The sequence below is a fragment of the Dreissena polymorpha genome, chromosome 8, assembly GCF_020536995.1.
Source record: "Dreissena polymorpha isolate Duluth1 chromosome 8, UMN_Dpol_1.0, whole genome shotgun sequence".
Taxonomy (NCBI): Eukaryota; Metazoa; Mollusca; class Bivalvia; order Myida; family Dreissenidae; genus Dreissena; species Dreissena polymorpha.
Genome location: NC_068362.1, coordinates 36,820,565 through 36,964,743, shown reverse-complemented (window position 1 = coordinate 36,964,743; position 144,179 = coordinate 36,820,565). Strand labels below are relative to the sequence as shown.

Below are 144,179 nucleotides of genomic sequence, written 5' to 3'. Positions count from 1 at the left end.
CACACTGCTGATTGTGCTTTCGTCTCCGGATCATAATGCCATAACCAATTCTCATCAAGTGTGACGATATGATCCAAAAAAGCGCTCTCCTCCTTTACGGTATCTTCTCCAAAACTCTTCAGAGCACTAAACGTGTTTCTCTCGTTCTTCATCAGGGAGGAGTTTCGGAACCCATCAAGCGCTAACCTTGCACATTTTGAAATCCTCGGTTAGTAATCTGTAAACCGTTGAAATGCCAATTCCAAGCTCTTCTGCAATATATCGCACCTATCTGTTTTAATCAAGTCTTTGTCCGTCATGGTTTGTTGAATACCAACGATCTTGAGCAGTTGAATTGTTTCGACTTTTTAACTTCCTCAAACGTTTTGGTCGGTGTGTAGCCCAATGAGTGACAAAATTGAATCACCATGCGTAGTTCAACGTTGTCGACTGACGACATGATTTCGTTACGTTAACCACTGTCGTTTTTACGTTTTTACCGTCGCGGGGTTACAGCTGAGAATGATGTAAACAACTTTGAATGACGTAGATATGTGAAGTCAACGTCACGTGAAATTTGCCACAAATTATTTTTATCAACGACATTTAAACCAAATTTAACTTCGCGTAACGCTCATACTTATAAAATATAAATAAATAAATAAAATATATGCGTGTGCTGCATGTCATTACTGAGGTCTCTATGGCAACGTGTTTCAATCGCACTTTATGGAATTCATGCATTTTTAGCTTATATATAAAGTCCGTGATAATTGGTTTGTATCATATGTAAATTTCATTGACGTTTGCCATCAAACTAATAAGTTAGAGCGAAAGTCCACGATCTTCTGGAACACCCCTCGTATACTTATTTAGTTTTGGAATGGGGGCCAAATTTCAGCCCAAAATTTGACCAAAAAAAAACAACAATGACTCACCACTGCTGGTGAGAAAGAATGGCTGTGTGGGGTGGACGGCAATACAGCGGATGTAGTCAGAGTGTGCCTCAAACTGGTGGACCCTCTCCAGGGTGTTGTAGTTGTACGCCCTCACGTGCATGTCATCCTTAAGGGTAGGAGGAGACAATAACATTCAAATATACGTGTGGCTTTTGAAAGGGTCATGATACTGGTTAGATTTTTCTAAAACTTATTACAATTGAAGTGAATCCTGCTTTTTGATGCAAGCATTTGGCAATTTTCTCCCTTTTGACTCTTGCTTATTATCTACCTTGAATCAATTTGATGCAATTTTAACCAGAAATCTCAATCAATTTAGCTAGCATTCACAAACAAAATAACTCTGTGCTTTTACCCCTGGTTTTCACATGTGTTTTACATGAACAAGAAAGAGAAAATATTGTACTATGACAAAATAAATAATATGTTAATTTTTTTTTTAAACAACATGTTGCATCCAATACTTACAGATCAAGTCATGAACAAACAACAGGTTGCATCCCATACTAACAGATCTGGTCATGCACAAACAACAGGTTGCATCCAATTCTTACAGATCTGGTCATGAACAAACAACAGGTTGAATCGGATACTTACAGATTCAGTCATGAACAAACAGCAGGTTGCATCCAATACTTACAGATCCGGTCATGAACAAACGACAGGTTGCATACAATATTTACAGATCTGGTCATGAACAAAAAAAAAGGTTGCATCCAATACTTACAGATCCAGTCATGAACAATTAAACGGTTGCATCCAATATTTAAAGATCTGGTCATGAACAAACAATAGTTTGCATCAGGTTGCATCAAATATTTAAAGATCTGGTCATGAACAAACAACAGGTTGAATCGAATATTTACAGATCTGGTCATGAACAAACAACAGGTTGCATCCAATACTTACAGATCTGGTCATGAACAAACAACAGGTTGAATTTAATACTTACAGATTCAGTCATGAACAAACAACAAGTTGCATACAATACTTACAGATTCAGTCATGAACAAACAACAGGTTGCATCCAATACTCACAGATCTGGCAGGGTTGGCATATTGACCGGTCAATTGAGTATTGACCGGGCCGGCGGTCAATACCCGGTTAAACCGGTCAATACTGGTCATTCCTGGTCATTATTGGTTAATACTGGTTGATTGAAAATTGTAGCATTTAAACATGACAAAGGAAGAATTTAAGCTATTCTATATTAAATCAATCATTATTCTGTAATTGATAAACTTTTTTTGAGTTATCTATTGTAAAAAAAAAGCTTTAAAGCTGTAAAAAATATTTCTTTATTATTTATGGAAATGGTCTCAAATACAAAAGAACTAAGGCAATATCTTTATCTCAGTCTATCCCTTCTGTTACTGAAGTATTATTACTATTGTAGTTACCATAGTATTTCACTAATCTATTGATATATCTATTTGATAAGCTGATGGACAAACAGAACTCTTGTGGTTTCTAAGGTCATAAATGATCTGGCCCCTAAGTCTTAATTGGTAATAAAATGTATGCACTGGTATGTCTCTGATAGTGACAATGAAGCAAAAGTGCCCTTAGGCTATTTCATTTCACTCAAACAAAATGAGATAACATGCTATTAATGTTATTAATTTAATAGTTACTTCTAACTTGTCTCCTTTCTATATTAAGAGGGTTTTCTTATTTTAAAGTTCAATTGGTCTTCCAATGAATAAGCAATCAAAGTTCTTGATTTTGGCAACAAATAATGTTTACCAATTGTGGGTCTACTCTAGACTCTTCTTTTCAATTATTTCTTTCTTTTAATAATTATTTCTTATTAAGTTGTTTTTTATATCAATGGTAAAATAACATATTTTTTCACTATTTGTTAAAGAAATCCAGGCAAGAATACACGACAAGTAAGGGTTGTGTCAAAGGTGCCATGTAAGGCCCTATTATCAGTTTTGGGTGCCCTAACCTGTATAGGTTCGAAGACTGTGAAAGACTGTGGAGACAGTGGGGCATGAGGAACAACTAATACACAGTAATTGACAGGTTCTTGTTGAATCAAGCACAGAATTTTCTGAGCATTCATAATTCGTTAGAATTGAAAAAAAAATCAATCGACCAGCAAAATCCAATTGTCCAACTTGACTCATTTGCAAAATTTTGAGAGATTGGCCTACAAATTGCATGAACAGGTATAAAAAAGTGGGTTATAATAACTTAAGACATTATTGGCAACATGTCTGTTTAATTTATATTATCAATATTGTTTAATTAAGCATGGAATATTAATCAAAATTGGGGGTAAAGTTCAATCAACCAGTATTGACCAGTAATGACCACCTTGGGAGTATTGACTGGTGCAGTTTTACCGGTAACAAGATGTGTTTGTGAAACACAATGTCCCCCTATATGATGTTTGACCTTGAAGGATGACCTTGACCTTGTGAAGGATGACCTTGACCTTTCACCACTCAAAATGTGCAGCTCCATGAGATACACATGCATGCAAAATATCAAGTTGCTATCTTCAATATTGCAAAAGTATTCATAAATAAGCGATTTGGGCCACATACATTTGACCTCTGACCTTGAAGGATGACTTTGACCTTTCACCACTCAAAATGTGCAGCTCCATGAGATGCACATGCATGCCAAATATCAAGTTGCTATCTTTAATATTGCAGAAGTATTTATAAAATAAGCAATTTGGGCCACATATATTTGAGACCTCTGACCTTGAAGGATGACCTTGACCTTGACCTTTCACCACTCAAAATGTGCAGCTTCATGAGATACACATGCATGCCAAATATCAAGTTGCTATCTTCAATATTGCAAAAGTATTCATAAAATGAGCGATTTTGGCCACATATATTTGACCTCTGACCTTGAAGGATGACCTTGACCTTTCACCACTCAAATTGTGCAGCTCCATGAGATACACATGCATGCCAACTATGAAGTTGCTATCTTAAATATAGCAAAAGTTATTGCAAAAAGTTGGCGCAAACAGACCAACAGACAGGGCAAAAACAATATGTCCCCCACTACTATAGTGGGGGACATAAAAACCGCCGGTTAAAACCCGGGGCGGTCGATTGGTGCAAATTTGGTCATGAACAAACAACAGGTTGCATCCAATACTTACAGATCCGGTCATGAACAAATAACAGGTTGCATCTAATACTTACTGATCCGGTCAGAATCCAGTTCTTGCGGGCCACAAATCTGGCACACCTCACAGGCAAGTCACATACTTCAAATGACTTGATCAGTTGCTACAATGTACACAGAAAAGGAACATCAGTTGTTAATCCTCATTCTGAGAAAACTGCGCTCAATGCATGTGCATACAGTGTTCTTCCTGATTAGCCTGTGCAGTCCACACAGGCTAATCAGGGACGACACTTTTGTCCTAAACTTGATTTATATTTAAAAGACAGGCTAATCTGGATCGACACTTGATGCTCATGCATTAAGCCCAGTTTTTTCAGCATGAGGCTCAGTTGATAACGTCAGAAAGTATATAGGGGAGTATAAAGTCAACAAAGAGGGCTACTGCTTAAAATATAAATACTATTTGTTTTGATTGGTACAAGAGATAAAAAATTAAGCGTCCCTAACCCCATGATATGTTGGGAAAATACAAATAAATCAAACAAGACTATTGTCAAGCAATTTAAGTCCCCTACCGGCTCCACCATTGTCAGAAATTCCAGATCTTTTTTTATATATATTTGTTGCCATAGCAACCAATTTTTTTTATTTAGGAACAAAATGAAATGACGTGCATAATGTCCATATTGCCATCTATCCATGTTTATAGTTTCATGAAAAAATATTAAGAACTTTAAAAGTTATTGCAGGATCCAGAAAACCACCATTTTCAGCAGTATTTCTAGTCTATTTGTTGCCATAGCAACCATAATTTTTTACCTAGGAACGAAATGAAATGAGGTGCATAATGTCCATATTGCCATCTATCCATGTTTCAAGTTACATGAAAAAATATTAAGAACTTTAAGTTATCGCAGGATCCAGAAAACCACCATTTTCAGCAGTATGTCTAGTCTATTTGTTGCCATAGCAACCTAAAAATTTTACGTCGGAATGAAATGAAATGACGTGCATAATGTCAATATTGCCATCTATCCATGTTTCAAGTTTCATGAAAAAATATTAAGAACTTAAAAAGTTATTGCAGGATCCAGAAAAACCACCATTTTAAGCAGTATTTCTAGTCTATTTGTTTCCATAGTAACCATAATTTTTGACCTAGGAACGAAATGAAATGACGTGCATAATGTCCATATTGCCATCTATCCATGTTCCAATTTTCATGAAAAAATATTAAGAACATTTAAAGTTATCGCAAGATCCAGAAAAGTGTGACAGACGGACGGAGACAAAACCATAAGTCCCCTCCGGTAAAACTGGTAGGGGACTAATTATCCAAACAAACAAAGACAAATCGCAAAGGCAAAACGAAATAAGTCTACAGTTCATGTAAACAGAAATGCAAATGCCTTTCAATATGTATGAATGAGCAGTATAGATTTTGCATTTAGTTACTTCTATAATACTTGCATATAGAATTAAAGGATGATTTTCATAATCTTGGAGAATAGTAATCTTAACAACTGGAATATGTTTTTTTACAATAGGGGTCTCTCTTAACACCTATAGGTGTTGAAACAAAAACAAGTTATTGAGTATGAGGCACGATATGTAATGGCAACAACTAGACAAACGAAATGCATATTTCCTATGAAAGTTGTTTCCCTTCCAACTTAGAAATCCAAAAAGGAGAAACAATATCAACTGGGTTCAGTCCAAAGGAAAATCTACATATATATCCTGCACACCCACATACAGTGGGCGCAAAACAAAAACTGAGGCAAAACTACATGAGATTAAAGGGATGTATACATGTTGTAGTTTGGTTATGTGTGTACATGTATTTACTTACAGGTCCTTTACCTTCCTTTGAAAGTTAACAAGAAACACACAATTCAGTAACAAAAAACAAAAACAAGGGACAAAATTGTCACAAAACCAGGTTTTCATTGTGAAAAAAAATGTGATAAAGGGAGAAAACTCAAAATGAACTTTTGAAATGAACAAACAAAATAAACCCCCTTTGTAAGTTTGTTTTTAAAAAAAAATCTAGTTTTAGTCGTGGCGACCTTGACATTGGAGATATTGACGTGATTCTTTCGTGCGACACACCGTCCCATGATGGTGAACAAATGTGCCAAATGATTTTAAAATCTCACAATGAATGACATAGTTATGGCCAGGACAACCTCATTTATGGCCATTTTTGACCTTTGAACTCTAAGTGTGACCTTGACCTTGGAGATATCGATGTAATTATTTCGCGCGACACACCGTCCAATGATGGTGAACAAATGTGCCAAATGATTTTAAAATCTGACAATGAACGACATAGTTATGGCCCGGACAAGCTTGTTCCGCCCGCCTGCCAGCCCGCCAGCCAGCCCGCCCGCATTCGCCAATCTAATAACCAGTTTTTTCCTTCGGAAAACCTGGTTAACAATATGCTAACACTATTCTTCATGTGTAAGGGCAAGTCCAAAATAATTTATAGAAATAGGAAATGCACATGTTTCAAAATTGTACTTAACAGGAAAAGATGCAAACTTTGATTAAATATTTAAAGTTTAAAAGTTATACAAAATAACAACAAAAAGGAAAGTGTATGGGTAAACAATAGAACACAAACTCATAGAGAAACATAAATAAATACATGTATATATGTTTCAGTTGTGAATGCAGTAGAATATTGATAAGTTGGTTAGTTGGTACACATGCATAAATGAGGACATTCCCATTCAAAGCTTGCTGTAACCAGGGGTCTCGCTAGAGGGCGAAGTGGGCGATTTGCTCGCCAAGGGAATATTTATGTCGCTAATTAATTTCATGAAGGCGACATAACTTCTCCACCTTTTAATTATTTGTTTGTGCCACACATTGACCATTAAAATCAATTTGATGTAGAGAATTGGACACAGGAGAATTCTCAGCCAGAAGTTGCCCCATTTACAGGTCATGCAAAGTTGAACATTAAAATGCACAGGCGGGAGCTATTAGAGTTCTTAAAATTGTTCATATGTGAAGCCTTGATTAATTGCCTTGTGCTGGCTACCAGTAACTATACTTCAGCAAAGTTAAATGGCCCATTAAAACAATACAAAGGAATGATCAAATGCGAAGAGTTAACCTAGCACTGGCAATAAATATAGGGCTCAATCACAGGTAAGATTTGGAATCTGTGCTGTAAAATGAGATTTTAGATGAATTTTTATTTTTTTAAATTGTAGCACAATATAAATTCGATTTAATCTTGATTTTCTTAAAACTTACAAGGAAGTAAGAAGATTTATGAATATTACTGGTTTTGTTAAAATTGAAGTATTGTTTGATACACCTGTACAGGAAAAATAAAATAAAAAGTACCATAATAATTTACAATCAATTACAAATAAGAAAAATGTAGGTTTTATACACTTGACATCTCTCATTATAAATGAAATGCAGCCTTTTGAATTCCATCACCCATTTCAGCCTCTATTATTGAAATAGCTTATCAGTTATCACATAAATAGCATATTAAGAGTTAAATATATTACTTAAAGTCAGTTAAATACATCAATAACAAAAATAAACACTTAAGTGTGTGTTTGTATTTGTAAATGTTGTCCCCCAAAGTGTGAAATATGAGTTGTTTCTGATAAATGATAATTGGCACGGTTTAATGAGGGGTATAAGACAAGTAAAGAGTTGATTGAAAGCTGAATGGAAATACTTCTCCTTTAATTTGCCGCAAAATACATGTAAAATGAAGACCTATGACGCAACTGTACAGAAGTGACATCTGAAATTTTCAGCTAAGCTTGACCCCTGGATGCAAAAGTACTACCATTTCTCCCTGAAAATTAGTTGCCACTTCTCCCTATTTTGGTCTTTGGGAGAAGTAACTTCTCCCTAAATTTTGAACCTAGCTAGACCCCTGGTAACCATTATAATTTGAGGTAAAAGTAGATTATTGATACATTTACTACCCAATAGATGCAATAATTATGCCTAAAAAGTGTTTGGCTAGAAAATTTTAAAAGAATTTGCAAATATGTCAATGAAATGTTCTTTTACATTTAAAACCATTTTGGCAAAATGACATATATTTATATGGGTAGAACATGTAAGAGATGAATGTTTTATGAATATTTATATTTCTTTTCATGCAAACCTGAAACTTCAAACGAACAAGACAGTAAGAATACTTGGAATATGTATTGGGGAGTAAAACAAGCTTTTCCAATCACCATCTTTCTAAAATTATTTATGCTGCAAACATGCAGATTTCTAACTTCAATTTACCAACACCGCCACCGAATCACTTCAAATTGAACCATTCATAGTTATCTTGATAAATTCACTGTTAGAATGTTCAGCAAGATACTACACCAAATGATGCAATCCAAAAAGAGGGATAACAAAAAAGCAAAACCAAACCTGTCTCAAATAATCCCAAATTTGGACCCCGCCATTGAAAATGCCGACCAACACCCAAGGTTGCTCTGGATGTAGGTCAGAGCATTTCACGCGGTCAGAGCGAGTGGTTAGCAAGCGTGTAGTGTTAAGTCTAAGGGGCTGAAAAAAATACAGAAAGGCAAAACGTGCAACTGAATATGTAACCACAGATGATAGCTACATGTATATCAACCTTGAACCAAGATGAAAACATCAATTTCTGATGCACTGTTCTTATGATGTTCATATAAAATGACTTTATTTTGATGGGAAGGGGGTTTGGAGGGGGGCAAAATTTCAAAAGTGTCACATTTAGCATACATTTTTCATCATCATTGTCATCATACATAACAGTATTGCATCAATAGGTCTGAATCTCATCTTGAATCAAGGAGATCCATACACATCGGTTTCAACAAGGTACCTGCGACTCAAAATTCCAAATATGAACATTTCCGTTATAAAGACTAGCCAACATCCATGGTTCTGATGGATGCAGATCCACTGTTTTCACTCTGTCCGAGCGAGCAGACAGTTTCCGCTTGATATCGAGTCTTAAAGGCTGAAAACGGCAGAGGCATAATGAAGACTAAATAAAAAACATTTCAAAAAGATTTTCATTTTTTATGTGGTTTTAATGTGTTATAATACATGTTAAGTTTCATAATACATATTACGGTTACATCAAAAGACACTTCTGACAGAATCTTTCGCTGGTGCCTTAAATGTGATTTTCATGGAGAGGCCCATAAGTTCTGACTTCCATAATATAAAAGTGGCTTCTACTTGTTTTTTTCCTTTTTGCATTATAACAGGTCTTATCAGTATAAATAGCCCTGCAAAAGAACAGCTTTTGCTGAAGTTTCTTTAGCTTGGGGTACTGTTGTTAAACACAGTCACAGTAAAAACAAAATACAAATAAAGAAGTAGAGCCTAATATAGTGCTTCTGTTTGTATAATACTGCTTTATTAAATTTTTACATCAAGACCAAAGTGCATTGTCAGACCGGCAGGTTATTCAAGCAAAGTATGAACAAAATAAAAAGTGTATGAATACAAACTATGATTGGGAACCAATACAGTACATTACATACCTTCGCTTGAAACTGCTCATAGAGTTTATGTCTTCATAAAAGAAAATGTCAGTACTCTATAATTAATAGTTGTCCACCCTTTGAATGTTACTTTTGCTCGACTGTTTTGTTTTATTGTAAGCTCGGGTACTAATTAAAAGTTTCCCGGGTACTCTCTAAGTATGCTTAAATTTACCCTGGGTCTGGCATGCCGCTAATATACTTCAACGTATCCGGTCAATTGAGACGGTACCTTTCAGAGTTTTATTCTCCCCCAAAGTGCGATGATTTAAAATACACTACAGAATATGAAACAAAATGCTTCTCAAGTATGAGATTCGATAATATAGAGACCGTTTAACCAGTGTCCGACAAATGTCTTATTTTTCAGGTAGCCCACTGGGCTACCAATAAAAATATTTGGTAGCCCATAAAATTTTCCTACAAAATGATAAGAGGCAGGTTTTCATCTTTATTTTATTTCTTCATTTACATATAAATAATATGCATACATACATATACATAAAACAGCAAGTAGTCTGATGTACACAGTCATTATCGTTAATTAATGTTACAGTACAGGCACCGTGTACTTAAATGTAAATGTACCAAAGAAAATCATATACTACATGTAGATATTACATGTATGTGCACATGTATGCGTACTTAAATTCGGACAGTACGTAAAGTCTGAAACGTAAATAAAGCGTTTAGATGATCAATACTATTGACTATTATGGTGTTAATCATTGCATTTGTCCTTTTTAACAACAAATACCGAGTTTCAAAGAAATCAAGAGATTATTAAATCATTTATTTACTTGTGTCCAACTTTAAGTACTGTCCAAACTTACGTATTGCATCCGTATGTTACAACACTTGTGTGCAGTCAGTATACAATATATAATTGTTTCAATAATGAAGGAACTAATACAGCGTAACGGTAATGATACAGCGTGTTTACATTATATTTTATTTAGAGGAAATGTCAATGCCAAATAATTTGCGAGATACCCCGTTACTTTAGTTGAAATTCACAACGAAACGTTTAATGGAAATTAAATGTTCTCAATGTTAAATGTTCCGCTACGAAATTTTTATTTACAAATAAATACACCCACGCCAATTTATTTTCGCGCGCATTTTATCTGGACAAAGAAATTCATTTATTTAATGTAGAATTTGTAACCTCAAATAGCTGTACACGACGCATGCAAACCATGTCAGGTGATTTACGCATGTTGCAATACAACGGTCCTGATTGGGAGCTTATTTCATCATATCTTTAAATAGAACAATATGCCGAAATTCATTTGACACTTTCGAAATTTTCAAACGCTTGTGTTTATGACTCTTATCGTCTATATTACACACCCATAATTTGGTTTAAAAAAATATAAATCGGGGCATATATGGGATTATCGATTAACAGTCGCTCCTTTAATCCAATCATTAATTGACAATGCAAACTAATTAACTAAATAATGTTAACCGCGTTCACACCGTTGTAATTAATATTCATTTTCGGTTTCGTTACAGTTTTGAAGAAACCGCTATTGCTTTGATTTCTTTAATGTTTGGGCTATTACTCATTGTCGCAGTTAAAACAAAGAATCCCAAATTGCGAAACGACGTTGCGTCATGTGCGCAAACTATCCAGCCCAGGGTTGGCACATTGACCGGTCAATTGAGTATTGACCGGGCCGGCGGTCAATACCCGGTTAAAACCGGTCAATACTGGTCATTACTGGTCAATACTGGTCGATTGAAAATTGTAGCATTTAAACATTACAAAGGAGCCATTTTATATTAAATCAATAATTATTCTGTAATTGATAAACTTTTTGCTGAGTTATTTTTTGTAAAAAAAATCTTTAAAGCTGTAAAAAGTTACTTCTTTATTATTTATGGAAACAGCCTCAAATACATAAGGACTAAGGCAATATCTTTATCTCAGTGTATCACATCTGTTACTAAAGTACTATTGTAGGTACCATTGCATTTCACTTATCTATTGATATATCTATTTGATAAGCAGATGGACAAACAGAACTCTTGTGTATTCTAGGGTTATAAATCTGGCCTCTTAGTTGGTAATAAAATGCATGCAGTGTTATGTCTCTGATATTGACAATTAAGCAAATCTGCCCTTCGGCTATTTCATATCACTCACACAAAAGAAGATTACATTGTACTTACTATTACTTTAATAGTTACTTCTAACTTGTTTCCTTTCTGTATTAAGAGGTTTTTTTCCCTTTCATATTAAAAAGTTCAATTGGTATTCAAATGAATTAACAATCAAAGTTCTTGATTTTGCCAACAAATAATGTTTTCCAATTGTGGGTCTACTCTTCTTTTCAATTATTTTTTTCTTTTAATAATTATTTCTTATTATGTTTTTATATTCTTATATCAATAAAAAAAGTTTTTTACACTATTTTGTTTAAAAAGTATTTAAAGAAATCAATGCAAGAATACATGACAAGTAAGGATTGTGTCAAAAAGGTGCCATTTAAGGCCCTATTATAAGTTTTGGGTGCCCCAACCTGTATAGGTGAGAAGACTGTTTGAAGACTGTGGGGACAGTGGGGTATGAGGAACAACGCATACACAGTAATTTACAGGTTCTTGTTGAATCAAGCACAGAATTATCTGAGCATCATAATTCATTAGAATTGAAAAAAAGTTCAATCGACCAGAAAAATCCAATTGACCAACTTTGACTTATTTGCAAAATTTTGAGAGATTGGCCTACAAATTGCATTTACAGGTATAAAATAGTGGGTATTAATAGCTTAAGACATTATTGGCAACATGTCTGTTTAATTTATATTATCAATATTGTTTAATTAGGCATGGAATATAAATTACAATTGGGGGTAAAGTTCAATTGACCAGTATTGACCAGTAATGACCACTTCGGGAGTATTGACCGGGGCGGTTTTAACCGGTAAAAACCGCCGGTTAAAACCGGGGGCGGTCGATTGGTGTCAACCCTGATCCAGCCGGCTTTCATTATATTATTAGCAGACGACAAATGGTGATTCTGATTGGATGCTTAAAATACACTGTTACTGTTTACAATCGACATAAGGCCTATCGTAAGTGATCGGTGGCTGATTAGATAATTGATTGCACTTTGTTATCGGATTATACGCAATACACAGTGTACAAACACATGGTCAGCGTGTTTTTTTTACGTATGTCTGTCAATAAATCGGGCTACCGCTCTTATAGATTTATAGTAGCCCGGCGGGCGTGAGCTGGAAAATTTCAGTAGCCCGCTGAAAAATTTCGGTAGCCCCCGGGCTCCGGGCAATGGATTTGTCGTACACTGGTTTAACAAAATAGTGACATAAATATGAAGATTTTTAATTTGAGCAAGTAGCTGATGACAAATTTATTATTAGAACACCAATGTATGTTTTAGTATATTTTCTGTACCCGGGGTTCATTTAAATATATACTTAAGAGGTCCTGGGGTACATTTAAGTAGTACCAGAGCCTACAATGACCAATAGCGTTACTTTGGCTCGATTGGTCATTGTCGGCTCGGGTACTACTTACACGTACTCCGGGTACTCTTGAGTATACTTACATGCAGTGCTCCAGCTAGGCCTAAATCGAAGGGCGCCGTGCCCTGCCCCCCGAACCTCCGCCCTGCCCCCCCCCCTCCCCCCCAAAAAAAATTATTATTTTTTTACATATTTTTTTTTTATGATTATTAATAATTCTCTAATTACATTGTAATTACTTTAATCCTCATTATAGACATTATATTTGAATGGTTTAATAATAATGGGAATAATACAATTATTTATAACATATAAATTAACATGCAATAGGAAGCATTCCAGAAACACCTGCGCGCTAGTACCTGCCCTTTTGACAAAATACTGCGCGTCGAAAGTGCCCTTTTGACAAAATACTGCGTGTCGAAAGTGCCCTTTGACAAAAAAGCCCCCTGCCCTTTTCAAATCCTAGCTGGAGCACTGCTTACATGTACCTCGGGTACGATAAAAATACTTAAACGTACCCGCGAAATTTAACGCTAAATCGGTCGTTGTCGGCTATTTTTTTAATCAATTTTATTCACATTTATATAAATTTTCTGTAAAATGGCATCTATATTATTGAAACTCATACTCAAAAATTGTGTTGATACATTGTTTTTAAAGAGAAGTTTGTTTAAGATAATAGGTAGCGCGTTTTACGACATTGGATTTTGAGCGGGAATACAAATCGGGTACAGTCTAATCTCGGCCGGGTACCATTAAGTATATTTACCATCCCGGGGTACATGTAAGCATACTTAAGAGTACCCGGGGTACATGTAAGTAGTACCCGAGCAGTGTTTTTTTTCATTCAAAATCGGGTCCGGTAACCGGACCCATTCCCACCCATTCCCAATGGAAAAAAGTATATATTTTTCCCAAATGGAAGCTAAAAATTTCCAATGGAAGATTTCCACACAAAAAAATAATATTTTTTTTAGATTTCAATATTTTGTTCATCTCCCATCCATATATGTTCAACTTTAGAAAATATAATACTGGGCACGCTTGTATCTTTAATGTTGAAGCTTTTTTTAGCAAAATAACAACAACACTAATTTCCCAATTTTAGTCAAAACGCCGTGAATTTTCCTAATCCAAAGGAACTCGGCCCCATTCCCAAAATAGTTTAAAAAAAAACTGCCGAGCCGACATTCACAATAACCAGTCGAGCTTATTGTGCCTTGCCACTCTCCACCCACCTAGAATGAACATTGATCACATTTGCGGTAAGTAAAAAAAAATGCTTACTATAATGTTTCATTGTTGTTATTACATTTGTATCATAAAAATCAATTTAGACCATGAAAATTTAATGAATACAAGACGAACCCATCTATACTTACCATTTTTTCTTCAGTTAACTGTCAATATTTGTTTATGTTGGCCGAAAATACGTGGCCTCATCTGTGCGCATGCTCAACAGGAAGTAAGTTATTGCGGTGCATTAATCAACCGAAATTTCAGTAAATACTTAAAACAACCAAAATAAAAAAATATTTCTGGTAAAATCTCATAGTTTAAGTCAACCCTTTTTTTTATAAACAATCGGTTTCAACCTCCTCATAAAGATTAGACTGGTCCCAAGCATTGTCAGGAACGGATGAGGGACGAGCGAACCATTGCAATAGGTACTTGTTTAGGTTTTAGGGTACAGCCCTTTAATAATCTGTATGTGTTTTATTTATTTATGTATTTATTTATTTGTATTTTTTGGCACGTTCGTTCGCGCCTTTGTATCTTTGTTCGTTCATGCGTTCCTTCCTTCCTTAATTTCTTCATTAATTCCTTCATTTATCATTTATTTACTTTTTTATTTATTTTAAATTAAATACGCTTAATAAAACACCATAAACAAATGCCCATTAATAATTTTTTTACTACGTGTTTGTTAACAATGTTAACATAAAACAATTACCATTTAACTTTATCCAAATAATGTCAAAGTCAGACAATATTAATCTCACAGCATATTGTTCTTAGCGATAGAATTAACAAACATGTACAAAGAGATTCTGTATTGGCTAGTTACATATGCTGAATATGCAACAATTAATAAGCTCATATTCTAAAAGCTACTGAAATGTGTCACACGTGCGATGTTGCACAATTGCCGCATAGACTTGCATGACTCCAGCCGTTAAGTGACACTTTTCTGACTATTTTGGCGTAGCTGTTTAAACCAGATTTTCAGTTTAGCTGACCTTTGTTTGCACCCAATGAAATTTGAATAAAATTTCCCGCAAGTAAGCAAGAATTTCACAAATATAAAATGTGCAATCTACAAACAACTATCACATTTGCATTACTAGATAGTTTAATTGACTTTCTATTTTGTGAAGTATAGGATATGAAAATACTACAGTACGTTCGTTTTGCAATGATGTAAACTGCGTGTTCAGCATGAAAAAAAATGATCTAAAAAGGTTTTAGGGATAGATCAGTTTCGCACTCGACTCTCGACATCTATATAGTTTATATGTGCCCCTTTATAATTAGAAGATTGTCAGCGCCAGAGCGTTTGAACTTAAAGGTTATGTTTTCATATTTAGTTATTGCTACCTTATTGGATTATGTGTACTAATATATATATTTTAGATCATAAAAGTATTGTTGTACCATATCCTGATATTCGTTTATTCTACAAAAATTGTTTAATTGTTTTCGAAATTGACCATTAAACATGTTAAAGTAATAACTTTTTAATCAAGCCGTCGTTCCAGCAGTGAAATTGTGACCTCACTTTAATATATTGCATTCCATCCCGCAAGGTATCAGGGTCAGTTCGCGGTCAGTAAATGAATCGTTATATCAACAATATCGCGTTATATGGGTGAACTTGCATGAAATTGTTGATAAGAAATATCTTAAAATGAAGATATTCGGAGATATAATTATGGTTTGTTAATAGTAGATTCTTAATGTTTTTTTCAACAGTTCCATGATAAATACTATTTTTTATTAATTTCATAAGAATTATTCCACCATATTGATCAATTTATTAAACATAAGCGCAATGCTTCCCAAAACTATTGAACATCGAATTAAATAACAATGTCTCAAAAAATCACTGTCTGTTCGACGAACGCGCGTATAAATATCTCAAGTATTAACGGATAATTGTAAGAACTGCGCATAAAAAGGATTTTCGCTATCTTGGATCTCATTGATATAACTCTCTATCTTTCACCAACAACAACAAAAATCAGGGACCTGCAACAATTAACGCCGTATATCTTTTAAAAGATATTTCTTACTTTCACATATCCAAATAAATAAAAGAACACTTAGCATAACAATTCGAAATTACACTATAACGACGTGTACTCGCAGTGAAAATGTAAATTTGTTTATGAATACTTATTATTTAAAATGGATAGAATTATCAAGCGTCATAAACGCGAAACGATTCAATAATTTGGAGTGTACCTCTTGTCTTTGTTATATTTTGTGAAAACATGTTGATCGCTCATTTTATGTACCTAATGATGTGAATTATTTACCGGTAATATTGCGAATGGCCGAGTGGTTAAGGCGATAAACTTTTAATCCAAGAGTCACTGAAAAGAGCCAAATTTATGTTAACTTTCTCCTTCTTGCTTTTGTTTTCTTAAATTATTATCAGAAGACACGAGCTGTTCAATTCCTATGTTTACATTAATCAAGGTAAAGCAATTACTGGCGAACTTCAAAAATACAAAACTTAGTGAAAACGTTCCTTTAACGGAAAATGTACATACGGATATTCAGAAAACATAATTTTACTGAGAAAAATAGACTATATAGTACTATATACTAAATAGACTAGTATGATTTTTGCACGATAAAGATATTTATACAGATATTTTTCATGCAGAATTTCGTAGTACACTGTATAAATTTGTAACGCGTAATAAATTTTGTATGTCCCGAAGTTTGCCGAATGTAATCGTATTGTTTCAGTTTTAATCTTATTTCACTTTATTATTTATCACAAAAACAAACTGTGATTTCATCAAAGACTTTATCAATACATTAATTTAGTATACGTCACTAAAATCTATATATTTACATATTTTTGAAAGAAATTAATTTTGATTTTGCATAGTATTGAAATTAAATGCTTATTTTTGATTGTTTTCTACAGAAAGAACTTTCATTTATTATAATTAACCGTTCTAACTTCACAGGGTGTTATGCGCTTCGTTTTGCTTAGTGGTATGCATAATCATTGTACGCATCAGCATTGATACGCTTTGTCCGACATTCCTCAGGATGTATCGTCTTAAACAAGAGGTTACACTGCATTTAGAGTGTGTATCCACTATACCGCGAGAATGAGCTACGGACGACATAGTAGACGCATGAACAGTCATTAGAAGGCATCGACATATGGGCAGCCTTCAAGTAGTACGTTTTGACCGCTCGCCACCGACTGAATCGAGATAATTAGACAATACATCACATGTAAATGAATCGTGCCGAATGAGCTTATGTTCTATTTAATGACAGGAATGGATTTAATTTGCATCTGCATTTCACAGTTCTCTTTAATGACAGGAATGGATTTAATTTGCATCTGCATTTCACAATTTTAGTGTTTAGACGTCGATTAGGACAATTGAACGAAGAAAGTGTGCTCTAGCATTACTACTTCGGTTGATTTTCTGTGATACCGTGGGCAGTGTTTTCGTTACACACCAATACTGACATTATAGTGATTAGATGAAATATAATCACTGAAAGTTACCAAGACAGGCATATTCACGATTTTGATCCCGGTCACTGTTCTGCAACAGAGGGCCAAAGGTTGCGGCGTGAGCCTCTTTCTGGTAAATGTGGACTTAATGAATGTGCGTAAAATGTCATCCCAAACCAGCCCTAGTCAGTCCGCGTTTATATATGATCAAATCTTTATTTTACAGACTGAAAGTCGGACGGACGGAGATTCAGATCAATAAAGAAATAGCATTTAAATTATTCGATTATACGTTTATTTTATTATTTTTCGCCGTTTTCAACAGTATTTTAGTCATTTCACGATAGCCAGTTTAACAGCTCACACTTTTACCGAGTGGGGATGGATGACCGTAGAAAGGCTTTGCTTTCAATGCCCACACAAGTAATTTTGACAGACGGTGGATCGATTCCGCGATCTGTGGATGTGTAGTACAACGCTCTGTAAACAAAGATGGATTGTCCACGTGAGGTTGTTCAATGTGTGGATATGTTAGGTTCATATGCAATGACTGTGTAAGAACATTTGTCAAAGCGTTGCCTCAATAGGGCTAGACTAAACGGTAAAATTCTCTTAATATGTCAAGGTCGGAATGAAGGATCAAATAATCATTATATGTCAGTCGCATGACAATGTCACTGGCATACATTTTATCGAAAACTTCATAAAATCTAAAAAATAAAGAATATTTAATTTAATGATTTTTAAGAGTTATATATGCTTGCGAGTTGACGAATCGACAATGTATTTTTACATATATTTTAACAAATGTATTTTGCTTAATATTGCCCGCCCACTGGTCGTCATGTTTTTCAACAGACTGGAACCATTTTCGAATTCGGCCGAGATGTCATTCATACTATAAATAGATGGTAACGTCACAGCATTATTAAATACCGATAATAACACAACGAGATATTTAAAAAACAAATATTCTGACCAAGTTGTATAAAGATTTTAAATTGATATACTGCAAGATACAACAGTAAGAACACTCAGTGTGTCTGAAGTTGAATAGTGAGTCTTCTGTGGTTTTGGCTAGAAATAAACTGATTAATCCCTTCGCTTATCTAAATTAAGTTTAAATACATGCATTTTATAGCATAAACAACATTTCAAGATAATTTTGATATACAACTCAAACAAAAGTTGGAATCACATGGAAACCTTTACACGATCGTGGTTATGACAAAATTAAGTGTTGTGTAGCCTATATGAAGGCTTTTGAGTTAGCCACGGCTCGGGCGGGGATTGACCTTTTATACCTGTACGGGACCTACTGCCCCAGACTCCCGGCTTATATTTTTCGGATTTTGAACTTGATACACTTGATATCCCTGAATAAAATAGTAATATCCGCAATCTTGATCTCTAGTGTGCTGACTGAAGTATTGTATTTGACTGGAATGACTGTCGATTATGTGTTATTAAGATTTAAACACGCTTACGAAAAACTTTGTGTTTGCCTGTTGTGTGCTTTTTTTTCAAAATATATTGTCCGCCACGGACGCAACGATCGACCAAATGTACCAGATTGTGGTCTCTTTAAAGGGGCCTTTTCACAGATTTTGGCATTTTTTAACTTATTCATTAAATGCTTTATATTGATAAATGTAAACATTGGATCGTAAAAGCTCCAGTAAAAAATCAAGAATAAAATTAAAAAAAGGAAAAGAACATTGCCCGGAGCAGGTTTCGAACCAGTGACCCCTGGAGTTCTGCCAGAGTCCTGAAGTAAAAACGCTTAGCCTACTGAGCTATTCCGCCGAGTACACATTCTTAACGTATTTTATACATTATATAAACAATCTTCGTAGTTGCACAAAAATTTAACGACAAAAACAGAACTCCCCAAATTATTCAATCGTTACGCGTTGCAACGCTTTATAATTTTTAGGTTTTAAAATCGTCAAAAGATGCATATGATGGCTATATTAGAGCATGGTAATTGTTCAGTATTACTGTTTCCTCACAAATATCATAACTAAAACGAAAATTTGCGAATCTGAAACAACTTTTTTCAATTTTGTCAATTTGATAGTTTAGACTTTGGTAACATGTGATGTCAGTCAATCCGTGAATATAAGTTGCTTAGCGCTCGTTTGTGATCTATTCCCGATACAAAAGTCAATGTGTCAACCGTTTACAATTGTATAGGTCCGTTCAGAGCGTTTCAATTGAGAATAAAATGTTTTTTAATGTGCTTATTCTATGTTCCCGCTGTTTTGCAACCGAACACGAACACATGACAATGCGGTCACTGACATTCCACGATCACCACGATCACCAAGATCAAAGCTCTCTGTTACGATACGATACAATTGTTGTGCTTTATATACCTATTATATTCCTTTATTTCGTTTTGCTTTTATTACGTGAACTAAATTATAACGCCAAGTCTGCGAAACAGCGCCAGCACTAATGTCATCAAATAACGCAATGGCACGCTTGTTGTGTTTTGTTTTCGAAAAACAAAACTAATTAAATTTCAATTTAATTAAGTGCGAGTGTAAGTAAAATTGACCTTTACGACTAATATATTCATACTTAGTTTTGGAGATTTTTTTTAACACATCACTTCATTGAATATAATTGAAACTATTTTAAAAACTTAAAAACCGCTCTTAAGACGATTTGGGATGATTACATTCACATTTGACTAGCATTTGCGTTCGATTTCCAGGTTTGATATTTAGAAAAGTGTCGCCGCACTCTATTTAAAAAAATGCTGATATTTGGTAAACACTCATTATCTTCAGTGTAATGCCAATCGCACAGTGCATCGCATTTAGCTGTTATCCCAAATAAATAATAGAAAGTCAAGAAAATTGCGCCATAGCTATGACGTGCGCACGTCTGCGATATCGCATGCGCACGTCATAGCTATCGCGTGCACACGTCATAGCTATCCCGTTTGCACTGTATAGCTATCGCGTGCGAACGTCATAGCAATCGCGTGCCCACGTCATAGATAGCGTGTAAATACGTCGTAGTTATCGCTTGAGCAAGTAATAGATATAGCGTGCGAACGTCATAGCTTTCGACTGCGTACTTCGTTGCTTTCGCGTGCACAAGTCATAGAGCCTGCTAATAAAATATGTGTCACCTTTATGCAACAGTAGTTATTCCATTTTGTTTCGATTTTTGAAAACTTTTTACCGCATTTTGTAAACCGTAGCTATATTCACACAAACAAAAACGGGTGTTTCGAAAAGTCATATCACTCATAGCAATTGTATCGACTTTCTGGTAGTGTCATACAAGTGTTAATAAAAATAATAATGGCCAAAGTCATATAAGCTGCGTGATGCGAAACTGAGTCTTACGTCATCTACGCCGAGCGTAGCTCCAGCACATCCGGCGCATCCGCACGGTCGGGACAGGAGCTACCACGTCCGCTCATGAGACTTCAAAACATTGCGTGACTTGAAAGCGGCCGTATATAACATACAGCACATTATCGCGTGATGCGGTTCATGGAGATTAAAATTGTGTTTGACTTAAACAAAAATTAAATGATGTATACAAAATGTATTTTACATATGATAACTGTCAAGCTGTTGTACTTTGTCAATATTATTAATGACAGAGAACCTTTAACCTCAAGGTTATTTATTTGCGTTGTGTACAGAATCAAAGCGTTGTCTATACAACTGCAATGCATTTGAACTAGTATATCGCTCGAGTACTCCCCATTTGGTCTTGACCATCGGCTTGAATGAAATATGTCAGTTTAATACACGTGAAAGTGTATCACACGAAGCTCCATTACTCATGTAAAGATTATTATTATTATTCATACAATAATAATACTTATTAGTACACTACTACTCGTCCCCTCCCCGCGAAAATGGCCAACCTCAATATTTACAAGTTTTCAGGAGAAGGAAAAACTTCGTTTTTTTAAAGTACAGAATAAAGCAAAAACTTTGTATTATGACTTTTTAGATATCCCTACATGTGTCCTAATGTTTAAAGTGACATTTGACTGTTTCTGTAGTCAATATGAGAAAATTGTCTAAGTCAATCTTAACCTAAGCTTTTACAGCTGGAGTTAGACAATTTACTCAATTTTTTTTTACTTGTTTACATTTTGTTTCGAAATTTTCGTTCCAACTCTTCCGGGTCACACAAGTCTGCCAAGTTTCGTCACTCTCGGACACATACTCGGGGAGAAAAGTGCGACTTCAGGCTCCCATTATAGGGAAACGGGGCCAATACGGATCCCGTTAGCGTACTATCGGCGACACTTTCACCGGAAACGACGGCACCGGGACTGGCGCTCGAACTTGGCGGATGCGTGGCCTACCGGGCCACACAAGTCTGCCAAGTTTTAACGCTCTCGGACACATACTCGGGGAGATAAGTGCGACTTCAGGCTCCGATTATATGGTAACGGGGCCAATACGGGCCCGTTAGCGTACCTTCGGCGACACTTTCACCAGAAACGACGGCACCGAAACGGGCGCTCGAACTTGGCGGATGCGGGGCCCACCGGGCCACACAAGTCTGCAAAGTTTCGTCGCTCTCGGATACATACTCGGGGAGAAAAGTGCGACTTCAGGCTCCCTTATAGGGTAACGGGGCCAATACGGGTCCGTTAGCGTACCTTCGGCGACACTTTCACCGGAAACGACAGCACCGAGACGGGCGCTCGAACTTGGCGGATGCGTAGCCCACAGGGGTTTCACAAGTCTGCCAAGTTTTGTCGCTCTCGAACATATACTCGGAGAGATAAGTGAGACCTCAGACTCCCATTATAGGGTAACGGGGCCAATACGGATCCGTCAGCGTACCTTCGGCGACACTTTCACCGGAAACGACGGCACCGAGACGGGCGCTCGAACTTGGCGGATGTGTGGCCCACCGGGTTTTCACAAGTCTGCCAAGTTTCGTCGCTCTCGGACACATACTCGGGGAGAAAAGTGCGACTTCAGGCTCCCATTTTAGGGTAACGGGGCCAATACGGGCCCGTTAGCGTACCTTCGGCGACACTTTCACCGGAAACGACGGCACCGAGACGGGCGCTCGAACTTAGCGGAAGCGTGGCTCACCGGGCCACACAAGTTTGCCAAGTTTCGTCGTTTTTTAAACAATGTTACATATAAAATAAATGACAATATACACTGTATGTGTACGCGAATTTAATAATAGTTATAGAACGTTGCTTAAAATTTAAATTTAATAACGAGTGAATATATTACGTTTCATCATGCTATATGTATAAACAATTATTCTATTTTGGGGTCACCCAAAAGGTATTTCCGGCCTGTGCGTTAAATAATCGGCCAGCTCATTTATTTTCTATGTAGCATAGTTTATGTTAGTGTGAATTTAAGTGACACTTCAACAACAACGAAATTGCATCTTATATAAAGTCTTATATATCACTTTTTGTAAGATTTACCAGTAGACGTTCTTCAGTGGAATATAGCAAACACACAGTGCCGACATGTGTTGTTACCAAAATAGACATAGGGATGTGAGCATTGGGAGTGACCTATTCATACTGTGCTATGGCACATTTAAATCCATTAGGCGAGAATGCGAGAACGCGATAGTACGATGGCGACAATACGATGACGACAGTGCGACAACACGATGGCGACAATGCGTTAGTACGATGGCGACAATGCGAGAACGCGATAGTACGATGACGACAATGAGACAGTGCGATGACGACAGTGCGACAATACGATCGCGACAGTGAGATAGTACGATGGCGACAATGCTACAATGCGATAGTGCGATTTTACGATGACGACAGTGCGAATATACGATGACGACAGTGCGACAATACGATGGCGACAGTGCGATAGTTCGATGGCGACAATGCGAGAATACGAGAACGCGATAGTACGATGGCGACAATGCGAAAATACGATGACGACAGAGCGAGAATACGATAGAACGATGGCGACATCGTACTATCGCACTGTCGCCATCGTATTGTCACACTGTCGCATTCTCGTCATCGTACTATAGCGTTCTCGCTATCGTACTAACGCATTGTCGCCATCGTATTGTCGCACTGTCGTCATCGTACTATCGCGTTCTTGCATTCTCGCCCTATGGATTTTAATGTGTAACCACGATGGCCCTTACGGTATTCCGTACAGTATAGTGCGTAAAATCTGGTTTAGAATCACAATTTATATGTCTAAAACTGATGTTGAAACCCCGATTTTGTTTTCTAAACAGCAGTCTAAATATACATGGGTTTTCCAAGCTTTAAATAAACATTAAAATATATTTTATGTTCGTATCGGTTGAAGTTCTTGTTAATAGTAGAAGCAAAAAACACAATAAAACGCTATCGGGCTTACTAATTTGAGGCAAGAAAAAAAAATCGCGCTATTATGTATAACATATAACATATAACACGCATCCGCCAAGTTCGAGCGCCCGTCTCGGTGCCGTTGATTCCGGTGAAAGTGTCGCACAGTCGTGTCAGGAGCTACCGAGTTCGGATATGAGACCACGAAACATGGCTTGACTTTATAAAGCAGTCAGCGTATCACCTGTCCAGACTGGACGCTTGGGCAAGCTAGCATGGACCAACTCTGGCCGCATATGACATAAGACCCATGTCCGCATGACGCGGGTTATCTTACCTTTATAATGCTTATTAAGCTTTGAATGGTATTTGCACAAAGTATTTTGCATGCACATATTGTTAATTTGTTGTACGTATTCAATAGTATTAATGACAGAGGGCATATATAAGATCAATATTACTACGGTGTTCATTTTCTGTCGCAAAATGAAATGTAATAAAGATTATTACTCAGGGTTGTGTACAGTATGACAGCGTTGTCTGTCTGTGATGCATTTATACTGGTTCTTTGCTGGCATACCAATTTGACTCGACCATCTGCTCAAACAAGAAATGATAAGTACCACAAGCATAAACCTGAAATTGTAACTGATTTTAAAAATATTCATATTGTTTATATTATTTATATTACTATTAATATTCCTATTCATATAATTATTTTTACTTTTATGTTTATTATCGTTGTTTCTCTCATTAAGAAACGTTTATCCGGCTTAAACAATTGTAAAATATCCCATTGGAAAAAAATCCCATGGATAAAAAAATCCCATTGGAATGGGATTTTTTATTTTTTCAAACACGATTCAACGCATTGAAATAGCGTAGATTATTCATCATTTGATAAAATATAATGTTTCTGGAACTTTCATGAATAAATCTCTCAAAATAAGAAAAAAACTCCAATGGGATTTTTTCTCCCATTTTAAAAATGGGATTATTTTAATACTAAATATGTGTAGATATAATTCGCATAAAACCATTATACAGTCCCTAAATAATGTAACAATACTTGGAAACGCAAAGAAAACACGTTTTATAAAAAGTCCAAAATCCCATGGGAAACCCAACTTTGCTAATAAATTTAATAGTGAAGAAAACGCATTTGTTGAGTAAAAATAACCAATTATTAATCAAAAGTAAGACTTTTATCTTATACGTTATCACAAAGAAGCAAATCTTCAAGAAAAAGGGTACTTAAGTTTGCGAAATTTCGGTTTCGCAAAGTTTTTCCGGTGGCCGTTGTTCGCAGATACAATTCCTCTCTTTGCGATCACATTCACACATAGGTTATTAACATGTGAACGTTCGAGCCAAATCAGAAAAGCAGTTAAACAGGAGGAAATAATACACTTTTTGAGGTCGCTACATTTTATTTGGCAAAAAGAATGGACCATAACTCATCTAAAGGACATACATGATGTCCAAACCATTCTACCAATAGTTGTAGAAGTAGTTGCATAAGAAGTAATACCTTTAGTTATAGAAGCAGTTGTGCAAGTTGTAGCTGAACCAAATGTAATAGTAAACGTTGTACAAGTTGTTCCACTTGTACTACTAGTAGAAGTAGTTGTACAAGTAGTAAAAAAAGTAGTAACAGTGCCGCTTGTTATAGAAGCAGTTGTATAACTGATAGTACTACAACTAGTAGTAGAAGCAGTTATATTAGTACTAGTACTACCACTATTTGTAGATGCAGTTGTTTTAAGTAGTGTTTCTACCACTAGTTGTAGAAACAGTTGCACAAGTAGTGGTACTACCACTAGTTGTATAATCATGTGCATACGTAGTAGTACTACCACTAGTTGTAGATGCAGTTCTACAAGAAGTAGTACTACTACTCGCTATAGAAGCAGAATTAAGTTGAAAAATTAGTGGCACTACCGCTGGTTATAGAAGCAGTGGTATAAGTAGCAGTACAGCCAATAGTTTTAGAAGCAGTTGTACAAGTATAAGTACTACCACTAGTTGTAGAATTAGTTGTACAAGTAGTGGAACTACCAATAGTTGTTGTAGTAGTTGTACAAGTATAAGACTGCCACTAGTTGTAGAAGCAGTTTCACAAGTAGTCGTACTACCACTAGGTATATAAGAAGTTGTATCAGTAGTATTTACTACAACTAGCTGTAAAAGCAGTTGAACTAGTAGTAGTACTACCACTAGTTGTAGAGGCAATTGCATAAGTAGTAGTACTACCACCAGTTGTCGAAGCAGTTGTGCAAGTAGTAGTGCTACCACTAGTTTTATAAGTATATGTATAAGAAGCGGTACTACCACTAGTTGTAGAAGCAGTTGTAAAAGTAGTGGTACTATAAGTATAGCAGTTGTACCAAGTAGTAGCAGTACCAATAGTCGTAGAAGCAAATGAACAAGTTGTTCCACTACACAAAGCTGTAAAAGCAGAGGTATTGGTAGTAGCAGTAACAATTGCTGTAGAAGTTGCTGTAGTATAACCATTATTTTACCCTGTTTTTAGGACTGCGGTACGTGTATACATTTGGTAAACCAATATGTTTATGTAAATAAGCTTGTCGACATGTTTGTGAATAAGCTTTTCGACACGTTAATCCACACAAATGAAAGTTAAAATATAGAATTTTATCATAATTAAGTTTTATAAATATGAATGAACGTTTTAGTTGTTACTATTCCTATATCATAAGGAATGCAAAATATGTATTTTACAAAAGCTACTTTTTTCATAGTATACATTTGTTTTAGCCATTTAATGCAACAACGTATGATATGATGTTTATTTGTTTTGCTTTAAGAAAATTCCTCCATAGTCACAACTGCGATATCTATAAGACTCCGTGTATTCTTGAATGCAGCCACAATTTCGAAATGTGCAGTTCAAGACTTAAGCGTACTCGCTTTTTTTCAATGGCATTATTAACGTTATTGTTATCTATGTGTCAGCACATTGAATTGCCATACGTCGAATCAAAAGCCCGCTGTATGTCACGTGAAACAATAATGTCTGATCTGCCCAATGGAAAATAATCTTTGTCTTACGTAGCTTTATTCCAAGTGCGCATTGGAAATGTTGAGCTGTTCACTTTCACTGAAGCAAGAGGAGCATCAAGATGTTTGGAAAACTGACGAAAGTAATGCTTCTGGTGCACTTCCTTGCGAGGTGTGAATGCGCGGAATGGATATCACAGTTCGTGAGAGTTTCTGACGCGATAAAAATGCCATATGTGAAGATGTCGAGCTTAACGGCCAATAAATTGTTGGTTTGCGTTGCGCTTTGCCGTGACGACTGTTTGTTTCTGAAGTATGAGGACAATGGATCGGGCTCAGGCACATGCGACCTGTACAATCTAAGGGACGAGATCTATGACAGACTGAAATTCGTGAATGGTTCAAATCTGTACAAAAAGGTAAACTCACATTTATACTTTATTTACATGTTTGTTAAACATTACGTATATCGTATCGATATGTTCATATATTCACACACACACGCACACACACGCACACAGCCTCACACACACACACCCCCTCACACACACACACACACACACACACACACACACACACACACACAACACACACACACACACACCACACACACACACACACACACACACACACACACACACACACACACACACACACACACACACACACACACCACACACACACACACACACACACACACACACACACACACACACACACACACACACACACACACACACACACACACACACACACACACACACACACACACACACACACACACACACACACACACACACACACGCACACACACACAAAAACACACACACACACACACACACACATATTGCTATTAGTATCGGAATGAATATTCTCAATAACACCATCTTGATTGTTGGGGTATTCCATATTCAATAGAAATATTTGAAATATGTATTAACCCATTTATGCCTAGCGTCTAGAAAAAAGGCATTGGCAAACAGCGTAAACCCAGTTGAGACGCCGCATCATGCTGTGTCTCATCTGGGTCTGCGCGATTTGCTAAAAGGAATTTCTGTAAGGCGGAAAGTGTCGTCTCTCATTAGCCTGTGTGAACTGCGATACAATACTGACGGCTATGATAGCATTTGAATTATTTTAAAATTTACCAAAACATTATTGCAATTACAACCAAATTAGTCACACAGCTCTAGGTATTATATCAATCTTCCTATGTCTGACGTATAATGATGCACACGATTTTTATGGTTCCATATACATGTAATGTGGAATGTTATAACGTGTTGTCTGAGACGTCTGCGGAAGCGAACTAGCGTGATTCTGACGTCACTGCTTATTCTCCGAAACGAGAATTTTCCCAGTGGTTGCAGCATGTGTTGGTATTCCAGAAGATGGTTGTTGTTCACGGCGACCTTAAATGACAGAAAGAGTGCGTTTTAGTTTACATCAAATCTTACAAAATATCATTATCGTAAACCGATCTTTCGTTGCAATCGAGGTTAATCCGTTTGAGGGGTTAACAGTAGATTAACACCATCATTTTAACAAACAATTCGTTCATTTACGAGTATTCGATGCATCTAAATGTATTCCTGTTTCAAAGAACTATACTCCTACCATGTACTGTGGTCCGTATTCAACAACTGTTTCTTAAACTTTTATATATAAAAAAGATTTGGAATCATAAATATTATAGAACGTTTAGGTCTTCTGTTATACTAACGCTTTAGTGTGGAATCTCACTTGGTTCTCATCTCGTATATAACCATTCTTGTTTAAGATTGATATGTTTATTGCTTTAATCCTCGGCTAGGTGTGTAACAATCATGCCCCTGGGGTAAAAACTTGCCTTCATGTGTCATACGATTTATAAAACTTTTTGAGTAAATGCAGAGACGTATCTACGTCTCTGGTAAATGACTGCTATAAAACCGCAACGGTGGGCTAGCTCGGTTGACGTATCTACGTCTCTGGTGAATGACTGCTATAAAACCGCAACGGTGGGCTAGCTCAGTTGACGTATCTACGTCTCTGGTAAATGACTGCTATAAAACCGCAGCGGTGGGCTAGCTCAGTTGACGTATCTACGTCTCTGGTAAATGACTGCTATAAAACCGCAACGGTGGGCAAGCTCAGTATCTACGTCTCTGGTAAATGACTGCTATAAAACCGCTACGGTCGGCTAGTTCAGTATCTACGTCTCTGGTAAATGACTGCTATATAAGATTGATATGTGTATTGCTTGAATCCTCGGCTAGGTATGTAAAATCATGCCCCCTGTCAAAACTTGCCATGATGTGTCATACGATTTTTACATACTTAATGACTGCTATAAAACCGCTACGGTCGGCTAGCTCAGTTGCTAGAGAGTTTGACTACAAATCTGAGGATTGCTGTTTCGTTGCATGGCCTAGCAACAAGAACGTGCGCGCTCTCCCCAATAACAACCTAATATAACCACACGACCTCGCTAGAAAAGAAAGAATGAAGCTTGAAAATTGTCACCCAAAGAAGAAATAATATAGCCTGAAATTGTGTTTCCATTAACCCCCAATGAACTTGTCATCTTGGCCCAATCACACAAACTCAGCCCTTTTCTACTATTGTAAATTGCATGATCTTTCAAAACTAGTCAAGACCTAACAACACGACACACCACCAGACAATGCACACAATCACAACAGAGAGAGCCCATGTGAATCTATGATAAAACACAAGGCAGCAGAGCAATACTTGTACTAATACAAACTTCGTGTACTTATCAGTCCTCCGCGAGGGACGTTATACGGGGACGCAGTGCTGTACAATGGGCACTTAACAGAACGAGGGGTGCCTCTGGAATTGGGACGTCTTCTGTAACACGCTCGAATCCTCGCTAACACCCCTCTTGGCGCGGAGAGCACAAAAGCCACCCACAATTATAAGATATCAATAATAATGTCAACAATAATATTGATAATAATAGAGATAATAGGAATATTTAGGATGTTTGGGAGACAGTGGGTAGGAATTGGCGATGGCGGCTCCGGATGGGGTCTGTGAGGCTCCTTAGTCGATCTTGGACTGATCTATTTTCACGGGCAGCGAGAGGGTGGATGTGGGAGCGTTTTTTTAGAGGGCTTCGGCGGTTGGAGGCTCGGGGCGGGTCGTGTGTGCGGGAAGGCGGGGTCTGGCCCGCGTGGCGTGGGTGCGCTTGAGTGGGGGCTGCGGGCTCTGCACACTGGGAACTGTGAAAAGATGCAACTGCCTTCTACGACTGACGAACGCGAGCAACTTTACTAACCCTTCCACTTCCGCTCCAGATAATTACCCAACAACCACATACAATATACTCAACATAATCCTCAAAAGGTCACCATCATGAGTACCAAGGCACATTCAGGTCTCATTTGGCACTCTAGGAACTGAGACAAAACGCAACTGCCTTTAACGACTGACGGACGCGAACTACTTGACCATCCCTTCCACTTCCGCTTCAGACAAATAAACATCACCCTCATACAATACCCCAACATAATCCACCACAGATCAACATCACAAGTTCAAGGGCACATTAAGGTCTCATTGGTCATCGGGCAATGATTTATTTGGATCACAATCTTCTTTGGCGAATACCTGGAAAGCCGGGGTAAATTTTACATAATTTAGATAGAAAAATTCTATATTTTTCACTGAAAAGTCGCATGGGTTGGCCATTACTTAATGACGTCGTGAAGACGATGGGACGACCTGTAAATAAACTGTCGAATACACACACACACACATGATAGTATTCTAATTGTTGCCTGCTCAAGTTGACCGTGATGTCGATGAAATTACTTTAAAATTTACCATAATATTATTGCAATTAGTACCAAATTTGCCGCACATCTCTGTGTATTATATTAATTTTCCTACGGCTGAAGTATTACTATGCACACGATTTTTATGATTCCATATACATGTAATGGGGAAGGTTATAACGTGTTGCCTGAGACGTCCCTAGAAGCGAACTAGCTTGATTCTGACGTCACTGCTTATTCTCCGTAAAGAGAATTTTCCCTGAGGTTGCAGCATTTGCTTGTGTACCAGAAGATGGTTGTTGTTCACGGCGATCTTTAATGACGGAAAATTTGCGTTTTAGTTTACATCAAATATTACAACAGCTACAAAAGAACATAATAATAATTCAGATATTCTAGATTGTCTATATAGAAAAGAGGTTTTCACCAGTTTTCACCAGTAGGGGACTACAGTAGTGTTTGCTTTACTTCAAACGCCATGTTTACTATTGTCAACACAACCAGATGTACAGCTTTCAAAACAATTAAACAAAAACATGAAAGCGAGAACAAATGGCATATTTTATGTAAATTTTATTAAAATAGACATGTGCAAAACTATCCATATATTATATAGATTTATGACAATGTCCTGAACTACATTTGCATACACGTGGATTGAAAATTTAACTGATAATGGTATAAAATGATGAATTTAAATTCACGTCAACATCAATAGAACAAAAATTAATATTTTAAATAAATTGTTGTTAATTAACTGTGAAAACACTTTATTTCAGTAACATTCTTGTATTAAGCCAAAACAATAATTTTGAAATGTTACACACAGATTCAATACTCAAACCTCCAAATATGATTTATACTTGAAAGTAATCAGTTTATCTATGCATACACAACTCTAAGATTTATATTACAAAGTGCTTTACAAATAAACAAATCTATATTAGGTTACCGACACAATCAAATGCTCACAAATAAAATTATGTTCATTCTTATCTGTAATGCCATAGGATCCTTTCCGAAAGTTAGTTTAAACCTATTAATTTTAGCTGGATTGAATTGAAAGCCCCGGGCTTATTGAAACGCTCTCAGGTCCATTTCCTGGGTTAAGAACCAGTACATACTGTCGTTAGAGAGATCTAAAGAATGCTCCCAGAATGGGAATCGAACCCCAGAACTTCCAATCGTCACGTCTACCTTTGTAGGAGCTTAACCCATGCTTGCAGAGTTTTATGTAACTTAACACCATTTTTTTTAGAAAAATGGTGAACACTGCTGTTGAGATGATCTAACTAGGTAAAAAAGAAATTGTTTTGGTCCTTATATGACATACAATAATTTATCCACGCCCATGCTTAGTGCATTGAAGTAAGTCATGAACTATGTAGCCATGAATTCAGTTTAACAGTAACTTAATATGTAAATAAAAGTTGTTTCTGTCTGTTTGAATTTTTCAAAAACATTTTTGCTTTTGAGCAATAAGCCTCCTAAAGCATTTTGTTGATATCTATTGATCGAAAACCAAAATCATTGCACAACTCACGTATTTCTATGAGGAAAGAGTTTGAATGTTGGTGGACAAAATAGTTCTCATTACAGTTATACCTAGCTTGAGATACCATTTGGGACCAGCGGGCTCAAGATGAAGGTCAATGTTTCTTAAATTAAAAAAAAACTTTCCTCTTTAACGCTCCGATCTTTATGGGTTTATTGTTCTCAAATCATGAGTGCCTGTAGCTAGCATTGGATTGCAGAGCATTTATAAATTAATACCTTAAGGTTAAGGTTGAAAACGTTAATTCTTAGCATTTTCATGTTTCTTGTTTACCTTTAAATTGGGAATATTTGTAGGTAAATGGATTGAGAAGGAACCTTTATATGGTATCCTTTAAATAAAGAGGAAATGCTTTAATAACTCAACCATGGCTATTTTGACTAACTATGAAGCACAATTAACAGCATATATGAGGCAAAATAGAGACATAAACAAATCTACCGGTGCAGTTTTAACAGTGATACTCTAATCTCAATAACAAACAAACATGGACTTCTTAAATACACAAAAACTAAAATGGCGATAAACGACGGCAAAAAATGAAAAATTTACACAAGCAAATAACTCTAATTTGAATTACAGTATGCAATGGCATGAATACATGTTTTGACAATTCACGAGTTGAAGAACAGTAACTCTCAAGGCGATAAACCATTAATTATACCACCCTGTGGACAAGCTTTGCACTGGTCCGACTGTCTATTGGTGGACCAGGGAATTTTTCCTATAGTAAGAATGGCCGTTTTTCACATTTTTGGGAAATTCGCGACTCAAATTTTTACAATGTTTGGGAAATTCACAACTCAAATGAAAAAAAATTCAAGAAGTTGGCGACTGAAATTTTATAAATTTTGTGACTCATTTTTTTCACAATTTTGAACAGTTCCAGACTCATTTTTTTTACAAAATGAGGGGGGGGGGGGGGACCAAGGCCGCTTCACAAAAACAGGAAAAAAAGCCATGCAGACCAATGTTCCCTCATGATGTATAGTGAACCTTTCGATAAACAACCATGCAAATAAATACTATCATTATTAAGGAACAGTCTTTGAAGCCGCCCGGGTCTCTAATATTTGTATTTACATTTTAAAACCAAAAACCTTGCATAGATCAGCATATGGTTATTTGTATAACACTCAATTATGTAGCACTATTTCATATCAAACACTGGTACATGTATTTAGGGAATCATCTTTGAAACCTTTGAAACAATCCCCTTTCTATTACATAAACATTTTACTTAGTAACACTTGCATATAATGCATTCATAACAAACAGTAAACACTCCCCCAAATCCAGCACTATTTCGTATGTTCTCCTTTTACGATGTCCACAAAGTTTTCTTCCCCTTATATGTTCTTATGTCAATTCATAAAGTCTTATTCTATAGCTAAAACAAAGAATATTTTACTATCAGCATGTTGTGTGCAATACACTTATTAAATTGAACTTGTACAAATCATACAGATTCATAGTAGAGTCCCACTTAAGGAAACTGGGGCTTAAAGCATGATCGTAAAGTGTTGTCCCAGAGTTGCCTGTGCAGTCCACACAGGCTTATCAGCGCAGACAGTTTTCGCTTTAATGGAAATTTTTGTTAAAAAAAAGTATTTTTTAAAACAAAAAGAACAGACAGTCTCCTCCCTAATGAGACAGTGTGGACCTGCACAATATGACTGCTAATCTGGGACGACACTAAGCACATACATTTAGCCCCATTTTCACAGAGACATGCTCAATACTATTTCTTTCTCCCGCTATCCACAAAGTTTATCGTGGAGTTTTCTTAGGAAGTCGAGGTGCAGGCTTTGCTCTGGAAGTGGTTGCTCCAGCTTTTCCTGAAGAGAAATCATGCAAATCAACGGATTATGCAAATGCAAATAACTCGGTAAGGTATTAATCTCTGTTGATAAAAGCGTGTCTTTCGAATTAAAACTTTATGTAGATAAAATATTGTCAGTTTCATTTTCAGCACTGAAGAAATGTTGAAGTGTTGAATTATTTGACTTCAAAAATGTATGGGGCTAAATCGACCAACGGAATTACAATAAACCTCCTTTCCTGTTAAAATGTTTACAACTCTGATACTTTTGTAAGGTTCCAAACAAAGCATAAGTTGCACCCTAACCTGCTGGGGGCTGTTTGTTAAGTGCCAGAAGACGTCGAGGGTTTTGCTTGCAGCCATCTTTACCCATGAGGTGGTTCTTCCAACCATCTTCCCCGGACGTATGATTCTGATGACACAGCGGACAGTGGTTGGTTCCTGCCTTGGCAGCTACAATTACCAAGAAGCATACTGTCATGTTTAACTCTTTGCATGCTGGGAACCGAATTTATAAGGCCTTTGCTTACAGTTTGGATCCAGATGAGACGCCACAGAACGTGGCGTCTCATCAGGATTCAAACTATTTGCTATTCTGATAGTATTCTTTGAACAAAATGTTTAACCCTTTGCATGCTGGGAAATTTGTCGTCTGCTAAAATGTTGTCTGCTGAATTTCTAAAATGAGCCATTTCTTTGTTCAAAGAATACTATAAAAACAACAAACAGTTTGGATCCTGATGAGACGCCACGTTCTGTGGCGTCTCATCTGGATCCAAACTGTTTGCAAAGGCCTTCAAAATTCGGTTCCAGCACTAAAAGAGTTAATCGTGTTCAGACGTTGTAATTTTACCTGATTGCCCATGCTATTGTAAAACCATTTTAATTCGTCATGAGCAGTAATTTTTGTGGATTTCGTGATTGAAACAAAAACAGTGTTTTTTTCTGATTTTGAGAAAACTAAACAAGAGAGTATTGAGCCCAAAGGTGTTCACCTGAGACCCAAAGTAAACTATTCTGACAAGTACCTTCTAAACTGTTAACAAGGTTTAACTAAAGCCATCTAAGGAAAATTGCCCTATCACGTGTAGCCATGTTTTTCTACAAACTGGACAATTTTCAGAGCAAAGTCCAGAGCCTTTAGAACAAATTTTCTGACCAAGCTTCATGAAGATTGGAATAAAAATGTGACTTCTCAAGCATAATCAAGGTTTTACAAAAGCCTTATTAGGAAAAGAGCCCGGTCTTTTGAGCCATTTTTTGGCTCAAATGTTATCACAGTTTCAATTGTGCTCACCATTACAGGCCTTCTCTGCCACGTGACCCTCATGCTCAGGTTTAGGGATGGCCTCCGTGCAGCGCGGACACTTGGCATAGTTGGCCTTAGCCTCGCACTCTGTCAGCAGGTGGTCTGTGTAGCTGGCTATCTCTACCACCTAGGGAGGGATGGAAGAAAGTCAGATTGGTTTATGCAATACATGTACATCCGAGTTGCTCTCTATGAAAATTGGGCTTAATGCATGTGCGTAATGTGTTGTTCCAGATTACCGGCTATCTCTACCACATAAAGGTGAAGGCATTTATCAAGTTAGACATTACATTTATGGAGTAGATTCATACCACTCTCTGGGACAATTGTGCTGAATGCATGTTCTCTAAGTAACATATACCACTAGCCTGTGCAGTCTGCTAATATGCATACCGTTCCAATAAACATCGTAAGGTCTCAGCTAAATCTGACAGGTTATGTCATTTAAGTACACCATCGATTATAAGGTCTCAGCTAAATCTAACAGGTTATGTCATTTAAGTACACCATCGATTATAAGGTCTCAGCTAAATCTGACAGGTTATGTCATTTAAGTACACCATCAATTATAAGGTCTCAGCTAAATCTGACAGGTTATGTCATTTAAGTACACCATTGATTATAAGGTCTCAGCTAAATCTGACAGATTATGTCATTTAAGTACACCATCGATTATAAGGTCTCAGCTAAATCTGACAGGTTATGTCATTTAAGTACACCATCGATTATAAGTCTCAGCTAAATCTGACAGGTTATGTCATTTAAGTACACCATCGATTATAAGGTCTCAGCTAAATCTGACAGGTTATGTCATTTAAGTACACCATCGATTATAAGGTCTCAGCTAAATCTGACAGGTTATGTCATTTAAGTACACCATCGATTATAAGGTCTCAGCTAAATCTGACAGGTTATGTCATTTAAGTACACCATCGATTATAAGGTCTCAGCTAAATCTGACAGGTTATGTCATTTAAGTACACCATCGATTATAAGGTCTCAGCTAAATCTGACAGGTTATGTCATTTAAGTACACCATCGATTATAAGGTCTCAGCTAAATCTGACAGATTATGTCATTTAAGTACACCATCGATTATAAGGTCTCAGCTAAATCTGACAGATTATGTCATTTAAGTACACCATCGATTATAAGGTCTCAGCTAAATCTGACAGGTTATGTCATTTAAGTACACCATCGATTATAAGTCTCAGCTAAATCTGACAGGTTATGTCATTTAAGTACACCATCGATTTTAAGGTCTCAGCTAAATCTGACAGGTTATGTCATTTAAGTACACCATCGATTATAAGGTCTCAGCTAAATCTGACAGGTTATGTCATTTAAGTACACCATTGATTATAAGGTCTCAGCTAAATCTGACAGGTTATGTCATTTAAGTACACCATCGATTATAAGGTCTCAGCTAAATCTGACAGGTTATGTCATTTAAGTACACCATCGATTATAAGGTCTTAGCTAAATCTGACAGTTATGTCATTTAAGAACACCATCGTTTATAAGGTCTCAGCTAAATCTGACAGGTTATGTCATTTAAGTACACCATCGATTATAAGGTCTCAGCTAAATCTGACAGGTTATGTTATTTAAGTACACCATGGATAATAAGGTCTTAGCTAAATCTGACAGGTTATGTCATTGAAGTACACCATCGTTTATAAGGTCTCAGCTAAATCTGACAGGTTATGTCATTTAAGTACACCATCGATTATAAAGTCTCAGCTAACTGTGACAGGTCATGCAACATTTAAGTACACCATAGATTTCAAGGTCTCAGCTAAATTTGACAGGTTACACCATAGATATCGAGGTCTCAGCTAAATCTGACAGGTTATGTGAGTACTGTCCTGGCGTCCTGCTCAGATGCAATATGTCCCAGTCCATCAAAAGATTCAATAACACAGCGCTGACTGAGCAGTTAATCACATTATCAATAAGTCCCAGTCCATCAAAAGATTCAATAACACAGCGCAGACTGAGCAGTAAATCTCATTATCAATAAGTCCCAGTCCATCAAAAGATTCAATAAGACAGCGCTGACTGAGCAGTTAATCTGATTATCAATAAGTCCCAGTCCATCAAAAGATTCAATAACACAGCGCTGACTGAGCAGTTAATCTCATTATCAACAAGTCCCAGTCCATCAAAAGATTCAATAACACAGATCAGACTGAGCAGTTAATCTCATTATCAATAAGTCCCAGTCCATCAAAAGATTCAATAACACAGCGCTGACTGAGCAGTTAATCTCATTATCAATCCTGATAACAACACGACCTGTTATGTATATGTCAAAATGGAGCAGCAGTTATAACCCATTGTTTTTTTATTGGTTTTTGGTCATGCTAATTTTGTTGTTTAGTGTTAGTAGCCTTCAACTTATGATTAATGTCATAATTGCATAATGATTAATGTCATAATTGCATAATGATTAATGTCAAAATTGCATAATGAATAATGTCATAATTGCATAAGATTGCTGAAGTTTTACAGATTAGGTTTAATAAATACTATGTGTTAGTTATCATTTGTAATTCAATTTGAATAGGTGTTTTCACAAAATTATTTTGAAAACTGTTTAAGTTAATAATAAATTGGGACCATTGTGAGATATTAAAGATTTCCTGTAATCTTGTTACGCGTCTGTGTATTCTTTTTTGATATCACTTCTTTTTATGTCCCTTTTCATATCAAGATACTCACATTTTTTAGTTTCATTAAGGAATTTCTCTAGTTTGTGGCTAAAATGTGACCATTTCAAGATTCAGAGTTAGGTTATGCCTTTCTGGAATAGGCAATGACAAAGTGCATGTGGAATGTAACCTCAAAAAGTTGAAGTGTTGAGTAGTCTCCCATGTGACAAGATTTGCCAATATTATCATAGTCGGTATACAGGTGTGTTTCCTCATATAATTTGCATCAATGTTTCCTTATTGTTTGCTCATACTTTGGTATTTGGAAGAATGCCTGTCAAATTTGATGTGGAAGACAAAAAGCCCACAATTTTATTTTATCTGACATAAGCCCATCTGTCTATTGTCAACCTGTGATAAAATATACCCCAAATGTTTGCCGACCTGTTAAAACTTTCATGAGTATTGCTACATTCTTGTGTTTTATGCTTGAGTAGAGAAAGAAATATACATAACAAAATCACATTCCTTTCCACTGTAAAACACAACATGCCCCTGTCTCACCTGTTTACAGTTGGCACACCGTTTCAACATGGGGCAGTTCTTCCAATAATGCAGATCCAAGCCTTCCTCTGTGAAAGTTGGGTTCTTTTCTCCACAGAATATACATATACTGAAAGAACAATATATATATATCTATGAGCCTTGCTTAGGGTTTAATGCATGTGCGTAAAGTGTCATTCCACTTTAGCCTGTGCAGTCCACACAGACTTATCAGGGACAACACTTTAAGCTTTTATTGTATGGTATATTTAGTTGAAAGGAAGTCTCTTCTTAGAAAAAATCAAATTAAGACAGACTGCACAGGCTAATCTGGGATGACACTTTATGCACATGCAATTAGCCATATTTTCCCGGAGTAGGGTTAATAATATGAAAGAATGGAGGAATATACCTATATTGGAAAAAAGAAAGATTATGCATATACTGAAAAACAAACAGAATATACATAGACTGAAAGAAAGACAAAATATGATTGTACTGCAATGAATACAAAACACACATTTACTGAAAAAACAACAAACCTTGAAATCATGCATTGTTTCGCAGTTATAGAAATAGGCCCTACAGAACAGAAATGTTATGTTGATATATGTTACTGATTAAAACGTGCAAGAACAATTTTGTTTTAGGAAAGGAGAGAGTAAATAATCTTTGCCTAAGTTATATCATTATACTTTAAAAACAAAAGTTTTGCTCACAAAAAAAGCAATTCTGCAGAATAACCTTTGAGTGTATAAAATGTGTTATGAGAATCTGACCAACTCCAAACTACATGCGCTTGTCCACTAAATGAAACAAGCAGGAGCCCAATACATGTATACCTGCACTGTAGAACAGCTTATTCAGGCTTGCGTGAATTCTTGATTTCATAAAGGAGAGATTGTACCATTTTCTTTGTCTTAAAAAATATATAACATTTGGTTTTACTGTTATATTGCTTACTTTGAAAATTGCTAGTCAGTTTCAAGTCAGTTTCAATAACTCAAACTTCAACATTCAGCAAGCAAATGTCCTAAATCCAGATCCCCCATTGAATAAATTTAGTTAATTGATGAGCAAAGATGGATGAACAGCGATATCTGTAAAAGTGTAGGATTATTGTTTTTATGCATTGCAATTCTCCTCATTGATATTTATAAGCTCATTAAGTACCATTTTGAAATCTTGTAAAGTATCTGAAATATGGCAATGAAAAGTTACATAACACATAAACAACAAAGGGAAATAACTTTTATTTAAGAAAAAGTAGGGTAATGGTTTTTATGCATGGCACTTCTCCTAACTGATATCTATACACCCATGAAGTTGTGTGTTGAAACCTTGTATCACATTTGCGATAAAGCCCTGAAAAGTTACATCTAACAAAAAAGAAGTAAAATAACTCTTATTTGAGAAAGTGTAGGATAATAGTTCTTGTGCATGGCACTTCTCACTGATTTCTATTCACCCATGAAGTTGTATGTTACAATCTTGTATTGCATCTGAGATAGAGCCCTTACAAATAATGACATACAAAATCAACAAAAGCGCAATAACGCTTATCAAGAAAGTATAGGCTTATGGTTCTCATGAATGGCACTTCTCATCAATTATATCTATAACCTCATGAAGTTTCATGTTGAAATATTTTATCATATCTGAGATAAAGCCCACAAAAGTTATCTCATACAATAACAACAAAGGGCTACAACTCGTATTTAAGAAAGATAAGGGTTATGGCTCTTGTGAATGAAACTTCTATTAATTTATATCTATAAAAACATGAAGTTTCATGTTGAATTATTGTGCCGTATCTCAGCTATAGCCCTGAAAAAGTATATCATATAAAACAAAGGGCAATAACTCTTATTTACAAGAGGGCAGGGTTACAGTTCCTGTGCATGGCAATACTCCTCATTTATATCTGAACACCCATTAAATATCAAGTTCAAATCTTCTAAAGTTCCTGAGATATGGCACCAAAAAGGACAAACAATGCCAAAACTATATATCTCCACCTTTGGCGGGGATAATTATTCAAATATTAAAATTGAACAAAGAGACAAAACAATAATTAGGCTTACAATATTTGTGATATTCACACTAAGTAAACCCCCATCCTTATCCATATTGTGGACAATAATAAGGCTTACAATATTTGTAATTTGTGCACTTAGTAAACTCCCATCCTTATCCATATTGTAGACAAGAATCAGGCTTACAATATTTGTGATTTTTACACTTAGTAAACCCCCATCCTTATCCATATTGTAGACAATAACCAGGCTTACAATATTTGTGATATTTACACTTAGTAAACTCCCATCCTTATCCATATTGTAGACAAGAATCAGGCTTACAATATTTGTGATTTTTACACCTAGTAAACCCCCATCCTTATCCATATTGTAGACAATAACCAGGCTTACAATATTTGTGATTTGTGCACTTAGTAAACTCCCATCCTTATCCATATTGTAGACAATAATAAGGCTCACAATATTTGTGATTTGTGCACTTAGTAAACCCCCATCCTTATCCATATTGTAGACAATAATAAGGCGTACAATATTTGTGATTTGTGCACTTAGTAAACCCCCATCCTTAACCATATTGTAGACAATAACCAGGCTTACAATATTTGTGATATTTACACTTAGTAAACTCCCATCCTTATCAATATTGTAGACAATAACCAGGCTTACAATATTTGTGATTTTTATACTTAGTAATCTCCCATCCTTATCCATATTTCAGACAATAATAAGGCTCACAATATTTGTGATTTGTGCACTTAGTAAACCTCCATCCTTATCCATATTGTAGACAATAATAAGGCTCACAATATCTGTGATTTGTGCACTTAGTAAACTCCAATCTTTATCTATATTGTAGACAATAATATGGCTAACAATATTTGTGATTTGTGCACTTAGTAAACTCCAATCTTTATCCATATTGTAGACAATAATAAGGCTCACAATATTTGTGATTTGTGCACTTAGTAAACTCCAATCTTTATCCATATTGTAGACAATAATCAGGCTTACACTATTTGTGATTTTTACACTTAGTAAACCCCGATCCTTATCCATATTGTAGACAATGATAAGGCTTACAATATTTGTTATTTGTGCACTTAGTAAACTCCCATACTTATCCATATTGTAGACAGTAATAAGGTTCACTATGTTTGTGATTTGTGCACTTAGTAACCTCCCATCTTTATCCATATTGTAGACAATAATAAGGCTTTCAATTTTTGTGATTTGTGCACTTAGTAAACTCCAAACTTTATCCATATTGTAGACAATAATCAAGCTTACAATATTTGTGATTTTTTCACTTAGTAAACTCTCATCCTAATCCATAATGTAGACAATAATAAGGCTTTCAATTTTTGTGATTTGTGCACTTAGTAAACTCCCATACTTATCCATATTGTAGACAGTAATAAGGTTCACTATGTTTGTGATTTGTGCACTCAATACACTCCCATACTTATCCATATTGTAGACAATAATCAGGCTTACAATATTTGTGATTTGTGCACTTAGTAAACCCCCATCCTTATCAATATTGTAGACAATAATCAGGCTAACAATATTTGTGATTTTTACACTTAGTAAACTCCCATCCATATCCATATTGTAGACAATAATAAGGCTTACAATATTTGTGATTTTTACACTTAGTAAACTCCAATCTTTATCCATATTGTAGACAATAATCAGGCTTACAATATTTGTGATTTGTACACTTAGTAAACTCCCATCCTTATCCATATTGTAGACAATAATCAGGCTTACAATATTTGTGATTTGTGCACTTAGTAAACTCCAATCTTTATCCATATTGTAGACAATAATCAGGCTTACAATATTTGTGATTTGTGCACTTAGTAAACTCCAATCTTTATCCATATTGTAGAAAATAATAAGGTTCACTATGTTTGTGATTTGTGCACTCAATAAACTCCATCCTAATCCATATTGTAGACAATAATCAGGCTTACAATATTTGTGATTTGTGCACTTAGTAAACTCCCATTCTTATCCATATTGTAGACAATAATAAGGCTTTCAATTTTTGTGATTTGTGCACTTAGTAAACTCCCATACTTATCCATATTGTAGACGGAGGTTTCATCCCCCTCATCTCCTTTTGTTACTGGTTTGTTGCTCTTCGGCTTGTTGGTCAATGGCTTCTGGAAATACAAGATATGTCGTATATTAGCCTTATTCTGGTTAAACCCGGCTTTATGCTCGTGCTTTATATGTCGTCCCAGATTAGCCTGTGCAGTCTGCACAGTCTAACCTGGGACAACACTATCCGCCTTAAAGGGGCCTTTTCACGTTTTGGTCAATTGACAAAATTTAAAAAAGTTGTTTCAGATTCTCAAATTTGTGTTGTAGATCTAGTTATGATATTTGTGAGGAAACAGTACTTAACATTTACCATGGTCTAAAATATCTATTATAAGCATCTTTTGATGATTTAAAATCTGAAAATTATAAAGCGTTGAAACGCGAAACGATTGAATCATTTGGAGAGTTCTGTTGTTGTTGTTATATTTTACAATTCTACGAGGATTGCTTAAATAAAGTATCAAATACGTCCCTCCTTGCATGAGCACGGATGGCTGAGTGGTCTAAGCGATATACTTTTACTCCAACTTGGGCTCTAGGGGTCCTTGGTTCGAGCCCAGTTGAGGGTTACTTTTTTCTTTCTTTTATTTTATTCTTTTTTTTTAATGGAGCTTTATAGATCCAATGTTAAAAAAAAAATAAAAAAAAATAAATAAATCGTACAAACACGTCAATGTTTATTAAAATGTCTTAGGTACTAAACATGTTTCGGCCATAGCCTTCATCAGTAGTACATTAATATAAACAAATACAAAGGAAGTGACGTCAACGTCATACAATAACATAACGTCGTTTGGCGGAAAAATATATAGTACATAATATTACCTAATACATAATACAAAGATAGATCAGTGATGATACAACAGTCTATTAGTATAAAAAAAACAAAGTAATAGACAAACATCAAATGTATAGGTAAATTATGTTTATGTTCTAATTGTCATACAGCAGTTTATTATTTAGACCGTTAGGAATCATAGTTTTTAATTTGTGTATCCAATATGTTTTTTTTTGTTTTTTTTTATAGATCCAATGTTTACATTTATTATTATAAAGCATTTAATGACAAAGTTCAATACATGCTAAAATCTGTGCAAAGGTCCCTTTAATGGATTTTCATTTAGAAGAGACTACTTTTAAAGGAAAAATTCCATAAAATCTTCCCTGATAAGCATGCCCCAACTGAACAAGCTAATATTGGCCAACCCTGTACACACATGCATTAAGCCCCATTTTCCCAGACATTGAGGGTAGCCTTGAATGGGCTACATAGATACCATTCAGGACATAAACACTGTCATCATATATTTCAGTAATGACCCCAAACAGCTAACACGTACAAATATCACATTATTATTACTATCCTCCTCCTTTTTCTCTTCATCATCATTGTCATCATTATCATTTTAGTCTACATCATCATCCTCATCATCATCATTGTTATCATCATCATTATCATCATCATCATCATCACCAATGCCTTCATAATAATCATTGTTGTCGTCACATCAGCCGTCGTTGTCGTCATCATCATCATTACTGTATATGTTCAGGTTTCATTATTATCATAGATTAAAATGTTATGGGGATGCTATATAAATACTACCAGTACTCTTAAAACTGAACAGATGTAAGATATAAAAGAATAAACACATTTAAAAATTATATAAATTTTGATACCTTACTCTGTTAAATTTACTAATAAAACATACTAGACGATTATTAAAATCACTGCAATACATAATTTAGCTAAATGCTACAAAAAAATAAATGAATGCAGATGAATTTTGTAATATATCCGTACATGTTTGCACTACCATTTGTAGATATCGGCCTCGCTCTGTGGAAAGGGGGTTTAATGCATGTGTGTAAAGTGTCATCCAAGATTAGCCTAAGCAATCCGCACAGTCTTATCAGGGCCGACACTTTCCACCTAAACTAGATTTTTGCTAGAAGGGGACTTTCTTGAAACAAAAAATATCATTAAGCGAAAGTGTTGTCCGTGATTAGCCTGTGAGGACTGCACAGGTAAATCTGGGACGACACTTTACGCACATGCTTAAAACCCCCTTTTTCACAGAGCATGGCCCATATACAAACAGTATATAAATAGTATAATGATAAGTATAATGCATACAAGCAAGTGAACAAAGAGTTCATTCACACACTAAACAGCAGTCCTCTATCAGGTCAATGATATCAAAATAAGGTTAAGTACTTTTATGTTTTTGCAATATCCCACGTTGAGTTTTCACGTTCTTCTGTGAGCATAGAAACCAGATTTTTTGTAGGACAAAAAATTATCATTTCACCAAGTAATTACTTTTTTATTAGTCGCATGATCAAAATTTGAGATTTTACTAATTTTTGAAACCATAGCAACCAAACTGTATGATGGAAATGATGTGCCAATTTCCTGTATAAATGGCCCTTTCACATGCTGAGTTACTGATATCTGAAGTTTTATGAGAACTATGTCGTGCATCAGATGCTTGCTGAAGCCAATCTCGTGTTTGTTTGTAAATATTTGGATACGATCACAGTCAATTCACATGGAATAAATTGTGACACAAAAAAGAAAAGGGAGCATTTTTATCTTAATAAATCTATGTTACCAGACCACATCTAGGATTGAAATTTTGGCTATTGCTATAAGGAACACTTATTTTTTATGGGTTAACTTTATTTTTTGAAATATTTTACTAAATATTCATTGATTTTGAGAATTTATGTGGCTTTAAGGTATTACAAGATAAAGACATTTCAGACAGTCTTCACCTTTCTCTATAATCACAGAAACATCAATTCTTGTCTGGCAAAAACACGCATATTCCCCCATTTAGCCCTATATCCACATATCAAGTTTCACCAACCTACAAGCATAAGTACTTTTTGAATTATCACTTTACCACTTAGATACGTATTTTGACGCATTTGTAGTCCCATAGAAAGTTACATTTAATTAAATATCTTTCTTACTAAATGTAAGTTTTAAAGGCTTCATTTCCAACCCTTAGTTACTGATGAGCAGCACAGCATAAAACCTGAACAGACTGCAAGTTATTCGCAGGCTGTTCTGGTTTTATGCTGTTTGCAAAAGCCATTTTCACATTGCTTCTTATGGGGAAAGGGTTAACACAGGGTCCAGAATCCGACAAACTGAAGGACCACCCTGGGTAAACCTATAATCCCCTGTGATTTCAACAGTAGGCCAGGGATAAACAACGCATGAGCAAATAACTGTAAATGAACAGAACATAATGCAAGCAATAAACGGAAAATGGAATTAATCAGAGGTCCTCACTTTATTTGCAATATATATGGGCCGTACTCTGTGAATAAGGGGTTTAATGCATGTGCGTAAAGTGTCATCCTAGATTAGCCTGTGCAGTCCACACAGGCTTATCAGTGACAACCATTTCCGCCTTTATGGTATTTTTAGTCTAAAGATAGTCTCTTCTTAGCAAAAAACCAGTTTAAGCAAAAAGTGTCGTCCCTGATTAGCCTGTGCAAACTGCACAATCTGGGATGACACTTTACGCTCATGCATTTAACCCACTTTTCACAGAGCACGGCCCATATAGAAATTAAAACGAGACTCCACCATTGTCAGAATTTATTTATTTATTATATTTGTTGCCATAGCAACCAGAATTTTTGACGAAGGAAGAAAATGAAATGATGTGCATAATGTCCATATTGCAATCTATCCATGTTTCAAGTTTCATGAAAACATATGAAGAACTTTTTAAGTTATTGAAGGATCCAGAAAAGTGTGCAGGATCCACCATTTTTAGCAGTATTTCTAGTCTATTTGTTGCCATAGCAACCAGAATTCCTGATGTAGGAACAAAATTAAATGACATGCATAATCTCCATATTGCCATCTGTCCATGTTTCAAGTTTCATGACAAAATATGAAAAACTATTAAAGTTATCGCAGGATCCAGAAAAGTGTGACAGATTGAAGGACTCACAGAGCGCAAACCAGAAGTCCCCTCCGGTGAAACCGGTAGGGAACAATTATTCGTACTATTCAATACAAATCAGCAAGAAAAGCCTATTGTAATTATCATAATGAAAGGTAAATACCACTTACAAGTTTGTGTCTCAAGTATTTCTACCTCAATAAAATGAGAACCTCAATTCAAATATACATACAGATACATATGAGTCGCGTTCTGAGAAAACTGGGCTTAATGCATTTGCAGTCAACACAGGCTAATCAGGCACGACACTTTCCTTCTAAATTGGAAGTTTTGCTAAGAAGAGACTTCACTTTAATGAAAAAAATCATCAAAGCAGAAAGTGTCATCCCTGATTAGCCTGTGCAGACTGCACAGGCTAATCTGGGATGACACTTTACGCACATGCATTAAAGGGATCTATTCACGGTTTGGTAAATTGCCAAAATTGAAAAAGTTGTTTCAGATTCACAAATTTTCGTTTTAGTTATAATATTTGTGAGGAAACAGTATTACTGAACATTTACCATAGTCCAATATAGCCATTATATTTATCTTTTGACAATTTGAAAACCTAAAAATTATAAAGCGTTGCATGAAACGATTGAATAATTTGGAGAGTTCTGTTGTTGTCGTTTAAATCTACGAAACTACGAAGATTGCTTATATAAGGTATAAAATACTTACACTGTGTATACCCGGCGGAATAGCCGAGAGGACTTATGCGTTTTTAATTCAGACTAACTCCAGGACTCCGGGGGTCACTGGTTCGAGCCCTGGTACCGGCTAGCTTTTTTTCCTTTTTTAAATTTTATTCTTGATTTTTTACTGGAGCTTTTGAGATCCAATGTTTACATTTATCAATATAAAGCATTTAATGACAACTCAACATATGCTAAAATCTGTGAAAAGGCCCCTTTAAGCTGAGTTTTCAAAGAACAAGGCTCAACTGATAAATCATAACCTAAATAATCAAAAACATTCTAGCCAAATGCTCTTACCTTATTGTTTTTAATTTTTCCCTACATATACATGTTAAGAATATACAACAACATGATAATAATATCCTTATGTTTAGCAAAAAACACTAACATACAAAGCATTAAGTTTTTGTTAACATTACGAGTTCACAGATTGATAATTTCAGCATTAAAAAAACTTTTTGTCAAAGATTCCCGAAAAAAATAATGAAGAGCATATGAGCCGTGATATGTGAAAAGGGGGTTTAATGCATGTGCCTTAAGTGTCGTCCCATATTAGCCAGCGTTGTCCGCACAGGCTACTTTTTGATTTTATGATATTTGCTTTTTGAAGAAAGTCTCTTCTTAGCAAAAAAACAGTTTGGGGCGGAAACTGTTGTCCCTGGTTAGCCTGTGCAGACTGCACAGGCTAATCTGGGACAACACTTTCCGCACATGCATTAAACCCCCTTTTCACAGAGCACGGCACATATATTAAAGAATGACATAAGAACACAAGTACCATTGCTTAACTGGGAAGTCAAACGTGGATATTGATACAACTTTAACAGAAAAACAATGTGGATAAACATATGAGTGTCAGTCTGGGAAAACAGGTTTAAATGCATGAGCAAACTGTTTCCTCCTAGATTAGCCTGTGCAGTCCACTAAGCAGAAAGGACATGAGCAAACTGTTTCCTCCTAGATTAGCCTGTGCAGTCCACTAAGCAGAAATGATGCATGAGCAAACTGTTTCCTCCTAGATTAGCCTGTGCAGTCCACTAAGCAGGAAGGACACAGGTGTAAATGCATGAGCAAACTGTTTCCTCCTAGATTAGCCTGTGCAGTCCACTAAGCAGAAAGGACATGAGCAAACTGTTCCCTCCTAGATTAGCCTGTGCAGTCCACTAAGCAGGAAGGACATGAGCAAACTGTTTCCTCCTAGATTAGCCTGTGCAGTCCACTAAGCAGAAAGGATGCATGAGCAAACTGTTCCCTCCTAGATTAGCCTGTGCAGTCCACTAAGCAGAAAGAACATGAGCAAACTGTTTCCTCCTAGATTAGCCTGTGCAGTCCACTAAGCAGAAAGAACATGAGCAAACTGTTTCCTCCTAGATTAGCCTGTGCAGTCCACTAAACAGGAAGGACATGAGCAAACTGTTCCCTCCTAGATTAGCCTGTGCAGTCCACTAAGCAGAAAGAACATGAGCAAACTGTTTCCTCCTAGATTAGTCTGTGCAGTCCACTAAGCAGGAAGGACATGAGCAAACTGTTTCCTCCTAGATTAGCCAGTGCAGTCCACTAAGCAGAAAGAACATGAGCAAACTGTTTCCTCCTAGATTAGCCTGTGCAGTCCACTAAGCAGGAAGGACATGAGCAAACTGTTCCCTCCTAGATTAGCCTGTGCAGTCCACTAAGCAGAAAGAACATGAGCAAACTGTTTCCTCCTAGATTAGTCTGTGCAGTCCACTAAGCAGGAAGGACATGAGCAAACTGTTTCCTCCTAGATTAGTCTGTGCAGTCCACTAAGCAGAAAGAACATGAGCAAACTGTTTCCTCCTAGATTAGTCTGTGCAGTCCACTAAGCAGGAAGGACATGAGCAAACTGTTTCCTCCTAGATTAGCCTGTGCAGTCCACTAAGCAGAAAGGATGCATGAGCAAACTGTTCCCTCCTAGATTAGCCTGTGCAGTCCACTAAGCAGAAAGAACATGAGCAAACTGTTTCCTCCTAGATTAGCCTGTGCAGTCCACTAAGCAGAAAGAACATGAGCAAACTGTTTCCTCCTAGATTAGCCTGTGCAGTCCACTAAGCAGGAAGGACATGAGCAAACTGTTCCCTCCTAGATTAGCCTGTGAAGTCCACTAAGCAGAAAGAACATGAGCAAACTGTTTTCTCCTAGATTAGCCTGTGCAGTCCACTAAGCAGAAAGGATGCATGAGCAAACTGTTTCCTCCTAGATTAGCCTGTGCAGTCCACTAAGCAGAAAGGATGCATGAGCAAACTGTTCCCTCCTAGATTAGCCTGTGCAGTCCACTAAGCAGAAAGGATGCATGAGCAAACTGTTTCCTCCTAGATTAGCCTGTGCAGTCCACTAAGCAGGAAGGACACAGGTGTAAATGCATGAGCAAACTGATTCCTCCTAGATTAGCCTGTGCAGTCCACTAAGCAGGAAGGATGCATGAGCAAACTGATTCCTCTTAGATTAGCATGTGCAGTCCACTAAGCAGGAAGGATGCATGAGCAAACTGATTCCTCTTAGATTAGCCTGTGCAGTCCACTAAGCAGAAAGGATGCATGAGCAAACTGTTCCCTCCTAGATTAGCCTGTGCAGTCCACTAAGCAGAAAGGATGCATGAGCAAACTGATTCCTCCTAGATTAGCCTGTGCAGTCCACTAAGCAGAAAGGATGCATGAGCAATCTGTTTCCTCCTAGATTAGCCTGTGCAGTCCACTAAGCAGAAAGGACATGAGCAAACTGTTCCCTCCTAGATTAGCTTGTGCAGTCCACTAAGCAGGAAGGACATGAGCAAACTGTTCCCTCCTAGATTAGCCTGTGCAGTCCACTAAGCAGAAAGAACATGAGCAAACTGATTCCTCCTAGATTAGCCTGTGCAGTCCACTAAGCAGGAAGGACATGAGCAAACTGTTTTCTCCTAGATTAGCCTGTGCAGTCCACTAAGCAGAAAGGATGCATGAGCAAACTGTTTCCTCCTAGATTAGCCTGTGCAGTCCACTAAGCAGGAAGGACACAGGTGTAAATGCATGAGCAAACTGATTCCTCCTAGATTAGCCTGTGCAGTCCACTAAGCAGGAAGGATGCATGAGCAAACTGATTCCTCTTAGATTAGCCTGTGCAGTCCACTAAGCAGGAAGGATGCATGAGCAAACTGATTCCTCTTAGATTAGCCTGTGCAGTCCACTAAGCAGAAAGGATGCATGAGCAAACTGTTCCCTCCTAGATTAGCCTGTGCAGTCCACTAAGCAGAAAGGATGCATGAGCAAACTGATTCCTCCTAGATTAGCCTGTGCAGTCCACTAAGCAGAAAGGATGCATGAGCAATCTGTTTCCTCCTAGATTAGCCTGTGCAGTCCACTAAGCAGGAAGGACATGAGCAAACTGTTCCCTCCTAGATTAGCTTGTGCAGTCCACTAAGCAGGAAGGACATGAGCAAACTGTTCCCTCCTAGATTAGCCTGTGCAGTCCACTAAGCAGAAAGAACATGAGCAAACTGATTCCTCCTAGATTAGCCTGTGCAGTCCACTAAGCAGAAAGGACATGAGCAAACTGTTCCCTCCTAGATTAGCTTGTGCAGTCCACTAAGCAGGAAGGACATGAGCAAACTGTTTCCTCCTAGATTAGCCTGTGCAGTCCACTAAGCAGAAAGGACATGAGCAAACTGTTTCCTCCTAGATTAGCCTGTGCAGTCCACTAAGCAGAAAGGATGCATGAGCAAACTGTTCCCTCCTAGATTAGCCTGTGCAGTCCACTAAGCAGAAAGGATGCATGAGCAAACTGTTTCCTCCTAGATTAGCCTGTGCAGTCCACTAAGCAGAAAGAACATGAGCAAACTGTTTCCTCCTAGATTAGCCTGTGCAGTCCACTAAGCAGAAAGAACATGAGCAAACTGTTTCCTCCTAGATTAGCCTGTGCAGTCCACTAAGCAGGAAGGACATGAGCAAACTGTTTCCTCCTAGATTAGCCTGTGCAGTCCACTAAGCAGAAAGAACATGAGCAAACTGTTTCCTCCTAGATTAGCCTGTGCAGTCCACTAAGCAGGAAGGGCATGAGCAAACTGTTTCCTCCTAGATTAGCCTGTGCAGTCAACTAAGCAGGAAGGACATTAGCAAACTGTTTCCTCCTAGATTAGCCTGTGCAGTCCACTAAGCAGGAAGGACACTCCCTACTTTTATGAAAGTTTTAGTTCAAAAGTGGTCTCTTCAAAACGCACATGCATTAAGCACCTTTTTCCCAGACCGAGGTTCAAATACAAAGTCAATAGCACAATAACGATGTATATTGTCATTCCTAAAGTATTGATAGTCACAAAATCAATTTCTTCACAGGCCTTGAAGTAAGAGGGTGAACACGGACCATTTGGTTAGCAAAATACTTGATGAAACTTAATTCAGATGAAACAGACAAACAACAAGTACCCACCTTTACTGCTGGCTTTTTCTCCAGAACACTTTCATCTACTGGCTGCAATAAACAAATCAACAGAAAGTTCAAATGTACATTTCATTTTGCTGCAGAGTTTTTGTTTATCATGCAGTTAAATTATAATTTATTAAACATAAATAATATTACAGTTTAAACTAGAAAAAATGTGTCCCTAAGTCATATATACCTAAACATTCAGCTTTTGTCTGAAAACGTCTGATAAACAAAAAACAGCACCAAACTATGGAGTTATCCAAGTTCACATGTTGGCAAATGTGTTTGTTAAAGTTTATGTTCTCTTCTAATGAAAATATTTGAGTTACATGTGACATGTGGTAAAAAAATGCAAATTTTGCTTAAATGGGGCCTTTACTCGGGTAATGTTAAAAATATCCAAACCAAAATATAAAAGGGGCACAAGATCACAAACCGATTAAGATGTTTGCAACGTTTCATTACTCATTAAAAATACTTCTTGAGTTACATGTGACACAATAAATAAAATGGATAGAAAAGATGGATGGTTAGATTGAAGGACAGACCATGGAATAAAGTTTTTTTTTCATATCCTGACCTTCAAAGGTTTAGATACTTAAAAAAAACAAGAAACCCATGAGGGCCTGAATCACTCTACTGCTATAAACACTGTTCAAGTTTGGTAAGAATAAGATGGAAACTGTGTACTTAATCGCGCAAACAAGGAGAATTTTCTCAAATTCAAGGGGAGATTATTGTGTACTTATTTCTCCAATACTTCTTGAGTTATCATCCGGAAACCATCTGGTGGACGGACCGACAGACATAAAAAAGTTATTAAACTTTAACCAAGGTTAAAGTTTTTAATCTGGAAACCATTTTACTATTTCGAGTCACTGTGACCTTGACCTTTGACATAATGAAAACGGGGTCATCTGTCAGTCATTATCAATGTACCTATGAAGTTTCATGATCCTAGGAGTAAGCATTCTTGAGTTATCGTCCGGAAACCATTTTACTCTTTCGAGTCACTGTGACCTTGAACTTTGACCTAGTGACCTGAAAATCAATAGGGGTCATCTGCCAGTCATGACCAATGTTCCTATGAAGTTTCATGATCCTAGGCGTAAGCATTCTTGAGTTATCATCCAGAAACCATTTTACTGTTTCGAGTCACTGTGACCTTGACCTTTGACCTAGTGACCTGAAAATCAATAGGGTCATCTGCCAGTCATGATCAATGTACCTATGAAGTTTCATGATCCTAGGCTTAAGCATTCTTGAGTTATCATCCGGAAATCGTTTTACTGTTTCGAGTCACTGTGACCTTAACCTTTGACCTAGTGACCTGAACATCAATAGAGGTCATCTGCTAGTCATGATCAATGTACCTATGAAAGTTTCATGATCCTAGGCCTAAGCGTTCTTGAGTTATAATCTGGAAACCATCTGGTGGACCGACGGACGGACATGTTCAAAACAATATACCCCCTCTTCTAAGAAGGGGGGCATAAAAAGGGTTTGAGTCCTCATTGATACAAAGACCCTGTGCAAGTTTGCCAAGAATTGGATGAAAATTATGGACTTTGTCACATAAAACAAGAGGGCCGGAAAGGCCAAAAGTCGCTCACCTGAGATAACAAGATATTATTGGGACAAATCTTCTGACCAAGTTTCACGAAGATCGGAAAATAAATGAGGTCTCTAGAGTGTTAACAAGGTTTTGTTATAGCCATATAAGGAAAAATGCCCCGCCCCCTGGCAGCCATGTTTTTCAACCAACAAGCATCATTTTTGAACTCATTCAAGATATTATCGGGATGAATCTTCTGACCATGTTCCATGAAGATCGGACAGTAAATGTGGCTTCTAGAGTGTTAACAAGATTTTACTATAGCCATATAAGGAAAAATGCCCCGCCCCTTGGAAGCCATTTTTTTCAAGCAAACATAATTATTTTCGAACTCATCCAAGATAACATTGAGACCAATCTTCTGACCAAGTTTCATGAAGATTGGACAATAAATGAGACCTCTAGAGTGTTAACAAGGTTTTACTATAGCCATATAAGGAAAATAGCCTCGCCCCTGTGGTGGTTATGTTTTTCAACCAACAGGCATCATTTTTGAACTCGTCCAAGATATTATTGGGATAAATCTTCTGACCGAGCTTCATGAAGATCGGACTATAAATGTGGCCTCTAGAGTGTTAACAAGATTTTACTATAGCCTTATATAGCCATATAAGGAAAAATGCCCCGCCCATTGGCGGCCATGTTATTCAAGCAAACGTAACCATTTTCAAACTCATCCAAGATATCATTAAAACAAATCTTCTGACCACATTTCATCAAGATTGGACAATAAATGTGGCCTCTAGAGTGTTAACAAGGTTTTACTAAAGCCATATAAGGAAAAATGCCCCGCCCCCTGGCGGCCATGTTTTTCAACCAACTGGCATCATTTTCAAACTCGTCCATATTATTGGGACGAATCTTCTGACTAAGTTTCATGAAGATCAGACAATAAATGTGGCCTCTAGAGTGTTAACAAAATTTACTATAGCCATACATAGCCATTTAAGGAAAAATGCCCCGCCCCTTGGCAGCCATGTTTTTCAAGAAAAGGTTACCATTTTTGAACTCATCCAAGATATTATTGAAACCAATCTTCTGACCAAATTTCATGAAGATTGGACAATAAATGTGGCCTCTAGAGAGTGAACAAGGCAAATGTTGATGTAGCACAACGGACAACGCACTACGGACGACGGACAAAAGGCGATCACAAAAGATCACCATGAGCACGTTGTGCTCAGGTGAGCTAAAAAAGAATTTTCATTTTTTTCTCAACTTCAAGGGGAGATAATTCTGGACTTATAACTCTAATATGGCTGATTTTAAATAGGGTTTGACTTATCATTCAGATAAAGACACTGTGCAAGTTGGGAAATAATTGGATGAAAACTGTGGACTTTATTGCGTAAACAAGCCTTATTTCACAATTTTCTCAAATTAAAGGGGAGATAATTCTGGACTTTTTACTCTGATGACATTTTCAAGAGGGTTCGAGTCCTCATTAATATAAAGACACTGAACAAGTTTGAAAAGAATCAGATGAAAACTGTGGACTTTATCGCGTAAACAAAAAAAAGTCTAACGCACGCACGCACGGACGGATGACGGAAACCACGCCATGACATAAGCTTTTCAGGCCTTCGGCCAGTAGAGCTAACAAGGTGTGTTAAAGACATGTTTGCCCCCATCACACATGTTAGCACACACACCTATGTATATACCTATATGTGACCATGACCTTTAAGAGTGACTGACCATGACCTTTAAATTGCCTAACAAAAGTTGAAGTTTCAGTCCATACAAGCTGTATTATGCCTTTATTGGATATAAGACATATACGTTTGACTTAGATCTTTGAGTTAAGGACATAGATATTTTGCCTGACACATCATCTCCACATGGTGATTGTTTCCATGGCTACACCTTGCCCAGGTTGCCATAGTTACTCACAGCCTTGCCTGACGCCATGTCCTTGAGCTGCTGGAGCTGTCTCTGCAGGCCCTCTATCTCCTGCTGCTTTCTCGCCTCCTCATCTGCCTTCTGTCTCTGTAACAACACACGGCACACCGTCGGAGCCTCTACTCAACAAATATTCTTAGACTATAGTTTAACTCTTTACCACTAAGATACGTATTTTGGCGCGTTTGTAGCCCCTTAGAAAGTTGAAATTAATTTAAGACCTTTCTCACTAGATTCATTTTTCATGTTCAACCCTCAGATACTGATGAGCAGTAAACAGCAAAAACCTGAGAAGACTGCAAGTTACTCGCAGGCTGTTCTGGTTTTATGCTGTTTGCACATAGCCATTTTCACTTTGCATCTGAGTGGGAAAGGGTTAAGCAATGTCTTCAATATTTGTAATAAGAAGACACTTAATTAATGCACAAGTTTTACATGAACTAGCCACAAAGTTACCTTGATGCGTAAAGTGTTGTACCAGATTAGCCTGTGACAGCCTTTTTTCTACTATGTAAAGTTGGTACCGTAAAACGGCACCATTCCGTATAAAACCATTTTTCCCACCTTCAAAATTAAAAATTCACTAAAAAAAAACAAGTCTCGTTAAAAAATTGGGAAGAGTTGCATACGAACATGTTAATCCCTTTAAATTGGTCAGTATACATGTACCTGCTAAGTGTGTTTTCACAACACCCAACACTTTATCTAGTTTTGTTCGTTTTTTCTGTTTTCAATAACTGCTTCAATAATGAATCATCTTAACTGCTTCAATAATGAATCATCTTAACTGCTTCAATAAGGAATCATCTTAACTGCTTCAATAAGGAATCATCTTAACTGCTTCAATAATGAATCATCTTAACTGCTTCAATAATGAATCATCTTAACTGCTTCAATAATGAATCATCTTAACTGCTTCAATAATGAATCATCTTAACTGCTTCAATAATGAATAATCTTAACTGCTTCAATAAGGAATCATCTTAACTGCTTCAATAATGAATCATCTAACTGCTTCAATAATGAATAATCTTAACTGCTTCAATAAGGAATCATCTTAACTGCTTCAATAATGAATCATCTTAAGACCCTTACGATAAAGATATAGTATGTTTGATTTTAAATAAGTTTTGAGGAAACGTCTTTAAAAAATACTTTGTGATATAATTTACTTAAAATAAACAACAACATTTTAAACTGAAATTTAAAGATTTCAATTGTCTATATGTTACCAAGGTGAGAAACTTTGCAGCCAGACCGGGACTCGAACCCGGGACCTCCGCATTCCGTGCGAACGCTCTACCGACTGAGCTATCCGGCCCGCTTACACATAGTTCTCTACCTTGTAAATATAAACCCCTGCTACATACTCCCCCACACAATTGAAATTCGTCCCGAATTTCTGGGGTACAGAGTTCATTTTACAACGAATCTCCAATCTCGGCAGCTCACCTTGGTTACATTGGTACAAGAATTCCGATATACATTCAGGCAGTCACATAAATATCGAACCTTGGGCGGTGTTTCTAGTTATTTGAACCCCTACCCCACTACATATACGCTACATAGTTTTTACACAAAAATCAATACACCAATGCTTTCCATGCGGTATTGCGACATTTTACATAAGCAGCATTATTTTCGCGCACTTTTTATCGGTACAAATGATGAACATGTGCACAGTGTATTTGAAGCTAGAATTTGACATTGTTGCGTAACATTAAAATTATAAAGTGTGTTTCAGATAGAAAATTTAATTATGGTTATTTGAGAATGCAACAAAACATTTACAGTTTTTGGTAGTAAAATTAATAATTTGTCACCACAATTTATGTCTTGAAATAAATGTTTTGACAACATTAAGCATAAAATGCATAATTTCCACTAGGATTACAACAGGTTACCATCATCAGTCTCCTAAGTAACTGGATTTTTTGGTGGAGGAGTACACCGTAAGGACTGATAAGTATGGTAGCAAACTGCCACAAAACCACTGAAATTATCCATTGATTATGACAATTGGTTATTTACGCATAATTGATTCACAATTGTTCGCATCTTCAGTGCCTTGAACGCATACTCTCATACTACTTACTAACTAGTATGCAAACAATTTCGGTCTAAAATCCAAACATCCAAACAAATAACCCGTATTCATAATCACTTACAAATTAAAAAATTCTGACTTTTATAATGGGGGTTTATTTATAAAATATTTAGTCCAGTGCATAGTTGTCAGATGTTGATTATAGCTATGTTTCATCCAGGGTCGAGTCTACCGACACAAACTTGGTTCAGTTAGAGGCTGGTTTTCCAACGGAACATGAGGCTCAGACTCCCATACTGACACAAACATGATTCAGTTAGAGGCTGGTTATCCAACGGAACATGAGGCTCAGACTCCCATACTGACACAAACATGATTCAGTGAGAGGCTGGTTATCCAACAGAACATGAGGCTCAGACTCCCATACTGACACAAACATGATTCAGTTAGAGGCTGGTTATCCAACAGAACATGAGGCTCAGACTCCCATACTGACACAAACATGGTTCAGTTAGAGGCTGGTTATCCAACAGAACATGAGGCTCAGACTCCCATACTGACACAAACATGGTTCAGTTAGAGGCTGGTTATCCAACAGAACATGAGGCTCAGACTCCCATACTGACACAAACATGGTTCAGTTAGAGGCTGGTTATCCAACAGAACATGAGGCTCAGACTCTCATACTGACACAAACATGGTACAGTTAGAGGCTGGTTATCCAACAGAACATGAGGCTCAGACTCCCATACTGACACAAACATGGTTCAGTTAGAGGCTGGTTATCCAACAGAACATGAGGCTCAGACTCCCATACTGACACAAACATGGTTCAGTTAGAGGCTGGTTATCCAACAGAACATGAGGCTCAGACTCTCATACTGACACACACATGGTTCAGTTAGAGGCTGGTTATCCAACAGAACATGAGGCTCAGACTCCCATACTGACACACACATGGTTCAGTTAGAGGCTGGTTATCCAACAGAACATGAGGCTCAGACTCCCATACTGACACACACATGGTTCAGTTAGAGGCTGGTTATCCAACAGAACATGAGGCTCAGACTCCCATACTGACACAAACATGATTCAGTTAGAGGCTGGTTATCCAACAGAACATGAGGCTCAGACTCCCATACTGACACAAACATGATTCAGTTAGAGGCTGGTTATCCAACAGAACATGAGGCTCAGACTCCCATACTGACACAAACATGATTCAGTTAGAGGCTGGTTATCCAACAGAACATGAGGCTCAGACTCCCATACTGACACAAACATGGTTCAGTTAGAGGCTGGTTATCCAACAGAACATGAGGCTCAGACTCCCATACTGACACACACATTGTTCAGTTAGAGGCTGGTTATCCAACAGAACATGAGGCTCAGACTCCCATACTGACACACACATGGTTCAGTTAGAGGCTGGTTATCCAACAGAACATGAGGCTAAGACTCCCATACTGACACAAACATGATTCAGTTAGAGGCTGGTTATCCAACAGAACATGAGGCTCAGACTCCCATACTGACACAAACATGATTCAGTTAGAGGCTGGTTATCCAACAGAACAAAAGGCTCAGACTCCCATACTGACACAAACATGGTTCAGTTAGAGGCTGGTTATCCAACAGAACATGAGGCTCAGACTCCCAATTAAGACAGGTGGTATTCTGAAGCTCGGCTTCAGTTAAAATAATTTTTAGTTTAATAAACTGAATGTTAAGTGTTAATAGAAACAGGATTTCACAGGGAATCACTCACCACTTTGAAGTTAATATGAAACTTACTTATTATTTGTACATGTTTTATAAAGTTGTCAGCATAATTTATTTATTTCCCATTTTGGATGAAAGAGCCTATAATTTTTCCAATTTGACCGATACCAGTACCATTCCCAAATGGTGAGGAAAAACCCTGTGTGAAGTCCGCACAGGTTAATAAAGGCAGACACTTTCCCATTTTATGGAATTTTTGTTAAAATGAGGTTCCTTCTAAACAAAAAACAATTGTAAGGGGAAAGTCTCGTCCCTGGATGAGCCTGTGCAAACTGCACAGTCTAATCACTGACAACACTTTGCGCACATCCATTTAGCTCCCTTATCCCAGAACAAGACTCAATTACCTTGACATCTGACTTGCTAGGTTTGCCATCAATCTTGTCAAAGTACTCAAACAGGAGTCTCCACATGGTGTTCTTCCTGGATTTCTCATCATCTGCAGGCAGGTAGTCTTTCACAGGCTGTCCCACCTCCTTGTATAGTGCTGAAACATGCAATGATGGATTTGAAAATGAGCAAGGCTTTGTAAAAACAGGGCTTAATGCACATGCGTAAAGTGTCGTCCCAGATTATCCTGTGCGGTCCACACAAGCTAATAAGGTACTACACTTTCCACCTAAACTAGATTTTTGTTAAGGGGCGACTTTCTTTTAACAAACAAATCTATAAAAGCAGAAATAGTGTCATCCCGGAGTAGCCTGTGCAGAATGCCCAGGATAATCTGGGACCTCTTTTTAAGCCCCATTTTCCCAGAATGCTAGTCATAGTGTTTCAAATTCCTTAAAGTTATTGGTATTTACAACTCTGAGACCCTCACTTATTCCTTTACCACTTTGACAAGTATTTTGACGCATTTGTAGTCCCTTAGAAAGTTAAATTTAATTAAAGAACTTTCTCACTAGATCAAGTTTTTAAGGCTTCATTTCCAGCCCTTAGATAATGAGCAGCAAACAGCAAAAAAACCTGATCAGACTGTGAGTTACTCACAGACTGTTCTAGTTTTATGCTGTTTGCACATAGCCATTTTCAATTTGCTTCTGAGTGGGAAAGGGTTAATAAGGAGAGCAAGTATAGCCTTTGCAGTTCTTCATAGAAAGTGGTGCTCATATACAATATGAAAGAGTAAGGTATCGCTAAAAGCATGTAGTATTCAGAAAAATCATACACAAAATAGCTTGGCTTTCTAATGATAAATAGTTGTGGTTCCAGTTGAATGATCATCAAAACATTACAACAATATAAAAGGGACTTATTTTCCAATTTTTGTAATTTAAACAAGTCATGAAAAAAAATATTTTATAAAAAAATATTTGAAAAAATCTGAAATTACTATAATATCAAGAAAAAAAGGTGTAATAAAAAAGTTTGGCTTCACCTGGAATGGAATCAAGGATCTTTAGAAGTAAAATCTAATTAACCCTATACCACTTAGATATGCATTTTCACGCATTTGTAGTTCCTTAGAAAGTTATATTAAATTTAAGACCTTTCTTACTAGAATCAAGTTTTTAAGGCTTCAACTCAAACTTTAGATACTGATGAGCAGCAAACACCAAAAACCTGAACAGATTGCAAGTAACTATAATAACTATATAATATATATATATATAAAACATAATATTAAAACATAATATTACAATATACATATATGAATCAGTGTTGATACACCAGCCTATTAGTAATAAAACTAGAGCTTTGTCACAGACGTGACGAATACCCCAACATGCCACATTAACACAGAATATTTTGCATGCTATCTACACAAAAAACAGCGGACACCATGCTTAATGTTTAAAATGCACTAAGTAACCCAGTGACCTAGTTTTTGACCCGGCATGGCCCATGTTCAAACTAGGCCTTTACATCATCTATATAAAACTTCTGACCAAGTTTTGTGAAGATCGAATGAAAACTACATGAATTAGAGAGCGGACACCATGCTGAATGTTAAACAAGAGGGCCTGAAAGGCCCAAAGTCGCTCACCTGAGATAACAAGATATTATTAGAACAAATCTTCTGACCAAGTTTCATGATCGAAAATCAAAAAATAAATGTAACCTCTAGAGTGTTAACAAGATTTTTCTACAGCCGTATAAGCAGGGATCATATTTTCCCGCAACATCAATCGGTCCGGATATAAATGGGGAAAAGTATCCGAAAATGTATATCCGAAATCATGACATATATAAACCATTGATTTTGCCATTCATGAAGGTGGTATAATACATGTACAAGTAAAATTCCCTTAGGCATTTTTTTAAACGGAACGAGTTTTCTCAACTGGTTTTATCATTTGGTATTTCATTGTTGTTTCGTGTGCTGTTTTATCAGACTTTTTTCATCGTTGTCAATATTATTAATCTGTGTAAGTCTATACCGATGTTTTAAATTGTTGTCGACTCGATAATAGCTTACAAACTTGCACTGAACCAAACAAATGTCTGTGCGTAAGTTGGCTACTGACAACAACAAACCAAATAATTAAGAAATAATTTGTTGTCAAATAACCCACGGCCGATAGTTTAGATGCGTAGGGATTTAATCACGAGAGCGAAGCATTAGAAAACACGCATCTAATTTTCCGGTCGTGAGTTATTCAACAACAAAGTATAAAGTACACGAATTATTTCGATTCTAACACGGTTTTACTAAAGATTTATTCAATGTATATTATTTTTCTTGTGTACTATTTTATGTGAAGTTCCGCCCATAAAAATAACTTTCGGCTGTTCTGTCGATCAGATCCGCGACTTTCATTCATAATTATATTACCGGATTATTATGCTGGTGGAAAATGTATCGGCATGTTTTGTTTAGTTACAGCGCGTGCATTCAGACGCGTCTTTTCGGATGCGTCTTTAATCCGCTGTTCACAAGTTTTTGATTCTTGGTCTGACGTGCAATTAACCGGTCCTTACCGGTTTAGAGACTGCAGCGAATGGTTAATCACACCTAATCGAGATAAGAATGTCATTAGGGTGTGTTAGCATGTACACTGTGTAATCGATTTCATGACATGGGAATTTTAATAGCAAACAGAATCGGACCGACTGTTTGGGATTTTTAATCGGTCTTTCATGACCCCAATCGGTCAAGGACCGACAAAACCGAAAAAAATATGATCCCTGCGTATAAGGAAAAATTCCCCGCCCCTTGAAAGCCATGTTTTTCAAGCAAACATAATTATTTTCGAACTCATCCAAGATATCATTGAGACCAATCTTCTGACCAAATTTCATGAAGATTGGACAATAAATGTGGCCTCTAGAGTGTTAACAAGGTTTTACTAAAGCCATTATATCCATTTAAGGAAAAATGCCCCGCCTCTGGTGGCCATGTTTTTAAAGCAACAAAAAACATTTTCGAACTCATCCAAAAAATATCATTGGGACAAATCTTCAGACCAAGTTTCATGATGATCGGAAAATAAATGTGACCTCTAGAGTGTTAACAAGATCATACATTTCAATATAAATTAAAATAAAAGTTAAGAAGAACATGTGTCGAAAAATGCGAAATAAGCCAGATATTTAATTCTGAAATCGAAAATGTCTGTACAGTCAAATTCACCAGAATGTATATCATGCATGTACGTATGTGAATCTTAATTTAGTCTAATGGTTGTCTTTAAATGCCTGCAGCGATGTCTATTCGTACGACACACAAACACTAACTCCGATCCTAATAAAAAGACGAATTCTTCGGTTATTGAAGGAAAATATGTACGAAATATCTTCGTCACCATCGGCTCGGGGCGTTAATTTGTCTTTGCTGCATTTTATGAAATTCTTCTTCAATGTCTTGCCTATTTTATGTTATTGTAACATGTATTTATCAATATATTACAATTTAACACATATAAAAATCGTATAGTCTCGCTTAAATCGTTTGAAAAAAGAATGCCATATTGTACAGAATCATCAAACAATAAAAAACATATTCAAAAGTTTGCTATCTTCCAGAATGTAAAACTATCATTTATATTTAATTCCACTTAATCTTCTTGCGCTTAAAAAAAATATTTAAAAAAGGGAGACAACTCTGTCATTTCAACATAATTTTTCAAAAGCCATTTTGCAGTTACTTCCCTTGACATGCTAAACTAGAGTGTTCACAAGCTGTTTTTACTATATAAATATAAGGAAAATGACCATGTTTTATTACCGATCCGAACCATTTTTGAACTCAACCGTCATATCCAGAAAACACATGTTCTGACCAAATTTCATGAAGATTGGACCAAAAATGTGACTTCTAGAGTGTTCATATATTTTCACTAAATACGTATAGAGAAAACTGCCCCGCCCCCTGGCGTCCATGTTTTTCACCAATATGGACCATTTTCGAACTCGTCCGAGATATCAATGAAACCACTGTTTTGAACAAGTTTCATGATGATTGGGCAAAAATTGTGACTTCCAGAGTGTTCACAAGGTTTCTCCATAGCCATATTAGGAATACTGCCACGCCCCCTGGCAGCCATGTTTTTCAACGGACTGGAACCATTTTTGAACTCAACCATCATATCATTCAAACAAACATTTTGACAAAGTAACATAAAGATTGGGCATCAAATGTGACATCTACAGTGTTCACAACATTTTTCTTTTTTTGACCTAGTGACCTAGTTTTTGACCCAGCATGAAACAGTTTCGAACTCCGTCAAGGTATCAATCAGCCAAATGTTCTTACCAAGTTTCATGAAGATTGGATAATAAATGTTAAAGACGGACGACGGACAAAAGGCGATCACAAAAGCTCATCATGAGCATGTTGTGCTCAGGTGAGCTAAAAACCCACTAAGTGACCCCATGACCTAGTTTTTGGCCCAGCATGGCCCATGTTCAAACTTGGCGGAGAGATCATCTAGATACAACTTCTGGCCAAGTTTGGTGAAGATATTGGATGAAAACTACTTGAATTAGAGAGTGGACAACATGCTGAATGTTTAAAACACACTAAGAGACCCCTTGACCTAGTTTTTGACCCAGCATGACCCATATTCAAACCTGACCTAGACATCATCTAGATACAACTTCTAACCTAGTTTGGTAAGATCGGATGAAAACTACTTGAATTAGAGAGCGGACACCATGCTCAATGTTTAAAACGCACTAAGTGACCCTGTGACCTAATTTTTGACCTGCCATGACCCATGTTCAAACTTGGCCTAGACATCATCTCGATTCCAATTCTGACCAAGTTTGGTGAAGCTCGGATGAAAACTACTTGAATTAGAGAGTGGACAGCATGCTCAATGTTTAAAACACACTAAGTGACCCCGTGACCTAGTTTTTTACCCGGCATGACCCATATTCGAACTTGACCTAGACATCATCTAGATACAACATTTGACCAACAGACCAACAGACAAGTTCACTCCTATTTACCCCCCTAAACTTCGTTTAAGGGGGTATAATAAATTGTGTTTACAACTTTATTGAAATTTATAATATTACAAAACTGTGAACCCTTTATGCCATAAAGCCAAACTGAACAAGTGCCTGTATGCCTTGTTACCTTTCACTATCCTCTCTGCCACAAACCGACATCAGCCTTTATTTCCAACCCTTAGACACTGATAAAAAACAAACAGCATAAAACCTGAACAGACTGTGAGTTACTCACAGGCTGTTCAGGTTTAAAGCTGGTTGCATATAGCTTTTTTCACTTCTACTAAGCGTGAAAGGGTTATTAACCCTTTATCACTTAGATATGTATTTCTACGCATTTATAGTCCCTTAAAAAGTAAAATTTAATTTAGATTTTTCTTACTCGATTCAAGTTTATAGTGCTTCATTTCCTATCCTTAGAAACTGATGAGCAGCAAACAGCATAAAACCTGAACAGACTGCAAGTTACTCGCAGGCTGTTCTGGTTTTATGCTGGTTGCATATACATGTAGCTGTTTTCACTTCTACTTAGCGGGAATGGGTTATTAACCCTGGCTACCTTTCACTATCCTCTCTGCCACAACCCTGACATCTGCTGATGTGTGATTCAAGGCCACCACGCAGAAGTTCATCATGTTGTCCACTGTGAGACCGCTGTATAACAAAGGGGGAATTGTTGTTCTGTTTATTTTATGATAGTCGTTTCTACACTTCTACTAAATAAACTTGGCACAGTCTGTCGACAGTTGAACAAGAATCTCTGCTGCGTTTACATTATGGGAGACACCATTTTGAACAAAATGTTTTGAGTGAATTGAAATGTTTAAACTTTGACAATCATTTTGTACATTTGTCGATGCTTTGTGCAATAACATAGCCTATTAGGTATTGTACATATATGTAAATCAATCAAAACATAAACACACTTTAATATGGATATTTTAAATACTCTAAGTGTACCTTTTTGAATCCTTAATGCCAAGTTGTTCGTAAAGCGTTTCCACGATTTCCCCTCTACTCTGAGCCAGCCGTGGAGCAGGGTTACCTTTCCATGGTTTCACGCATTCGTGAGGTACAACCATAGTAGGCTTCACTTCAGACATGCTCGCGCACTCTAGGATGAAATTCTTCGCATCATCGCGATTTCTCACCGCCTGAAATAAAACATGAATCAATCAATTCAGAACTTTAATGTGTATAATTGTCAATATGCACGTATTGACTAAATGTTAATCTTCTTTTAATATACTATACAATTGTTCTTTGGCAAGAGATTGGTTAATGTCTACCTCTTTTATTTTTGAGCAAGAGATCCCAATACAAATATTTTTATTCTATTTTCTTTTTAATAAGATGAGACAGCAAGGCATAGAACATAACAAGTTGATGAGTACATTTCTAACAAACGCATTCAGCTTATTATTTGTAATTCTGCTACTTCGTACTATGAACTGTTTTACAGAGAAATTTATAGTCCATGTCCTTATGAACCGTTTAACATAGAACTTTATAGTCCATGTCCTTATGAACCGTTTAACATAGAACTTTATAGTCCATGTCCTAAAATATGTATGCTTGACTTTAATAAACAGAAAATAAACAACTTAATATGCTTTTCTTTAATTGGATGCAAAGAAAAAATAAATAATGTGGGCGCAATATAAAGAAATATACGATTATTTCATTTGTTGAATTTGAAGTGTCAGGGCCTGTATTCACCAGCCCATTCTTAGACTTTAAGGGACCTTTTCACATATTTTGGCATGTATTGAAGTTTTTACTTAAATGCTTTATATTGATAAATTTAAACATTAGATCTATCAAGATGTGTTTGTAAAACAATATGTCCCCCATATATTTGACCTTTGACCTTAAAGGATGACCTTGACCTTTCACCACTCAAACTCCATGAGATACACATGCATGTCAAAGATACACATGCATGCCAAATATGAAGTTGCTATCTTTAATATTGCAAAAGTTATGGTAAATGTTAAAGTTTGATGCAAACCAACAAACCAACAGACAGGGCAAAAACAATATTTCCCCAGTATAGACTGGGGGACATAAAAAGCTCCAGTAAAAAACAATAATAAAATTAAAGAAAAACAAGATGTGTTTATGAAACACTATGTCCACCCACCCATATATTTGACCTTTGACCATGAAGGATGACCTTGACCTTTCACCACTCAAAATGTGCAGCTCCATGAGATACACATGCATGCCAAATATCAATTTGCTATCTTCAATATTGCAAAAGTTATGGCCAATGTTAAAGTTTAACTCAAACAAACCAACAAACAAACCAACAAACAGACAGGGCAAAAACAATACGTCTATAAGTATAGACATGGGGACATAAAAAGTAACCGGCAGCTGGGCTCAAACCACTGACCACTGGAGTTAAAGTCGAATGCTTAGACCACTTGGCCATCTGTACTCAAACAATGAGTGATGTTTTTCATACTTTATATGAGCAATCCTCTTAGTGTCACACATTATGACGAAAACAACAGAACTCTTCAAATTATTCAATCATTTTGCGTTGCAACGCTTTTCAGGTTTTTAAATCATCAAAAGATGCCTATAATGGAAATTTTAGAGAAAGGTAAATGTTATTTAAGTATTACGGTTTCCTCACAAATATCATAACTATAGCCAAAATTTGTGAACCTGAAGCAATTTTTTTTATTTTTTCAATTTACCAAAACGTGAAAAGGTCCCTTTAACAAAAAAGAATAGATTTGGAAACAAGAAAAATGTGTTCAGTGTTTGAATATATACAGGCCTCCACAGGTGATTATGTCATTAACAAAATGTTCTACATGAAGAATGATATTGATAAAGGTGTTTAATGCCAACTGTGACTTGAAATTCAAGCAATTCTTCAATGTATAAATTTTAAGAATATTCTGCATTCTAAGACTTGTTTGGTGAATATGGGCCCGGATCAATTTGTTGTGGCATCATTGACATAGAGAGCAAAATTGTCAGAGTGTTGTATACTGATTTGAATTTGTACTACATACGGTATCTCCACTTTTATGCAAGAGGTTGGGTAAGGTTTTCTCCAAGGTAAATGTTGTGTCGGACTTCGGTAACCTGAAATGAGAATTTAGTTTTTTGTACCCAATCCCGGACACAGCACAGTACATGTACTATTGTGGATATAGTGCAGTACGAGACCTATCTTAAGAACTATCTAAGCATAATCACAGGCTAATCACAGTTACAAACAAGATGACAACTTCCACGACAAAACAGCTATTTTTAGCTGTTACATACCCTTTATGATTTGTATCACTTTCCAGCCATATCAGCAAGAAATTTATTGGCATTTATTTCTTAATGACATTTGCTCTTTATCTCAACTTTACTTGCTACACGAATTTTCTTAGCAGGAGCTGTAATTTCATTCCTGCAGAGAGAAAACAGCTTTGAGCAAACAGCATAAAACCAGAAAAGCCTGCGAGTTATTCGTAGTCTGTTCAGGTTTATGCTGTTTGCTGCTCATCAGTATCTAAGTGTCTGAAATGAAGCCTTTAAAACTTGAATTTACTGTAGTAAGAAAGGTCTCTAATGAAATTTAACTTTCTAAGGGACAAACTCGTCAAAATTTGTATCTAAAGGTCAAAGGATAAGCTATAATGGGTCAGAAGCAGCAACTAAACCCACCTGGAAGAGGTGAAAGCAAGGATTTTTTTCCTGCCTTTGTGAAGAAGCCCTTGCGCCCCCACTTTGTGAAAAAAATTAGTCGCAAACTTTTCAAAATTGTGAAAAATGAGTTGTGAACTTCTTGATATTGTGAAAAAATGAGTCACAAACTTTTCAAAATTGTGAAATAAAGTTTGTTATAAATAAATATTTAAAAGCATTTTAAAGACTTGCATTATATTAAATTGTATCTAATTAATGTATTAAAATATTTTTTTCATGGTCTGGACTCTTTTTCCATCCATAAATAACCACTAAGATAAATAACCACTAACATTCGAATCATCTGATCTCCAACATTCAGAGGCCTGAGTACCAAAGAAAAGGACAGCCAATTACACTTCTAAAATTTACCAACTTTACAAACCTTATAAGACCAGGCTTTTCACCAGGCAGTTTTCGTGCCGTGGCACCATTGTGCTTGATTTTCGGACCCTTCTATATAGAGCTTAAAATTTTCGCTAACGCTTGCAAGCTGTGATCAGACAGTTATTTGCATTATGCTAACTATCTAAAGTAGTTCAGATTTCGATATAGAACATGCAGAAAGTTTAAAAAAATCAACCCACACAAAGGGGGGGCCCTTCCGCACTTAAACCCATTCCGCGCTGCATTATCGCTGTGCCTAGAAAAACTCCAAGGTGGAAAAGCCTGTTATACATGGGGTAACTTACTTGTGTTTTGGAATGTACTCAGTAAGAATCATCTTCAACAGCATCAAGCCTGCTTTGAACACCTACAACAACAACCAGCTCAAGAATTACATGGTAAACATCCAACATTATAACATACAAACAGGATTTTTAATCTTAAAATTAATTAAAGCCACATTAATACTCAAAATCAAATAATATTTGGTAAAGTTAAAGTTATAAAGTTAACCCATAAACAAGAGATGTGTTTTTCAACAACACAATGCCCCCTTCTGCGCCGCTTTGAAGCCATATATTTGAACTTTTACCTTCAAGGATGACCTTAACTTTTCACCACTCAAAATGTGCAGTTCCATGAGAAACACATGCATGCCAAACATGAAGTTGCTATCTTCCATATTGCAAAAGTTATGACCAATTTTAAAGTTTTCGGACGGACAGACAGACTGATGGACAGTTAAAAAACTATATGCCACCCTTCGGGGCATAAAAATCAGTGTTCCTTATACGAACAGACAAAATTTCACCCTAGGTATATTATGGTGACATAGATTTAGCGAGATACAAAAGACTCGGTTTTATTTTTTGTGTGACAACATATTCTTTGTGAATTTTCAGCGACAATATCCGAAAATTTACGGCAGCATCGTAAGCAGGACGTAGTTCTCCTGAGCTGCCCGAAGGCAATCTGTGTTTGCTCATGAATGTTCAAATATCATCACCATACCACATCTAACGTTGAAATTTTGGCTGTTGCTATAAGGAACACTGCTTTTTTATGGGTTAATTTTATTTTACTAAATATTTACATAATATTCGTTGATTTTGAGTATTTATAGGGCTTTAATAACTGTTAATTATTATATAAAACAAGATTCTATGTTTCATAAACACACATGCACACAATTTTTAACCAATAAATATAGCTGAACTTCGTTCTATCAAAGATGCAGCAAATTCACAAGTGACTTCAATATATTTGTAGTCTTGATTTATAAGATTTAGTTCAAAATACATACTGATATATAAAATGGTAGTGTACAACTGTAATGAGCTGAAAAAAATCAACTAAATAACACATATGTTGGTTGAAATTTTACAAAAGAGGTGTTAGCAAAGTTTGAAAATTATAGTCTTCAACATCTTTCATCGACTATTCTGTTTAAGTTTTGTGTGTGTTTTTTCTGTTCAATACTTAGACAATAACACACGGCAGAGCTGGGCCGGGCGTCTATAATCAGCCCGCTGCCGACATAACGGCCCGAGGGCCATTATTCGGCAAGGGCCGATTGTAGACGCCCAGCCCAGCTCTGTCGTGTGTTATCGTTTATGTCACATATCATACTATTTTGGTCCTCCACGAACATTTATACAGAAACAGCTTTCCGTACTTTTATTTTCATTCAATTGATTACGCAGTTTATGACGTACCTCATGTGACGTCATTTCAATGACGAAACTACCTAGACTAACAACAAATCGGAGTGTTTTATTTAACAGTTAAATATTTTGTTAAGCATCGAACGATTAGTGTGTGTGTTTACGATGGATTAATATAATATTATGAACGTGAATAACAGTGTTGGGATATAAAACTGGAATGAAACTGGTGAGACTGCATTTTCGATTTCGTTAAAATGTCGACTCGAATAACGCGATGTTTTGTTGAACAATTGATGGATTATGCCTAAATTTAAGATAAGCGTCAGTGAATGGTTCTTTAACTGTTTGAAGGAAATCGATGTTGAATTAAAAGGGTAATTTCTTTGATGAATACGTCCTTCCTTTGTCAGTCGATCAAAGAATGTCTATGTCCTTTTAAATGGAAAAGATGGATGGCGATGAAGAAATGTGTCCAGAATTTACTTCGTCATGGAAGCAAATTAAATTTTACGAAAAAAATATATGGTTATAACAAAACTTTGGTGAGTAGAACAATAACCAGTAGATGATGTTTTACTTCTTTATGGCTAAGGCTGAATGTGGACGCCATATTGTTCAGTATTAGCCGCGCGATCCCATTCTTTTCTGATATGAAAAATCGGCCTGGGGCTGATATCATTTATATTGGCTTGCTAGATATGAATAACGGCCCGCTCGCGACGTCATTTTGTTACTATTTATAGTAACAATATGTGATATAGACTATTAACTCTTCAAGTTTTTGTGTATTTTTTTCTGTTCAACACAGTCTATTCCTCGTAAAAATGTTGAGGGCATCTCACCCCACAGGCCACAATGTACAGAGTTTACAAGCAATATATGCATATTAAAACACATTTTACCATCAATAGCTTTTATATCACAATAAAAACAACAATATGCACAACAATATGCACAGGCTAATCTGGAATGTCCCAGTTTTCCGAGAACCAGGCTCAATTAAAGTCTATAAATTAAATTAATTTAATTATTCTACATCTTATTTTATTATATAATTAAATCGAATTCAAGTTCCCTATCGACCAGTAAGTCAGGGATTCAATCCCAACTGTTGGAGCGTTCTAGAGATCTCCGTCCAGAAACACCAAGTACTGGTTCTACCGGTAGTCCCAAGAAAAGGACTCCAGATTGTTTCAAATAAGCCTTAGGCTTTCTATGATATCGAGCTAAAATAAATAGGTTTAAACTAAAGTCTACACAATGCTTAAGATTCACAAACTGCTTAGACTTTATCATTTATTACTCTCTTCATGAAGTGGAGTGAAGGACGGAACAACAGGACAAACACTATATGTTTCTCGCGTCAAAAAGCCAGGAAAGGAAAGTAATAAAAGTCTACAAAATGTTAAAGCTTCACGTACTGCGTAGACTTTATCATCTATTGCTCTCTTCATGAGGTGAAGTGAGGCCCGTAGCATATCCTTGGCCTCCTGCTTGCCTGATGTGGGCAGTTCTTGCATCTGTTTGTACACCGCTAGCAAGGCGTCCTCGCGGTATGACCAGGTCTTGGAGTACGCTTTCGACACCTGGAGTAGACAGCAAGGATAGATGAGCCTTATTTTAGGAAAACTGGGCATAATGCATGTGCTTAAAGTGTTGTATCCCACTTTTACAGCGAATTCGGTTGATTAAAGCCCCGTTGATTAAATATCATCTATAATCAACGGCAGGAAATGAAGTCAATATTTTGACGAAATGACGTCATAAATCCAGCGAAATTATCCAGTCAAACTAATTTTGTTTAAACAAAAAGGTTGACAAAATAAAAAGTGGGATAAATAGAATAATAGATTTGTGTTGATTATAGATCAGGTTTATCATGCTCGGCACGAAAACGAAAAAGCACTCGCCAAGGATCGTGCTTTTTGTTTTCTAAGCCTCGCATGATAAACCTGATCTATAATCAACACTAACCTATTACATTTGTTGTATTCTCTATGTCTCAGATTAGACTGTGCAGTCTCCCCAGGCTTATCAGGGAGGACACTTTCTGCCTAAACTGGAGTTTTGTAAAGAAGAGACTTCCTTTAAATCAAATATTATATGAATGCCAAATGAGACATCCATGATTAGCCTGTGCAGACTACAATGGCATATCTGAGATGACACTTACTGCATATGCATTAAGCTCAGTTTTCTGGCAATGCGGCTCAAATACATGTGTGATCAGGGCCCTTAGATTTTAAAACTTCAAAGCGACTTTTACATTTCAACACAATTTGCAAACCCAAAACAAAGTGACTACATGTATGTCAATGGTAAAGTACTGATAAAATCATACAAATTCAAGCTGTATGCAAAAAATAAGCTTCATAAAAACATTGATGTAGGCAGCTTGCAAACAACTATAATGTTGAGAAAGGTTCCCAAAAATGTTGGTAGGACCATTTAGCGAACAAAAGGCCCAATTTATTACAATGGTGTTACCAATGGTTCTCCGAAGATGTCAATGGCTGCCGAGGCTTCCCGCAGGTCCTTCTCCGAAAGTGGTTCCGGTTCACCGGTGATTCCTCCACCTGCAGACTCCGGGGGTGGGGGCTCCACCTCCTCCTCCACTACTGAAACTCTGCATCAGGGGAGATAATTGTGATAAAACACAGGAGAGATAAGTATGATATACACCAGGGAGACAGGTAAGATATACACCAGGGCAGAAAATTATGATAACATAACATTAACAGGGGATACAAGTTTGATGAAACAGAGGTGACAAGTAGGATAAACCAGGGGATACAAGTATGATATACACCAAGGGTTACAAGTATGATACACACAAAAGGTAAAAATTTTGATAAAATAACATAAACAGGGAGACAAGTTTGATGAAACAGGGGATACAAGTAGGATAAATTACGCCAGGGGAGACAAGTATGATAAACCAGGAAAGACAAGTAGGATAATATGACATTTACAGGGGAGACAAGTATGATAAACTAGGGGAGACAAATAGGATAAAATGACACAAACAGGGGAGACAAGTTTTATGAAACAGGGGATACAAGTTTTATGAAACAGGGGAAATAAGTTTGATGAAACAGGGGAGACAAGGTTGATGAAACAGAGGTTATAATCTTGCAAAAATGAGCCTTGCTCATTAGGAAAACTGGCTTTATGCATGTGCATAAAGTGTTGTCCTATGTAAGCCTCTTTATGCATGTGCATAAAGTGTTGTCCTATGTAAGCCTCTTTATGCATGTGCATAAAGTGTTGTCCTATGTAAGCCTCTTTATGCATGTGCATAAAGTGTTGTCCTATGTAAGCCTCTTTATGCATGTGCATAAAGTGTTGTCCTATGTTAGCCTCTTTATGCATGTGCATAAAGTGTTGTCCTATGTTAGCCTCTGCATTCTGTACAGGCTAATCTGGGACAACACTTTCTGCCAAAACTGGATTTCGCTAAAAAGTGGCTTCCTTCAAACATAAAATAACATAAACGCGGAAAGTGTTGTATTTTATAAGCCTATGTAGAATGCACAGGCTGATCTAGGACGATGCTTTACGCACATGCAGTGAGTCTAGTTTTTTCCACAACAAGGCTCAGTATCAGGGCAGTGAACCACAATATAACATCAAGGGAAATTACAACACATTGAAAAGTGTTATGAGAGAAATAATTTTTTTATGTGTGATTTATTACCAAAATATTGACATAAAAGGGCAAAGAACTCTTAGAAATATCAGAGGTTTGAACTTTTACCGTTGATTACATTTAAAAAATATTCCAAAGGGGAGAACTTTTACACTTGAAACATTCAGGGGAGAGAATCATTATCACAGAACTATTATATCTGAAATTATTAGGGGAGGGAACTCTTACACTTGAAAATATTAAAGTAGAGCATTATTACTTTTTAAAAAAACAGTGGAAAGAAATATATATAATATGAATTGCACCCTTTAAACATATAAATTAATAAAAAACATAAAAGACATTCAGATTTCATTTTTAAAAATTATCGTAAAAAATGTGTATTTATGTGTCTGTATAGTTCTTGTTAAGAAATAAATCAAACAAAACTGTCACAAATCTATGTACCCTCATAACACAACAACTTATACATGTAAACAACTGTGTTCCACATAAAAAAGCAACTTATCTTCAACTGTTTGACTCCAAAACAAATATATGTGATTCATAAATACTGAAGTATAATTTACAAAATGCACAGTAAATTTAATATAATTATTCACCTTTAATAAGTTGTAATACATGAATTACAAAATATGATATAGATTTGTCATTATTAGCTATTAAATCTAAGCTAAGTTAATTAGTTTGTCTGCATACTATATTTATATAAAGGTGCAAACATTTTTATGCAAATAAATAAATTTGTTAGTTGAAGCTAGTAAAAGTAGTCATGCGCTATATTCAAGCCAATATAGGATTATTACTTAAGTAAGTTATTTCACAATTACAAAACCAATTAAACTGCTAATTCCTTATAAACAAAGCAGAATAGCACAAATGATGTTTTAGTCTCATGCAAAGTTGGAAAGACTTTCTGCTTATGTAGATATAAACTAAATCTAGTCCATAATTAAAACAAGAAAAAGGATGCAACAGTTTCAGAAGTGTAAAAACATGATTGCCACCAAAAACACAGTTTACATAAACATTATGACCAAGGACTGTCGGAGATTGTGACTAAGTTTGTTGAACCAGGTTTTTTTTTGGCCCAATTTTATAGTCGAAATTCGGCTATGTTCCCAATCCCAAAAAGTATACTTTTCCCCAAAATGTGGCAAAAAATTTCCAACAAACAAAAAAAAAATTTTTTTTGAAAGAAGTGTCTAATGCATATTTTATCTAAATTTTAATTCAATTACATCTAACAAAGTATTATATGATTTTGTTCTTTTAATTTGAATGATTATATAGAGTTGTATCAAATTTAGTATTTCCCTAATCAGTGGACTATTCGTGTGGAAAAAAAGGCTAATAAATTTATTTTCCCAATTTCATGAAAATGCCGATAAAATTCCCAATTCCAAAGCCATGGGCTATCTTCCCAAAAAGTGGAAAAAAAACCTGTGTTCATTATTTTTGAAGAAACAATACATTTAATTTATTTCATTAGAAAATAAGCTAAGATTGACTTGTTTATTTGAAACAAAAATATGCAAACTGATATACAAGATAAACATTTTGCTCCTAAAATAAATCTGCACAGAAATTATCCTCTACACAGACATTAGAGAGAAGGAAGCATGATTAAACTTTTCAGTAAGATCAGACAAACAATTATAACATCAATTATGAGTATGAGAAATTTTCATATCACACAGTTTAGAATAAAATACCAAATGAAGTGAAAATGATGATTGTTAACCAACATAACCCAAAAATGTTATGAAACAAAACAGTCTAAGGACAATTCATGGAAATGCAATTATTAAATAACTGCTAACGCAGGAGACAGGGAGACATTATCGAGCATTGTTATGGGAAAACAGGGCTTAATGCTGAAGTGTCAAGTACCATCCCAGATTAGATTGTGCAGTATGCACAGGCTAATAAGGTACAACACTTTCCCTTAGAGTGTTTTTGCTGTTTAGAAGAGACATCCTTACCCTCCCCCCCCAAATAAAGCGGAAAGTTTCGTCCCTTATAAGCCTACGCAGACTTCACAGGCTAATTTGGGATGACTCTTTACGCATACATGTATAACACTTTTGACACATTGCATTAAACCCCATTTTTCAAGGGCAAGACTCAATTATTATTTTCCGACAAAAAGGACAAGCGGGATGTTATGGGCACAGTTCAGTCATTTTACCACAATGGACAAGGGAAATGTTATGGGCACAGTTCAGTCATTTTACCACAAGGGACAAATGGGATGTTATGGATTACAACAGTCCAGACTTACATTTTCTTCCCCACAGGAAGAGGTCTTTCATCGTAGGGGGTGCGGGGTGAATTGTCAGCGTTGTCTGTGGTAGCTGGCTCCCGACTGCTGAAGGCATGAGGTGATAACATGATATGATAATATTATATGACAATATATGATAATGAAATAATAATCATTCAATGAAAATGATATGATAATTTAATATCAGACTATATTGAACTTTACTGGTATGCAGTTGTTTACCACTATTGACAAAGCGGGGGTTTGGGGGCAGTAGCCCCCAATACTAAGAAAATATATAGGATCAAAAGGATTATCAGGTGTTGCGTCAGGTGTTGCGCGCTTAGCAACGATAAAATTATACGCTTTTCCATTCTTTTTTACGTACCGGTAAAGTTCAGTCGACCCTAACATCAAATGATACTATGATGATATGAGGATAAGAGCCTTGTTGTGGGAAAACTGGGCTTAATTCAAAAGCGTAAAGTGTTTGTCCTGATTAGCATGTGCAGTCCGCTAATAACGACACTTTCTGCCTAGACTGGATTTTCACAAAGGAGAGACTTCCTTTACTGGAACAATTGCAGAGTGTCCTCCCTAGTTAGCCTGTGCAGAATGTTCAGGCTATTCTGGGACAGCACTTTACGCACTTGCATTAACTCCAGCTTTTCCAGAACGATGCTCAAAATATGGTTTATATAGTTGTGTAACCTCCAGTACAAACCTTATGGCAATGTGAAGGGAATAATAACAGGCTTTATAGGAACAGAATGAATATGGTTTATGGGGAAAATATGAACATGGTTTCAAGGGAAATGGATATTATCTAAAGAATGTTTCATGAACCTACAACACAATTACATGACTGAAAGTTATTGAAGCTACCAGCAGGGGCCTGCCTTGGCTTATTGATGTACCCATGTGCATACAGTTGATTTATAAAGTGGATATATAAAAAACACAATAAACCCTGTCCCCTTACCAGGCAGGGTAAGTCATACCATTGTCATCATATTTATAAATGTTGTGATTCATATGTATGGGCTTTCATATTGAACTTTGATTTTAGATTGATTTAGGTGTCAATTAATTCCCTAGGCTATATACAAACAAGATATGTGTTTGTCAGAAACACTATGTCCCCTTTTGCGCTGCTTTGAAACTATACATTTGACCTTTGACCTTGAAGGATGACCTTGACCTTTCACCACTCAAAAAGTGCAGCTCCATGAGATACACATGCATGCCAAATATCAAGTTGCTATATTCAATATAGCAAAAGTTATTGCAAAATATTAAAGTTGGCGCAAACCAACAGACCAACCAACCAACAGACAGGGCAAAAAACAACATGTCCCCCACTATAGTGGTGGGGGACATAGAAACAGATCAAGGTAAGACCCTGACCAGCAATAAGATGGCCTATATTGATGGCACTGGTTTTGTTTGTACTGTTGCATGTTATGTACAACTGCAGTCACATTGTCCTCAAGTCTTTTCATAACGTTGCCATTATTTGCATTACAATACCGGAAAAAAAGTGTTCTTGCATGTTTTTGCGCATAAATTGGTGGAGCAAAATTTTTATTGGACGCCAGTGAGATATTAGGTTAGTAAATATATGTGATAATACACTGATAAGTCAGTGTAATGTTGAGATAGCAGACATATGATACACACAATTTTAACTTGTGTTGACTACATTATGACAAACACATTATGTGGTATCAACATCAATATCAACACTATACACATTCCAGCAATATTTCATTATGTATATCAACAGAAACATTAAGTGAAATGTAACACCAATCATACTTTGTATTGAAGTCTGCTTAAATTATGTAGCGGAATCTAACAAACATGAACACAAATAGTCATATTCCAATCACAGTCTAAGATAATTAATGTTGAGTATTATCGGCCAATCAAAACTCACGAGACAATTTGAAACTTTATGTAGCCAATCTCAATCCACATAGTTACAGCAATTAGACAAATGTTGAGGATGATTTACCAATCAAAACACATTTGACAATTCGATAATTTATCTAGCCAATGACAGTCCACATAGTTACAACAGTTACAAAATTGCAGTAACATATACATTTTGAAAAAACCACTAGCGTTAAGTGATTGGTGTAAAGTTAATGAGAATTGAAACTTCCACAAATGTCAATCATATTTAAATAAGTACACAATATTATCCAATCATGGCACTTAACATGAAATTTTGGACATGTTTAGCTGTTTTTGTTGTGTTTTACACAAAAAGCAAATGTAAAAAGTTAATAATACTTAAATGAAAATGCAGTTCCTTGTAGACATTGAATCTATGTCATCCATAAAATTGCAGTTCCTTGAAGACATTGAATCTATGTGATCAACGAAAGTGCAGTTCCTTGTAGACATTGAATCTATGTGATCAACGAAAGTGCAGTTCCTTGTAGACATTGAATCTATGTGATCAATGGAAGTGAAGTTCTTTGAAGACATTGAATCTATGTGATCAATGGAAGTGAAGTTCCTTGTAGACATTGAATCTATGTGATCCATGAAAATGCAGTTCCTTGTAGACATTGAATCTATGTGATCAATGAAATTGCAGTTCCTTGTAGACATTGAATCTTTGTGATCAATGGAAGTGAAGTTCTTTGAAGACAATGAATCTATGTGATCAATGAAAGTGCAGTTCCTTGTAGACATTGAATCTTTGTGATCAATGGGAGTGAAGTTCTTTGAAGACATTGAATCTATGTAAACAATGAAAATGAAGTTCCTTGTAGGCATTGAATGTATTTGAAAATGAGGTTTCTTGTAGACATTGCATGTATGTGATCAATGGAAATGAAATACCTTGTAGACATTTCATGTATGTGATCAATGGAAATGAAATACCTTGTAGACATTACTTGTATGTGATCAATGGAAATGAAATACCTTGTAGACATTTCATGTATGTGATCAATGGAAATGAAATACCTTGTAGACATTGCATGTATGTGATCAATGGAAATGAAATACCTTGTAGACATTTCATGTATGTGATCAATGGAAATGAAATACCTTGTAGACATTACTTGTATGTGATCAATGGAAATGAAATACCTTGTAGACATTTCATGTATGTGATCGATGGAAATGAAATACCTTGTAGACATTGCATGTATGTGATCAATGGAAATGAAATACCTTGTAGACATTTCATGTATGTGATCAATGGAAATGAAATACCTTGTAGACATTACATGTATGTGATCAATGGAAATGAAATACCTTGTAGACATTGCATGTATGTGATCAATGGAAGTGAAGTTTCTTGTAATAATTGCATGTATGTGATCAATGGAAATGAAATACCTTGTAGACATTTCATGTATGTGATCAATGGAAATGAAATACCTTGTAGACATTACTTGTATGTGATCAATGGAAATGAAATACCTTGTAGACATTGCATGTATGTGATCAATGGAAGTGAAGTTTCTTGTAATCATTGCATGTATGCGATCAATGGAAATGAAATACCTTGTAGACATTGCATGTATGTGATCAATGGAAATTAAATACCTTGTAGACATTGCATGAATGTGATCAATTAAAATTAGGGATGCAAGAGGTTACACAAAACATTAACTGGCTGACCTTTTGCCGTAACTGGTTAACCGAAAAACATTAAGTAAACATGTTTAAGTATACCTTAAACATGTCATATCGCTTGTTCATGTACTGAATAGAAACGGAAGTAATCTGAGATCGCTTTCTTTGATAACATATAAGTTTCTTAATAACAAGAGGGCCTGAAAGGCCCAAAGTCGCTCACCTGAAATAACAAGATATTATTGCGACAAATCCTCTGACCAAGTTTCATGAAGATCGGAAAATAAATGTGTCCTCTAGAGTGTTAACAAGGTTTTACTATAGCCATATAAGGAAAAATGCCCCGTCCCCTGGCAGCCATGTTTTTCAACCAACCGGCATCATTTTTGAACTCGTCCAAGATATTATTGGGATAAATCTTCTGACCAAGTTTCATGAAGATCAGACAGTAAATGTGGCCTCTAGAGTGTTAACAAGATTTTACTATAGCCATGTGAGGAAGATGCCCCGCCCCTTGGAAGCCATGTTTTTCAAGCAAACATAATTATATTCAAACTCATCCAATATATCATTGAGACCAATCTTCTGACTAAATTTCATTAAGATTGGACAATAAATGTGGCCTCTAGAGTGTTAACAAGGTTTTACTATAGCCATATATAACCATATAAGGAAAAATGCCCCGCCCCCTGGTGGCCATGTTTTTAAAGCAACCAAAACCATTTTCAAACTCATCCAAGATATCATTGGGACAAATCTTCTGACCAAGTTTCATGATGAACGGAAAATAAATGTGACCTCTAGAGTGTTAACAAGATTTTACTATAGCCATATAAGGAAAAATGCCCCGCCCCCATAGTGGCCATGTTTTTCAACCAACCGGCATCATTTTTGAACTCCTCCAAGATATTATTGGGATGAATCTTCTGACCGAATTTCATGAAGATCGGACTATAAATGTGGCCTCTAGAGTGTTAGCAAGATTTTACTATAGCCGTATATAGCCATATAAGGAAAATTGCCCCGCCCCTTGGCAGCCATTTTTGTCAAGCAAACGTAACCATTTTCGAACTCATCCAAGATATCAATAAGACAAATCATCTGACCATATTTCATGAAGATTGGACAATAAATGTGGCCTCTAGAGTGTTAACAAGGTTTTACTATAGCCATATAAGGAAAAATGACCCGCCCCCTGGCGACCATGTTTTTCAACCAACCGGCATCATTTTCGATCTCGTCCAAGATATTATTAGGATGAATCTTCTGACCAAATTTCATGAAGATTGGACAATAAATGTGGCCTCTAGAGTGTTAACAAGATTTAACTATAGCCATATATAGCCATTTAAAGAAAAATGCCCCACCCCTTGGCAGCCATGTTTTTCAAGCAAAGGTTACCATTTTTGAACTCATCCAAGATATCATTGGAAAAAATCTTCTGAGCAAGTTTCATGAAGATCGGAAAATAAATGTGGCTCTTAGAGTGTTAACAAGGTTTTACTATAGCCATATAAGGAAATATAGAAAAACTGCCCCGCCCCGTGGCGGCCATGTTTTTTTCACCAATCTGGACCTTTCCAAACTCGTCCGAGATATAAATGAAACCAATGTTTTGATCAAGTTTCATGATGATTGGGCAAAAATTTTGACTTCTAGAGTGTTCACAAGGTTTCTCTACAGCCATAAAAGGAATACTGCCGAGCCCCCTGGTGACCATGTTTTTCAACAGACCGGAACCATTTTTGAACTCAACCAACATATCATTTAGACAAACATTTTGACAAAGTAACATGAAGATTGGGCATCAAATGTGACTTCTACAGTGTTCACAAGGATTTTCTTTTTTTTTACCTAGTGACCTAGTTTTTGACACAGCATGACCCAGTTTCAAACTCAGTCGAGGTATTCATGGGACAAATGTTCTGACCAAGTTTCATGAAGATCGGACAATAAATGTGGCCTCTAGAGTGTTTACATGGCAAAATGTTGACGGCGCACGACGGACGATGGACAAAAGGCGATCACAAAAGCTCACCATGAGCACGTTGTGCTCAGGTGAGCTAAAAATGTATTATTACATTTTATTTTAATAATTTTGTAAATGAAAGCTTTCTTTTGTATAATATTTTTCTGCGTAAAAGCATACAAGTTAAAAGATATAAGAACCACACAATGTTCAGTTTTACGTGTCATTAATATATTTTTGGGCCGCTTATATTACGTTGGCGTCGTTTTGCTCACAATGATGTTGTGTTTCTTTGTGGATTCAATATTATTTTTTTAACTTAAATTAACTTAATATAAAAATGTTTTAAAATAATTGTTAAACTAGTGCAACAAGATTGCACGGTTCAAACAAATGAGGGAACACACATGCAGAACATGCACACAACAACAGACTACGGTGTTTATTTGGTCAAGAAAATTACTTTGTCCATTAGCTTGTTGTTGATGTGGTTGCAAGTCTTGGTAACAAGACGACCTGTTTTCGAGAACACACGCTCCTATGTCATGAAAGTTGACAGCCCAGACAAAATATGTCCTGGGCAACATGCTTTATTGTTGAGAAACGTTTATATTCACACCACCATGTCAACAGGTCGTCATTGTGTTGACAATTCAAGCGCATATTTGTTTACATACGGTACCACGCAACTTAATTTCACAAATACTAAATTTAACAATTTTATTTTTTAAATAACTTTTTAATGGTTGATAATTAAATAAATGAGTTTAATAAATTGCTTTCTTAAATAAAACTTGCCTCAGACGGTACATAAATAAGCAATAATATTATTAATTTCTGATAAAACAAATATGAAGTTAACTCGAAAAGTTTTTAACTACCAATGCAATTCTTGAACAAAATACATATAAACACTTTATTTTTGCAAGCAATTTGTGTTGGAAAGTGGTTAACAAAACATCAAAATAAGGCGTCAAAAGTCTCAACTGATTTATTTCGAGTTAGATACATGTGTCAATTACGTCACCACTAATAACACCCAATCTCCGAAGTTCACTAGTCAAAATTTCGCAAGTAAAAGAAAACAATAGCGCATATTATCAAAATGCAGCCCATGTTTGTAACCACCAAGGTACTGATTTATTGCTGCATTACTTTGTTTGTTTAGGCCTAATTTACTATTATGTCAACATACGGCATGTTGTTCTAACTAGTCATCAGAATATATCGCAAGCAAAACGTAAAATCGTATGAATTGTTCCATGAAAAGAGTATAATCAAAACTTTTTTTCCGGTTAACCTTTTTTCCCGAAAATGTAACCTGTTAACTGAGTGTTTGGGTAATTAAGTTAACAGGTTAACCTCTTGCATCCCTAATTAAAATGAAGTTTCTTTGAGACATTACATGAATAAGTTCAATGAAAATTAAGGTCCTTGTAGACATTTCATGAATCAGATCTGTAAAAATGAAGTTCCTTGTAGATATTGCATGTATGTTATCAATGGAAGTGAAGTTCCTTGTAGACATTACATGTATGTGATCAATGAAAATATAGTTTCTTGAAGACATGTATGCAATCAATGGAAGTGAAGTTCTGTTTAATACGTTAGCTCATAATTATAATCTAAATGAAATGAGGGGGTGCTTTTTCTGCACACTTTGCACACAGCACAAGAAACCAAAGCAACATGTGACTACAACAATCCTGCACAAATAATAAGCAACCTCATACATGTGAGAAGACACAATATGTATCAAACACATAAAGCACTGATACACATAAACTATGTGAGCACACAACTGTATACCTTGAATACATGTAAACAACCGTTTACACAGAATACATGTTAACAACCGTTTACACAGAATACATGTAAACAACCGTTTACACAGAATACATGCACACAGAGTGAGCCTTGTTCTGGGAAAAAAACGGGCTTAATGCATGTGCGTAAAGTGTCATCCCAGATAAGCTTAAATAAAGGGATAAGGGAGGCCTGTGTGAAGTCCACACAGGCTAATCATAAACAACACTTTCAACCTTAACTTGATATTTGTTTGGAAAAAACTTCCACTAAACAAACAAATTCCATAAAAGAGGAAAGTGTCATCCCTGATTAGCCTGCGTGGACTTCACAGGCTAATCTGGGAAGACACTTTACACACATGCATTAAGCCCAGTTTTCCCAGAACAAGACTCATAATAAATACTGCAATACTCTGTCAAGCCATCCCTGAGCGGGGTGCCATACTCACTTATGTATTGGTAGAGGGCGCTCATCGTACGGTGTTCGCGTTCGCGGACTTAATGGGCTGTGACCCACCTGACTAATTAAGGGCAGCGTCAAGTTAGGTGTTACAGCCAATGCAAGGGTCTTTTTGAAAGAATTTAAAAGCTTTGACTAAGGCCTGCAAAATCAGTGTTTGTAGTGAATTTAGAATACACTATTGTTTTTATAGGTCTTTAGGTCTTTATAACATTTCTAACAAAACCAGTAAAAACAGTAAAAATAATGACAAAGAATACCCCCTCCTCCTGGAGAAAAACCTATGCATGTTGTCTTACCTAAAAAAATGGGCATATTAATGTTGTAATTTTTAAAGGAATGCACAATGAGAAGGGGGACACATCTGGACAAGTTTGTGTTAAAAGATGGCAGAACAAACAGATCGACAGACATCAATGGTGCTTGCAATATATCCCCCTTAACTTTGTATCAGGAATATCATAATTAGTGTATACAGTTTCCATTGTCATAACATGTTTGATTGCATCTATTACATTTGAATGTCGAATTAAGGGATATTTGGGATAAATATTACACTAATTTCAATCACTTTTGTTCTGATTAAACTTTTTATTATATGCCCCTGTGACCTTGACCTCTGACCTGTTGACCTGAATAACAATAGGTGTCTCCCTTTTATCTCAAATAACTCATCACACCATTCCAGTTTGCATGATCATATTTCAAAGTGTTCTCAATAAAGCTGCAGACCCACCATCAGATTATCTTATCAACTGCCTAGTGCAAAGCAATATACCCCTTTTTTTGAATGGGGTGGGTTTTGTTGTTGGCCTTATTATATATAACCAGGATTATTCAAAGCCAAAGCAGGCTGGCATATTAAGACAAATAAGCAGCTGCAATTGCTTGGACAAAAAATTCAGCACTGCATAGCGCATAGTGAAGCTATCATGCTGGAATGGACTTATAACTGTTGCTATCTATCTGAGCATAACTTTTGTATGCCCTAACTACCATGTAAATATAAAGACCTAAGGCTGTTTGATTACCCGGTAGTTACTTTACTGTATTTTAGTCATGCCCTGTGAAAAGAGGGTTTAATGCATGTGCGTAAAGTGTTGTCCCAGATAAGGCTGTTTAGTCCACACAGACTTATCCGGGAAGACACTTTCTGCCTAAACTGGACTTTTGCTAAGAAGAGACTGTCTTTAAACAAAAAATATCATAAAAGTGGAAAGTGTCATCCCTGATTAGCCTGTGTGGGCTGCACAAGCTAATCTGTGACAACACTTTGCAAACATGCATTAAACCCCCTTTTTACAGAGCACAGCCCATATATTCCCTAAGGCATAAACTACAAAGTAAATATAATGACCATATGGCTGTTTTATAAAGGAACCAACAATAAGTATGTGATCCTAGTTCTGGGAAAATAAGGCTTAATGCATGTTCATAGTGTTGTCCAAAATTAGCCTGTGTCATCTGCACAGGCTAATCAGGGACTCCACTTTCCGTATTTATGGAATTGTTCGTGTAAATGATGTCTCTATCTTACAAAAATCCAGCATATGCGGAGTGTCTTCCCCTGATTAGCCTGCGCAGACTTCACAGGACAATCTAGGACAACACTTTACCCACATGCATTAAGCTCACTTTTCCCTGAGCTCAGTTCATATTTTGCCTGAGATCCCACACTTCATTTATAATTATACCAAAAATTATCAGCTCTATCATGGCTGTTCGATTAGTGACTATACTGTACATATCTCATGAGGCGCTATATACGATGATTATTTTAAGAACATGGGCTGTTTCGTGACGGAGCATAAACTACTTATTTCATCAAGCCCTATCTACAAGGTACCTTTTCACCGCAGGGAGGACACGTTCATCGTAGGGTGTCCTTGGAGGAGGGCTGGGAGGGGTTCGTGGCAGGTCAAACAGAGGGGGCGAGGAGGCAGGATGACGTATGGACTCTGCAAAAAGAAATTTCTGTTAAGACTCTGCAACAAGAAAGTGATTAGCGTTTATATAGTATTAATATAATCTCTATATCTTGAGTTAACTCACTGTAAAGCTCCAGCTAAGAAAATTTGCAGCAAGTAAAGTAGGGATATTATTATGAACACCTATAATACAAACTAAACACTAATCACTTTCTTGCTGATAGGGCTGGAAAGTAAGCTGCATTTTAACAATTTATACAAGTAATAAGGTATAAAACTGCGAAAAATACCTGTCTCGGCATGGACATTGCTATCTTGTTTGTAAACTCATTACCCCCTCTGATAAATGGCCATGGATATCATTTCATAAGCAATTCTCAAGCAGGATTTCAACAGTTTTTTTCAGTAATGAAAACAAAATGGTAACAGTTATAAATACTAAATCAATAACATTGAGAAGGCAAGATTACTTCACTTGAAAGGCATACTTGATGAACAATCAATACAACTCCCACCATGGGCAAAACCATGCTAAATGACTATGCATATAGTATTGTCCTAGATTAGCCTGTGCAGTTCTCACAGGCTAATCAGGGGAGACATTCCACTTTTATAGAATTTCCGTTTAATGGAAGACTCATTTAAACACAAATCTTGTCACAACAGACTGCACAGGCTAATCTGGGATGATACTTTACACCTATATATTGCTAATCTGCGATGATACTTTACACCTATATATTGCTAATCTGCGATGATACTTTACACCTATATATTGCTAATCTGGGATGATACTCACCAAGATCAATCTTCTGAGGATGTCTTGACTGAAAATAACAAAAACAATAATGTGACAAAGACAGAAATGTCAGAATCCAAAATAAATGACATCAACACAAAATAATACATATTTTCCATCTTCAAGTAAACACTAATACGAAAACTGCCAGAAACTTTGATTAATATTTTAAATAGTTGCAATGAACTTTATAGTGACAGTTTGAAATTGTGTAATTTATTTAACTTTTGCAAATATTGTTTTTTGATAAATAAAAATAGCCTGCAACCCGGGTGAGTCGCAGTACTTAAGGAATATTCATTTGCGTCTAGAAACCGTCTTCAAATATCAGATAAATAATTTATAAGACAAACATATCTGACTTAACTTCATTGGAAAATAGCTTTTTATGACGAAAATCCTTCAATTTTAACTGCGGTATCAACAAAAACAACACCACTGTCCGCCATTGTTGTTTTTTTACCCTGCCGGTTGACTCGCGGTAAATAGGTTAAACGACACTAATATAAAATTTAACATGAATTAACATAAAGATCTGACATACCATTCAAAGTAACAATCAATAACGTATATAACAATTAGAACATATGGAATTTAAGACATCAAATAAAATAAATATCACTGTTATGTTCAAGCAATGTCTAATTTTAATTCTCAATATTCAAATAACTGTTCATGTTCATTCATTCTTATGCTTTAGAGCCTGACCTATCGAAATAATTTTTAAAAATCGGTGTTGTGTAACCCCTTCACAAAGAGAATAATATTGGTAGTGTCTGACCTAAGCAACCGCAAGCAGACGAACTAAAAAAGTGAAAAAGTTGAAAGGGCAATTTCATTTTAACAAGGATTTTTACATAATTTTGGTTTAAACCGATGTTTTAAATCGTTTTTGGGTAGTTACTTACCATAACTCTATTCATACTGGCAGCAAAAGATGTTTTCTGTCAGATTTCAAAAGTAGGTCACGCAGGTTTCTTTACAAAAAAAACAATCCAGAGGGCGCTTATGAAATACCGCGAGTCAAAACGACCCGCGACTCAACCGGGTTTGAGTATACTAATTGTGTAACTGCTTGATTTTTTTTATAAAACACGTTTATAGTCCCTTAAACACAAATAAAAGAACTTACAAAACACATGTTTTACCCCATAGATAAATTACACTTAAAATTTATTACAAGCGTACTGGCCCTTTTTAAACAAGAAACCGTCGGAGACGGGTGATGCTCCCCAAAGGTTTTTTTTGTCACAATATTGCACTATATATTTAGATAAAAGGAAATGACTAGTAGTTGGGGGGACAAGAATTGCACTATATGTACAGTTTATAGAAAATTTCAAAGGGCCATAACTCTGTGAAACAAGAGCACCGCCTTGCGGGTGCAGACCGCTCATCTATTTTCTTTTTAAAGGTGAAGGGACTCTCATTTTCAATCACAAAGGAGGGAGGAGTGGAGTGAAGAGGGGTGTATAGTGTGGGGTTGTGGACATTTATTACATTATCTTCCAAAAAAGCGGAAAAAAAAAAAAATCGGGGGGGGGGGGGGGGGGGGGGGGTTTGGGTGCGATGGTTTATACGGTATTTCAAACATAACCGTTTAAAAAAAAATGGGGGGGGGGTATAGTGTGAGGGTGTGGTGATAATTTGTGAGATGATCTTAAAAATAAAAAAAAAATAAAAAAAAATTGGGGGGGGGGTGGGGGGGGTGGGGTGGGGGTATAGTGTGAGAGTGTGGTGGTCATTTGTGAGATGATCTTAAAAAAAAAAAATAAATAAAAAAAAATTAGGGGGGGGGGGGAGGGGGGAGGGCACGGGGGATGGTTTGGGTGAAGTCTATTGTGGTATGTCAGGTAAGAGTAGTTTCATCAAAGTATCAATCAAATCTAATCATAAATAAAGAAGTTATGGCAATTTTAGCAAAATTTAATAATTTGACCTTGAGAGTCAAGGTCATTCAAAGGTCAAAGTAAAATTCAAGTTGCCAGGTACAGTAACCTCATGATAGCATGTAAGTATTTGAAGTTTGAAAGCAATAGCCTTGATACTTCGAGTGGATCGAAACACAAAATTTAACCATATATTAAAAGTTACTAAGTCAAAAAAGGGCCATAATTCCGTAACAATGACAACCAGAGTTATGCAACTTGTCCTTTTACTGTACCCTTATGATAGTTTGTGAGTGTTCCAAGTATGAAAGCAATATCTATGATACTTTAGGGGTAAAGTGGACCAAAACATAAATCTTAACCAAATTTTCAATTTTCTAAGTATAAAGGGCCCATAATTCCGTCCAAATGCCAGTCAGAGTTACATAACTTTGCCTGCACCGTCCCCTTATGATAGTTCATAAATCTTGCAAGTATGAAAGCAATAGCTTTGATACTGTAGGAATAAAGTGGACCTAAACACAAAACTTAATCAAATTTTCAATTTTCTAAGTATAAAAAGGGCACATAATTCTGTCAAAATGCCAGTCAGAGTTACATTACTTTGCCTGCACAGTCCCCTTATGATAGTTAGTAAGTGTTGCAAGTATGAAAGCAATAGCTTTGATGCTTAAGGAATAAAATGGACCTAAACACAAAACTTAACCAAAATTGTCAATTTTCTAAGTATAAAAAGGGCACATAATTCTGTCAAAATGCATGCCAGAGTTATCTAACTTTGCCTGCCCAGTCCCCTCATGATAGTAAGTAAGTGTACCAAGTTTGAATGCAATAGCATTGATACTTACTGAGAAAAGTGGAACTAAACGCAAAACTTAACCAAAATTTTCAATTTTTTAAGTATAAAAAGGGCACATAATTCTGTCAAAATGCACGCCAGAGTTATCTAACTTTGCCTGCCCAGTCCCCTCATGATAGTAAGTAAGTGTACCAAGTTTGAATGCAATAGCATTGATACTTTCTGAGAAAAGTGGACCTAAACGCAAAACTTAACTGGACGCCGACACCAACGCCAACGCCGACGCCAAGGTGATGACAATAGCTCATAATTTTTTTTCAAAAAATAGATGAGCTAAAAATCATCCGACCAGAACGGGCTAAAATATGCACATCTCCTCTTGGTAGTAAAGCTTCCCATAAAGTTTAATTGAATTCCGGTCATTAATTGCTGAGAAATAGCCCGGACAAAAATTGTGCACGGACGGACAGACACACACATGGACAGACAAAGCGGCTACTATATGCTCCCCCCAAAAATTTTAGGGGAGCATAAAAATAAATACAACAAGAGCTGTCAGAGGACAGCGCGCTCGACTATTAGAGTGCTTGACAGTATAACGTAAGCCATCATGGAGAGGGGGGGGGGCAGGGGGCGGGTATAATGTGGGTGTGTGATCATTTAATTGACTATCTTTCAAACTTTCAAAAATAAGAAAAAAAAAATATTTATTTTTTTTTGGAGGGGGGGGGGGGGGGGGGGGGGGGTTGGGGTTGGGGGGGGGGGGAGTTGAGGTTGGGGGCGGGGTTCTAGGGTGGGGCGTGGGGGATGGTTTGGGTGGAGTGCATTGTGGTATGTCAGGTAAGTGTTAGTTTGTCAAAGTATGAATCAAATTTGATAAATAAAGGAGTTACGGCAATGTAAGCAAAATTTATTAATTTGACCTTGAGAGTCAAGGTCATTCAAAGGTCAAGGTCAAATTAAACGTGCCAGGTACAGTACCATCATGATAGTAAGAAAGTATTTGAAGTTTGAAAGCAATAGCCTAGATACTTTAGAAGTAAAGTGGATGTAAACACAAATTTAACAAAATATTCAAAGTTACTAAGACAAAAAAGGGCCATAATTCTGTTAAAAAGCCAACCAGAGTTATGCAACTTGCCCTGTACAGTCCCCTTACTATAGTTAGCGAGTTTTCCAAGTCTGAAAGCAATAGCTATGATACTTCAGGAGTAAAATAGACCAAAACACAAAACTTAACCAAATGTTCAATTATCTAAGTATAAAACGGGCCATAATTCTGTCAAAATGCTTGATACAATTGTCTGCTCTTGTGTATAGATAGGGATTATGTTGGTGTTGGTAAAGAAGTATGCAAAATATGAAAGCAATATGTCAAAGGACATAGGAAATATTTGGGGTAGTATGCAAACTTTAACATTAATTCTAAGTATAAAAAGGGCCATTATTCTGTCAAAATGCTTGATACAGTTGTCTGCTCTTGTTTATATATTGGGGTCATGTTGGTTAAGAAGTAGGCAAAATATAAAAGCAATATGTCAAAGGACATAGGAAATATTTGGGGTAGTACGCAAACTTTAACATAGATTTATCAATAATATGCATATTCTTAGTACAAAAGGGGTCATAATTCTGTCAAAATGCTTGATACAGTTGTCTGCTATTGTTTATACATTGGGGTCATGTTGGTAAAGAAGTATGCAAAATATAAAAGCAATATGTCAAAGGACATAGGAAATATTTGGGGAAGTACGCAAACTTTAACATGTGCACGCTAAGGGGAACGCCGGGGTGAGTAGGATAGCTCCACTCTATTTATTTCATATATAATAGTCGAGCTAAAAATCATAGTTGTTTCCTTTTTCTGACCACTGCAATCTCCTGAAGGTACTCTAAAATGTAGGTCCCTGATGATCTCAAGTCAGTAGTTACTATCTGGATTCAGGGAACACCTTTATTAAACTAATGACTTTATAGTCATGTTCTTTTGTTATAACTTTTTTCCGAATGCTTGGCTTGAAAACAATTAAGAAATCTACATATTTTATAACTTGAGAGAAAACTAACTGTATTAGCTTTTTCTCTATTATTTCTTAACACAACACACACACACACAATATAGAACAACCTGAATTGTGATCTTAAAATAAAAACTAAAACATATCATAGTTGAGACAGTTTGCAACAAACTAGTAAATATTATACTATAATTATGTTGTTTTGTTTTGTAAATTTTTTATTTTTTATTAAATACCGCCGTTTGCTAAAAAAAAGCCAAAAATTAGAGTTATGGAATATTGCTAAAAACTGGTTAAAAATTAGTGTTATTGCCTATTGCTAAAATTGCAAACAATCAGAGTAATGGCCCTTTGCTCATATTGCTAACAAACCTGAGTCGAGGAAAATTGCACAAAACTGCCAAAAATCAGATTTATAGCTAATTGCTTAAAACAATCAAAGAATCAGAATAATCCTAAGAACTTTCTAACAAATCAGAGTTATGGCCCTTTGCTCAAATTGCTAACAAATCAATGACACGACCCATTTCCTAACCCCTGTGGTCTCCATAAGGTCATGCACATTGAGGTCCCTGTAAATCTGCAGTCGGTACTCGTCCATCTGGGCTTTCTTCAGCTTTGCCTTGTCATAATCCTCATTCTCGACCGCCTGCCGCTTCTCCACCTCATACTTGCCCAGCTTCTCTCCAACCTGTAAGAAATCATGATGGAAATAATCTCTTCTCTGAAGAAAATCATTATAGAAAATAATCTCTAACCTGAAGGAAATTATTATTATAGAAAATAATGTCTAACCTGAAGGAAATCATTATATGTTGTTGTTGTTGTTGTTTTTTATCAAGTGCACCGGGATTGTCTCCCATATGGCCATCGCCCCTAGAAAGACGTGTTAGTTGGTTACGGGGGATAGTGCAAGATACAGAAGACATCCCGTTCCAGAGGTGACCCTGGGTCTTTTAGTACCCGGTGTATAGCACCTAGTACACTGCACCTCGGTTTAACGTCTCATGCGAAAGACGAGTTAGTAGGTTAGGTGCAGCGGGAGATCGAACCAGCGATCTCTGGATTGTGAAGCCAGTGTGTTACCACTAGACCACGGATCCGCTACAGAAATTAATATCATTATCATTATAGAAAATAATCTTTAACATGAAGGAAATAATTATAGAAAATAATCTCTAACCTGAAGGAAATCATTATAGAAAATAATCTCTAACCTGAAGGAAATCATTATAGAAAATAATCTCTAGCCTAAAGAAAAGCATGGATTGTAGAAAATAGTAGGTTAATGATAGATTTTTACATTAAGATCCTGGATTAGAGAAAATATTCTCCAACCTAAAGGAAATTTATTGAGCTACGTTCTGGGAAACAGGGCTTAATGTATGACCATTATATGTTGTCCCCGGTTAGCTTGCACAGTGTGCAAAGGCTTATAAGTGACAACACTTAACGCTTTTAGGTTGTTTGTTATTTGCTTAAAGAAGGTCTGTTGTAGATGAAAATCAATCATAGGCTGAAAAAGTCGTCCCTAATTAGTCTGTTCAGTCTGCACAGGCTAATATGGGATAACACTTTATGCAAATGCATTAAGCATTAAGCCCACTTTTTATGGGATAACACTTTATGCAAATGCATTAAGCATTAAGCCCACTTTTTATGGGATAACACTTTATGCAAATGCATTAAGCATTAAGCCCACTTTTGATGGGATAACACTTTATGCAAATGCATTAAGCCCACTTTTTATGGGATAACACTTTATGCAAATGCATTAAGCATTAAGCCCACTTTTATGGGATAACACTTTATGCAAATGCATTAAGCCCAATTTTTATGGGAATGAGGATTGATTTAGAGAATACTGAATACTGGGTAATACTGGATAAGTTTTTAGGTAGGTTTAGAAAACATTAAAATAACACACCTTGATGAGTGGTATTTATTTTTGTGATGCAAAAACTTTGAAACAAATTTATATTTTCCCCATTTTGCCCTGATTTGAAAAGAAAAGAAAACAAAAAACATTTTGTTTTTTTAATCTGTACCTTTTGCAACTCCTGTATCGTGTGTTTCAATTTCTTGGCATATTCGTATCTTTCCTCTGCAATATCAAGCATAAAGTCCAATCATTATAATTTCACCATTATTACGTTAAACATACTATGGGTGCTTAAAGAAAATACCTGAAACTGTACTGTTAATAAATGGAATTAATTTGAATCTTACTTGTTAATCATCTAAGCTTAACATCTTCATTGATTACCCGAGGAACATTAGAACACAGTTTATAGGTAAATATTCTTATTATTCATACATTTATAAAAAATATTATACTGTTCATTACTTTCAACTCTTTGAATGGGTTGGTGAAAACAGATTCCAATCACTTTACTCACCTTTTAAGTGTTCTCCGCAATAGTCTCGATAGTTTTTCTGATAACTTTTATTTAAATTTTTTTGGTCAAATTTTTTTTTTGTCTACAGATTACAGATTTCACAATATAAAACAGGGCTTAACACTAACTTTTTTTTCAACTAGCCCATTCGGGCTAGTAAATGCAGAACCTACTAGCCCTGACCAATCTTTCATGTGCCCTTTCCCAAGTATTATCAAAACCTTTATATTGATCATTCCATTTGTATTTTCTTGTGCGTGGAGATGCGCAATTATGATTCAATCATTCTTATTAGCTTGCCTTACTAATGCTAATGAATTCAATATTCATCTACTTAACACATCTATTTGTAATTTTCACGCCATTTAGGGAGAAATTTCCTTGTTTTTTCCCCTCATAATTTCTCTTACTTTCCTCCTTCCCTTTTCTTTTATTATCTGAGGAACCCCCATCCCCACCCGTAAAGCCAAACTTAAACAACGATGTGAATGTTAAAACCTTTTTACATAGATTGCCGCGGTTGCCGTCTGACGACAAATAGTAAGTGAATCTTAGGTGTCGCAAAATAACATGTTACGGTAGTCGTAACAATTGTACAGGGTTAACTCTCTACTAAAAGCCGGGATCCACAATTAATTTTAGTTTTGCTAATTGAATTGCGTAAAAACGATTGTCAAAACACTTCAAATCGATCAAACAAATTGAAATTATTTAAAATTGATAATTAACTAATAATTTTATAGTAGCTTTGTGGTAATGTTGAGTTTTATACCTTCATCGATCCCGGACAATCCTGGGCGATCCCGGCTTTTAGTTTAAAACGTTTTTTTATCGAGAAAACACGTCACTTCGAGGAGACCAATCAAAAACCGTATCTTGAGGACTTCCGTTTAAAAATAGGTACTGACGTGTTTTACCAGGAAAACCGCCGGGGATTTTCTGAATTGTCGGCCTCTTTTTTATTGCATTCAGGGGGTTCCAAATATATTTCCAGATACGATCTGTTTGTTGTCTCCAACTTCACTCTGGGATTGAATTGTCATCTGATCATACTGCATTAAGATTTTTGCATCTTTGAAAAGCTTATTTAAAACACAGTTTATTGATATAGAACGCATAATCCCGCCCTAAATACACACGACCGGTTCCTGGGACATTGGCTAGCCCGGAATTAGGTACAGGCAGTGAATGTCGTTCGGACGTGCCTTAGTGTTAAGCCCTGTAATAAATCAGCGGCACTCTGAAGAACAGGGCATAATGCATGTGTGAAAAGTGCCTCTCAGATTAGCCTGTGCAGTCTGCATGGGCTGATCAGGGACGACACTTTCAGCCTAAACTGGATTTTAGCTCAGAAGAGAACTCTTAAACAAAAATACCATCAAAGTGGAAAGTTTTGTCCCTGCTTAGCCTGTTTGGACTGCGCAAGCTATGCTGAGATGACACTTTACACAGATCCATTAAGCCCCAATATTCACTGAGCAGTTGTTTGTCTGTATGATGGACTGAAACTGGTTTGTTGGATGCTTCACTTACGAAGGACTGCCTCTTGTTTCTTCTTCTCCAGTTTCCTGATAATCTGCGCTATCTCTGGGTCCTGGTACATGTCAAAGGCCAGGTCGTCTAACGGGGATATATAGTCAGGTCTGTAAACAAATCAGTAGGGCTTTTATTTCAATATCGAGCTGTTACAAGTTCCTGGTACATATCAAAGACCAGGTCATAGGGCTTTCATAGCAAAATAGAGCTGTTTATAGTAGGGATGGCAAAATTATTTGAATATTCGAATATTCGATTGAATGGTCAGTATTCGAGTAACAGAATTGATATTCGCATATTCGCAATTTTTTTCCAAACGTAATTACCCTTATATTAAATGACCTGCGAGCCAGTTACTAATTGGCACCCGAAATCATTTGGGATTAACATGTTCGGTGTGACGTACTTCGTGTCAAACTGATAACGCGGCCCGTATCAGCGTTGATAGCGCAATGCAATATACACACTCAAAGAAAGGCCTCGAACTGTTTTTTGTCAATGGGGTGCCAATTAACGGTTTCAATTGACTGGCCATTAATAACAAGGGACAAAATTGTCACAAAACCAGGTTTTATTGTGAAAAAAAAATCTGATAAAGGGAGAAAACTCAAACTGAACTTTTGAAATGAACAAACAAAATTAACCCCCTTTGTAAGTTTGTTTTAAAAAAAAATCTATTTTTAGTCGTGGCGACCTTGACATTGGAGAAATTGACGTGATTCTTTCGTGCGACACACCGTCCCATGATGGTGAACAAAATTTGCCAAATGATTTTAAAATCTCACAATGAATGACATAGTTATGGCCAGGACAAGCTCATTTATGGCCATTTTTGACCTTTGAACTCAAAGTGTGACCTTGACCTTGGAGATATCAAGGTAATTATTTCGCGCGACACACTGTCCAATGATGGTGAACAAATGTGCCAAATGATTTTAAAATCTGACAATGAACGACATAGTCATGGCCCGGACAAGCTTGTTCCGCCCGCCCGCCAGCCAGCCAGCCAGCCAGCCCGCCCGCATTCGCCAATCTAATAACCAGTTTTTTCCTTCGGAAAACCTGGTGAATAAAGTTTCTGTGATTACAGTATGAACAGCCATTAAAATGTGTGAATTACTCAAATTGCGCAATGCAATATACGATATAAAATTCTTTGACACGTTGTTTTTCCTTATATTTGTTCTTGAATATTTGGTGTACTTTGTATGCCTTATTGATATGTTTCTTTATATAAAGGTACATGCTATCATTACTTTAAAATTTCAAATTAAAATAAATTTCTATGACATGATGTTTTTCCTGCTATTTGTGCCCAATAGTATCGGTCATAGTATCAGCCGACAGCGATACCATTATTCGATAGCAACGTTAATAAACAGCCTTGTATTCAGCAAATGGATATAACTTACCAAACAATTGAAGTTAACACTGAACAAGTTTCACTCTTTTCTGATATATTTTGCCTAAATAGGCTTTTTCAAAGTTTGTTTTTACAATTAAGCTACATTTTCTTTCTATTTCTCAACACAACAATTGTATATTCAATTGTATTTCTGTGTCAATTTATATTTAATATTCTTATTGGATACAAAACTGAGTAAAAGAAGTTAAATCAATCCAGCCGTTTTATGCAAATATTCGAATATTCGATTGAATGGATTTGCGAATATTCGAATACCGATATAGGTATTTGATGCCATCCCTAGTTTATAGTAACAAAGGCCAGGTCAAAGGGCATTGATAGCAAAATAGAGCTGTTTATAGTAACAAAGGCCAGGTCAAAGGGTGTTTATAGCAAAATACAGCTGTTTATAATAACAAAGGCGAGGTCTGAGAGTTTATAGCAAAATAGAGCTGTTTATAGTAACAAAGGCCAGGTCAAAGGGTGTTTATAGCAAAATAGAGCTGTTTATGGTAACAAAGACCAGGTCATAGGGCTTTCATAGCAAAATAGAGCTGTTTATAATAACAAAGGCCAGGTCCATGGGCATTTATAGCAAAATAGAGCTGTTAATGGTAACAAAGGTCAGGTCATTACAGCAAAATAGAGATGTTAATAGTAACAAAGACCAGGTAATCTAATGGACAAAAACAAACAAGTTTTTAGCATATGTTCAATCTGTCATTATGTAAATTCTCTATTTAAGGATTTGCATTATTTTTATAAACAGGTTTAGAAAGACTTTACAAAGCAGCTTTATTTAAGCCATGTTCTGGGAAAACTGGGCTTAATCCCAGTGCGTAAAGTGATATCCCAGTGCGGAAAGTGATATCCCAGTGTGTAAAGTGATATCCCAGTGCGGAAAGTGATATCCCAGTGTGTAAAGTGATATCCCAGTGCGGAAAGTGATATCCCAGTTCGTAAAGTGATATCCCAGTTCGTAAAGTGATATCCCAGTTCGTAAAGTGATATCGCAGATTAGCCTGTGAAGTCCTCAAAAGCTAATCAGGGACAACAATTTATGCTTCAATTAATTTTTGGGTTGAAGTAAGTCTCTTCTAACCCCAAATCCAGCTGTAGACAGAAAGTTTCTTCCCTGATAAGCGTTTTGGGACTGCACCTGTGGCAGGCTAATCTGGGACAACACTTTGCACACGTGAATTAAGCCCCTTTATCTGGGACAACACTTTGCACAAGTGAATTAAGCCCCTTTATCTGGGACAACACTTTGCACAAGTGAATTAAGCCCCTTTTCTCAGAACAAGGCTCCATTGTTGGAAGTAACTTACCTGTCATAGAGCCCCTCCAAACTTGGATCATCTAACACCTTCTTCCTTTCACTGAACAAATCCTGAAAACGATTGAGGACTTAAACAAGAGCACCGCCTTGCGGGTGCAGACCGCTCATCTATTTTCTTTTTAAAGGTGAAGGGACTCTCATTTTCAATCACAAAGGAGGGAGGAGTGGAGTGAAGAGGGGTGTATAGTGTGGGGTTGTGGACATTTATTACATTATCTTCCAAAAAAGCGAAAAAAAAAAAAAAAAAAAAAAAAAAAATCGGGGGGGGGGGGGGGGGGGGGGGGGGGGGGGGGGGGGGGGGGGGGGGTTTGGGTGCGATGGTTGGACGGTATTTCAAACATAACCACATAACCGTTTTTAAAAAAAAATGGGGGGGGGGGGGTATAGTGTGAGGGTGTGGTGATAATTTGTGAGATGATCTTAAAAAAAAAAAAAAAAAATCAAAAAAAAAAATTGGGGGGTGGGGTGGGGGGGGTGGGGTGGGGGTATAGTGTGAGGGTGTGGTGGTCATTTGTGAGATGATCTTAAAAAAAAAAAAAAAAAAAATAAAAAAAATAGGGGGGGGGGAGGGGGGAGGGGGGGGGGGAGGGCACGGGGGATGGTTTGGGTGAAGTCTATTGTGGTATGTCAGGTAAGAGTAGTTTCATCAAAGTATCAATCAAATCTAATCATAAATAAAGAAGTTATGGCAATTTTTGCAAAATTTAATAATTTGACCTTGAGAGTCAAGGTCATTCAAAGGTCAAAGTAAAATTCAAGTTGCCAGGTACAGTAACCTCATGATAGCATGTAAGTATTTGAAGTTTGAAAGCAATAGCCTTGATACTTCGAGTGGATCGAAACACAAAAATTAACCATATATTAAAAGTTACTAAGTCAAAAAAGGGCCATAATTCCGTAACAATGACAACCAGAGTTATGCAACTTGTCCTTTTACTGTACCCTTATGATAGTTTGTGAGTGTTCCAAGTATGAAAGCAATATCTATGATACTTTAGGGGTAAAGTGGACCAAAACATAAATCTTAACCAAATTTTCAATTTTCTAAGTATAAAGGGCCCATAATTCCGTCCAAATGCCAGTCAGAGTTACATAACTTTGCCTGCACCGTCCCCTTATGATAGTTCATAAATCTTGCAAGTATGAAAGCAATAGCTTTGATACTGTAGGAATAAAGTGGACCTAAACACAAAACTTAATCAAATTTTCAATTTTCTAAGTATAAAAAGGGCACATAATTCTGTCAAAATGCCAGTCAGAGTTACATTACTTTGCCTGCACAGTCCCCTTATGATAGTTAGTAAGTGTTGCAAGTATGAAAGCAATAGCTCTGATGCTTAAGGAATAAAATGGACCTAAACACAAAACTTAACCAAAATTGTCAATTTTCTAAGTATAAAAAGGGCACATAATTCTGTCAAAATGCATGCCAGAGTTATCTAACTTTGCCTGCCCAGTCCCCTCATGATAGTAAGTAAGTGTACCAAGTTTGAATGCAATAGCATTGATACTTACTGAGAAAAGTGGAACTAAACGCAAAACTTAACCAAAATTTTCAATTTTTTAAGTATAAAAAGGGCACATAATTCTGTCAAAATGCACGCCAGAGTTATCTAACTTTGCCTGCCCAGTCCCCTCATGATAGTAAGTAAGTGTACCAAGTTTGAATGCAATAGCATTGATACTTTCTGAGAAAAGTGGACCTAAACGCAAAACTTAACCGGACGCCGACGCCAACGCCAACGCCGACGCCGACGCCAAGGTGATGACAATAGCTCATAATTTTTTTTCAAAAAATAGATGAGCTAAAAATGCCATAAGAATTGCTGAAGTTTGATGAGTTCTATACCAGTGTTCACAAAGTTTCATAGTGACAACTTAAAGTATATTTCTTAAAATCATTATTTCAGTTTATCACTGGTAAATGCCAATTTAATATTGTCTTAAATAGTTAACTTAACTTAACCCTTTCCCACTCAGAAGCAATGTGAAAATGGCTATGTGCAAACAGGATAAAACCTGAACAGTCTATGAGAAACTTGAAGTCTGTTCAGGTTTTATGCTGTTTGCTGCTCATCAGTATCTAAGGGTTGGAAATGAAGCCTTAAAAACTTGAATCTTGTTAGAAAGGTCTTTGATTAAATTTAACTTCTTAAGGAACTTCAAATGCGTCAAAATACGAATCTAAGTGGCAAAGGGTTAAACAAAAACTTTGTGCACAGTTAAAAAAGCAGTACCCTTCCAGGTCGCAGTAAAAACAGGATCTCCATAAGATTCATTTACCTATCTTAAGAATTAAAATATAGACTTTAATTAAAGGGATTAAGTTTTCACTTTGATATGACTTAAGTCTATATTAAACATTCATGCACTGTTCTTAAAGGCCTACTCTGCCTTTCAACAAATTAGTGATTGGCTAAAAATGCCCAACTGCCTGAAGAAAAAATTTGGGGTTCAACTATATGTCAATGGGTACAACTATTTGTCCACACAAGTCAAAGTGAGAAGTTTTAACTTAATTAAAACGTATTCATTGAATTGTGATTGCAGTGAAAACATAAGGCCTATTGACATCCTCTAGAGTATGTTTCCCTGTTTCCTCAGTTGAACCACTACTAAGTATATTTGGTCTGTGACCTCCTGGTCTTTAGGCAGACACCTTACTGACTACACACATCAATCAAAGTTTTACAGAAACAGTTTTATAGAACATTTACCCTTGTAAACCCTACCAGTTCATCCAATGTATCCAGTCCTTTCTGAATCTTACCTGAACTAAACATTACATTCACCCAGGTAAACTCCCACTAATTTATCCAAAGTTTTAAAGGCTTCATTTCAAACCCTTAAACACCAATGAGTAAAAAACAGTATAAATCCTAAACAGACAGCGAGTTACTCACAGGCTCTTTTGGTTTTATGCTGGTTGCATAAAACCATTTTTTACTTTGGTTCTGAGCTGGTTAAACTCCTACCAGTTCATACAAGGCATCAAGCCTTTCTGGACCTTGTCACCGATGATGTTGACGGCAACCAGGCCGACCTGATTGCACATGTTGTACTTGTTAATGTAGATCTCCCCCAAAGACAACAAGTACTGGTTTAACCCAGAAAACAGACTTGAGAGTGTTTCAATAAGCCTTTGGCTTTTGATGCAATATAGATAAAATAACAAGAGCTCAGTGCCCCAGATAATTATTTGGGAAATAGGGTTTTTACCCATTGATTTTAAAAAATAGGGTGATTTCGGTCTTGAAATAGGGTGAAATGAGTTATAAAAATTCATACCTTAAAATCATTGCTGCTTTGCCCGTTTAATAAAAGCCAATCTTGGTCACTTCAACATATCCATTCTGATTCAGTTTACTTTTATTGAAGCTAACTTGTATTGATTCAATAAAACTGTAAACTATTATAATTAATTTTAATAAACTGATGTTTCATAACATCTTTAATTCTTGAAACTGTCCATAATATAACCTTTAAACTTAAAAATTCGATAACACGAATGATTTGTCACTTAATTGCACTTGCTTTCTTTGTTAAAAAAGTTTGCAATCGATTAATATTTTGGCGCAACAATCGCGGACGCCTTTCGGCCTCTCTTAGACATTATTATTTTGTATCGTTATAGAAACTGAAAGGACAGACGCTTTACAAATACATGCACAATGAGCGACGGATTAAATCAGATTGAAAACGCATGTTTGTCGTAAATAATTTGGTCAGATGCTGTAATTAACTATAAAATCTAGTGCGCAGAGCATTTGAATAACTTCAAATGTTTCCTGCTCCTTCAAGAAGACACTTGCTGAATAAAAGCGACATCGCATTACGATAATAATTGCAAAGAGGATATACCGAAAATGAGCGAAGAATTTTCAATTGAAGCTATTGTATCGTACGCATCAAATTTTAGGAATTTGCGTAAAAGTCAAATTGGTTGCGTTTTCAATACGCATGATATTGTATATATTTGTGTTTTTAAACATTTTAATAGGGTGAAAGACGCAGATACGCAGCTTAAGTGGGGCACTGAAAGCTGTCACCATAGGATGACTTATGCCCCCTATAAATGCTTGATAGAAGTTATGAGCTTTTTTCGAAACCTAAACGCAGATTTCGAAACCTAAACACAGACCCTAAGTTCAAGGTCAAAGTCACAGGGGTCAAAATTTGTGTGCATATGGAAAGGCCTTGTCCATATACACATGCATACCAAATATGAAGGTTATATCTCAAGGGACATAGAAGTAATGAGCATTTTTCGAAACCTAAACGCAGATTTCAAAACCTAAACTCGGACCCTAAGTTCAACGTCAAGGTCACAGGGGTCAAAATTTTTGTGCGTATAGAAAGGCCTTGTCCATATACACATGCATACCAAATATGAAGGTTATATCTCAAGTGACATAGAAGTTATGAGCATTTTTCGAAATCTAAACACAGATTTCGAAACCTTAACGCGGACCCTAAGTTCAACATCAAGGTCACAGGGGTCAAAATTTGTGTGCGTATGGAAAGGCCTTGTCCATATACACATGCATACCAAATATGAAGGTTACATCTCAAGGGACATAGAATTTATGAGGATTTTTCAAAACCTAAACGCAAAAAGTGACGGAAAGACGGACGGACAGTCCGATCACTATATGCCCTCCTACCGGGGGCATAAAAAGCTTTTAACTAACTGCCTTAAGAAAATTGTTGTGGCAAAAAAAATGTTGTCCATACAAGTCAAATGTTGTGGCTACACATTTTGTACCATACAAGTCAAATTGAGAAGTATTACAGTACATTCGCTTACAAGTTCATCCAAGGCGTCAAGCCCTTTCTGGACCTTATCTCCGATGACGTTGACGGCAACCAGACCGACCTGATTGTACATGTTGTACTTGTTGATGTGGTTCTTGTGGATGTTCAGTTTCAGGAACACCCCCACTGCGTCCACCTGGACTGACTTGAGCTCCCGGGCCTTGAAACCAGTCTTCTCGTTGTCCGAGAGAGACACATAGCTGTGGGAATCACAATGTTTAACCCTTTACCACTTGGATATGTACTTTAACATATTTGTAGTCCCTTAAAAAGTTACATTTAATTAAGACCTTTTTTACTAGGTTCTAGTTTTTAAGGCTTCATTTCCAACCCTTAAATACTGATGAGCAGCAAATAGCATAAAACCTGAACATAGCCATTTCCACTTTGGCTCTGAGTGGGAAACGGTTAATTAAATGCATAAACATTTATTTGAATCTTGCGTTAGAAAACCCGGTTTAATGCATATGCGTAAAGACAATTCCCATCAAAACTTGATTTTTCAGGAGGATCACATTCTTTAAACAAAAAATTCTAAACAAAAGCTGAAACTGTCATCCCTGATTAGCCTGTCTGGACTTCAAAGGCTGTCTGGGACAACACTTTATCCACATAGTGTTTTTCCGAGGCCATTTTAGCGTGGCAAAAAGCCACGCCGCCCTCCCGGATCGCCATGCTGCCCTTTTCAAAGTCAAATTTCGCCACGCGCCTTTTTTTTCAAAGGCAAATTTCGCCACGCGCCCTTATCGATAACATCTTTATTGCCTTACGATCTAACTTGGTCCGCAAAATCAGCTTCCTTGATTGTCTGTGACGCTCCGACTGTGCTTGATTTACTCGAGAGACGTCACGTCTAATCGACTATATTAATTGAGCAGATTTAATCTATAACAGTGCTCGATTTATAGGTAGGTCTTACTGACTGCTCCAAAGCTGTGAATTAGTCATGCGTGAATAACCCCGTGTCAGTATCAATCGATAATGCCAGAGGCTATGCTATACCAAGCGCACTTTTCGCTCGGCAATGTGTACTTCTTTACGATAAAATCATTACTTCGGAGACTTTTGATGAAAAACTCGATGTTATTCTCGTGGCAATTGTGCATTGCATGCATTATTCAGTTATATCAAAACATATATTTTTACGCATTATTACATTTAAAATCACAAACAAATTTATTCTTTATCGTTTTCGTCTTTAAGATAATTAATTCTAATTCTTGAAATAATTACTGAGACGTATACTTATTTAACAAAATGCGAATCGCGTATACGATTTAACGTTGCTATGCGCACCTGTCGCTTACATCATTTGACATTTTATCAACATGGCGGACTATACAGAATTAAATTGTGACTCGGCAAAAATGGCAAATAACGTCGCAAACGATCGAATTAACGATGGAGATTATACATTAAGAAGAAATTAATAAAATGTCTGTGATAATCAACGATGCATAAAAATGTTTAAGATAGCAACAATATTATTTATTTATTTGTAATCTACTCGGTGGATGTATGTCACAGAAACGAGTGTTTGCATATTGTTAGCGATCAATTTACTCGCAATGTTATTTTAAACATATGTCGAGATTATTGTTAGAAAATGGGATAAGACAAACATGGTTTCATTTATATGTTAGTGGATCTGTGTATAATCAGATTCATATGCATATATTGCTTTATTATGTTTGTCGTGCTGTACAGTTTATTGAAACAGCATGGAACTTAAATGTACATTGCAAGGTATATATATTAATATAAATCATAGTAAGTTAAATACATCTATTACCATTAAATGTGCTTGTTTAAATGTTATTTTTCCACAACTGCTTCTGATGCGATTACATGTTTCCCCGTAATTCAGGTATTCAGGAAACGTTTTTGCCCTTTTTTGCCTAAACTGCGCGCTAAAATGCCCTTTTTGAAAGTAATGCGCCATGCCCCTTTGCCCTCCTGGGAAAAACACTACCACATGCATTAAAGCTCCCTTTCCCAAAGCTCTAATTTTCAAACACGACTATCTATAGAAACAACTCATCACCAGACAGACAATCCTAAGGGAATTATAAATTCAATCAAGGCAATCTTTATTGTAATATATACGGCCACATGCCAAATTGCCAATACACAAAAATGCACAATAAGAGCTGACTTAAGTAAAACAACACTTACCCCAGCCTAGTATATCTGGCATTGTCCAGGTCCACAGGCATACCGTCAGGCACATCTCCAACAAAGAACTCAATTCTTGTTGCTATAGAAACGGAGAAAAGTAAAAATCAACACACTTTACAATAAACACTTCAAACACACTGAAAATAATATTTTTTAAAGTCTGGATCATTATTAAATCATTAATAAATTCTTTGGAGAGCTAATTATTTTTCTTTGTGATTCTTCAAAGAGCCAGCAGGTTATGAGTGCTTTTGTATATACATGAAAATTAGCTCTTTAACAATAGGTGGGGAGGAGTTTAAACTAATGTGTGCCAAAACCTGATTCTGTCCTATGATATAACAAGTTATGTTCTGTGTTAACCTATGGTCTCCATGTCTTCTATTATATAACAAGTTCTGCTCAGTGTTTACCTTTGGTGTACATTGATTTAACAAGTCATGTTCTGTGTTAACCTATGTTCTATTATATAACATGTGATGTTCCGTGTTTACCGATGTTCACCTATGATATTCAAGTCATGTTCCATGTTTATCTATGTTCTTCATCTATATAAAGTTATGTTCTGTGTTTACCTACGTTCTCCTATTATATAACATGTTATGTTCAGTGTTTACCTATGTTAACCTATGATATTACAAGTTATGTTCACTGTTTACCTATGTTAACCTATGATTTAACAAGTTATGTTCAGTGTTTACCTATGTTTACCTATGATATAACAAGTTATGTTCAGTGTTTACCTATGAGGTATTGATGTGAGAGGACTTGTATCTTGCGAAGTCGAGACCTCTTCTCTAACTGTACCACAATGTCCTGGGGGTACAGGCAGTATCTGGAACAACAACAACATCATTTTCATCAACATCATCATCACTATGTTCTATCATCGTTGTCTTCATTGTTGTCGTCATCAGGGATGGAAATTAGGGGATGCCTGTGAGCCAGGGGTCAGTAGATTTTGGCCTGGACAACTCAAATTCAAAAGTTGGTAGTTCTGTCAGGCAACTAGCTTTTTTAAGCTTGAAACAATTCTGTGGAATTTAACATAATACAGGAATTTAACATAATACAAATTGGCAACTGTGGTTTAACAATAAGTTTAATAATATTCATTTATTAAGGCAAAGGAATTAATTCAACTCAGACTCATATAAAGCGATAATACACAGAAAGAGTGTCATGTTAGCAAATATCATCATCATCATCATCATCATCATCATCATCATCATCATCATCATCATCAACATCATCATCATCATCAAGAAACTTTTCAAAATACATTCACATTCAAAATTTGATGCATAGATTTACATGCAGAAACTCTCCACAAAGTTAACAAAACAGGCAACTTCCTTATCACAAATTATTAAAATATGAGAATGTTTGGTATACAACGCTTTAAATGCACTGTTAAAACCTTGTTATGTAATTGCCTTGCATACAATTCAAGTATGTTGATGCACTTAAATGAATATCATTTATATCATATTTCAAAACAACACAGAAATGTTCTTACAGCATACTCAAGGTGTAACGACCAAAAAGTTATTAAACAGAAGTTTAGGAAATGGAGAAATTATGTACTAGATGTCAGTACATTCCTAAAAAAATCTAAAAAACATTAAATAATTTTGTATTAAGCCATTCTACAACCACGCTGAAGGCTTTACTTGGTAAACATATGAGCTGTGCTCTGCAAAAACAGGGTTTAATGCATGTGCATAAAGTTTCGTCCCAGATTAGCCTCTGCAGTTTGTACAGGATAATCTACGACGAAACTTACTGCTTTTATGGTATTTTTCGTTAAACCCTTTCAGTGCGGGAACCGAATTTTGAAGGTCTTTGCAAACAGTTTGGATCCAGATGAGACGCCACAGAACGTGGCGTCTCATCAGGATCCAAACTGTTTGCTACTCTGATAGTATTCTTTGAAAAAAATCAAAGAAAATGCTAATTTTAGAAATTCAGCAGACGACATTTTTGCAGATGACAAATTTCCCAGCATGCAAAGGGTTAAAGGAAGTATCTTCTTGAACAAAATCCAGTATACAAGTAAGTGATTAGCCTGTAGGGATGGCACAGGCTAATCTAGGACAACACTTTAAGCATATGCATTTTTCCCAGAGCTTGGCTAAATTGAAACATCCCCTATGTACCATGTACATGTACAAACATCCCCTATGTACAACCTTGCAGACTGCCATCCCTTGGTGAGAGGGCTGTGGTAGTTGAGTTCTGAGGCTCTGTGGACCTCATCCTGTCCTGACGCATGGGTCACCTTGAACGCTAGCTTGTGTGGCATCTGAAATAGACAGTCTCTTGAGGAATACATTCATTTGAGCCTCACAATGGGAAAATGGGGCTAAATGCATGCAGGTAAATGTGCATAAGTCTCTTCTTAATGAAAATTGAGTCAAGGTGGAAAGTGTTACAGGCTTTTTCCGCCCTATGCCACGGGTCCGAAATTCGGCCCCATTCCCAATGCAAATCTGGTTGTTTTTTGTTTTTGTTTTTTTTACCTTAAAATATATAAGTTTACCTGATCGGGTGTAGAAAATAGAAAGTGTTGCATAATTAAATTATCTGTTACCTTGACTTTGTTTTAAAAACTGTAATATATGTTAATGATTATTTAAGACTTTCCTTATTTTCCTTAAAATCCGGCACTTTGCACAATTTTTTCACCCCCAAATTCAGATTAAAAAACCTGCACTCATCTCACATATTCATAATACTTTGTAAAATTTTAATAATAAGTCATCAAAGTCGTTATTTACCAGTTAACGGCTTCTTTGAAATACAAGAAACACTATTTACATGCAATAATTTTTCCCAATTGAGCCAATTTTGCGAATAATTTTTTTCCCAAAATGGGGTTTTCACGACGCGAAATTCCCAAAATTCCAGTGTGGCGTATTCCCAAAATGGAGCGGAAAAAGCCTGTGTTAAGCGTGATTTGAATATGTTAAAAAATGCTGTTATTTGTTATTATTTAATTATGAACTAATTAATTATTTCTTATTAAATTCCTGGGTTAATTGAATATTGTGCGAAGAAAAAGTCTGGTGATTGTTTTGTATGAATGTCCTTGTGATATAGTATTAAATTGTGATGTAGAATAATGTATGGCCTTTGATGTGGGAGCATTGTTAATTGCAATTCACAACTTTATGAACTTTAAAGATTTAATTATGTTGCAGACCTTTTACTTGCAGGTGTGACCGATCAGCAAATAAGGTTAAATCAATGTGTTACATTACAAAATTGCTAATTTATTTAGAGCTTTTACTGGCGACGCTTAGGGAAGGGAATATCCGCCGGTACATGCATGCTTCTAAATTACAATTGCAGCTTGCTTTGTTGTATTTGTAACAAAATTACTACATCTTCCTTTTGTCTGTATGCATCTTTCCATCAATAAGCTAAATATTGCTTGCATTGTTTGATAACTGTTCACTCAATGTTTGTTAATCCTATAATCTTGCAAGTAAATGGCTGTCTTCTTGTTGCTATATTTATCTTTCCATGCATAAACTGTGTTATTACATTACAGGGAACCAATAAGAATTTGGCATTCTAGCTCAAATTATTATGTGGCAGGTGTATAATAATTTTCGTAGTGCAGAATATGTTTGTCAAAACAATAATAATTTTTTGCAAGCTAGTTTTGCTTACATTACCCTCCGTAAAGACTAAAGAAACATATACATGTGTGTAGAATAGTTAATAAATAAATAATATTATTTATTTTCAACTTGCTATATACAAACTTTGATGTATGACCAAAGGGTTAGTGTGCAAAACTTGCATACATGTGTGCATGCCTGCGTATGTGTGCATTTATATGAGTGCGCATGTGCATGGTGTTGAATTTTGTATGAGTGTGCGTTCATCGTGAAATTGTTTGCATTCTTGACAGTTGTTGATGGATCAGCACCACCTTATTTAAGCCACACACCTTTAATGAAATACATGTTAATCAATACATATAGATGCAATTTGAAAATGTGCAATATTTTCATTAAATCTATAGCCTAGTTAGCAAGTAATTTAATTTTTTTTTTTAATGTTAAAACCGAAAGTAGGATTTCTATACGTAAATTTTGACAAACGCGATTATTTTTAAGTGTAAAAGCGCAAAAAAGACGGATTGCTACCGTGTTTCCACCAGATGTATTCTAATTTGCATAGATACAATTAAATCTTAAAGCCTAGTTAGCAAGAAATTTTTATGCTTTTCAAACCTAAAGTAGGATTTTCTAGACGTATACGTCCATTTCGACAAACGCGATTATTTTTAAGTTTAAAAGAGCAAAAAAATACGGATTTCTACCTTGTAACCACCATATATATTCTAAATGGCGTAGATAAAATATGTTTCTTATTTATACTTAAATTAACCATGCCATGTATTTGATTGCAAGGTGTGTGGCTTTAACTTACTAGACTCATGCAAGTTGGGAAGAATATTAATTATAGCTGCTATTTTTAGCTATTTATATTTGACAAGAATATTTTGTTTTGAAAAAAAATCCATATCAACAGACATATCAATCAGAGACAATAAATGCTTCAGTTAAAACAAGAGAACCGCATAACGGGTGCCAACACTCGGCTGGGAAAGCTTGTCAGATTTTTTTTTTTAGAGTTCACTGTGACCTTGACCTTTGACCTAGTGGCCCAAAATTGGGTGTGGCGTGTAAAACTCATCAAGGTGCATCTACTTATGAAGTTTCAAAATTGTAGGTGGAAGCACTTTGATTTTAGAGCCAATTTTAAGGTTTTAGCATGACGCCTATATAATGGCATATGGCTGACGGCCGACCGAGGACGACAAGCTGGCTATGACAATACCTCGGGTTTTCTCTGAAAACAGTCAAGCTAAAAATTGGTGTGGCGTGTAGAAATGAGGAAGGTGAATGTACATATGAAGTTTAAAAGTTGTAGGTGGAAGCACTTTTATTGTAGAGGCTATGTTAAAGTTTTATATTAGAGGTCACAGCGACCTTGACCTTTGACCTAGTGACCCAAAAATGGGTGTGGCGTGTAGAACTCATCAAGGTGCATGTACATATGAAGTTTCAAAGTTGTAGGTGGAAGCACTTTGATTTTAATGCAAATGTAAAGGTTTATGTTAAAGTTTTATGTTAGAGGTCACAGTGACCTTGGCCTTTGACCTAGTGACCCAAAACTGGGTGTGGCATGTAGAACTCATCAAGGTGCATCTACATATGAAGTTTCAAAGTTGCAGGTGGAAGCATTTTGATTTTAGAGCCTATGTTAAAGTTTTATATTAGAGGTCACAGCGCCCTTGACCTTTGACCTAGTGACCCAAAAATGGGTGTGGCGTGTAGAACTCATCAAGGTGCATGTACAAATGAAGTTTCAAAGTTGTAGGTGGAAGCACTTTGATTTCAGAGTGAATGTTAAGGTTTATGTTAAAGTTTTATATTAGAGGTCACAGTGACCACTGACCCAAAAATGGGTGTGGCGTATAGAATTCATCAAGGTGCATCTACATATGAAGTTTCAAAGTTGCAGGTGGAAGAGCTTTGATTTTAAAGCGAAGCTTCAATGTTGCAGGTGGAAGCACTTTGATTTACAGCCCATGTTAAAGTTTTATATTAGAGGTCACAGTGACCTTGACCTTTGACCTAGTGACCCAAAAATGGGTGTGGCATGTAGAACTCATCAAGGTGCATCTACATATGAAGTTTCAAAGTTGTAGGTGGAAGCACTTTGATTTTAGAGCCAATGTTAAGGTTTAAGCATGACGCCTACGGCGGACGGCGAGCTGGCTTTGAAAAAACCTCTGGTTTTCTCCGAAAACAGCCGAGCAAAAAAAATTAGAGGAGCATAAAAATGTTCATTTCATTGTTGGTAACACTTGCATTTATTGGTTCATATGTGTTTGTTGGTCAAGACATTTTGTTTTATTGAAAGTCATTCACATACAATAGACTGATGTTTGGTTGTTAGCCAGTGAGTCTCTACTGTTATAAGTTCGCACAGCGTAATAACTGATGCAGTAAACATGTCATTTTCATTTCTTCATAAATCTTAGAAATCATTTAACTGCGTAAGGTCAACAAAATATATATTGTTGATTTGAATATGCAACACAGTATTTATCATTAACATGCTTTGTGACTGACAAGCAACATTCATGCTGGGTTTGTCTATGTCCTTTAAATATGTAATCAATAAGTAATAAGTAATATACCGGTAATAACAATAACATTTAAATTAAGTCTTTCCAAATAAATTATTTACACAGTGAGTACAAAGCATCTTAACAGTGTTGAAAAGGTTTCACAAACATGTTAAATATTAAATTATTGTTATTTCATTATTCAAACAATACTATAAAGTGATACAACATGACATGTTACAGACCAAATTTGTACTGCAATGTTATAGCTCAATTGGGGGTAGTTATCGGATAAACTGTCACCATCGGCATCTAAGTTATTTTACAATCAATTAACAAGTAGACTGAGACAAACTGTCACAAACTATTATTTTTAGTCAGTAATAAGGTGAGAATGTTTAAAATATTTATTGTCCTAAATCAGACTAAGACAAAAAAAGTACAGTACTGAGTAGCTATGTACGGTGGCATAGAGGTGATATTAACTTCTTTTTTTTTAAATTGTATCCGCTTTTTTCTATCTCATGGACATTGGCTATGTCGTGGCCATGAGATAGAAAAAAGAGAAGTGCAAAACTAAATAAAAGAGAAGTGCAATTAAAACAAGATATGTGTTTGTCAGAAACACTATGTCCCCTTCTGGGCCGCTTTGGAGCTATATATTTGACCTTGAAGGATGACCTTGACCTTTCACCACTCAAAATGTGCAGCTCCATGAGTTACACATGCATGACAAATATCAAGTTGCTATCTTCAATATTACAAAAGTTATAGCAAATGTTAAAGTTTGACGCAAACACACAAACAAACAAACCAACAGACAGGGCAAAAACAATATGTCCCCCACTATAGTGGTGGGGGACATAAAAAGAGTGGTGCAGTTAATAAAGGAGGGATGCATTAAACAAAAGAGGGGAGAATTTCGAGATCTCAAGATTCTGAGTTAGTCAGCTAATCAAATTGTGTGTAACATGTGTAAATATTCTGTATGCATGTATATAGCTGACCGAAGCGGGCTTTTAATGTGATGATTACTTCCCTTTGTATAAAGATCACCAAGGACAACCATATGGAACAATTTGATTGGCTGACTAACTCGTGGTCATGAGTTACCTATGTCGGGATCTCGAGATAGCTAAAATTCGCTCCTCGTTTGTTGATGCTTATTTCCCTTTTTATAAAGATCAACATGATATGCACATAATCAACATAATATGGAACAATTTGATTGGCTGACTAACTCGTTGCCACAAGTTAGCTTAGTCAGGATCTCGAGATCTCGAAATTCTCTCCTCTTTTGTTTAATGCACCATTCCTTTAATATTTAATGCACTGCTCTTTTTTTAATTGCACTCCTTTTTTATTTAGTTTTGCACTCCTCTTTTTTCTATCTAGTGGCCACGACATAGCTCACTCGTGGCCACGAGTAACTAAGTTGTGGCCACGAGATAGAAAAAAGAGGAGTGCAATCTAAAAAAAGTCTAAAGAGGAGTGAATGTCACCTCTATGCCACCGTAGCTATGTTAATATGATAGTGTTTGTTTGAATTTCTATCTTTGATATTATGAAATTTGTTCTGACTTCTATCATCTTTTTGCAGATGTAAATTTTGAAGTAGCCTGCAACACGGTATAGCGTCTTAGTACTACTTAAGGAATATTCACTTGCGTCTAGAAACCCTCTTCATTTCTCACATGAATGATTTAAAGGACAATCATATTCAACTTAATTTTTTTTGGTTATTGCCTTTTTATGATAAAAATCCTTCAATATTTACTGCCATAGAAACATAAACACCACTGTTCGCCATTGTTGTTTATTTTTTCGCCAGGTAGATTTGTGGTAAATAGGTTAAAAAGCACTAATATTAAATTAAACATGAATTAACAAAGATCTGACATATCATTCAAAGTAACAATAAAAAATGTATAGAACAATTTTCATGTATGGAATTTAACATATCAAATAAAATAAATATCACAGTTATTTTCAAGCACTTCTGACTTTTTCGTTAAGACAATCAATTAAACTATAAAAATGCAAATATTGTTTGAGTCTGAGTTGTACAACATTAAATTACCATAAAATGATCATGCTGGCAGCAAGAGATGTTTTCTGTCAATATGCAGTTTTGTTTATACACAAAATCCAGAGGGCTCTAATGAAATACTGTGAGTTAAAAAAGTAATATATGATACAGAAAAAGCATATTATGACTTAGGACTTCGTCACTGAAACTTTGTGTTCTTTATATAACTGTGACATTTATACAACTTTACAAGTAATAATATTTAATTGCCAATAAAAGTAATGGAATAGGGTTTATTAAATGACTGTCATTCATATGACTAGATCAGCTGACATTTTACACTGCAAAAAGTGACCGAAACTGTTTGGAGGCCAATACAATCTTTTCTATAGTTTAGAAACACTGCTATCAATTGTCGTGCTTTACGGTGACTTATTTACACTTGTCAGTTACAAAATTGAAAAAAATCAAAACACACATGTTTCATTTTTTTACCTTTTCTGCCAATGAAGATTAATGTTTTTAATGGGAAACACAACTGAAACCTTAATAAAGTGAATTAATGAATGTAAACATCTACCTTTATAAGATGTAAATGTCCAAAACTTAAATTTTTAAAAGTGAAAAGACGTTGATTATCTTGACAACCACAAAGTTTGTGTACATTTTTGTACGGTGTTTCTCGCGAGAGCGAGAAAGTGTACTCAAAAGCCTTCGTTTAGGCTACACAACACTTAATTTTGTCATAACCACGATCGGGTAAAGGTTTCCATCTGATTCCAACTTTTGTTTGAGTTGTATATCAAAATAATCTTGAACTGTTGTTTATGCTATATAATGCATTTATTTAAACTTAATTTAGATAAGCGAAGGGATTAATCAGTCTATTTCTAGCCAAAACCATAGAAGACGCACTATCCAACATCAGACACACTGAGTGTTCTTACTGTTGTATCTTGCAGTATATCAATCAACAATCTTTATACAACTTAATCAGAATATTTGTTTTTTAAATATCTCGTTGTGTTATTATCTGTATTTAATAATGATGTGACATTTCCATCTACGGCCGAATTCGAAAATGGTTCCATTCTGTTGAAAAACATGACGACCAGTGGGCGGCCACTATTAAGCAAAATACATTTGTAAAAATATATGTAAAAATACATTGTCGATTCGTCAACTCGCGAGCGTATATGGCTCTTAAAAATCATTAAATAAAATATTCTTTATTTTTTAGATTTTATGAAATTTTCGATAAAATGTATGCCAGTGACATTGTCATGCGAGTGACATATAATGATTATTTGATCCTTCATTCCGACCTTGACATATTAAGAGAATTTTACCGTTTAGTCTAGTCCTATTGAGGCAACGCTTTGACAAATGTTCTTACACAGTCATTGCATATGAACGTAACATATCCACACATTGAACAACCTAACGTGGACAATCCATCTTTGTTTACAGAGCGTTGTACTACACATCCACAGATCGCGGGATCGATCCACGGTCTGTCAAAATTACTTGTGTTGGAATTGAAAGCAAAGCCTTTCTACGGTCATCCATCCCCACTCGGTAAAAGTGTGAGCTGTTAAACTGGCTATCGTGAAATGACTAAAATACTGTTGAAAACGGCGAAAAATAATAAAATAAACGTATAATAGAATAATTTAAATACATGAATGCTATTTCTTGATTGTCCTGAATCTCCGTCCGTTCGACTTTCAGTCTGTAAAATAATGATTTGATCATATATAAACGTGGACTGACTAGGGCTAGTTTGGGACGACATTTTACGCACATTCATTAAGTCCACATTTACCAGAACGAGGCTCACACCGCAACCTTTGGCCCTCTGTTGCAGAACAGTGACCGGGATCAAAATCGTGAAAATGCCTGTCTTGGTAACTTTCAGTGATTATATTTCATCTAATCACTATAATGTCAGTATTGGTGTGTAACGAAAACACTGCCCACGGTATCACAGAAAATCAACCGAAGTAGTAATTCTAGAGCCCACTTTCTTCGTTCAATTGTCCTAATCGACGTCTAAACACGCGCATCCTACTAAAATTGAGAAATGCAGATGCAAATTAAATCCATTCCTGTCATTAAAGAGAACTTAAGCCCATTCGGCACGATTCATTTGCATGTGATGTATTGTCTAATTATCTCGATTCAGTCGGTGGCGAGCGGTCAAAACGTATTTCTTGAAGGCTGCCCGTATTTCGATGCCTTCTAATGACTGTTCACGCGTCTACTATGTCGTCCGTAGCTCATTCTCGCGGTATAGTGGATGCACACTCTAAATGCAATGTAACCTCTCGTTTAAGACGATACATACTGAGGAACGTGGGACAAAGCGTATCAATGCTGATGCGTACCAGGATTATGCATACCACTAAGCAAAACGAAGCGCATAACACCCTGTGAAGTTAGAACGGTTAATTATAATAAATGAAAGTTCTTTCTGTAGAAAACAATCAAAAATAAGCATTGTATTTCAATACTATGCAAAATCAAAATTAATTTCTTTACAAAAATATGTAAATATTTAGATTTTAGTAACGTTTACTAAATTAATGTATTGATAAAGTATTTGATGAAATCACACTTTGTTATTTTGATAAATAATAAAGTGTAATAAGATTGCAACTGAAACAATGCCATTACATTTGGCAAGCTTCGCGAAATTAAACATTTATTACGCGTTACAAATTTATACTACGAAACTCTGCAGGTAAATATCTGTATAAATAGCTTTATCGTGCAAAAATCATACTAGTCTATTTTTATCCGTAAAATTATGTCTTCTGAATATCCGTATGTACATTTTCCATTAAAGGGACGTTTTCGCTGAGTTTTGTATTTTTGAAGTTCGTCAGTAATTGCTTTACTTTGATTAATGTAAACATAGGAATTAAACAGCTCATGTCTTCTGATAATAATTTAAAAAAACAAAAACAAGAAGGAGAAAGTTAACATAAATTTGGCTCTTTTCAGTGACTCTTGGATTAAAAGTTTATCGCCTAAACCACTCCGCCATTCGCAAGATTAAATAATTCACATCATTAGGTACAAAATATGAGCGATCAACATGTTTTCACAAAATATAACAAAGACAAGAGGTACACTCCAAATTATTGAATCGTTTCGCGTTTATGACGCTTGATAATTCTATCCATTTCAAATAATAAGTATTCATAAACAAATTTGCATTTTCACTGCGAGTACACGTTATTATAGTGTTATTTCGAATTCTTATGCTAAGTGTTCTTTTATTTGTATGGATATGTGAAAGTAAGAAATATCTTTAAAAAGATATACGACGTTAATTGTTGCAGGTCCCTGATTGTTGTTGTTGTTGGTGAAAGATAGAGAGTTATATCAATGAGATCCAAGATAGCGAATATCCTTTCTATGCGCAGACCTTACAATTATCCGTTCATATTTGAGATATTTATACGCGCGTTCGTCGAACAGACAGTGATTTTTTGGGACATTGTTATTTAATTCGATGCTCAATAGTTTTGGGAAGCATTGCGCTCATGTTTAATAAATTGATCAATATGGTGGAATAATTCTTATGAAATAAATCAAAAATAGCATTTATCATGGAACTGTTGAAAAAACATTAAAAATCGACAATTAACAAACCATAATTATATCGCCAAATATCTTCATTTTAAGATATTTCTGATCAACAATTTCATGGAAGTTCACCCATATAAAGCGATATCGTTGATATAACGATTCATTTACTGACCGCGAACTGACCCTGATACCTTGCGGGATGGAATGAAATGCATTAAAGTGAGGTCACGATTTCACTGCTGGAACGTCGGTTTGATTAAAAAGTTATTACTTTAACATGTTTAATGGTCAATTTCGAAAACAATTAAACAATTTTTGTAGAATAAACGAATATCAGGATATGGTACAACAATACTTTTATGATCTAAAATATATATACTATTACACATAATCCAATAAGGTAGCAATTACTAAATATGACAACATAACCTTTAAAGGTGCCTTTTCACAGATTTTGGCATTTTTTAACTTATTCATTAAATGCTTTATATCGATAAATGTAAACATTGGATCGTAAAAGCTCCAGTAAAAAATCAAGAATAAAATTAAAAAAAGGAAAAGAACATTGCCAGGACCAGGTTTCGAACCAGTGACCCCTGGAGTCCTGCCAGAGTCCTGAAGTAAAAACGCTTTAGCCTACTGAGCTATTCCGCCGAGTACACTTACTTGACGTATTTTATACCTTATATAAGCAATCTTCGTAGTTTCACAGAATTTAAGGACAAAAACAGAACTCTCCAAATTATTCAATCGTTTCGCGTTGCAACGCTTTATAATTTTTAGGTTTTAAAATCGTCAAAAGATGCATATAATGGCTATATTAGACCATGGTAAATGTTCAGTATTACTGTTTCCTCACAAATATCATAACTAAAACGAAAATTTGCGAATCTGAAACAACTTTTTTCAATTTTGTCAATTTACCAAAGCGTGAAAAGATCCCTTTAAGTTCAAACGCACTGGCGCTGACAATCTTCTAATTGTAAAAGGGGATTGTAAAGGGCCACATATAAACTATATAGATGTTGAGAGTCGAGTGCGAAACTGATCTATCCCTAAAACCTTTTTAGATCAAATTGTTTCATGCTGAACACGCAGTTTACATCATTACAAAACGAACGTACTGTAGTATTTTCATATCCTATACTTCACAAAATAGAAAGTTAATTGAACTATCTATTAATGCAAATGTGATATTTGTTTGTAGATTGCACATTTTATATTTGTGAAAAGTCTCTTGCTTACATGCGGGAATTTTTATTCAAATTTCATTGGGTGCAAACAAAGGTCAGCTTAACTGAAAATCTGGGTTAAACAGCTATGCCAAAAAAGTCAGAAAAGTGTCACTTAACGTGGGGCGCCAAATGTCATGGGGGTTTTGTTTGTTGATATAGCTTCTAAGATGTGGGGAATCAAGGATAACTGCACTGTAATAATAAATCTCATATTTATTATCACTGTTTACATTATAGATATTATTGGCGGATAGACATAAAGCATCATGGGGTTTTACACATATGTCAAATACAAATGCGCCAAATTACAAATAATCAAAATACATCTTTACTTACAAATATCTGTACTTATAAATCTTTCATTTCTAAAAGATATACATTCATTTAAAACAATTACTTCTTTATCTAGAACAATAATCTAGAAACTCAGAACATACCTGTAATAATAGATCTCATATTTATTATCACTGTTTACATTATAGATAATATTGGCGGATAGACATAAAGATCACTCAATATACTGTTAATGATACGAATAAGTAATCTCGTCCCATCACAGAGATACGTGAGTTGTGCAATAATATTGGTTTTCGATCAATAGATATCAAAAAATCAAAATGCTTTAGGAGGCTTATTGCTCAAAAGCAAAAATGTTTCAGAAAAATTCAAACAGACACAAACAACTTTTATTTACACATTAAGTTACTGTTAAACTTAATTCATGGCTACATAGTTCCTGACTTACTCCAATGCATTAAGCATGGGAGTGGATAAATTATTGTACGTCATATAAGGACCAAAACAATTTCTTTGTTACCTAGTTAGATCATCTCAACAGCAGTGTTCACCATTTTTCTAAAGATATTGTGTTAAGTTACATAAAACTCTGCAAGCATGGGTTAAGCTCCTACAAAGGTAGACGTGACGATTGGGAGTTCTGGGGTTCGATTCCCATTCTGGGAGCATTCTTTAGACCTCTCTAACGACAGTATGTACTGGTTCTTAACCCAGGAAATGGACTTGAGAGCGTTTCAATAAGCCCTGGGCTTTCAATTCAATCCAGCTAAAATTAATAGGTTTAAACTAACTTTCGGAAAGGATCCTATGGCATTACAGATAAGAATGAACATAATTTTATTTGCGAGCATTTGATTGTGTCGGTAACCTTATATAGATTTGTTTATTTGTAAAGCACTTTGTAATATAAATCTTAGAGTTGTGTATGCATAGATAAACTGATTACTTTCAAGTAAAAATCATATTTGGAGGTTTGAGTATTAAATCTGAGTGTAACATTTCAAAATTATTGTTTTGGCTTAATACAAGAATGTTACTGAAATAAAGTGTTTTCACATTTAATTAACAACAATTTTTTCAAAATATTAATTTTTGTTCTATTGATGTTAACGTGAATTTAAATTGATCATTTTATACCATTATCAGTTAAATTTTCAATCCACGTGTCTTATATTTATATAATATATAGATAGTTTTGCACATGTCTATTTTAATAAAATTTACATAAAATATGTCATTTTTTCTCGCTTTCATGTTTCTGTTTTATTGTTTTGAAAGCTGTACATCTGGTTGTGTTGACAATAGTAAACATGGCGTTTGAAGTAAAGCAAACACTACTGTAGTCCCCTAATGGTGAACACCTCTTTACTATATAGACAATCTAGAATATCTGAATTATTATTATGTTCTTTTGTAGCTGTTGTAATATTTGATGTAAACTTAAACGCAAATATTCCGTCATTAAAGATCGCCGTGAACAACAACCATCTTCTGGTACACAAGAAAATGCTGCAACCTCAGGGAAAATTCTCTTTACGGAGAATAAGCAGTGACGTCAGAATCAAGCTAGTTCGCTTCTAGGGACGTCTCAGGCAACACGTTATAACCTTCCCCATTACATGTATATGGAATCATAAAAAGCGTGTGCATAGTAATACGTCAGCCATAGGAAAATTGATATAATACACAGAGATGTGCGGCAAATTTCGTACTAATTGCAATAATATTATGGTAAATGTTAAAGTAATTTTATCGACATCACGGTCAACCTGAGCAGTCAAGCGGTCAACAATTAGAGTCCTATCATGAGTGTGTGTGTGTATTCGACAGTTTATTTACAGGTCGTCCCATCGTCTTCACGACGTCATTAAGTAATGACCAACCCATGCGACCTTTCAGTGAAAAATATAGATTTTTTTAAATCTAAATTATGTAAACTTTACCCCGGCTGTCCGGGTATTCGCCAAAGAAGATTGTTTGTGATCCAAATAAATCATTGCCCGATGACCAATGAGACCTTAATGTGCCCCTCAACTTGTGATGTTGATCTGTGGTGGATTATGTTGGGGTATTGTATGTGGGTGATGTGTATTTGTCTGGAGCGGAAGTGGACGGGAAAGTCAAGTAGTTCGCGTCCGTCAGTCGTTAAATGCAGTTGCGTTTTGACTCAGTTCCCAGAGTGCCAAATGAGACCTGAATGTGCCTTGGTACTCATGATGGTGATCTTTTGAGGATTATGTTGAGTATATTGTATGTTGTTGTTGTGTAATTATCTGGAGCGGAAGTGGAAGGGTTAGTAAAGTTGCTCGCGTTCGTCAGTCGAAGAAGGCAGTTGCTTCTTTTCACAGTTCCCAGTGTGCAGAGCCCGCAGCCCCCACTCAAGCGCACCCACGCCACGCGGGCCAGACCCCGCCTTCCCGCACAATCGATCCGCCCCGAGCCTCCAACCGCCGAAGCCCTCTAAAAAAAATGCTCCCACATCCACCCTCTCGCTGCCCGTGAAAATAGATCAGTCCAAGATCGACTAAGGAGCCTCAAAGACCCCATCCGGAGCCGCCATCGCCCATTCCTACCCACTGTCTCCCAAACATCCTAAATATTCCTATTATCTCTATTATTAGCAATATTATTGTTGACATTATTATTGATATCTTATAATTGTGGGTGGCTTTTGTGCTCTCCGCCCCAAGAGGGGTGTTAGCGGGGGTTCGAGCGTGATACAGAAGACGTCCCAATTCCAGAGGCACCCCTGGTTCTGTTAAGTGCCCGTTGTACAGCACCGATACACTGCGTCCCCGTTTAACGTCCCTCGCGGAGGACTGATAAGTACACGAAGTTTGTATTAGTACAAGTATTGCTCTGCTGCCTTGTTTCTTATCATAGATTCACATGGGCTCTCTCTGTTGTGATTGTGTGCATTGTCTGGTGGTGTGTGGTGTTGTTAGGGCTTGACTAGTTTTGAAAGATCATGCAATTTACAATAGTAGAAAAGGGCTAAGTTTGTGTGATTGGGCCAAGATGACAAGTTCATTGGGGGTACAGGGAAAGACAATTTTTGGCTATATTCTTTATTCTTAGGGAGACAATTTTCAAGCTTCATTCTTTCTTTTCTGACGAGGTCGTGTGGTTATATTCGGTTGTTATTGGGGAGAGCGCGCACGTTCTTGTTGCTAGGCCATGAATCGAAACAGCAATCCTCAGATTTGTAGTCAAGCTCTCTAGCAACTGAGCTAGCCCACCGTTGCGGTTTTATAGCAGTCATTTTTGAGTAAATGCAGAGACGTAGATACGTCTCTGCATTTACTCAAAAAGTTTTTATAAATCGTATGACACATGATTGCAAGTTTTGACCCCAGGGGCATGATTGTTACACACCTAGCCGACGATTCAAGCAATAAACATATCAATCTTAAACAAGAGTGGTTATATACGAGATAAGAACCAAGTGAGATTCCACACTAAAGCGTTCGTATAACAGAAGGCCTAAACGTTCTATAATATTTATGATTCTAAATCTTTTTTATATAAAAGTTTAAGAAACAGTTGTTGAATACGGACCACATGAATAATAACTGAAATCCTTAAAAGTTGATAGTGCATTAGTCTGCGAATTTTAGTTTTCAAGGTGTGTTTACTGTTATGTTCAATATTTAAATTGTATTTAAAACTTGGTCAATATTCATTTAGTCTGCTGTTTTAATTAATTTCAGTTTATGTTTAAATAAGAACAATTTTTCATAATAATTTGGTAAACAACATTAAATAGACATTACTCCAAATCACAATTATCAATGGTTTAACATTCAAATCATTGACGAAAAACACGCTAATACATTTATGCCTAGTGGACTCTCCAATCCTTCTAAATTGGATTAATTTATTTCCAAAATTAGGGATGTCTAGTATATTTATTTCTACATTTAGAATAGTTCTTACAGAAATTCCTTTAAGCAAATCGCGCAAACCCAGATGAGACGCGGCATGATGCGGCGTCTCAACTGGGTCTACGCTGTTTGCCAAGGCCTTTATTCTAGACGCTAGGCATAAATGGGTTAATACATATTTCAAATATGTCTAATGAATATGGAATACCCCAACAATCAAGATGGTGTTATTGAAAATATTCTTTCCGATTCTAATAGCAATATATGTGTGTGCGTGTGTGTGTGTGTGTGTGTGTGTGTGTGTGTGTGCGTGCGTGCGTGCGTGCGTGTGTGCGTGCGTGCGTGCGTGCGTGTGTGTGTGAATATATGAACATATCGATACGATATACGCTATGTTTAACAAACATGTAAATAAAGTATAAAGGTGAGTTTATCTTTTTGTACAGATTTGAACCATTCACGAATTTCAGTCTGTCATAGATCTCGTCCCTTAGATTGTACAGGTCGCATGTGCCTGAGCCCGATCCATTGTCCTCATACTTCAGAAACAAACAATCGTCACGGCAAAGCGCAGCGCAAGCCAATTTACTGGCCGATAAGCTCGACATCTTCACATATGGCATTTTTATCGCGTCAGAAACTTTCATGAACTGTGATATCCATTCCGCGCTTTCACACCTCGCAAGGAAGTGCACCAGAAGCATTACTTTCGTCAGTTTTCCAAACATCTTGATGCTCCTCTTGCTTCAGTGAAAGTGAACAGCTCAACATTTCCAATAATGCGACATGCGCACTTGGAATAAAGCTACGTAAGACAAAGATCATTTTCCATTGGGCAGATCAGACATTATTGTTTCTCGTGACATACAGCGGGCTTTTGATTCGACGTATTACAAATCAATGTGCAGACACGTAATATCTGACACAGAGATAACAATAACGTTAATAATACCATTGAAAAAAGCGAGTATGCTTAAGTCTTGAACTGCACATTTCGAAATTGTGGCTGCATTCAAGAATACAAGGAGTCGTATAGATATCTCAGTTGTGACTAATCAATTGGAGCAATTTTATTAAAACAAAACATATAAACATCATATCATACGTTGTTGCATTAAATGGCTAAAACAACTTTATACTATGTAAAAAGTAGCTTTTGTAAAATACATATTTTGCATTCCTTATGATATAGGAATAAAAACAACTAAAACGTTTATTCATATATTTTTAACACTTAAATATGATAAAATTCTATATTTTAACTTTCATTTGTGTGGATTAACGTGTCGAAAAGCTTAAGCTCATGAACGCATTGGTTTACCAAATGTATACACGTACCGCAGTCCTAAAAACAGTGTAAAATAATGGTTATACTACAGCAACGTCTACAACAATTGGTACTGCTACTACTAATACCTCTGCTTCTACAACTTTGTGTAGTGGAACAACTTGTTCAACTGCTTCTACGACCATTGGCACTGCTACTGCTTGGTACAACAGCTATATAGTACCACTACTTTTCCAACTGCTTCTACAACTAGTGGTAGTACCGCTTCTTATACATATACTTATTAAACTAGTGGTAGAACTACTACTTGCACAACTGCTTCGACAACTGGTGATAGTACTACTACTTATACAATTGCCTCTACAACTAGTGGTAGTACTGCTACTAGTACAACTGCTTTTACAACTAGTAGTAAATACTACTGGTACAACTTCTTGTATACCTAGTGATAGTACGACTTCTTGTGAAACTGCTTCTAAAACTATTAGTAGTCTTATACTTGTACACCTGCTACAACAACTATTGGTAGTTCCACTACTTGTACAACTAATTCTAAAACTAGTGGTAGTACTTCTACTAGTACAACTGCTTCTAAAACTATTGGTTGTACTGCTACTTATACCACTGCTTCTATAACTAGCGGTAGCACCACTAAGTATTCAACTTAATTCTGCTTCTATAACGAGTAGTAGTACTTCTTCTTGTAGATTTGCATCTACAACTAGTGGTAGTACTACTACGTATGCACATGATTCTACAACTAGTGGTAGTACCACTACTTGTGCAACTGCTTTTACAACTAGTGGTAGAAACACTACTTCAACAACTGCATCTACAAATAGTGGTAGTACTAGTACTAATACAACTGCTTCTACTATTAGCTGTAGTACTATTACTTATACAACTGCATCTATAACAAGCGGCAATGTTACTACTTTTTTTACTACTTGTACAAGTACTTCTACTACAAGTACTAGTGGAACAACTTGTACAACGTTACTATTACTTTGGTTCAGCTACAACTTGCACAACTGCGTCTATAACTAAAGGTACTACTTCTTATGCAACTACTTCTACAACTATTGGTAGTATGGTTTGGACATAATTATGTCCTTTAGATGAGTTATGACCAATTCTTTTTGCCAATTAAAATGTATACACCTCAAAAAGTGTGTTATTTCCTCCTGCTTTTCTGATTTGGCTCGAACGTTCACATGTTCACATGTTAATAACCTATGTGTGAATAGTCGTTGATTTTGAGTATTTATGTTACTTTAATAAAACAAAGACTGAAAATGCACACTTACATTTAAATCTTACCACAAACACTTACACTTAAGCATATTCCGGTCATGATCTTCAGATATGGAAAAGGTCATCGGTGCTAAGGACAGCAACTTCCGTCCGGAACGCAGCTGCCTTGCACCGAGCCAGACGTCCACGTATTTCAGACTCGCGTTGACTGCGCCCAATAGCGAGATCTCATGACATTCGGGAAGTGGACTTTGCAATCTGCGACAGAATCTATGGGATTCGAAACAGATCTTTTGTTGTGTGTTTGCTTTCTCATGGATGTGTGTCTGTGACGCCAAGGAGAGAAGTGAGACAGTCTTCCATGTATAAGCGTAAAGACTCCAAAAGTATCTTTATATTATTAATTTAAAAAATCGTTTCATTTTAGTACCATTGTACTTGTAGAAGATAATTTTTGGAAGTCACAACTAAATCTTGACGAAGCAATCTGATTTCCGATTGTTTAAAATGTATAAGCGCGCATTATTTTTACGATGTAAATAAACGAAGCCAAATACACATAGAGACTTTTCTACCGCAACTCTTTTCAAGCTTGAATATCTCAGTAATGAGTTAAGATGTTGATTTAAAATATTGCACATGAGATCATTCGTGACAATCGGGCGCATTTCACGTGGGTTAGATGTGGTTTTATTTTTTGCAAGTGAAAATAGTGAAACGCGATATGATTCTAATTTTAATTCAATTTCTTCATTTTAGGTTGGTAGATACATGCACACCAGGAAAACATAAACTTTGTTTAATCAATATATCTCGTATAAAATTTAAAAAGCGCAACAGCGCATTTGGTATGTTGCAGGCTACCTTCCCATTTGCTAAAGTATCCGATCGTCACGGATGAATGATTTTATCGTTTTCTTGCACAAAGTGTAGTCAAATGATCACATGTACACATACAACTGTACGTGAGATGTTAAAGATTGAAAATGCTGCGTTTGAAGAGTCAACAAGTGTAGTACAACGCTATGTAATTCCAATTTAATTTCAATTTCATCATTCTCGGTGGGTTTTTACACCAGGAAAACATAACATAAATTAGAAAAACAATATGGCTGGTTTAAATATTGATGAGCGCAATGTTGCAAGCCGGTCGGTCATTAAGACGTGTAAGCGAATGCGTTTTACTTTTCACATTATTATTTTACGATAAACGATTTTGCGAATTTTACTTTTTCAGCGATTTTTTTATTTTTTATGTTTGATATTTTAATATTGATTAATTTCAATTTAATTTACACGAAGCATTTGATATGTGTTGAATTAGTCTAATGTGAGTAGGTTAGTTTGAGTAGGTGCAAGAATTTAAATTCTCAAAAAGAAAATGACAACAGCTATTACGTGCAAGAATACGTTCATAACATGCATCGGAAAACAAAAATAGGATTGCGTAACGAAGTTTGAATCATTTAACAAATAAATAACACTTATTGATCGGAATACCCATGGCAGATACTTGTTACAAAAGAACAACTGCAATGGATCGACGTTGTGCATAGTATTAAACTGAATCATAATTGTTGACATGAATACGCATATATTTAAATGAGAGCCAATATGTGCCGCAAGGGATTACACTTTTGTAAAAACATGTAAGTCAACGAACAATAATTTATTACCAGAAAAACATCCTTTCTTTCAAACAAACTGCTTCTAGCTCGTGCACACACACCACAGCAATTGACCGAAATCAGCCACTAAACATTTCAAAGTGAACTCGACGAAATATATAACCGACATCGGTTACAGTAAAGGTTAACCTTATGTTCATGTATTATTTTCTAAACGCTTACTTAAAAGACTATTTAACATATAAACACGAAAAAAAGAGATTCATATATGTTTGTCATAAACAAACGTTGTTTTTCATATTAAGTAACTACTTCACGACGTTAAGGTAAAACATTAAATAAAATGGTTAGATACTCGACATAACTCGGCAAAGCGATGTAAAAATTGCCGCAATAAAATACGCCATGCTCTCTGGAGACTGATGGCTAATGTCGGAACAGGTAATTCAAAGGTGTTTTGTTGAAGACAACAGTCGGCGAAGTAGGAATAATTCATTAACTTCGACTTTTAAAGCGTTATAAACAACCTTATGACGGCATACGAAACAATATGTATTAGTTTTGAAAAGCATTAACTGCCGCCAAGCTGAATTCATATAATTCATTAATAAGCTCGATCGAATTTCTCATAATCATGAGACACACAATGCCAGAAAGATATTATCTTGTTGCCATAAACTACTTCTTACCTAGACGTTCTCATTAGTGTACAATCGTACAGGCCGTTATTTTTATTGTCAATTTCACATTCGATTTTGCTTAACAATACATTTTTTACAGTTTGAATACCAAAATACCTACACTAACCTTACTATAATCAAAATAATCACGGTTAGAGAATAGGTGTCCCAGCACACAAATACCAAGCTCATTTTGACAATGCGTTATGTTTTTATCTAGGCTTTATAAAGTTCGTTAAGTGAATTTATTTTATATCAATGCCATGCACCCGTTATACAATTTTACTCTGCCAATCGTATGTCAATTCAACTATTTATCATATGACATCGTTTTGTAATATATTGAACAATGTTTGAACATTTAGCAAATTCGTACGGCAGCAAGACATATACTTGCCCTTTGAGAAAAAGTGCATAGTTTACAAGAAGTGTAATGCGATATATCGGCCATAAATGGCAAACAAAACAAGGTCAAGTATACATTTATATTCAAATTGTTTGTTTAATCACAAAAAAGTGATGCGTAATTGTTTTAAGGTATGGATTGAACCTCAAATTAAGGCCATGTTTGTGTCTGTACAAAACTTAACGACTTGTAAATGGTACGCGATTCATATAAATAATGTTGCATTTTGCAAAAAAAAAACAACAACGTTTAGTTATGCAAATAACACCTTAAAATTGTTTTTTAGTTAGAACATATCAATATTTCAAAAATGGAACGGAATTCGAAAGTACGCGGAATGGGTTCTATGGACCTATGATTACAGCTGTAACTGTTATTTCAAGAGCTCATACTTTGCTTTCCTGAGGACAATAGTGACGTTTGCATTATTCATTGAATTTTAAATATTAATAGAAAACATAACTCACTGCCGCGGAGCTGCTTTTGTCGCAAAAATGAATTTATATTATCAACTTATAGGCACGTTCGAATATCGCAGTGTCATCAGACTTTAAGTTCCAGCGTAATACTTATTATCCTGGTATTAAATACGGCTCGTGAACACATTTAAATGTTAAGTGCGACAATCAACAAAGCCTATTGCAAAGTGGTAAACTCCCACTTCTATGAAAAAAAATGCAGCAAAACGGTCGATAGTATTGACAATACAAGAATATGTCAGCATTACGGCAGTTGAGGCTTGCGTCAAAGGATTAATACAATATTTACTTTAGCCTTTAGTTTGATCAGCCATGAAGTTATTTAAACAGTTCACTAGCAATTGTATGCTGCAATAACTAGTAATTGAGTAATACAACTGCTATAAATTGAAAAGTGAGGATACATTGCACGCTGTTTGCACGCTTATAGCACTGGCATATCTGTTTCAAGGACATGCTTTTGCCGCGGCGTACAAGTCCTTATTGTGTGGTACGCTATTTAAGTCCAAATTTCAACAAAATCCATTCTAAAATAAGGGAGCTACATTTATTTGAATACGTGTTGCATTAGACAAGTCTTCAAGTGTGGATTTTTATTATTAAATAATGTATGTAATAAAGACCTGATGCACCAAGCAGCCTTTGGAAATTACTTTCCGATTAACGTGTTTCCGTATTTAAGCCAAGGTTTCCCAGAACGAGGCTTCATTGATTGATCATCCCTGCCAGTTTTACATTTCCACCAATTTTTATGCAATAGTATGCATGGCTGCAAAGTTCTAATAGGCGAACTTAATGAGAACGTGCGAGTTTCATGCATGTAGAATTTTGTTAAATACCCATTTGAGAGCCATCCGTCTCTATAAGTAAATAACCTTTCCAATAAAGAAACACAATATGCGCGCTCGTCTGTTTTATATATTTACCAATCCTATTAATGTCGCTCGTGTGTACAATATATGGTAGGCAACACTGAATATGCAGGTATCTATTTTAATTCTTTTCGAAATGTCATAACAGTATTGTCAAACACTTTTCATTACTTGTCACGATACCGACATTAAGCGGGAATGGTAATTATCTGTGTAAACGGTATTGTTAGAGCCCTTCGCCTTGATATGCGGTAGGTCCCGGGTTCGAGTCTACGGACTGGCTGCACACTTTCACTAAACTGCTACTACCTACTTCTTCTACTACTACTCTACTACTACTACTACTACTACTACGACTACTACTACTCCTACGTCTACTACTTCTAAACTGCTACTACTACTACAAAATATACTAACTACTACTACTACATACTACTACTACTACTACTACTACTACTCTACTACACTACTACCTACTACATACTACTAACGACTACGTCTACTACTACGTCTATCGACCTACATCTACTACTACGTCGACTTCCACGACGTCTACGATACTGCTTCAACTTTACCAGAACTACTTTCTACTACTATAGACTACTACTTTCACTACTACTACATTGACTACTACTACTACTAACTATAACTACTACTTACTACTACCTACTACCTACTACTACTACTACTACTACTACGACTACTACTACTACTACTACTACTACTACTACTACTACTACTACTACTACTACTACTACTACGACTACTACTACTACTTACTACTACTACTACTACTACTACTACTACTACTACTACTACTACTACTACTACTACTACTACTACTACTACTACTACTTCTACTACTACTACTTCTGCTACATCTACTACTACTTAGTGTTTTTATCCCGGCCTTATCAGCGCATATTAATGTATGACTGCGTTTGACGCAATAAAAGAGCGCCTATTGCCCGAAAAGTGCTGTAAAAATTAATAATCATCCCGTAACAGTTAATTGCGCGAGTTTGTATAAGCTCCAAATACGACATGTTGACTCCGCCTACGGCATCTTTGTGATGCATACATGTGTATGTCATTTTAATTGACCAGTCGCCAAATGCGAGATCGCTCCGCCCACTAAGTTGTGTTTTCATAAAAAAAATTATCCATTACTCCGACAGTCTTTGTTTGTCGGACCATGTGGCCGCAATAAATGAAATCTGATTATTTCGTGAGTTTGATTGACAGCTGGCGACTGGTCAATTGGCTATGCGGCATGTTCAATGGAAACCAATCAGAAAAAAGGAGTTTGTCCATAAGAAAATGGCGTGGGGTTTGTGTCGACGAACTAATGATAGTCAGGTTTATAAATGACAAACAAAGACGACCCAAACTTTTGGCGCATACTATTTCTCTGAAATAAACCAGCAATAGTTGTTATTCAGTCCTCGCGTTTTTTTTTCGCTCACTTACATGAGGTAAAATTTACCTAAATCAACGAAGTTACGTATTGTTATTAGAACTAAAATGATCCGAAATCATTTGTTAATATCCGAATATTCGTAAGACACAACGGCCGTAACGGTATAGATTGTTATTACATAGAGATAAGCCGAATTTCGAATACTGTCTATTACAATATAAAGAAGTGAAACTCCAGCTGCTGGAGCAGTATTGAATTTTCATTAAAAACAATTAGTTGGTCCTTTATTTAAGGCAAGTGACTGATTGCCCAAACAGTACAAAACAGCACAATACAGCACAATACAAACCAACATAAACACAAAATCAAGTCAAATCCTCGCCGATTTTAAAGAACTTTTATCTACATGTATAGCTTTTTTTTGTCAATTAATGACTACCTAGTGCATAACTGACAAACCTGCATATACATGAATCGCCGTTCGTTTCACTCTCATTGTCACGAGGAACACGCGGATATTTAACGCTGTTTGAAACTTTATTTTTTCAATGTATCATTAATTAATTAATTAATTAATTAATTAATACAGACAAGATTAATCGTTAAAAAGTGGCATTTATTAAACACATTACGAAACACGTGTTATTAAGTTCATTCAGGGACTGCCTGGTTCATTTAACCTTTTCATTCGAAAACGACGAGAGCGTTCAACATGAATTTGACGTCATTGCGCAAATCCGATGCACACTAGTCATAAACATCCGGAAAGTTTACTTTCAGTTTAGAGCTGCCATTATCAGTTATATTTTCGTGTTTTGCATTCGATTTGAATGTTTTCTCAAAAATATGATAATAAATGCACATGTCAACACATGTCAACACAATAGCTGTGTATTTTAAGAACACAGTTCGCGTGAATTTTTCATGAAAATGACATTTAAAATGCATAAATCCAAGTTTTAAGCTGTGATTAAAAGTTTCAAAAAGTTGAAAACACCCAGTGTGGCCTTGTAAGAGAATCGCCGTGCGAAATGCCTTTGTTTTAAGTCATGCGCCATGCCCCTCTGCCCTTCTAGATTAAACACTTATATATGACTTTAAACAAAATATATATAACATATATATACAAATATAACGTTCATATGGAAACGTTGAATTTTGCAACGTTTGACACGCCATACTGACTCTTTGAACTTTGTATTTCTGATAAGTCTTTTTTTTCTGTTTTGATAACTGCCATGTGAATACCATTCAAATAACGAGTTCTTAAAGAATTATACAACACCAACTAAACGTGGTATTTATTGAAACTAACAACAGGCGTGCTATGTTTTACAATATTAACTTAACTGCGCTGGTCGTCCGTATACTTCGTTATACTTACTGTAGGTCACTTCGATAGGGAGAAAAACTAAAGTCACGAGAGGTAAGATTATTTGTTTTTCTAATGTATATCATAATATAAGTTTTTGAAACACGGGACATGGTTGAGTTGATAAATAGTATCCTTAACCATTTGTATTGTGAAGAACAAATGAACGGAAGAATGGTGGTTTTTTGCGAAAAATGAAAAAAAAAATCATCGGAAAACAGCATGAATTGGATGATCAGTAAAACTTTTAACAAAATAAAAATAACGTAGAAATTTTGCAATAAGGTGTTTTCAATTCCAGCATGTAATAAAAATTATGTTCTACAAATACGGAAATTGTTATAGTATTCACTAAAAACATGAACGAAGATACAGAATGTGCTTTTCATTGACCGTTCCAATAAGGTGACCCCAGCTTTATTCTACTGTGTGTGTATGTTGTTTCGTGTATGTTGTTTCGTATTGTGCCGTACTGTTTTGGTAATATGTCTTGCCTTATATAGAGGACCACGAAATTGTGTATAATAAGAATGCAATACCTCTGCAGCGGCTGGAGTTTCACTTCTTTAAATTTAATAGTTGTTATAGACGTTTTTATTCCCGATTAAGAAAAGCGTCGGATAACTAAGACTGAGATGATCTGATAAAGAAGTGTCCATGAAAATGTAGCATCCGATTCACTCAACATTAAATTTTCTCAAATACGTTAGTAAACTACAAATTAAACATGTTGTAACAATAATGGACATATTTATCTTTTAATTCAAATAGTAACCATTTGGAAAAATGGTTTAAGACAGTTAATGAAAAAGGTCTCAGTGCAAATCACAAACCACCTAAAATTGTAACAGGCAAGGCCTACAAAGCACAGGCGATGACAGCTGGTAAGTCCCAGACAGTGACCCTTATTGGTGGAGGTAACGCTTCAGGGCAACAAATTCCTCCATATTTAATATTTCCTGGTGCCCAAATTCATGCAACCCTACTAGAAGGATCAACACCAGGAACGTATGGGACAGTGTCTAATTCTGGCTGGTCCAATACCGACATATTTACCCATTACATAAAATACCATCTTGAACCTTTACTACTAACACGTGATGCTAACAACCCCATCCTAATCTTGTATGACGGTCATAAAAGTCATGTCTCAATTGGTTTAATTGAATGGGCAAAATCAGATCACATAATTCTATTTGTTCTTCCGCCCCATTGTAGCCACATACTTCAACCCATGGACATCTCATGTTTCGGTCCATTTGAAAATGCATGGAATGCGGCATGCCACCAACACATTAGAGTTACTGGGGGTTATGTTGTAACCAAAAATGATGTATGTTGTATTGCATATAAGGTGTACACAGCCACACTTACACCCGTGAACATTCAGTCTGCTTTCCGTCGATGTGGAATACACCCATTCAATGCCAATGTCGTAAGTTATATTGCTATTGCACCGTCTCTTGCTTTTGCAAAGACCGCCCAAACAAAATTAGTGGTACAGTCTCACGAAACAGCTGTTGATTTTTTCGACAAACGATGCGCGCCAATCGTTGATAGTGTTCGCCCTTCAAAAATAAAAAACAAACTCTTAGTAAAGTAGTCGCAGGTAAAGCAATTACTGAAGATGTTGTGTACAATAAGGTAAAAGAACATCTAAATAGAAATAAACCAACAAAATCTGTAAAATCATCAACAATGGAAGTAACAAATAAATCATCAACCTCAACAGCATCTACAAACCCAATTCATAAATCTGGTACCTCATCTATGAACGGTTCAAATGTCTTGGATGAAATTCATCATGAAGCTGACACCTATAAGGACGATGTTGACGACTCTGAAAAGTTCTGCGTGTGCAAACTGTTCACACCCGCAGAACTAAAATACTGTATTAGTCTGACTTTGGTAAAATGGGCGCAATGTGACATTTGTGACAGTTGGGTTTATCTAAAATTTTGCACACCTGTACAAGTATTGAGGAGGGGTGATCAGTTTCTGTGCCTAAAATGTGCAAGTAAAGAGGAGTAAACAGTTTTAAAATTGTAAATGAAATACAAACATATTATGTTGACAGTTAATTTATTTAAAAAAGTGTATATAATGTACATAAAATACAAACCTATTATGTTGATAGTTAATATCTAATATTTACCTTTGCTTACTGTTACATAACTTGTTGAACGACCCTTATAAACCAGTTTATGTGTATCCGGCGAAAATAGGTGACGTCACTAACGCTGACATTTATTTTTAGTGACCTGTAAATGGATGTGTTTACATATTTGAAGCCATAAAATAACTCAACAAAAACACTAAATTTGTGTTAGTTAGTGGTCCATTTTCCTCTCAGTTATTTAGTTTTTCAAATTGTGTGTATTCGTAATTGTAAAAAAAAACATGTTTGTTTCTTACATCGGCGAAAACTGGTGACACCAGGATATAAACATATATATTATTGTCATACTAGAAGCTTGGTAATTAAACAATTACATATATTTGCCAACTCATGTACTGACAGACATCCTTGATATGATGCTTTGTTAAATAATCAAGTCGTTAGTTATCCCTCCGCCTATTAGTTATCCCCGGCCATAGGCGGAGTGATTTGTTTTGGCGTTGGCCGTCCGTCAGTCCCTCCGGCACTTTTGTGTCCGGAGCCATATCTTGTAAGGGCTTTGACGGATTTCATTAAAACTTGGTATGAGTATATATATGGATAAGAGGATGATGCACGCCAAATGGCATTGTAAATCATTCGTACATAAAGGAGTTATGGCCCTTTGTATCTTGAAAAAATGCTTTTAAATATAAGCTTAGAGCTTTATCTCCATTAACACATGAGCCAGAGCCATGAAACTTGCCATAGTGGTTATCAATCATCTGGGGTTGCTTCAGATTCAACACCCATAATCGTGTCCTATAGAAAAAGAATAAAATAAGCGAGTGTTGTTCTGCAATAAACCATAGGCATCATGCATCAAAGTACAATTGTATTGTTTGTGAAATCGTTACATTGAAGTCTACAAAAAAATATTTAATTTGGATAATTTGGTATTTATGTTGCATTTAGTGGCACAATAGGTAGACTGTGTTTACCAATACCTATGTCGTAACTCGTATGTTGGGCATACACATTAGTTGCTTTTCATATTTATTTTATTAACTATCTTTTATCATGATGCCTAGGTGAAGCATAAATTAAAATGACTTGACTCTCAACATGACTGGACACAACGATACAAATATCAGGGTGCAGGATCACGTGACTTTAAGGGGTTTACAAAGGGATGTTTATGGCTGTAAACATAATAATAAGTGCTGATTTTTTTTCAAATAACTTTTTAAACAATTTTTCTGGGCAATTTCAATCAGTGCAAGAAACAGTATTTATGCGACTTATGACTTATGGCAATATGAAAAACATAAGAATTACTTCATTTCATAATTTATGTAAATAATATTCATATACACGGTTATGCTCCACGCAACGTGAAATTATGATACCGATTTCAGACGTATTCAATAATATGTTCTTTAATCTCAAGATAACGACACAAACTGCAGGAAAAACTGTATTGTATGCACTAAATGTGTTTGCAAACATAATTCAATAACTTAAGATATTTGCAAAAATAAAGTTCTTCACGTTGTGTTTTTATTCTATCCAGCCCGTGTGTAAACCTATGTGAACCCCGTTGATCATGCACATTGATATTGCCCTTATAAAATACGCAATTGTTTCTAGAGACTGGCGAGTAATGCTTGAGCATTGTGTTTAATGGTGCTTTGCTATGTCGAGGACAACAGTGGACGAAGTATGCACTATACATATATTTTGAAGTCTAAAACACAACAAGCAAAATTATGATATAATACGCCGCATTATATATTTGTTTTAAAAACAATTAACTGCCGCCGAGCCGCATTTATAGAATCAACTTTTAAGCTCGATCGAATTTCCCAGTATCATCAGAGACTCAATGCTACCAACATTTTATGAGTTTTCAAGCATACAGACCGCTTAAAAAATGATTCTTTTACATTCGATTTAACTTGACGATACATGTTTTCGATGATACAAAACAAGAGCAAGAGCATTTTAATTTGCATAGATATGCAACATAACGTTTGAAGTACATGTACTTCCAGGAAACATATAATATCATCAGTTGAACAAAGCGTTACGTTTTTATCGGGCCTTATAGCGTTCGCTAAAGTGTAATTATTATATACCAATGCAGTGGTAGCAGTGGTCTAATGGTAGGACGCTGGCTTAGGGATCGAGAGGTCCTGGGTTCGAATCCCTGACCGCTGGAATTTCCTTGAGCAAGAAATTTATCCCACAACTGCTCCTCTCCACCCAGGTGTATAAATGGGTACCTGTGAGGGAAATAAGCCAATGTGCCGTGGCTTCATACTGCGCCAAGATGTTAACGGACGACTTATGACCCAGTGATCAGGGAAAAACTGTAAAGCGCCTTTGAACGCACATCTCGAGTATGAAAAGGGCGCTATATAAAGGTGGCATAAATAAAATAAATAAATAAATGCCATGCATCAGTTACACAAAGCGAATCAACCGATGTCAATTCGATAAGTGTACTATCTATGATAACACATATTTTATTGTATGTATTTCTTTTAAAATTATAACATAAACACAAAGAAACCATCAATAGACTTGCCATGAACTTCGGATGATTTCATATTTTACAAGAAGCGTAATGCGAGATCAGTCATATTTGGCGATCAAGAAAATTTGATTATGTAAATTTTAAAGTTATTTGTTTTATCCAAATAGCTTTAGTGATCCCATATTGTTTTTAGTTATAGACTAAACGTCAAATATAGGTTACGTTTGTGTCTGTACAAAACATAAAGTACATGGCACAAAATTGTAACGTTGAGTTATGCAAATAACCCAGCTTCAATTTATTTTGTTTGATTAATGTTATCACAGGTCTTCATGATTTATTTGCAGTATAATTGTTTATAGCAATCGACAATTCTGTAATTGTCGACACCAACACTGAACAACCTGAAAAAGTAATACGCTTATTTGATTTAGAACAGGAACGCTCACGTCATATTATGAACAAACATGAAATATTCCCACTGGATATAAACAACACTATTCAACAGCAATTGGTGACACGTCAATGAGCTCATTTAACTTAAATGCGAATCGTTATGCTAGCGCGGAGTCAGTTTTGAATGAAGAATAGTTAAACAAACATGCTTTCACAACACCATGAGAGCATAACGGTGGTAATATGATTATACATAATATATTTATTCATTTTGATTCAGATTGTCTCATGTCCAGATTGTTTACGTCATATCCCTATTATTCCACCATATTGACCAATGTATTAAGCATGAGCGCGATGTTTATCGATACTGTTAATAATCGAATCAAATAGCAATGCCCGACAAACCGACTGTTTTAGTAAACAGGTTTGTTCGAAGAACGCACCTATAAATACGGATACTTCTCGTGTGGCCGGTTGACTCGTATGTTTTAATTTCACTTCCATTCTGCTTTTGGTTTTCTATTTTGTATCTATAGGTTTATGACCAGCAATATGTAATAATGTAAAATAAGCCGCGAAAACTCCGCGTAACATCCCGTACTGCGTGTGATGCAGCTAAGAACTGCACAGAAAAAAGACATTCGCTATCCTTGATCTCATTCATTGAACTATCAACGCCGTATATCTTTTTTAAAGATATTTCTTGTTCTTGATGTTCTATCGTGATTGTAGAACCGTTCTTTTTAATGACTTTGCCTGGCGTAGAATGAAATGGCGTATCAAGTTTATGGCGGGGTTTTGTCTGACTAAGACTTTATCGCCTACGTCGATTTGTGACGTTTTTAATTTTTGTTTGATATCTTTTTTTAATTGCTTTTTTTGCAACTGAGCCCCTCTTTCGGACATCGTTTTCTTGTGCTCTGTATATCGGATTTTTAGTTTTCCGTTTCCTTCCAATCATGATTTCTGCTGGTGAACGGCTTGTGCTAGGATGTGGACTTGATTTTACTGGTTCAGAGTTGTTGTGCGGAGACGCTGACAGGCACGGAATACAATTTTTACATACGTCATCGACGAGTTTATCCATATATGGGAGCCAGCACGTTTCTCTTAGCAAATTTTGCATCGAACTCGACCCTGATGACCTTCATGAGCTAAATTTACAACTTTACGTTGCATTACTTCCGGTATACACAGTCTTGTGCCACGGAATACAACAAAGTGTTCATTAATCATCACTGTGGTTAGGTAATCAGCCTAAGAATTGTACCGTTGATAAACGGGATTGTTTTGCGTCGATTGTTTATGCCAAGCTTTGTTTGCTATGGCATCAAAGACAGACCGTAATATTTCATCTCTGCTAGTGATCGCGGCTACTTCCGCGAATGTCATTGAATCTGGTATTGCCGAAATAACCAGGACGTTTATGTAATCCTCTGTAAAACTGTCTGTGTTATTTCCTTTCATTGGGTGTCTTGAGCAGTTATCGGATATCATTTGATTCCCTGGGCGATATATCACTGTGAAGCCTTGTGTTATGTTTGTGAATACCGCCGTTCTACAGGTGTTAACGAGCGGCTAAAATACGCTACGACCCTGTTATCCTTGATCAATATTGCTGATAACCCCACAGTACTAGCATCCATCCTTCCGAGAATCTCGTGGGATCATAATAGGTCATGACCTGGTCGCTGGTCAACACTGTCCGAAGTGTTCGAAATGAATTGTCTTGATCGGTACCCCAATCATATGCCTAATTTTGACTTGTTAATCGACGTAGAGGTTCCGATATGCTTAAGTAGTCGCTTATAAACATTGACACGTAATTTGTCATCCCCAGAAACGACCTTAGAACCTTTGCTGAAAATGTAGCCATATAATTTCAATGATGATTGTCCGAATTTACACTTGTATTTTTTTAATGTAAGATTCTTTCCTTTAAGCCTTTTCAGCAGAGATTTAAGTATTTCATCGTGGTTTTGTTTCGTCGAACCATGACAGATAATGTCGTCTGCAATTTTAAATGCGCCTCTAAGTCCCGAGTTTTCTTGCCGACTTTTCATTTTGAAAAATTTCCGGAGCAGTATTAACTCCAAAATTCATTCTCTTAAAATGACGTAGACCGACGTGTGTTGCAAAAGTGCGTGACTCGGATTCTAATTCTAGCTGATGAAACCCAAACTGTCGAGAAAACTATTGACCCTTTAAATTCCACAATGACGTCATCGAGCGTTGGTGCTTTTCACGTTTAATGGCCTGGGTTGCTTTTCGCATATGTTCACACATGCGAATTTTATTAGGTGCGTTTGGGTTGGGCGCAACAACAATGATAGACACCCATCGTGTCGGACCATTCAATGACGTCTAAATCTTCTAGGCGTTTGAATTCTTTTTAAACTTTATCTCTCACGTTGATCGGGATCCGGATCGCTGGTTGTGCAGTCGGGTTGATTGTTTCGTCGACATGAAATTTAACTTGTGTATCCTTTAATTTTCCAAGACCCTCGAATACCTCTTTATATCTTTGTATAAAACGTGCGTAATTTGAACCCCTGGGTATCGTTTTTATTACAATTCCGAGATTGATGGCAAGTTCATAACCAATTAAATTGTCGTTGATTTTCGCACTTCATGGAACGTTGCTGTTGTGAAGTTATCATTGCTTTCTACAATATAAGTGTATTGACCTTTTATGGAAAGTGGTTGGCTCTGTCCAAGTGCGAATGCCTTGTTTGTTGAAGATTTCAGTTCAGGTTTTGGGTTTATGGCTTCTACCATTCGAGAGCTGATTATGTTAAGCGTACTTCCGGTGTCCACAAAGAACGTTGCTTTCACTCCATTTACCGTTAGTGTCACCTTCGGTAACAAATGCTAACTCAGGGCTTGCGGCAGCGTCTTTACCACTTCCGGTTTCGTTTTCGTGAATTTCGTCTATAATGGATTTAGAGCTTTTTAGTTGTCTGCACACAACTTTTAAGTGATTAAATGTATGGCCATGTCTACATTCATGGCCTTGAGCAGGGCACTGTGATTCTTAGGATATTTACCTCCGCAGTTTCTGCAAACACTGTTGAATTTAGGTTTTAGGTTTCCTGATTGTGATTACTCTTGACATATACCTGCTTTGAGTACTACGATTGCGCGGCGTAAATCTTAGTTCGTTGACGTCGTCATGATTTGGCAATTATTTGTTCCACATTACCTTTGTATTTGCCTCTCTGTAATTTCCATGGGTCGAGCCGTTGTTAGGACATCACTCAACGTCTTGACGTCTTCAAGACATTGTCATATTAATTTCTTTGATTTACATACTTGTATTAGTTGACTTTTGATTTCACAATCTTTATCTCAAAATTCGCAATTTTTGGCTTTTTGCCTTTAATTGTTATAAATTGATCGATGGATTCGTTCTGTGTCTGTGGAATGCGTCTAAATTCATATCGTTCAAATTCTTTGTTTTTCTTTGGATTATAATATTTAATATAGTGTTGTATCGTGTCTTGGTAATTTGATTTATCATCTGAAAGATCCACGTTTGATAGATGTCGTTAACGTCGTCGCCAGCGTAATGTAGAAGAAGAGCTTTGCTTCGCTTCTTGCTTTCGATGCTTAATCCGACGAATAAATTTTCAAGTTTAGAAAAGTATTTTGTCCATCATGTACCGAGGGAACTTTCTTCCCCGTACACGTCAAATTTTGGAAACGGAGTTAATCTAGTTAATTTTAAATTACACAAGTTTATCCATAGGTCATCGTCGCCAATGTAATGTTGCTTTATTTATGATTATTCATGTCAAGATCATTAGAGGGATGGTCAATACACAAGACCCAAGCAGGATTGATTTTTCATATGTTTATTCACTACCACTTGTTTGTTGATAGGTTCTCTTTTGGCACCTTATATGTACTGTTCATTTTAGAAATAATATTGATTCAAGTGTGATTCTTCGTCAATCAAAATATACATGGTTTAGTTATTACAGCAATTCCTTTTTTAAAAAAAAGATACCATTTCAAGGTTTCGACTATATCCATTTGACCTATACTATTCCCAATTTATAGGTAAACATGCCAGGTTTGCATGGCAGCTACGTACACGCACGATTTTAATAACAATACACCTATGACAATCCTAGCTATTGAGCGGAAAAGTATTTTCATTTTAGAAATAGTGACCATAATCTTTACCCGACTGGTCACAAATGGTATCTCAAGCTAGGTATAATTATATAGAACTATTATCGGTGTAGGCTATACTATTTAGTCCACAAACATTCAGACTCTTTCCTCATATGGATATGTGAGTTTCGAGATGTTTTGGTTTTCAATCAATATAAATCAAAAATACAAACTGCTTAAGGAGGGTTATTGCTTCAAAGTAAAAAATGTTTCAGATAAAATTCATACAGACAGAAGCAAATTTTGAATAAATATTAAGCAACTGTTATACTGAATCAATGGCTACATAATTCATGACTGACTCCAATACACTAAGCTAACAGTGGATGAATTATTGAATGTCATATAAGGATCAAACAGTTTCTTGTTTTACCCGTTTAGATCATCTCATGTTGACCATTTTTCTAAAAAAAATTGTTAAGTTACATAAAACTCTGCAAGCATGGATTAAACTCCTACAAAGGAAGCCGTCACGATCGGAATTTCTCGGGTTCGATTCCCACTGTGGGGGCGTTCTTTAGATCTCCCTAAAGACACCAAGGACTGGTTCATGTCCCAGGACACGGACTCATGAGTGTTTCAATAAGCCCGAGGCTTTCGATGGAATCCAGCTAAACTAAATAGGTTCAAACTAACTTTCAGAAAGGATCATATGGTATTACATAGAAGAACGAACATATATTTACATGTATTTGGGAGCATTTGATTGTGTCGGTAACCTATTGTAGATTTGTTTATTAGTATAGACCGTTCCAGAATCGATAAATTGACCGCCGCAATATTGTCAGTCACGTGACTGTCCACCATTACACTTCTTCCAACTTCTTCGAGTCTGCGATTGCAAATGCCAAAGACGTAGAGAATACCCGCTTCGCCGATATCGGATAAATAAATTACTTAACTAATTATTTTCAGGCGATTATCACATTTTTTGTTGTTAAAATGAGTGTTTGAAGTCGAGATGGATTGTTACAAATAAAATGTTAAAAATGCTTTCGTGTATTTGTTTTGTGTGTGTGTAAACAAGTGGTAATCATCGGCGATAATTTGCCGGTTCAGTCGCTCATATTATGTCTTTGCTTACACTTTTTACTTTTAAACTTTATACAAACAATCCACAAATGTATTTTTGTGTTTATTTTAATAGCCGCAACATCAAGCAGATTATATTGTAATCAATACTAATTAAAGATTCTCGCGCAATTAATTACCTCTTATTGTGGTAAAACTCTATATTCTAAATGATATTTTTATACGCCGTCCATTGTTTTTCTTGGTCAAACTGAAATCAATGATAAAAATTGTTTTTTGGATTTAAATGAAATTTTGTGAGCTGGAATTATGTCACGTAAAAAACCCGAATTTTTTATCATGAAAGAGTGATATATTGATCTTGACGATCTTTTAGGTGATACTACGGAAGATGAAGAGAATATGAATATATCTAGTTGAAAAGATTTTCATCTTTGGAATCATTTAACAGCTATAAAGCTAAAAATCCTAAAAATGTATTTTATAGGTCTTTGCAGTAACGCAAAACACATGGATAATGACACTTGTTTAGTCAATTAATTGAAAAGATACTCCAAATAAAAAAAACTTAATAATATTTCAAAAATAAATTATTTAGTGCCAAACAAATTGATTAATACATTCATTGGCATCTTTAAAAAAAAAACGCGTCATTAGCATAAAAGTAAAGATTATCTGAAGACTGAAAGGCCGACAATTTGACACAACAAAGAGCTCTATGCATAAGCCGCATAATGTTTTCAGTAAAGCTTCAATAAAGTACAATAGTAATACCTCTAATTATAAAAATATAATTATCAATGACATGAGTAAGCTAGTGTGATAAATAAATGAGTTATAGAAAGTGTAAGGGTTGCATTGAAAATACACGTTCTAAAAAGCCCTATTAAAAGCATAGTGCATGACGGTATTTACATGTAATTTTAATTTGATGGGTTTTGTACAGAGAATGACGCTATTGAGGAATATTAACATACAACTGAAAAACACAACTTCACATTATGCAAATTGAACTGTGTATTCACGTATATTGAAAACACGTTACTAGTGAGTATGAGTGACAAATATCTATCATTTTAACACATATATATCTATATACATATATGTTTTTTATCTTTATTTACCCGCATTGGTGTCAAATGTAATTTCTTGTTGTTGTTTTTTTCATGCGGAATGGCGTAGTTTTAATTAACCGATACCCGCTAAATACATTAAATGTTTTTACGTAAATTTTATAATTATTAAATACTAAGTTTTGTTCATAAATAAAACGGGATAGTATTTGTATGGTGTACTTTTTCTGATATTCTATATTGGAAATAACTTTTCATTTGTAAAATATGAAACATATCTCTAATGTACGCAACTATTAAGTATGTCGGAGGTACATTATTCAACCAAATGACTGCTTAATATTACCGGAAAGAGGAAACATGGTGGCATCATCAATTGCGTTTAATGACCAGACTGTCATCTGCCACCCAGTGTGGTTTATGACACCATTCTGTTAGTCAAGATTAAGCAGAACAAAGGGGCAATTTAACACTGAAATGAAAAGGCTTACACGATTTTTAGATTGATGCAAATAATCGAATGAAAATATTGCATTTTATTTAATTAAATGTTTTTTGTTTGTTTGTTTTCCGAGACAAATACCTAAAATTGCATGTTTTTCTAACATTTTTGAAATTGTGTCTGTTATAACATTAGCTTAACATCTCCCTTAGCAGAAAAACTTTATTTCATACAATTTGCATGACAAACAAAATGTTTTACAAAAAGAACCTCATTCATCCGTTGAGTAATCGATGCTCTCTTATAGATGTTTACGGTTGTTAGGCAGCAGTGTAATGGCGGACGCGGAGTGTATTCAGGGGAGATAATTGGGTAATGACTAAATTCTGGAACGGTCTATAGCACTTTGTGATATAAACCTCAGAGTTGTGTATGTATAAATAAACTGATTACG

At 36.0% G+C, this 144,179-nt stretch overlaps 2 protein-coding genes and 1 non-coding gene across 18 annotated transcripts in view; all 3 read right to left on the bottom strand.

The window, feature by feature from the left end:
* The window catches only part of LOC127841135 (coatomer subunit beta'-like), a 238,277-nt gene extending 223,735 nt beyond the window's left edge, over positions 1-14,542 (bottom strand). For 10 of the 11 annotated variants that reach the window (XR_008030718.1, XR_008030719.1, XM_052369731.1 and 7 more), the window contains exons 1-4: positions 14,452-14,542; positions 8,900-9,037; positions 4,113-4,199; positions 918-1,044 (exon numbers count right to left, since the gene is read on the bottom strand). Coding sequence is in view for 9 of the 11 variants with exons in the window: in XM_052369731.1 (XP_052225691.1) it covers positions 918-1,044; positions 4,113-4,199; positions 8,900-9,037; positions 14,452-14,454 (355 nt within the window). In the remaining 2 variants the exon portion in view is untranslated. Of the gene's footprint in view, positions 1-917; positions 1,045-4,112; positions 4,200-8,457; positions 8,596-8,899; positions 9,038-14,451 lie in introns of all 11 variants that reach the window. The other variant, XM_052369732.1, reaches the window with a different exon arrangement.
* Positions 14,543-31,460: 16,918 nt separating this feature from the next.
* Positions 31,461-114,247, bottom strand: LOC127841138 (centrosomal protein of 104 kDa-like). 6 transcript variants are annotated; one of them, XM_052369752.1, is made up of 28 exons: positions 114,132-114,247; positions 107,561-107,673; positions 106,112-106,203; positions 105,366-105,447; positions 103,183-103,390; positions 98,365-98,426; positions 95,629-95,738; positions 93,745-93,800; positions 92,232-92,387; positions 86,991-87,018; positions 86,110-86,221; positions 84,253-84,324; positions 76,445-76,528; positions 72,999-73,137; positions 71,933-72,097; positions 69,150-69,211; positions 67,791-67,863; positions 65,719-65,912; positions 65,318-65,412; positions 59,709-59,848; positions 55,524-55,619; positions 52,019-52,060; positions 47,900-47,920; positions 42,907-42,992; positions 38,807-38,915; positions 35,577-35,715; positions 34,586-34,732; positions 31,461-34,295 (listed from the first exon to the last, which is right to left on the bottom strand). In XM_052369752.1, exons 2-28 carry the CDS (start codon positions 107,671-107,673, stop codon positions 34,228-34,230), a joined length of 2,751 nt encoding a protein of 916 aa, XP_052225712.1. In that variant the 5' UTR covers positions 114,132-114,247; the 3' UTR covers positions 31,461-34,227. The 6 variants fall into 6 exon arrangements, with proteins under 6 accessions (XP_052225712.1, XP_052225711.1, XP_052225713.1 ...); XM_052369751.1 differs by having other exon boundaries at positions 114,047-114,207; XM_052369753.1 differs by lacking the exon at positions 47,900-47,920 and having other exon boundaries at positions 114,047-114,207.
* On the bottom strand, positions 56,782-56,853 carry Trnas-gga (transfer RNA serine (anticodon GGA)). Its single transcript has one exon. It is a non-coding gene; the product is annotated as a tRNA-Ser (tRNA).
* Positions 114,248-144,179: the final 29,932 nt, after the last annotated feature.

Coding starts and splice junctions, on each gene's coding strand:
- LOC127841138 (XM_052369752.1), bottom strand. CDS start 107,673: ATGCCACACAAGCTAGCGTTCAAGGTGACCCATGCGTCAGGACAGGAT. Junction 47,921..52,018: donor AGAAAAAGCCAGCAGTAAAG/GTGGGTACTTGT, acceptor ATGTATATGTAG/GGAAAAATTAAAAACAATAA. Junction 38,916..42,906: donor TCCGTCTACAATATGGATAA/GTATGGGAGTTT, acceptor TTGTTCTTTCAG/TATATGTATATTCTGTGGAG.